Source organism: Astyanax mexicanus, chromosome 4 (genome assembly GCF_023375975.1).
Source record: "Astyanax mexicanus isolate ESR-SI-001 chromosome 4, AstMex3_surface, whole genome shotgun sequence".
In the NCBI taxonomy this organism is placed as follows: domain Eukaryota; kingdom Metazoa; phylum Chordata; class Actinopteri; order Characiformes; family Acestrorhamphidae; genus Astyanax; species Astyanax mexicanus.
Window position 1 is genome coordinate 54120502 of NC_064411.1, and position 144179 is coordinate 54264680.

The 144179-nt window shown below is 37.9% G+C and overlaps 1 protein-coding gene across 3 annotated transcripts; it reads left to right on the plus strand.

The window, feature by feature from the left end:
• The first annotated feature begins 16593 nt into the window (after nt 1–16593).
• fgf12a (fibroblast growth factor 12a) lies at nt 16594–116911 on the plus strand. 3 transcript variants are annotated; one of them, XM_022678628.2, is made up of 6 exons: nt 44740–45448; nt 53652–53699; nt 58033–58143; nt 77023–77126; nt 111996–112194; nt 113606–116911. In XM_022678628.2, the coding sequence occupies exons 1-6, from the start codon at nt 45253–45255 to the stop codon at nt 113719–113721; spliced, it is 774 nt and encodes a 257-aa protein (XP_022534349.1). In that variant the 5' UTR covers nt 44740–45252; the 3' UTR covers nt 113722–116911. The 3 variants fall into 3 exon arrangements, with proteins under 3 accessions (XP_022534351.1, XP_022534349.1, XP_022534350.1); XM_022678630.2 differs by lacking the exons at nt 44740–45448; nt 53652–53699 and adding an exon at nt 16594–17120; XM_022678629.2 differs by lacking the exon at nt 53652–53699.
• Nucleotides 116912–144179: the final 27268 nt, after the last annotated feature.

The window sequence follows — 144179 nt, forward strand, 5'->3', positions numbered from 1 at the left end:
GTGTTTGCGTTTTGTCAGTGTTGGATTGGAAGACCAAAAATAGAAAAGTACCGCAATGTAATCCATTTATTTTAGCAGAGTAACTGTAATCTGATTACCATTTACTGAAGCAGTAACTGTAACGGATTACAGTTACTCATAATTTGTAATCTGATTACGTAACGCCGTTACATGTAATCCGTTACTTCCCAACACTGCCAATATATATAGTATAAACACATTAGTTTTAATATGAATTTGCTTTAACGTATCTAAGCAATAATCAAATATGTTTTTATGACAGTATAGGTTTAAACCTACTCATGATAATATTAATTGTAATAAATGTAATTCCACTATTAATAATAATAATAATAATAATAAAAATAAATGAGACACAGGATATACATATTTTACATCATCATCATGCAAAAAAACTCTTATACAGAGATCACAAACAGCTAATTTACAATGAAAGGAAAGTATTGAATGGAAGCCATAAGAAGTGTATAAGAAATTATTTGGAGTATATATGGAGCATTTCTACTGGTCCATTCATCATAAAATTCAAGTACAATATAAAAACAAGTATAAAAACAAGTGCAGCTTTATATTGTATATAATTATCTATCTATAACCTATACGTAATAAAAATGCATCCCATAAGCATTGTATGTAATAGTAATATTATTTAAATACCCCAAATACTGATATATACCATATTTATTACATTGTAATAAATAACATTATTTAAATTATTTATTTAAATTCCTGTATTTGAGAATACAGAATTCCACATGTAAATACTTACAGTACCAGTCAAACGTTTAGACACAACTTAAATTCTGTGTTTTTTTCATTATGTTAAATACTGAAGTAATCGAAACTATGACGAAAAACGCATGGAATTATTATGCAATAACAAAAAAAGTGTTAAACATACCAAAATATAACAGTGTAAACCAGAGACAGTTTTGCACATCTCTGCTGGATTTTATCAGTCAGTTTTATAAAGTAGAGTCACCTGGAATTCAGGCTTTCAGTTAACAGCTGTGCTGAACTCATCAAGAGTTAATTACTTGAATTTCTTGTCTCTTAATAATAAAGTGTTTGAGAGCATCAGTTAAAATGAAGTGGTGAAGAGGTAGAGTTACAGGTATACAGTGAATTGTGAATATTTGAGTAATGTTCTAATCCTTATTATAGCGCAGTTAGTTCCGACCCTGCAATGTGATTGGCCCGAGAGGCGTTCTATGAGTGCCGTTATCAGCCGGTAATGAACTTTGTAACCGAAGCTCTCCATGTATAACTCCGCCACATACAGGTAACCTAGCAACGGTGCAGCGCTTACAAACCAAACAGCACAGCTACAAACAGAGCAGCAATGGAACTATTTTAACTGGTGGAGTTTTTATAACCAAACCGATCATATTTTCTCCTCCTCTTTAACTCAAAATCTTTCAATAAACAGTGATAATAGAAATGTGGTGCCAACAGCAGTGCCAATATTACACATTATAGCACAAACCTTGAGTGTATTATTGCTTAACTAGAACATTAGTTTCAAGAGCTACTCAACTATGTAAAGAACAAAAGTGACTTTAAGAACTTAAATTTGAAGATCTTTAAAAGTATCGTAAAGTGCAATTGTGCAAAGATCATGAAAAATGTTATAATGATGAAACTGGCACTCATCAGAACAAAACCAGAAAAAAGGATAGGATAAGTTCAGGATAAGGACAAGTTTATCAGAGTTACCAGTATTACCAGTTTAACACATTAAAGTTACTACATGATTCCTTATGTGTTCCTTCATAGTCTGGATCACTTCAATGTTCATTTATAATGTAGAAAAAATATATATATTCAAATAAGAAGATGTGTCCTAACGTTTCACTGTTTTACTTCAGACACTAATCTGATTTTTCAAGTAATGTAATTTTATTTGTACTGTGTAAGGTACCACTTTAAAATAAGGCTCCTTTATAAAGGGTTAATAAATCGTTTATAAAGGAGTTTATTAATGGTTATAAATTAAGTTGTAAATACTTTTAAAACATTAATGAGCATGTACAACACATAAATAGAAAGAATAACAGCGAAATTTTTTTTTTAACATATCTAATAAAATAATACAGAAAGTCAGTTTAGTCTTTTAATATGTTATTATACCACAGTAAGTTCCGACCCTGCAATGTGATTGGCTGAGAGGCGTTCTATGAGTGCCGCTATCAGCCGGTAATGCACTGCAACCAAAGCTCTCCATGTATTACTCCGCCACATACTGGTAACCTAGCAACGATGCAGCACTTACAAACCAAACAGAGCAGCTACAAACAGAGCAGCAACTTACAGAGTTTTTATAACCAAACAGATTGTATTTTCTCTTCCTCTTTAACTCTTTCAACTAATTAATAACCATTACTAAACTCTTTTATAACTTTTTTAAAAACTTTTTATAAAGGAGCCTTATTTTAAAGTGGTACTGTAGTTTTTTTTTTAAGTTTTTGTTATATTCAACTAAAGTACAGATACAGAAACAGACTCAGTCTCATCACTGCTTCATATATCTCTCCTGCTGTGGATTGGTGTTCTGGAGGAATATGAATGATAGAGTAGCTCCTTTGTCAGCGGAGAGATAGAGAGAGAGATAGAGAGAGAGAGAGAGAGAGAGAGAGAGATTTAGTGTGTTTAGTTTCTCACCTCTCACTCTGTTTCCTCAGCTTCATCAGACCCGGCGTCTTCCTGCTGACCTGTACATCTTTTCTGTTTACTCGTTTTCTCTTTAAGGCCACTCGCCCCCCCCCCCCCCCCCCCCTCTTTCATCATCTATCCATCTATCCTTCCATCCATCCATCTTCACATCGGGGCTCATCACTCTTTCCTCCTGTTGTCCCTTCTCGTCCTACGAGTGACGGTTCATTTTTTAAGTGGCAGTTTCTTTTTATTTCTAATTTTTATCCCTTTTTCTCCCCATTGTACAAGGCAAATTAACGAACCCACTCATTAGGACTCTCCCTATCACTATTAATTCCCCAACACCAGGAGAGTGAAGACTAGCACATGCCTCCTCCGATACATATGAAGTCAGACTCCGCCTCTTTTTGAACTACAGCTGATCAGTAGCATCACAGCGCTAACGCTCGGAGGAAAGCACAGCAACTCGGTTCTGATACATCAGCTCACAGACGCAGCCTTGTGCTGATCCACATCACCCTAGGAGTGATGAGGGGAAAGAGCGCCATCTGCTGTACTGTACCCACCCAGAGAGAGCAAGACATTTTCTGCTCTCTCAGGGCTCTGGCAGCTGATGGCAAGCTGCAGGATCGGGATTCAAACCAAAGAAAAAGAAAAGAAAGTTTTCCCCGTCTTTATTTTAAGGTAAAAGTGTACATACATTCTGATTCAGATCCAGATGCATCTGTTTTGTTCTGAATAGTTATATATTTTATACAGTAGAAATGATCAAAGGATCATCAACCCTTCTATCGTATACCAACTGGCCAAAACAAAAAAAGTCTTCACCTGAATTTAACTTTAAGTTAATGATCTGGGGTTGCTGCAGTTGGTCAGGTCTAGATATAGATTTTACTTGTTTAGAATTACTGTACTTTTAGCATATACTGTAGCTTTAGTATACACTAGACTATCATGTACTGAAATATATAATATGTTTTATTTCATAGTTTCTTTTATTTTTCTTTTCTTTATTTATTTTTCTTCTTTTGTTGTATTCAGTTATACTTATAACACAACTCTGTCTACAACTTTGGAAAAAAATAAGAGACCACTTAATTTTCTGAATTAGTTTCTCTGATTTTGCTATTTATAGGTTTATGTTTTGATTAAAATGAACAGTGTTGTTTTATTCTATAAACTACAGACATTTCTCCCAAATTCCAAATAAAAATATTTTAGTCATTTAGAGCATTTTTTTAATCACAGTTTTTTTAATGCATCTTGGCAGCATGTTCTCCTCCACCAGTCTTACACACTGCTTTTGGATAACTTTATGCTGCTTTACTCCTGGTACAAAAATTCAAGCAGTTCAGTTTGGTGGTTTGATGGCTTGTGATCATCCATCTTCCTCTTGATTATATTCCAGAGGTTTTTAATTTGGTAAAATCAAAGAAAATGTAGACTTATTTTTTTTCCAGAGCTGTATGTATTTTGTAATGCACTACTTTATAGATACAGGATCCATACAGTATATTTTATAATTATTTCTAGAGTCTTTTAAAATTACAGCAAAATTTGTAACTTGTGATGTAAAAACATTACTTACTAAACAATAATACTAACTACAATTACCAGTAATTTGCAGTAAAGGTTGAAAAGAGGATAATAATAATAAAGTATGCATATAGAGAACTTCAGTCTACAATTATTATTATTATTATTATTACTAAGAGCCTTAAATGGTCAGTGGAACTGAAGAAATAATGGATTTTGAGTCCTGCTTTAAGTTACAGTGAGATATCGAACAGTTCCATAATGTAATATAATGTAATGTTATTATGTAATATAATATTACCTCATTCTTTCATCATCCCTCCATCTTTACATCAGGTCTCATCACTCTTTCCTCCTGCCGTCCCGTCCTACGAGTGACGTGTCGTTTTTTCACGTGGCAGTGCCGCTAACTCCTGCATGCATTATGGATGAGGGATGCATTATGCACACGTACAGGAGTCAGATCTGCGGAGTAAATACAGCCTTCAGACATAACTTCCACCAGATTTACACAACCTCACGCAAACTCTCTCTATCAACTATTTATTTCTGTTGTGATCCATTTTTTCACAAGTGTATAGAGTTTACAAAGAATTAAACATAAGCAGATACGTATATAAAAGAGATAAACCATCCTATTCACTGTCACACCAAATAGGAGGGTGAAGACAAGCACAAGTCCAGCTCCGCCTCTTTTTGATCTGCTGCTGATGCTGTAGCATTTTTGAGTAGCATCACAGCGCTAACACTCGGAGGAAAGCGCAGCGACTCGGTTCTGATACAACAGATCACAGACGCAGCCTTGTGCTGATCCACATCACCCTAGGAGAGATGAGGGGAAAGAGCGCCATCTACTTACTGTACCCACCCAGACAGAAAGAGCAAGGCCAACTGTGCTCTCTCAGGGCTCCGGCAGCTGATGGCAAGCTGCATGACTGGGATTTAAACCGGAAGCGACTCTTGACTGAAGATAGAGATGCAGATTGTGTTTTCCAGCAGGACTTGGCACACTGCCCACACTGCCTAAAGTACCAATCGGTCTTATATAATATTCAAATTTTCTGAGACAATGATTTTTAAGTTTTTTTATTGGCTGTAAGCCACAATCATCAACAATAAAATAAATAAATGCTTAATATAGATCACTCTGTGTTTAATACATCTATATAATATATGAGTTTCACATTTTCAACTGAATTACTGAAATAAAGTACTAAATATTCTACTTTTTTTGAGATACACCTATATATGTTTATATATATATATATATATATATAGTGCACCCTACACCATTGTAAGGGCATGAAACAAATAGGCTTTGAGCATATCGTCGCTGACCAATGAAAAACACTTATCTCCAAAACAGCAACTTTACAGGAGAGAGAATAAAACTTTCAACTTTCAATGGAAGTCAATGTAAAAAGAGTTTATTTCAGGTCATTTTGAAGAGTTTGGTCCATTGGTCCATTCATCAAGAAATTTTGGCACAGTGTAAGGGACAGTTTGTCTGTTCAAATTATGTAGTAAACTAAAAATAGACAAAAATTGAGGTAGTTTTCTATATATATGTTTTACTTTTCCCCCAAGCATACATTCCTTTATACAGTGGCCTGCACTGATACTGGCAACACACTGTACTGTAATCTGACTGCACTATTAAATACTACAGAAATGTAATTTTGAGTTGAGTTGAATTTATTACATTGTGTTGTGCTGTTGTGTTGTGAGTGAATGGAGTTGGTTGTGTTGTTTCACTGAGTGTGTTTACATGCACGTTCACATAATCGGATTACTGCAGTTATCTGATTATTCCAGCAGTCATGTAAACAGAGTCATCTGATTTCTTAGATCAATTAGAATGAGATCTAGAAATCTGATTCCAGAAATCTGATAAAGAAAACTGACTGATTTTAGCTCATTAATCAGATTTCTCAGTGCATATTCTGTATTTTGTATATTATGCTATATATGCAGTATAAGCATTAGCCGCTAACCGCTATTTTTCCGTTTAGAGGTGAGTATTATGCCTGGCTAGCACTGCAGGAGCAGTATTAGCATTACCCACTAACCAAGCTAAGCGCTAGCTCTTTAGCTGTTCAGAGGTGAGTTTTATCGACCTGTAGCCTGCTGCTAACCCTGGCTAGCACTGCTGGAGCAGTATTAGCATTAGCATGAGTATATCAGACTGTAGTCTGCGTGTTTAACATAAAACATAACACAAGCTATGTGAGACGAACCACTAGCTAATATCGCACTTAGGGTTTCTCAGTGTAATGCTAATGCTCCAGCCTTAGTGCTGGTGAAATTTGGGAATCTAATAAAAGGAAGTTCTTTACTCTCCCAAATAAACAGTTTTCAAGAGAGGAATCTGTGTAAATTAACATCCAGCGCTCATTTTACTTTAAAAGAAAGTATTTTTTTATTACAGTTTTGTTTATTTAGCTTAGCTTTACTTAGCTTAGTTAGCTACCCCCCTCATCACCACCCAGCGGCGAGATCTGCTGGATAAGAAGCTCCGGTAACACTTTATAATAATTTTCATTAATATATTTTTACTTAATGATCAGTAGATGTGAATAAAGCAGTAGTTCATCAGAATTTTGCATCAGAATATTAACAAATGCTCCCACATGACACATAATTATTAGCATGGATATTTATTGATCATTAATAAATCGCTAGTAAATACGAATTTTAAACCGGGCAAATGTTTATCAATTGCATTCCATGTTGCCAATGTGTTCATTAGTATTTACAAATGTGATAGCAACTAGTTTCTAAAAATGTGAAAAAATAACAGTTATTAATCATTAATTAATGGTAGATTAATAAAAGTTAATATAAAGTGTTACTGAAGTTCCTTATAGTGTCTCTTAAAATACACCTTATTTTAAGAGACACCATAAGTTCCTCCAACCCTGAACCCCAGAACTCAATCTGTTTAAAAAAGTGTATGTATTATATACAGGGGTTGGAGAATGAAACTGAAACACCTGGTTTTAGAGCACAATAATTTATTGTGGTGACGGACAGTTCTGGTGGAAACAGGAGAGTTGAGGTGCACATTGAATTCTGCGTGATTTGATCAGCCGTGGTTTTATGTTTTTTGGATACAATCCGGGTTAGCACCCGAACATCCCTTTCAGAAAGCTTCCTCTTACAGCATCCACAGTTAATCCTGTTGGATGTGGTTGATTCTTCTTGGTGGTATGCTGACATTACCCTGGATACCGTGGCTCTTGATGCATCACAAAGACTTGCTGTCTTGGTCACAGATGCTCCAGCAAGACGTGCACCAACAATTTGTCCTCTTTTGAACTCTGGTATGTCACCCATAATGTTGTGAGCATTGCAATATTTAGAGCAGGACTGTGCTCTTACCCTGCTAATTGAACCTTCACACTCTGCTCTTACTGGTGCAATAATGTGCAATTAATGAAGATTGAACACCAGGCTGCTCCAATTTAGCCATGAAACCTCCCACACTAAAATGACAGGTGTTTCATTGTCCAATCCCTGTATATATAAATTAAATAAATAAATAAATAATAAAGTATTAATAGTCCTCCGAAGAGAGGGCTATTTTTCATATTAAAAATAAAAAATACGCCTTATAATCCAGTGCACCTTATGTATGAAAATAGACCAGAAAATAGACGTTCATTGATAGTGCGCTTTTTAATATGGCAGGTTTGGTACCATGTGATGTTTTTGATGTGTCTCATTCTGTGAGTTTATTGGCTGGATGCAAATTTCTGAACTTTGCATTGTTCTTTCCATCTGTTATCTGATCACCCAGATTCATGTCGATGCATTGATCAGATTACTGATTACTGATAAAATCCGATTCGATGCTCTGCAGTAATCAGATTATAAAGTGCATATGAACGTTCTCATCGTAACTCACTGTACGCCTGTAGGGTCACCTGATGTTTTGAGCTTTGCAAGGTACTCGATTAGAACTCAACTCTACTATTTCTACACTGTTCCATTGGCTTCTGGGCATGCTGGGCTTGTGAACTGTCTGCATGCGAGAGTCCACTCATGCACTCCTGCTGGATCAAACCATCAGCTTCTGAGAAGATGCTGAATGAGAATGAGAATTTTTTATAAACGCTGGATTAGAGTTTGATCTAACACCACAGGGTTTTTCTTTTAGCTCTCGGCAGAAAAGAAACAACTGGTGAGTTTCTCTTCTTTTTTATGTATGTATTTATTTATATATCTGCTATCTATGTTGTTTATCTGCTCATTTTTTTAAACATTTAACATTGATTTGCTTATGGACTCCACTGTGACTGACCAACATCACAATGGCAGTTTTGTGAGGAGAGAGCTCCACCAACTGTACACACCCAGAGAGAAACAGTATGGCTATTGTATGGCAGTTGCGCTCACTCAGACTTCGGCTGCTGATGGCGAGCAGCGTAATCATCCCGGGATCACATGCTGCATTTCTTTAGTTCAGAGGTCTGATTGTCTGCTTGGACAGTGATTTACTATTGTTTTTACGGAAAATTAAACCAAAATATGTCCCACTTTTTTTTGGTCCCAACTTAGCATTGTTAGCAATGTTCTATTCAAGTTAGCACTGTTAGCCTACCCCATTTGGAAACCACCACATAGTATCTGGTGCTCACCATATTATCTCTAGTATTAGCTACATAGTACCAGATTACATTAATTGGTGATAAAGTGATGAGCACTTGGTATCTGGTGCTCACCACATATGAAGTTCAACTTATATAGCGCCTTTCTAGAAACCCAAGGACGCTTTACAATTTCCATGATTTTTTTTTACACACAAGCACACATCACACCCATACACCGGTGAGAAGCAGCAGCCAATAGCGCACAGCGTACTCTCAACCGGAAACAACCGTCGGACTGCATCGAGCACTACAGCATTTACCCAGAACAGAGAGCCAATCCTGGGTCATACAGTCATACATCCATTTACACCCACCCACACTACATACACACACACAACTTACATACATACCACACACTTTTTATACATACACACCAGATCAATTTAGAGTATTAAATTTTTCAGGGCAATTTAGAGTATCCAATTTACCTGATCTCCATGTTTTTGGACTGTGGGAGGGAACCGGAGTCCCCGGAGGAAACCCACGCAGACACGGGGAGAACATGGAAACTCCACCCAGATAGGGACTTGAACCCAAGACCCCAGCGCTGTTGCTGATGTTACTAACAGTTGTTTTATGGTCTTTCTCTACAACTGCTGTTGTTTTACTTGATCTATCCGTTTGACATGTGTTACTTAGTACACCAGTGACGACTTTCTTCTTCAGGGCATTCCATACAGCTGTTCTGGCTATGAACACTATTTGTGCTCTAATGGTTTTGATTGATTTTCTATCTTCCCTTGCTCTTGTTTTTCACTCATACACTCTCATAGCTCTCTGTTTTTTATGTTGGTTACTCCTCTAACCATAAAACCCACAGATAAAACCCAATTTTAGCTTAATATGCTATATATTGTTTGAATAATCAATGTATGGGCAACAAAACCAGAAACTCTGGTCTGGAATCACTGACTAATAACTGGGCCTGTGTAATAATGTTCAGATTAGATCAGACACCTCTTATACCTCAGATCAGAGGTCCTTTCACTAATTTGTTTAAGTGAGCAACAGTAAGGTAAGGTAACTATAATTTTTCTACTAGAAATTAGGAATAAATTACATTAAAATTGCATAAAAAGCTGGAGAAACAGGGAAAACTCTATGCCATGAAAGCTAGTGATGTTTTTAAAAATGTTTTTAGAGTTCGTCATTTTCATTTCTCCAAGTTTTTGAATGATTTTTTATAAGACTGCAATAATAAACCATGTTGAATTACAGAACACTTTAAAATCCATCAAATATATAAACTACATATTATGCAAGATGCTTAAGAAATACGTGTAAAAATATATATATATATATATTTGGCTGGGCTAAGCCCCGGATCTTTAGATACGCAGACAACACCCCTGTCCTATAAATGCTCCTGAGTCGCAATAACAGGGTTAGAGGAAACTTTGCGCTGTTAGCAGGAAATGATCCCTCGTCCAGCACAGTGTGGAGCTGTGGGTATCATCCTATCCTGCCCTATACCTGTCCCGCCACGTCCCGTCCTGTCCTCTACCTGAACCTGCACACGGCTCACTTTCACACCCCGGCTCACTCCTAACGGGACACGGCGAGGGGAACACACTGTTACACTCTTTATCGTTCGGTATTTCGAAATTTGTCACATTTAGTCTGCATTCAGTTAGAGCTGAGGATGTCCATAAATCATATGAAATAGATAAAGGGTGCCTTTAAATATGCAAACCCAGCTGGAGATCTTTTCAAAAGTCGAGTAGCATCACAGCGCTAACGCTCTTAAAAAAAGCGCAGCGACTCGTTTCTGATACATCAGCTCACAGACGCAGCCTTGTGCTGATCCACATCACCCTAGGAGTGATGAGGGGAAAGAGTGCTATCTATTGTACCCACCCAGAGAGACCGAGACCAGTTGTGCTCTCTCAGGGCTCTGGCAGCTGATGGCAAGCTGCATGACCAGGATTCGAACCAGCAATCTCCCGATCATATTGGCAGATTGTTTGCTTGGACAATGGCTTACTAATGTTTTACTGCAAAATAAACATATAAAAATATATGTCCCACTTTTTATGTCATAACTTAGCATTGTTAGCAATGTCCCAGCTAGGTTAACACTTGGTATCTGGTGCTTACCACATAGTATCTAGTGCTTACCACATAGTATCGTAGTCATAGTATTATAGTCATAGTGCTACTACATAGTTCACCACTTAGTATCCAGTGCTAAGTGGTGATCTGGTGTATCTGGTGCTTCTCACATACTATCTAGTGCGCACCACTTAGTATATGGTGCTAGTATCTGGTATATTGTGAGGGCCTTATCCAATTAGCATCTTACCCAGTCTGCAACTGTTTGATTATTTGACTGATTATTGTTTATTGTATAGAAACAGCATGGCTCTCAATTGTGCTCTCTCAGACTCTGGCTGCTGATGGCGAACAGCGTGATTTTGGAATTTAAATCCTAGGATCACATGCTGCATTCCTTTATTTCAGAAGTCTGATTGTCTGCTTGGACAATGGCTTACTAAGGTTTTACTGCAAAATAAACATATAAAAAAATATGTCCCACTCTTTTTGTCCCAACTAAGCATTGTTAGCATTGTCCCAGTTAGCAATACCATTCGAAAACCACCATATAGTATCTGGCGCCCCCCATATTATACAGTATCTAGCGTTAGCTACACAGTACCAGATTATATTAATTGGTGGTAAAATTGACATCACCAGCCAAGTACATTTGAGATAAGGAGGTGTATGTTTAGAACAGTTGTGTTTACACTAGTTAAAAAGAAAAAAGTGGATTTTTACTTTCTGGACTTTGACTACTCACCTCTGTGTGTAAGTAACTATAGGTTTAAATAGGATCTCCGGTGGATTTTTTGTTTTACAGAGACTCTAAAACTCTAAGGTCAGTGGCTGAACTGCACTTAGCAGGGCATTATTACACACGTTGTAAAGTAACATATGACATTGCAAAGACTGTTATTGGTGTAAATGTCTTTATCTTAAAACTGTTGCCCGTCTTGCTGGTGACTCCTGGTGTCGCAGTGCTGTTACCCAATCAGAGCCGATATGTTTGCATGTATGAATATTCATGAGCAAGAGCTGAAATCCTTTCGTTTCTCCCTCTTCCACTCCTCCACAGGACTAAAGTATGGTTATACTGGATCACTGGAGCACCTGTTTTTTTCACATAAAACAGCTCACCTGGGATTCATTCATACTAGAGACACAGCTAGACATTTTTAAATGATAAAAAAATGATGGCATGACAAGAAAATACATTTTCCCAATTATTTTGGGGAAAATTTTTGGTCCACACCAAATTTGTCATTATGACGGGCCTAATAGTGGTCATGGTCTTCTGTAGTGACCTGTTGAGAGGAACTGAGCAGCAGTTTTTCTCTTATTGTATTAAATCACTACACCTCTCTCTCTCTTTTTCTCTCCCTCTCTCTTTTGCACATGATAATCATGCTGCTGATGATGCTGATAGTGATGGTGGTTCTGATAATGATAGTAGTGACTGTGAGGGTAATGTAGTTTATGATAATAAAGGTAATGTCAATGATAAAATAAAATAAAATGATAATGATAATAATGCTAAAGATAATGGTAAAAAACAGCTCACATGACATTAATTCATACTAGTGGTACAACTAGACATTTTTAAATGAATGAAAAAATTATGGAACGAGACTTTTAAAATTCTTTGCTTTTTAAAATGACAATAAAATACATTTTTTCCAATTCTTTTTGGACAGTTTTGGTCCACCAAAAAAAAATAGTGATTGTGACAGACGTAATAGTGATCATGGTCTTCTGTAGTGAACTGTTGAGAGGAATTGAACAGCATTTTTACCATTATTGTATTAAATCACTACACCTCTCTCTCTCTCTCTCTCTCTCTCTCTCTCTCTCTCTCTATCTCTCTCTTTCTCTCTTTCTCGTGCTGTGTGTATGTATGAGTTAAAAGACAGCAGATAGCCCCCTCTACCGTCTCCACTAATAACAGCAGTGTCTTTTTCCGGTTGTGTACAGTAGGCGCTGAGCTCGTCACTGACTGTACACTAGTGATGACATCACAGGTCTGGTTACAGCAGGAACCACGTCATCCAGGTCTGAAATACAGAGAAAGATGTGAGAAAGAGAGGACAGAGAAAGGTTACGGTCAGTGGAGTCAGAGCCAGAACATTCTGGATCTTTCCTTCTCAGCCTGATCAGATTACCTTCATATAGCTGATGAAGGTGATAGTGGTTATGACGATAATAATGCTAATGATGCTTATTACAATGATAATGATAACAGTGACGATGCGTTACATGAATATGGTGATGATGATTATGGTGGTGATAATGAAGAAGATGATAGTATTTATGAAAGTGATGGTAGTTTTAATAATAAAGGTGATGATGACACTGGTGATTATGAATGATGGTGATGTGAATGGTGATAATGGCAAGGACAATTATGGTAACTCTAATGATGATTAAGAGGAGGATACTAAAAATAATAACAAGGATAATGATGCCGATGATGATGATGATGATGATGATGATGATAATAATAGTCTAATGATGGTGATGTGAATGAAGATGGCAAGCGTAATTATTGTAATTATAATGATGATGATGAGGTTATTGATAATAATAACAAGGATAATGATGATAATGATACTATGATTATAATAATGTGAATTCTGATAATGGCAAGAATGGTGGTGATGATGATAATGATGACAGTAATGGCAAGAATAATGATTATGATGATGATACTAGTGATCAAAATAATGGTTGATAATAAAGATGATGACACTGGTAATTAGGGTGATGTAAATGATAATAATGGCAAGGATAATGATGGTGATGTTGATGGTGATAATGACAAGGATAGTTATGGTAACTATAATGATGATGAAGTTAGTGATAATAATAACAAGGATGATGATGATGATGATGATGATGATGATGATGATGATGATGATAATGATACTGTGATTATAATAATGTGAATGCTGATAATGGTTAATAATAAATGTGATGCCACGGGTAATTAGGGTGATGTAAATTATAATAATGGCAAGGATAAATATAGTAATTATAATGAGATTGATGATGATGATGATGATGCTGATAATAATGGCAAAGATAATGATGGTGAGGTGAATGGTGATATGGTATAGATAAATATGGTAATAATAATCATGAGGATACTGATGGTGATGAGAATGATAGTGATGATGGCAAGGATGATAATGGCAATTATAATGATGAAGATGATACTGATAATAATAGCAAGGATAATGATGGTGATATGAATGAGGATAATAGCAAGGATAGTTATGGTATTTATATTGATAATGCTGAGGGTATTGTTAATAATAGCAAGGATAATGATGGTGATAATGGCAAGGATAATAATGGTAATCATACTGGTGATTATAATAATGCAAATGCTGATAATGGCAAGAATGGTGGTAATGATAGTGATGACAGTAATTGCAAGGATAATGATTATGATGATAATACTAGTGATCATAATCATGTAAATGATGATAATGGCAAGGATAATTTTGCTGATCATAATGAGGATATTGATGATAATGGCAAGGACAATGATGGTCACTGTTATGATTATGAATTATGAAGATGGACATGATCTAAATCACAATGAAGACAATAATCACGCTGCTGCTGATGATGATAATGATAGTGGTGACTGTGAGGGTAATGTAGCTAATGATGATGAAGATAAAGACGTAGCTTTGACAAGGATGGTCACGATAATGATGGCTGATGTTGATGATGGTGATAAAAAAGGTTGATGATTGTGGTTATGGCAATAATAATGATGAAAAAATTATAATGATGCTTATTATGATGATAATGATAACAGTGATGATGCTGAAGATGACTTTAGTGGTGATGATTATGGTGGGGATGATGAAGAAAATGATGATGATTATGATTACGACAATGATGGCAGTGTTAAGTGATTAGGGTGATTATAATGATGATAATGGCAAGAATAGTGGTGATGATAGTGATGGAAGTAAAGGCAAGGATAATGGTTATGATGATAATACTAGTGATCGTAATGATGTAAATAGTGATAATGGCAATGACAATAATGTTCATTGTTACGATCATGAATTATATAAAGATGATAAAGAAATATTATCCTGCTGCTGCGAATAAAGACGTTACTTTGACAAGTATAGTCGTGTTAATGAAGATAAAGGTAAAGTCGATAACAAAATAAAATAAATTTTTTACCATGATAATGCTAAAGATAATGGTCAACATGAAGATTAATAGGATTATATGTTATAATAGAGTTTAACTGATAAATATGGCTGATGTAGATGATGGTGATAAAAAAGGTTGATGATAGTGGTTATGGCAATTATAATGATTATAAATGTGGCAATTATAATGATGCTTATTGTGATCATAATGATAACAGTGATGATGCTGAAGGTGATGGTGATGGTGATTGTGAATGATAATGGTAAATGATGGCACTGTTGATAACAAAGCTGATGGTGACACTGGTGATTAGGGTGATGTGAATGATGATAATGGCAAGGATAATTATGGTAAGGTAATGATGATGAGGATAGTGATAATAATAGCAAGAATGGTGATGGTGATGATGATTATAGTGGGGGATGATGAAGAAAATGGTAACTATGACAATGATGGTAGTTTTGATTATAAAGGTGATGTGAATGGTGATAATGGCAAGGATAGTTATGGATATTATAAAATGATGATGATGATGATGATGATGATGAGGATAGTGATAATAGCAAGTATAATGATGATAATACTAGTTATCATAATAAGGTAAACAGTGATAATGGCAAGGTTGTGAACTAAATCACGGTTAATAGTATTAATAGTGATAAAGATGGTCATGAACTAAATCATGATGAAGATGATAATAGTGAGGATAGTAACAAGGATTATGATGATAATCATGCTGCTGCTGCTGATGATAATAATGTTGATAATGATAATGATAATGATGATGGTTCTGAAAATGATAGTAGTGACTCTGAGGGTAATGAAGTTAATGATTGTTGTTATAAAGACGATAAAGGTAATGTAGATGATAAAATAGTAGAAAATGATGATTATGATAATGATAGTAGTGACTGTAAGAGTATTGCATTTAAAGACGATACAAATAAAGACGTAGCTTTGACAAGGATAGTCTTAATAATGATGATAAAGGTAAAATCGATAAAAGAATAAAGATAATGGTCAACAAGAAGATAAATAAGATGATATGTTATAAAAACTCCCATCTCCCATCGATCTAACTCATCAAAACTCATCTCTAAACTCCCGCTGAACTTCCTTCTTCCTGTCCTCACGAGTCTTCGCCTTCTTTGCCTCTCTTCACCTCTCTTCACCTTCGGACTTTACCTCCTTCACCCCTCCCGGCACAACAGCAGTGGCAGCAGCAGCGGCGGCAGCAGCAGCAGCGGCAGTAGCAGCGGCAGCGGTAGCGACAGCAGCACATGGCCCGGCATTAGCTCATCATTATCATCACCAGAGGCCGTCCTACCGCTTCTTCCTCCACTTAACTCCTAACCTCCCCCTCCTCCTGCTTCTTCACACACCCTCCCACCTCCTCCCCTCGTCCAACCAGAGCCCCCCTCCTCTACAACACCATCCCACCCCCTCTCACTCCCTCCCTCCCTCCCCGCTACAAGCCCCCCCCACCCCCCGCAGTCTCACTCTGCCAGCGAACACTAGAGGAAGCGAGCGATGGGCACCGGAGCGAGCGACGACTGACTCTCCCTGTCGTCCTTGCGCGTGCAGCGGCTGAGCGACCGGCTTTTGCGAAGGAAAGATCCGGCAGATCCTCAGACAGATAGCAAGATAACCAGATAACGAGATGCTGCACTGGATGATGGAGCGGTGGAGGTGCACGGAGCCCCCTCGAGCCCACCAGAGTCTACCAACCACGACCCCCCCACTACTACTACCACCAGCAGCAGCAGCAGAACCAGCAGCAGAAGCAGTATCAGCAGTAACCTCTCGTGCTTGATGTTCCGCGCTAGACGCTAGAGCTCGAGGAGGACGCTTCCAGTTTTCCTTGCATCCCTTGCATTTTTTTCCCGTCTTGGTTTTCCACACTGTTGGTCGCGTGCATGCATCCGGGAAAGTGGAGCCGGCAGAAATCGATGAGGATAGCGAGGCTCTTCCTGAGGAAAGGCGCGCATATGCTGCAGTGTCTCTGTGGAGAGCGATCGGAGGCGACCACGACCACCAGCGGTGAGACATAGTGCATGCTGAGCGCGAGAAAGAGAGAGAGAAAGAGAGAGTGCGCGAGAGAAAGAGCGAGAGAGAGAGCGAGAGAGAGTGCAAAACATACACATACACACACTGACACAAAACAAGAACACCCCCAAACCCCTCACGCCGGCCAAAGCAAGGTCTGCGCTATTCACGCGCTATACCGGCACTCGGCAACGTGCAAGACCAACCAGCCAGTGCACTCCAGCCAGTGCACTCCAGCCAGGGCACTGCTGCTCACTCTTCACCCCCCACCACCACCACCACCACTATCATCGTCATTGTCCTTACAGTCATCCTACTGATCATCATCCTCCTCCTTGTCATCCTATCGTTATCACGAAGGCCAACAAGTAAAAGCGCGAGCCCTGCGAGGACGCCGGCTCCGAGCACGCGGCTCAAGGACGCCGGCTGCTCTCCGCTGGAGAGAAGCGTAGGGAAGGCAGGCGGTATTGATGCAGTTGCAGCAGCAGACGCAGAGAATGAGAGAATAAAAGAGACAGAGAGAAAGAAACAGAGAGAGAGGAAGAGCGAATAGGGCCATCGGCGGCCGACTCAGATTATTTTAAGGTGAGGTGAGGTTTCTAAAACGGGCTCGCGGGGTCTCTGCCATCCCCCGGGGGCCGATAACTTCTGCACGTGATTCAGCACCTCGGGCAGCAAGTTCACTGCGCAGTACCTGGTGCGTGGGTCACTCGCTACAATGCACTCGACAGTATGTACTCTACTATGTTGTAGTGTTGAACTATAGTACACTACTGAACACTACATCAGTCATTACTCATTACTGTCTGCAACAACACTGCTGAACACTTTACTACAGTATAACAGGAAGATTAACACTACTGAAAGTTACATGATTCAGTTTATGAAACTATGAACAACACTACTGAATACTACTACGCAACATAACACTACACTGCACCACTCAGTACTACACTACTGAATATTATATTACTCATTACTCAGTCTGCAACACTGCTGAACACTTGCTGTACTTAAATTTCCTTCGGGATAAATAAAGTATCTATCTATCTATCTATCTATAAAGTATCTATCTATCTATCTATCTATCTATCTATCTATCTATCTATCTATCTATCTATCTATCTATCTATCTATCTATCTACAGTACAACACTAAGAACAACACTACTGAATACTACTACACAACAAAACACTACACTGCACCACTCAGTACTACACTACTGAATATTATATTACTCAAGAACTACACTGCATACAAGACTACTCAGTCTATAACACTGCCTAACACTTTAAAACAGTACACAAGTAAGAGTAATACTACTGAACATTACAGCTCTCAGTCAGTCTGGAGCACTGCTGAACTCTGTACTTACTACAGTACAACACTATGACAAAACTACTGAATACTACTACTCTACAAACCATTACACTGCACTTCTCAGTGTACTACTACACTTCTAAACACAACATCACTCAATCTACACTAAGAACAACAATACTGAATACTAGAATACTCAGTCTCCAACACTGCTGAACACTTTACTACAGTACAACACTAAGAACAACACTACTGAATATTGATAAACAATAACATTACACATTACTACACTACTGAACATTACATTAGTCATTACACAGTCTACAACACTGCTGAACACTGTACGTACTATGGTACAACACTATGAACAAAACTACTGAATGCTATTACACTTCAAAACAGTATCACTCAGTACTACACTACTGAACACTAGAATACTTACAACACTACACTCCTCAGTACAGTATAACTGAACACTACATTTCTTAATACTACCCTACTAAACTGCTACTACTGTCCAACACTCTATGTAGTATGTAGTATGTTCTATAGCATAACACTATACTACCCAACACATTATTATTACTTTACTTACTACCGTCCACCAGTCTATAACACTAGACGACTCTAGACTACTAGATTACTCTCTAACATTTACTACAGTACACAAGTGAAATTAACACTACTGAAAAGTAAATTACTCAGTCTACAACACTGCTGAACACTGTACTAGAGTACACCACTAAAAACAACTACCCAACTACCCAACCTTTCTTCCTTATTTACTATTCTCCAACATTACATTACATAAAACCGTATACTACCCTACATGTAACATAAAGCACTGTGCTACCACACTTCCACCATAGTCTTGTTCAACTAATATTAAATATTCTACTACCCAACATTACAACCTTACTTACTACTACCCAAAATTTTACCACCTGACTACTGTCCAACATTCTAAAACAACAAAAAATACACACTATACTTTACTACTGTACTTACTACTGCCTAACACTCTATAACATAAAGCATTATTATACTATCCAACACATGCCAATATACTACCCAACACATCCAGTATCCAACCCAACACTTTACTACCCTACTTACTTTAGTCCAACACTCTATAGTAGATAGTATAGATAGTAGTATGTAGTATGTTCTATAACATAACACTATACTACCCAACACTTTACTACCTTACTTACTACTGTCCAGCACTTCATAACATAAAGCACTGTGCTTTACTACACTTCCACCTTAATACTGTTCAACTAATGTTAAATGTTCTACTACCGAACATTGCTACCTTTTTTACTACTACCCAACACTTCATAGCATAAAGCACTATACTACCCAACACTTCATTACATAAAGCACTATACTACCCAACACTTCATAGCATAAAGCACTATACTACCCAACACTTCATTACATAAAGCACTATACTACCCAACACTTCATTACATAAAGCACTATACTACCCAACACTTCATAGCATAAAGCAATATACTACCCAACACTTTATTACATAAAGCACTATACTACCCAACACTTTATAGCATAAAGCACTATACTACCCAACACTTCATTACATAAAGCACTATACTACCCAACACTTTATTACATAAAGCACTATACTACCCAACACTTCATTACATAAAGCACTATACTACCCAACACTTTATTACATAAAGCACTATACTACCCAACACTTCATTACATAAAGCACTATACTACCCAACACTTCATAGCATAAAGCACTATACTACCCAACACTTCATTACATAAAGCACTATACTACCCAACACTTCATAGCATAAAACACTATACTACCCAACACTTCATAGCATAAGGCACTATACTACCCAACACTTCATAGCATAAAGCACTATACTACCCAACACTTCATAGCATAAAGCACTATACTACCCAACACTTTATTACTTAAAGCACTATACTACCCAACACTTTATAGCATAAGGCACTATACTACCCAACACTTCATAGCATAAGGCACTATACTACCCAACACTTCATAGCATAAAGCACTATACTACCCAACACTTTATTACTTAAAGCACTATACTACCCAACACTTCATAGCATAAGGCACTATACTACCCAACACTTCATAGCATAAAGCACTATACTACCCAACACTCTATAACATAACACTATACTACCCAACACTTCATAGCATAAAGCACTATACTACCCAACACTTCATAGCATAAAGCACTATACTACCCAACACTTTAATACTTAAAGCACTATACTACCCAACACTTTATAGCATAAAGCACTATACTACCAAACACTTCATAGCATAAATCACTATACTACCCAACACTCTATAACATAACACTATACTACCCAACACTTCATAGCATAAAGCACTATACTACCAAACACTTCATAGCATAAAGCACTATACTACCCAACACTCTATAACATAACACTATACTACCCAACACTTCATAGCATAAAGCACTATACTACCCAACACTCTATAACATAACACTATACTACCCAACACTTCATAGCATAAAGCACTATACTACCCAACACTCTATAACATAACACTATACTACCCAATACTTTACTACCTCATCTATTACTGTCCAACACTGCATAACATAAAACACTATACTACCTTACTTACTACTGCCAAACACTCTAAAACAATGAATAAATCACTATACACTGTAGTTTACTACTTTACTTACACTCTATGATATAAAGCACTATACTACCCAACACTTTACCACCTGATCTACTACTTTTCAGCAATCTATAACATTAAATCCTTTCCTCCCCAACACATGACTTTTTAACCATGAAATACTTAAAAAGTTATATTTTTAAAGACTTTTAGCCACTTTAACTCTCAGGATGGGTCAGCAGGTCCAAACACAGTGCGCTCACTCTCATAATTACATAATTACACATTTAGAAAACTGTGCTTGGGATTGTTTGAGGATGTTTGATTCCAATATGTACATAATTTTTGCATGAATATGTTTGAGTTTATGCACATTTTTTGCACATATTAACATGTCAGAAAACAAAATTACAAAAAATAAAACAAATTTACATACGAAAAATAATTACGTTCAAGAAAATAAAATTAACAAAGGAAAAAAATATTTTACATGGACAAAAAAAAGTTACATTTCAGAATTTATTTTTTTACAGAAATTAAAACAAATTTACAAGACGCGAAACACTTTCACCAGCGCTGAAACACTTTTACAAACTGCGATTTCTGACGGAAAGGGAGGGTCTTACATACAGGAAGTGCTTGTTGCGGACCCTCCTTGTCAGTCAAGCTGCTTCACGATGAGAGAGTGGAGTTTAAACTATGGACATTAAACTATTGTGGCGTGTATTTTAGCAGCAGCAGTAAATGCAAAAACTTATGAAAATCTCTGGAATATAATCAAGAGGAAGATGGATGATCACAAACCATCAAACCACCAAACTGAACTGCTTAAATTTTTGCACCAGGAGTAAAGCAGCATGCAGTTATTCAAAATCAGTGTGTAAGACTGGTGGAGGAGAACATGATGCCAAGATGCATGAAAACTATGATTAAAAAACAGAGTTATTCCACCAAATATTATTATATATTTCTGAACTCTTAAAACGTTATGAATATGAACTTGTTGTTTTCTTTGCATTATTTGAGGTCTGAAAGCTCTGCATTTTCTGCAAATAAATGCTCTAAATGACAATATTTTTATTTGGAATTTGGGAGAAATGTTGTCTGTAGTTTATAGAATAAAACAACAATGTTCATATTACTCAAACACAAACCTATACATAGCAAAATCAATTAAAGTGATCTCTTAATTTTTTTGCAGAGCTGTATAACATCACTGTACTAACCAACATTACTCTGTATAATTGCAGTTTATTTGAATCTCAGCTCTAAGAAAGGTCATACACTAGTGCACTTTCTGCAGCAGTGTGTGTGTGTGTGTGTGTGTTCTGATACACTCACGTGCCGGCGGTGTGTGTGTGTAGGGCAGTGCTGTGCTGCCCTGTTTATACACTGCTCTTCATTAGGTCTGTATTCGTGGTGCTGCTGCTGCTGAGCTGCACATCTTTTTTCTCTTTATTTGAGTTTTTAATAATCAGCCACTTAACTCTATATTTCCATGTTAGTTCACTGCAGTGGAGATACAGGACTGGAGCTGTAGCTGTTGGAGTTTGGGGTCGGTGTAGAGCTGCTGTAGTGTGTTTTTTGTTCCTGCTGCAGTTTTAACAACTGCATACTGTTATAGACCACAAGCTGCAGCTAATAGATCAAGCAAAATGTTCTGCATTGTAGATTAGTGACTTTAAAGTCATCTAAACTATGAAAAAGTGTTAAACAAACCAGAATATGTTTAATATTTTACATTCTTCAAAATGTAGCACCCCTTGTTCAGCTTTATGAGGTAGAGTCACCTGGAATTCAAGTTACTTTCAGTTAACAGCTGTGCTGAACTCATCAAGAGTTAATAATGCTTTTAGGGGCTCTAGCGATGATTTTAGGGGCTCTAGCCATGCTTCTAGGGGATCTAGCCATGCTTTTAGGGGCTCTAGCGATGATTTTAGGGGCTCTAGCCATGCTTCTAGGGGATCTAGCCATGCTTTTAGGGGCTCTAGCCATGCTTCTAGGGGCTCTAGTCATGCTTTTAGGTTGCTCTAACCATGCTTTTAGGGGCTCTAGCCATGCTTTTCGGGGCTCTAGCCATGCTTCTAGGGGCTCTAATCATGCTTTTAGGTTGCTCTAGCCATGCTTTTAGGGGCTCTAGCCATGCTTTTCGGGGCTCTAGCCATGCTTCTAGGGGATCTAGTCAGGCTTTTAAGTTGCTCTAGTCATGCATTTAAGTTGCTCTAGTCATGCTTTTAGGGGCTCTAGCCATGCTTTTAGGGGCTCTAGCCATGCTTCTAGGGGCTCTAGCCATGATTTTGGGGTTTCTAGCCATGATTTTGGGGCTCTAGTCATGCTTTTAGGGGCTCTAGCCATGCTTTTCGGGTCTCTAGCCATGCTTCTAGGGGCTCTAGTCATGCTTTTAGGTTGCTCTAGCCATGCTTTTAGGTTGCTCTAGCCATGCTTTTAGGGTGCTCTAGCCATGCTTTTAGGGGCTCTAGCCATGCTTCTAGGGGCTCTAGTCATGCTTTTAGGGTACTCTAGCCATGCTTTTAGGGGCTCTAGTCATGCCTTTGGGGGCTCTAGTCATGCTTCTAGGGGCTCTAGTCATGCTTTTAGGGTGCTCTAGCCATGCTTTTAGGGGCTCTAGCCATGCTTCTAGGGGCTCTAGTCATGCTTTTAGGGGCTCTAGCCATGCTTCTAAGGGCTCTAATCATGCTTTTAGGTTGCTCTAGCCATGCTTTTAGGGGCTCTAGCCATGCTTTTCGGGGCTCTAGCCATGCTTCTAGGGGCTCTAGTCATGCTTTTAAGTTGCTCTAGCCATGCTTTTAGGGGCTCTAGCCATGCTTCTAGGGGCTCTAGCCATGATTTTGGGGCTCTAGACATGCTTTTAGGGTGCTCTACACATTCTTTTAGGGGCTCTAGCCATGCTTCTAGGGGCTCTAGTCATGCTTTTAGGGTACTCTAGCCATGCTTTTAGGGGCTCTAGTCATGCTTTTGGGGGCTCTAGTCATGCTTCTAGGGGCTCTAGTCATGCTTTTAGTGGCTCTAGCCATGCTTCTAGGGGCTCTAGTCATGCTTTTAGGGGCTCTAGCCATGCTTTTAGGGGCTCTAGCCATGCTTCTAGGGGCTCTAGTCATGCTTTTAGGTTGCTCTAGCCATGCTTTTAGGGGCTCTAGCCATGCTTTTAGGTTGCTCTAGCCATGCTTTTAGGGGCTCTAGCCATGCTTTTCGGGGCTCTAGCCATGCTTCTAGGGGCTCTAGTCATGCTTTTAAGTTGCTCTAGTCATGCATTTAAGTTGCTCTAGCCATGCTTTTAGGGGCTCTAGCCATGCTTCTAGGGGCTCTAGCCATGATTTTGGGGTTTCTAGCCATGATTTTGGGGCTCTAGTCATGCTTTTAGGGTGCTCTAGCCATGCTTTTAGGGGCTCTAGCCATGCTTCTAGGGGCTCTAGCCATGATTTTGGGGTTCTAGTCATGCTTTTAGGGGCTCTAGCCATGCTTTTCGGGGCTCTAGCCATGCTTTTAGGTTGCTCTAGCCATGCTTTTAGGGGCTCTAGCCATGCTTTTGGGGGCTCTAGCCATGCTTTTGGGGGCCCTAGCCATGCTTTTGGGGGCTCTAGCCATGCTTTTAGGGGCTCTAGCCATGCTTTTGGGGGTTCTTGCCATGCTTTTAGGGGCTCTAGCCATGCTTTTAGGGGCTCTAGCCATGCTTTTGGAGGCTCTTGTCATGCTTTTGGGGGCTCTAGCCATGCTTTTAGGGGCTGTAGCCATGCTTTTGGGGGCTCTTGCCATGCTTTTGGGGGCTCTAGCCATGTTTTTAGGGGCTCTAGCCATGCTTCTAGGGGCTCTAGTCATGCTTTTAGGGGCTCTAGCCATGCTTCTAGGGGCTCTATCCATGATTTTGGGGTTTCTAGCCACGATTTTGGGGCTCTAGTCATGCTTCTAGGGGCTCTAGTCATGCTTTTAGGGTGCTGTAGCCATGCTTTTAGGGGCTCTAGCCATGCTTCTAGGGGCTCTAGTTATGCTTTTAGGGGCTCTAGCCATGCTTTTAGGGGCTCTAGCCATGCTTCTAGGGGCTCTAGCCATGATTTTGGGGGTTCTAGCCATGATTTTGGGGCTCTAGTCATGCTTCTAGGGGCTCTAGTCATGCTTTTAGGGTGCTCTAGCCATGCTTTTAGGGGCTCTAGCCATGTTTTTAGGGGCTCTAGCCATGGTTCTAGGGGCTCTAGTCATGCTTTTAGGGGCTCTAGCCATGCTTTTAGGGGCTCTAGCCATGCTTCTAGGGGCTCTAGCCATGATTTTGGGGGTTCTAGCCATGATTTTGGGGCTCTAGTCATGCTTCTAGGGGCTCTAGTCATGCTTTTAGGGTGCTCTAGCCATGCTTTTAGGGGCTCTAGCCATGCTTTTAGGGGCTCTAGCCATGCTTTTGGAGGCTCTTGTCATGCTTTTGGGGGCTCTAGCCATGCTTTTAGGGGCTGTAGCCATGCTTCTAGGGGCTCTAGTCATGCTTTTAGGGGCTCTAGTCATGCTTTTAGGTTGCTCTAGCCATGCTTTTAGGGGCTCTAGCCATGCTTTTAAGGGCTCAAGCCATGCTTTTGGGGGTTCTAGCCATGATTTTAGGGGCTTTAGCCATGCTTTTATAGGCTCTAGCCATGCTTTTGGGGGCTCTAGCCATGCTATTAGGGGCTCTAGCCATGATTTTGGGTGCTCTAGCCATGCTTTTAGGGGCTCTAGCCATGCTTTTAGGGGCTCTAGCCATGCTTTTAGGGGCTCTCGCCATGCTTTTGGGGGCTCTAGCCATGATTTTGGGGGCTCTAGCCATGCTTTTAGGGGCTCTAGCCATGCTTTTAGGGGCTCTCGCCATGCTTTTAGGGGCTCTAGCCATGATTTTGGGGGCTCTAGCCATGCTTTTAGGGGCACTAGTCATGCTTTTGGGGGCCCTAGCCATGCTTTTAGGGGCTCTAGCCATGCTTTTAGGGTCTCTAGCCATGCTTTAAGGGTCTCTAGCCATGCTTTTAGGGGCTCTGGCCATGCTTTAAGGGTCTCTAGCCATGCTTTAAGGGTCTCTAGCCATGTTTTAAGGGTCTCTAGCCATGCTTTTAGGGGCTCTAGCCATGCTTTAAGGGTCTCTAGCCATGCTTTAAGGGTCTCTAGCCATGCTTTAAGGGTCTCTAGCCATGCTTTAAGGGTCTCTAGCCATGCTTTAAGCACCATAATTATATATAAAATCAGCCAAAATAAAAAAGAGAAATTAAATTTCAGTGTAAATCTGGAATAAAACTTACAAAATTCTGGAGTACAACTAGAAGTAACTGGATTAAAACTGGAATAAAATAAGATAATTTAATTTAAATTAAATAAACTAGAGTAAATCTGGAAAAACCTTTAATAAACCTGGAGTAAACCTGGAGTAAATCTTGAGTAAAACTGGAATAAAATAGGATAAATCTGGAACTAAACTGGAATACTGGAGTAAGACGGGAGTATATCTGGATTAAACTGGAGTAAACCTGAAGTAAATCTAAACCTGAAATAAAAATGGAATAAATCTGGAACTAAACTGGAATACTGGAATAAGACTGGAGTATATCTGGAATAAATCTGGAGTGAATCTGGATTAAAGTTATATAAACTGGTTGGTAATTATTAATATATTCTGATGAGATGTTGTTAGAGGCGTTCGGGCTGCAGATACAGGATTCAGTCTGCTTTTGGTCGTCCATCACGGTAAAACACAGTTTATTAAAATCCTGCATCAGCACTTCCTCTCACTGTATAATAATAAACACATGCAGCAGAAAACAGCTTCTTTATACGAGAGAAAATTACTCACTGAGCAGAATCAGGTGTGAGTTTTAGCTGGTTGGAATCGTGCCATCAGCTTGTGGGAAAGAAAATAAAAGAAAAGAGGAGAGGAAGTTCAGAATAACTTTGGGATGGAGTTCAGGATTCAGCTTCAGCTCCAGCTTGTCCTAGAAAGCATGTCCAGAAGATTTATAGCATTTTAGATTGGAAAGGGGAGGGGCTTTAGACAAAAAGCACCTCCCCCAAAAACAGAATCATGAAAAACTGTATGATTCTGTTTTTTTTACAATATTAGTAGAAAACAGATGACAGATTTCATGAGAAAAAAGCTTTTAATACTTAAATATTATCAAAATAGTCAAAAAAATGAAAAAATATTTTAAGTGAATTTTTAAACAAGAAATGATTTATTTAAAAAAATGTGATTTATGATAAAATTATAAAAATCTTGAAAAAAAGATTTTAAAAGTAGAATAATTGGTTAAAGTGATAATAAATATTCATTTTGCAAGTTCAGTTATTTTTCAAGAAAATAAATCATTTCTACAAAATGTTAAAAATTTGTAAGAAAAAAAAATAATTTGTAGATATTTGACAAATTTTTAACAAAGCAATTATTAATAAAATCATCAGAAAAGTTAGAATCGTGTATTTGTTACCTTCATTGAAATCATAAGAAAAGCTGTTTTTTGACACAATTAGTCCAAACTACAAGTTCAAGTTCTTTAGTACAAATTGGTTAAGTATAAATTGATTAAAATGACAAAAATGACAGCTTTGCAGATTTAGTCAATTTAGTTTCTAATCACAAGGATTAATCCTTATTCATTTCTTCCATAACTAAAAAATATATTTGACACAAAATATATTGTTTTTTTGTTTAACTTAAAAAATAGTAATTACAAAATCAGTATTATATTATTATTATTATTATTATTATTATTATTATTATTATTATTATTATTATTATTATTATTATTAACATTTATTGTCTAAACTCTTTATCTGGTAAACGAATGATATTAAGTACACAAAATTTATATTTTTTTAATCACAACTATTAGTCCTTATTCATTTTCTCCAGAACTAAATAATAGAACTGACCCAACATATGTTTTTTTTTTTAAACAGGTACTTTAAAAATAATTATAAAATATGTACAAGTATTTTTTTTATAAATTGGTTAAAATGAAAAAAATTACTACTTTTTTTAGATTTAGTCAATTTCCAAGATAAATTATTATTAATTATTTTTATTTTATATTAATTGTATTTGAATTGTCTGAACTTGAGAATGTCTTTCATACACTAATTTAATTTCAATTACAAAAAAATATATCATTTTTAATCACATATATTAATCCTTAAAAAAATGATACTTAAAATAATTACAAAATAAATAAAATATATTTTTTATAAATTAGTTAAAATGACAAAATGAATACTCTGGAAATTTAGTACATTTCCAACATAAGAAACTATTTCTATAAATGATTATTCATTATTTTTTTTTTATATTCATTATATTTGACATGTATTGTCTGAACTCCTTATCTGGTGGAAATGTCTTCCATGCTACATTAAATAATTGAAATTGCAAAAAATATATAGTTTTAAATCACGACTATCAATCATATCGTTATTTATTCATAACTAGTAATTTAAATGGTTTGAACTTGTTGAACTTATTAATAAATCTGAGTGTTTAGAGGGGAATTAGCAGGTCTAATACTGTATATGGAAGGAAGTACCTGTATCTGCTGTACCTGTTCAGGTGTGTCTGTGAGCAGAAGCAGAACCAGTATCTGGATCTGATGTGCTGTTTGAAGTTTATGAAATTTAGTAGACTTATACTGATTTTAATGACGTTTGATGACCAGTTTCTTTATTCTTATTATTGAATCATTAACACTGATCTTAACTGAGGCTGAGAACTGAGATCCTGCAGTTCTTTAAATGTTGTTCTGGGTTCTTTTGGGATCTCCTGGATGAGTTCTTCATGCCCTTTTGGAGTAATTTCTTTAGGTCGGCCGGTCTCTCCTGGGAAGGTTCACCAGTGTTCCATGTTTTTTCTCCATTAGTGAATAATAGTGAATGACTGTGGAAGTTTTAGAAATTACTTTATAATCTTTTCCTTTTTGCTTTTTAAGATCTTTTATCTGCTTCACGTTGTCAGACAGGTTCTATTATATAAGTGATTTCTTGATTCTACAGGTCTGGCAGTAATCAGGTCTGATTGTGGTTAGTAGTGAAATTGAACTCAGCTTTACAAAAAGTGTGATTAATCACAGTTCATTTATTTGAGGATTGATTTGGATAGTTTTTTTTCTCGTAATAAATTAAATCATTTAAAAGTGCTTTTTATATTTATTCAGGTTATAGTTGTCTGATATTAAAGTTTGATAATCTGAAAAAAAATTTAAGTATGACAAAAATGCAAAAAACAAAAGAAAAATAAATATAAATACTTTTTCACGCCACTGTACACTGTAAGCCCGGATAAGTTGAATTTACTTAAAAAAATTACAAGTTCATGTTTAATGTATTATTTTAATTAAATCAAATTACTAAAACATAGAAGTGATTGTTGTTGAGAGCAATAAAATGAAGTACTAATTATATTTTATTTATTACATTTATTTGATGTATTTTCTTTCTTTCTTATTCATTTCATCCATAACTAAATAATTTAATACACAAAAATATATTATTTTTAGAAAATTATGCTTACATTGTTTTTTTTATAAATTGGTTAAAATGACAAAAATGGCTACTTTAATCCTTATTAATTTCCTCAATAACTAAATAATATAATTTACACAAAATCAATATTTTTTTTAAACGGATACTTTAAAAAAAACTAAAAAAACTGTACACTGTAAGCCCGGATAAGTTGAATTTACTTTTAAAAAATTGAGGAAACTGGTTGCCTTAAAAATGTTAAGTAATGGGTAATGAAAACTTAAGTTAACATAAATTAAAACATCAAGTTATTACAGCTAAAGGGAAACGTTTTTATTCATTTCTAAGTTAGCCCAGGGGGAATCACTACACACTGATGGTGAGTGTTAGTCAGAAACTGTTGGACACACCCAGTATGCAAATAGATTGTGCCAGAATGGGGTGGGGGGGGGGGGGGGGTGTACAGTGTGTGTTTATGGAAAATGTGTTTTGATATGTGTTTTTCACAAAAAATGAGCCAATGCCAATGAGTTTGAGTTAGAAAAAATATTTTTTTAGTATCATTTGATGAAAAATGAAAACGGGTCCCACAGACCCGAACACCACACAAGGGTTAAAGTTATTATAAGTTGGTTTAACTCAAATAGTTGAGTAATGTTTTGAAAGATCCAATTTGATTCATTTTTATTATATAAAACAGACTTAAATCATTTGATTTCACACACCCTATGGGTTTACAGTGTGTGTGATGAGGAAAAGTGCTGATGAAACATTGGCGTCCTCATGCTTCAGCCGGCGGTTTGATTGAATACGTCCTCCGGACTAAATGAGGTTTTTAAACCAGGACAGGAGCGGGTTCTCAGGAGCTCGCTGAGGAGACACCAGGATCTCACTTATATAATGAGATATCGCTCCTGCTCTGGATCCGAGTCCTGGGACTGTTGGAAATAAATGGTCTAAATATAGTTTGTTTGAAAATTGTCTGCATGTTTGGAGATGATAGACTGAGTGAGAAACCCATACATGTTCTCCGTTTGGTTCTCTAGACCACCCTTGTGCTTTAAGCAGGTACTGTATACAGTTCTGGGGGGGGGGGGGGGAGTTTTGAAACATTTTACTCTTGTTTTAGCTATGGGTGACAATAAATGCATGTAAATAATTACAGAATTTTTAATCAGGAAATATATATCATAGCTACTGTAAGTGTAAGAATTTCTTTTATAAATTAACTTAAATAAAAAACAGCAACTAATTTAAAGCATTAGTCTGTGTTTTTTAGTTGCTACAGGACTCTTATCTGACTGACAGCTGTTCTAACCAATCACAGCTTTTTAAAATGGCTCCTCCCCCACGTGACTGCGTGACCCTTCTCCTGATTTTGAGAAGGGTGTAGTAATGAATCTATTAGCAAAGTCGAAGGACAGTCTAACCAATCAGATTCATGATTTTCACTACGGGGGCGGGGCCATGGCTCTCTAACCCTTTCTTAATGCTGTGTTGAAGGTGTTGCCTTGCTTAGTATAGCTGGAATAGTTCAATAGTTAGCTAAATGTCATGAAATTGCGGCTGCAAATGAGACAGATATAATGAGATAATGTGTCATATTATATTAAAAATTAAAAACAATAATAGGCCGTCTAACTGATGAGTTTTTGTACCTAATGTTTTGGCTGCCTTGGTGTACTGTAGACATACAAATGAGTGATCTTTGTTGAACGGTTGTACTTGTAGGAATATTAAGCATTTATTGTTGGGTCTAATGTACACTTTTGTAGTTTGTAGCTGTATTTGTTGGCTGTTTGTATATATATATATAACATATATATATATATATGTTTGTGTATAATATCTATCTATGTGTCGATCGGCCGGCGGCAGGCCGGCGGTGTTATGGGGGGCGGTATCACGTCTGGTGTTGTAGGCGCTCCCTGTCCTTCCACACTTAGCTCCAACGGAGGTTCTCATTCAAACAACTACAGCACTCAGTATGCACCACACACTGACATCACTCACTCTGCCGATCACGTGACACCTCACCTGCCCCGGCCAGGAAGTCCTGAGTACTGATGATTACCTGTAAAAATTATAGACAGTTCATGTCCTTGTCAAAGGTTACAGACTTACACAATCAGCAGTGGATCAAATGATTATTTCCCCACGGTATTCTATAAACAGGTGCATCTCAAAAAATTAGAATATAATTGAAAAGCTACTTTATTTCAGTAGTTCAGTTAAAATGTGGAACTCATATATATTATATAGATGTATTAAACACAGAGTGATCTATTTTAAGAGTTTATTTCTTTTATTGTTGATGATTTTAGCTTACAGCCAATAAAAACCCAAAAATCAAAGTCTTTTAGAAAATTAGAATATTATATAATAAGACCAATTGGTACTTTCAGCAGGGTGGGCAGTGTGAAGCCAAGTCCTGCTGGAAAATGAAATCTGCATCTCTATAAAAGTTGTTAGTAGCAGAGGGAAGCATGAAGTGCTGTAATTTGATGATTTTGTGGGAAAACAAAACTGCACTGACTTTAGACTTGATAATAAAACACAGTGGATCAACACCAGCAGATGACAGACATGACTCTCCAAACCATCACTGATCATCAGTAAATTTTACATTTCATTTATATAAATTAAGGGAGCAAAGTCTGGAGGAAGAGTGGAGAGACACACAGTCCAAACTGCTCGAGGTCTAGTGTGAAGTTTCCACCAATCAGTGATGGTTTGGAGAGACATGTCTGTCATCTGCTGGTGTTGATCCACTGTGTTTTATTATCAAGCCTAAAATCAGTGCAGTTTTGTTTTCCCACAAAATCTTACAGCACTTCATATCTTACAGCTTCCCTCTGCTGATAACAACTTTTATAGAGATTTCATTTTCCAGCAGGACTTGGCACACTGCCCACACTGCCGAAAAGTACCAATTGGTCTTATAATATAATATTCATATTTTCTGAGACACTGATTTTTGGGTTTTAATAGGCTGTAATGCATAATCATCAACAATAAAATAAATAAACGCTTAAAATAGATCACTCTGTGTTTAATACAACTATATAATATATAACATTTTCAACTGAATTACTCAAATAAAGTAACTTTTCAATGATATTCTAATTTTTTGAGATGTGCTCTGTGGTGCAAAAGTGCAATAGTGTCTATGAACCACCAGGTGGCAGTATGTCATAAAAAAAAAATCCTTTATCCGCTGTCAGTATCATCTGCCCTATTGGTTCAGAGTGTGTATATATAAAGAGCATCATATTGTGTCTAATGAGAATATTATATGCGTATACATGCAGGCCAAAACTCATCTCTTCTAAACCTCTTCAGCACAGATTCAGATTCATGACCTCCTCAACACACATACAGCGAGTGCTATAGACTGTGTGATCTGACCAATTGTGCTAATTCACTGATGCATGCTAAGGCGCTAAAAGCTAATTGTCTGAATGGAAATGAAAGCAGAAGATGTTAACGTCTAGACGTCAAGTCTTTGAGGAATTTAAAGAAGTATAACAGATACATCAGGCCTTACTTTTGCCCATGTAGAGTATAATAATATATATCTCTGGAAAAAATTAAGAGAACACTTCAGTTTCTGAATAAGTTTATATTCTATATACTATAGACAACATTTCTCCCATCATTTAGAGCATTTATTTGCAGAAAATAAGAGAAATGAGATAATTCTAGAAATATTAACCATCTATATTCTTCAAATCTTATGACTTTATTTGCAAAATATAAATACTTATTTATTATTTTTAAAATACCATACTGCAGGAATATTTTTTGAAGGTGTATAGCTTTATTCTTAATATTTTACAATTATATATAATATAATATTGATTTATCAAATTATTATAAAATATAGTATGACTTTATTTGACAAAAATATACATTTATTATAAAAATATTACAACTTAATTCTAAAATATTTGATTACTTTTTCTAAAAACATTAAACAATATTTTAAAAATATTATTTCTTTATTAAAAAAAATGTTCAGGAGATATTAAATATTATTCTTAAAATATAATTACTTTATTCTCAAAATATTACAAATATATCCTAACAAATACTATGACATTATTCAGTATATATATATATATATATATATTACAACTTTATTTTTTAATATTCTGCCTTTATTATTATTAAAATATTACAATTTTATTTAATAATGCAATTTATTTTTTTAATATTTTAGGAATAGAGTCATAAAGTCATAGCAGTAATATTGAGATATTTTGTGTTAGCAATATCTCTTTATTTAAAACTTTTTCATAATTCATAAATAATTTTGACTTTATTATCAAAATGCTATACTAGATGACTTTCTACTTTATTTCTTATGAAATTATTTTTTAAAATATTACAAAAATGATTCTCAAAATCTTAGGCCTCAATTTTTATTCAAATATTCAGACTTTATTTTAAATTCCTCACCTGCTGTTAAAGAGGGAAAGGGGGAAAGGGGGGACCGACTCCACACTAATGTCTTTTTTTTTTGTATTTATAATGAAATAGTGATGTCCCAATACTTTTGTCCATATACCGCAATACAAAACTTCAGAAACTTCAAATAGAAAAATCCCACAGCCTTTTCCTGGCAGGAGAATACACCCAGAAGATGCCCAGCCCATGCTTTCCCATGCTTTCCCATGCAAGGCCTTGGTGGCATCCTATTTATTATATAATCTAACTGCACTGATTTATTAATGCGGTATAAGCAGCTCCTCTCTCTGCCTTTGATATGGAAAAGCTCTGCTCTCTCATTCCGTCAGTGAGTTCAACCTCCTCCTCCTCTTCCTGCAGAGATTTTACACTTAAATATGGATTATAGATACTGATTTACGTTCATATATCCTGAGAAAAACAGTGTTAAAATCTGTTAATATAACATCTGTAGATTGTTAATAATAATACATAAAATATTCCTGTAAGAAATAGTTCTAATTTGTTGCTATGGTGTCCTAAAGGTGTTGCCATGGTCTTGAAAAGTGGTTCCCTGTGTAAGATTTTTGATAGGTGTTTGCTATGATGCAGCAAGGTGATTGCCGGGGTGTTACTGTGCTGTTCCTATGGTAACAAGTTGCAATAACTGTGCTGTCCCTATGGTAACCAGTTTTACAGCACAGTAACAACACCTCAGCTACCATCTTCTTAGGTCATTGCTCAGATTTTGCTATATGGTTACTGTGGTGCTTCTATGGTATAAAAGTTGATTGCTAAGGTGTTCCTAGCTGGTTACTTTGATAATGTTTTGGTTGCTGTGGTGTTGCTAGATGGTTAAAAAGATGTTTCTATTATAGCTGTTGGTTGGTATAGTTTCCCTAGGTGGTTGGTAAAGTGTATCTATGGTACCGCTGTTGGTTCCTAAGATTACTAGGTGGCTAATAATGGCAATGTGTAATGGTAAGGTGTTCATGTGCAGTGGCTATGATGGTTTTGCTAGATGGTTGCTATGGTGCGTATAGGTGGTTACTATGATAATGTTTTGGTTGCTGTCATGTTGCTAGGTGATTATTAAGGTGTTTCTATGGTATAGATGTTGTCATCTCTCACTCTCTTGGTCTCCCACTTTCTCTCTCACTCTTTCTCTTCACTATCTTACTCTCTCACTCTCTCTTTTCCTCGGTCTCTCCTTGTCTCACTCTCTCTCTGTTCTCTCTCTCTCTCTTTCAATCTCTTGTTATCTCGCTCTCTCTCACTCTATTGCTCTCTCTCGCTCTCTTTTTCACTCTCTCTAATGCTTTCCTTCACTCTTCTCTCACACTTTTCTCTCTTTTACTCTCTTGTTTTCTCTCTCACTCATCGATTTCGTTCTCTCTCTTTTTCATCACTCTCTCTAGCTCTCTCACTCTCTCTCTCTCTTCCTCTCTATCCCTCTGTCTCTCTTCCTCTCTTTTTCTTTCACTCTCTCTCACTCTTCTACTCTCACTCTATTGCTCACTCTCTCTCTTCTCACTGTCTCTCTCTCTCTCTCTCTCTCTCAGTGCAGAGTGAATCTTTAATGCAGCTCCAGCACATGGAGGCAGGAGGCTTCTCATGCCTGGCCCACGTGATCCACCCCCTCGCTGCTTCTGCAGTGTCTTTAAGGCTGCTGTGTGTGTGTGTGTGTGTGTGTGTGTGTGTGTGTGTGTGTGAGTGTGTGTGTGAGTGCGCGCGTGTGTGTGTGTGTGTGTGTGTGTGTGTGTGTGTGTGTGGTCTGTACCAGAACATGAAACTTCCTTTGATGTCTGCTGCTCATCTCCTCATCCTGATATCTGAAAGTACATGAAGAAAAATGTGATGCATCGAATTTTGGATTGAAAATAGAAAATTCCATCATTCAAGGTCTATATACATTTCTATTTCTTTTTGTCCCAATAAATACAGTCTTAATATATGTATAAATATAATATATGTCACATATGTTTAGCAAATATTCATATTTTTCACATTTATACATGACATGCATGTATAAATATCTCATCTAAATATATCTCATTGAAATATATAAAAATGTTTGTCTATATTTATCGCTCAAGTTTTTGTAAGAGAATGTCATACAAATATATGTTTAAATATATATCTCAAAATATCCAATTCAAAAATGTATTTAAATATATAGCTCAAATATATCTCATTCAAATATGTTTAAATATATATGTCAGATGCGGGTGCAGGGAGGACGCGGAGGCGGACGCAAATGCAAACAAAATGGGATTTATTAACGAAACCAAATACAAAATACACAGGGATTTTACCGAAAACAGGACTGAGGAAACTGGGGAAAACATGGAGCACTGACAGACGATAAACGTACATGGATCGACACTGGGGAAATGGAACACGGACCTTAAATAGAGGTGCACACACACAGGAAACAGGAAACACCTGGGACGAAGGGGCGGAGCTACAAATGAACACAGGTGAGTGGAAAAACACTGGGAATGAAACACAGACCTGAGAATAACACAGACATGAGAAGCAGACAGACAAAAGACCTGACAGAAACCCCCCTTTAACGCGCAACTCCCGGGGCGCGTAAAAACAGATCCCCAGGAGCCGGGCAAGAAGGGGTGGAAAACACAACAGGATACCAAACAAGACTAAGACTGAGCACAGACGAGAGGAGACTGGCCAAAGGACGGGACAGGAAACTGAAACACAGACTGGACCCTAGACAACAAAGGGGACTGGACTGGAGATCGAACAGGGGACTGGACTAAGGATGTGAACGGACATTGGATGTTAGACCGGACACTAGACACAAATGGAGACAGGATATTGGGCAGGACAGGGGATGGGAAATGAGACTGAACAGGGGACTGGACAGTGGGCATAAACTGTCCACTGGCCTTGCTGGCCTAGGGACACGGGGCCTAGGGCCAAACATTGTTCTTGGAGCAGGTACAGGAACAGGAGCGGCGGGCACCGCTGGCACTGGAGCTGAAGCAGTGGGTACCACGTGGGTGGCAGGCACTGCAGACACAGGAGCGGCGGGCACCGCTGGCACTGGAGCTGAAGCAGTGGGCACCACGTGGGTGGCAGGCACTGCAGCTTGGGCAGGCTCGGCGGGTGCAGCTTGGGCAGGCGCGGCGGGTGCAGCTTGGGCAGGCGCGGCGGGTGCAGCTTGGGCAGGCGCGGCGGGTGCCGCGGGCACAGAGTCAGAGGCGGCCGGAGCCGCGGGCACAGAGTCAGAGGTGGCTGGAGCCGCGGGCACGGAGTCAGAGGCGGCCGGAGCCGCGGGAACAGGGTCAGAGGCGGCCGGAGCCGCGGGCAGCGCTGATACAGCTGGCGAAGACGCCGATTCAGCGGGAGCTGAGAGTGCGGCTGCCGCCAAGATCCGGCCTGGAACCGCAGATTCAGCAGTGGGCAAGGCTGTAGAAACTGGACCGGAGCTTGCTTCTGGAGCAGGGTCTCGGAGCGCGGAGCCTCAGCCGCGAGCTTCTCGGAGCGCGGCGTCTCGGCCGCGGGATTCTCGGAGCGCGGATGAGCCACGGGAGTCACAGAGCGTGGCGTCCCATCCGCTGGCTTCACGGAGCGTGGCGTCTCGGTCGCGGGATTCTCGGAGCGCGGCATCTCGGCCGCGAGATACTCGGAGCAAATATATATATATATATATATATATATATATATATATATATATATATAAATATATAGCTCAACTGTATTTCATTCAAATATGTTTAAATATATAGCTCAAATATATCTCATTCGAATGTATATTTAAATATACAGCTCAAAAACGTCTCATTCAAATATGTGTTTAAATATATATTTAAATATATAGCTCAAATTATATAAATAAAGGCATTATATTTACAACCCAGCAAGGCTGAACTGCATTAGTCTGATCCATTAATCTCAGTACATCTGCAGTGTTTCATCTCTCAGAACAGGGGGATCAGTTCAGCTCTGAATCTGAGGCTATGCTACAGAATCGCTCAGCTACAGCCATTAGATGGCTCCCATGACCACAGTTACAAAGTATTCCTCACATATATATATATATATGGGAAATATATACAAATATAGTCTAAAATAACTAACTAATCCAATGGCAGGAAAATGTATGTGAACCCTTAGAAATTTCATGATCTTCATCCAGGTCAAGAGTATCCAGTGGTCTAAAGCGCTGCCACTATGTTTGGGAGATCGCTGGTTCTAATCCCGCTCATGCAGCTTGCCATCAGCTGCCGGAGCCCTGGGAGAGCACAATTGGCCTTGTTTTCTCTGGGTGGGTACAGTAGATGGCGCTCTTTCCCCTTATCACTCCAAAAGGGTGATGTGGATCAGCACAAGGCTGCATCTGTGAGCTGATGTATCAGAACCGAGTCGCTGCGCTTTCCTCCGAGAGTTATTTGGTAATGCTGCATCAGCAGCAGTTGGAAAAGAGGCGGAGTCTGACTTCACACTCTTCACACACTTCAAACTCTGTTAAATTCTTTGGGCATATCATGTCTATGGCTCTGTTCAAGTCAATCCATAGCATCTGAGATCTAGGCTCTGATTGGCCACTCCAAAAGAACATTTGTTTTTTTTCTTTAGTTCTGTTGTGAATATGCTCCAGTGTTTTGGGTCATTGTCCTGTTGCATGACCCAACTTTCAAAGAGCTGATGTACAGATATTCTTATATTATGCTGTAGAATATTTTAATACACTTTGAAACTCATCAAATCTATGTATTCAAACTTATATTCATATTGATGTATAGATATCTCACTCATATATATGTAGAAATATGTCGCCCAGGTATATTTATAAATGGATGTCCCTCAAATATATTTCTCCATATTTGTCACATATATGGACGTGTGCAATAGGTATATCACTCAAATATACAAATAAAAATATTTAAAAATTAATATATGTAGTACAGATATACTGAAAGTATTATTTCCAGGTTCTCCATGACAATATTTAGATACCTTTACGTTGTAATGTACAGTATTGTGCAAAAGTTTTATGCACCTGTGGGAATTTAAGTAAAGAAAAAGCTTCTTATCTGTGAAGTAAGTGTTTATTTACAGTGCCCTCCATAATTATTGGCACCCCTGGTTAAGATGTGTTCTTTAGCTTCTCATAAATTGAGTTTTGTTCAAAATAATATAGGACCACGATGGGAAAAAAAGTAAAGTCCAACCTTTAACTCAAGTCAATTTTAAGGGGGAAATAAAATCCCTGACTAAGAAATAATTATTCTTCATAAAATCACCTGTTCCACAATTATTGGCACCCCTAACAATTCTTAGGAAATAAATTTAATAAAAGTATTTCTGTCACTTCTACAGTAGTTTACAAAGTTGATCAGAGTATGTAGGAACATTTAATTAGTAATTCACAACTTCCTGTTTCCCTGGGGTATAAATATGACGTGACACAGAGGCCATTTATCTTCAACATGGGAAAGACAAAGGAACATACCATTCAAGTGAGGCAGATGTGTGTTGACCATCACAAGTCAGGCAATGGCTACAAGAAAATCGCTACTCGCCTACACCTGTCCATATCTACAGAGGAATTATTAAGAAGTTTAAAACAACTGGAACAGTGGTAAACAAGCCTGGACGAGGACGCAAATTTATTTTGCCACCACGCACAGTGAGGAGGATGATAAGAGAAATAAAAAGTTCTCCAAAGCTCACTGTTACAGAATTGCAACAAATGGTAGCTTCTTGGGGTCACAAAGTCTCCAAAACAACCATCAGGCGCTATCTACATGCCAACAAGCTGTTTGGGAGGCATGCACGGAAGAAACCATTTCTCACTCACAATCATAAACGCAAACGTTTGGAGTTTGCTAAGCGGTACTATGACTTCAACTGGGACCGTGTGCTTTGGTCAGATGAAACAAAGATAGAGCTTTTTGGCAACAAATGCTCTAAGTGGGTCTGGCGTAACACAAGAGCTGAGTATGCAGAAAAGCACCTCATGCCCACTGTGAAATACGGCGGGGGATCAGTGATGCTGTGGGCCTGTTTCTCTTCTAAAGGCCCTGGGAACCTTGTTAGGGTGCATGGCATCATGAATGCTCTAAAATACAAGGACATTTTAAAACAAAATCTGGTGGCTTCTGCCCGAAAGCTGAAGATGGGTCATCACTGGGTCTTTCAGCAAGATAATGACCCTAAACATGTGGCCAAATCTACACAGAAATGGTTCACCGCACACAGAATCAAGCTCCTCCCATGGCCATCTCAGTCCCCAGACCTCAACCCCATTGAAAAGCTGTGGGGTGAGCTGAAGAGGAGAGTGCAGAGGAGAGGACCCAGGTCGTTGGATGATTTAGAGAGAATGTGCAAAGAGGAATGGTCAAAGATCCCTCTTTCTGTATTCTCCCATCTTGTGAAACATTACAGGAGAAGATTAGGTGCTGTTTTGTTGGCAAAAGGGGGTTGTACAAAGTATTAACATCAGGGGTGCTAATAATTGTGGCACACATGATTTGATGTTAAATAATTATTTCTTAATGTGGGATTTTTTTCCTACTGAATAAATAACACTTGAGTTAAAGGTTGTATTTTACTCTTTTTTTCCATCGTGGTCCTATATTATTTTGAACAAAACTCAATTTATGAGAAGCTAAAGAACACATCTTAACCAGGGGTGCCAATAATTACGGAGGGCACTGTATATACATAAACAGCAATTTTACAAAAAGCAGAGCTTTTACAGCCCTGTTTTCCTTGAAACAACATCTCCTCATCTCAGTTATTCCTAGTTCTCATCATACCAACACCTGGTTTGATATGTTTATGTCACCCTTTCTTTTTTCATACATTTCTGGTATTAGCTCATATATATATATATATATATATATCCAGTTGCAACACAAACAGACAGAATTTCATCAACATTAAACATTAACATAAATCACTGTTTCCATTTCCCTGAGGCGCCTAAACATTAGCGTTAGCATTAGCGCTGTCGTAACTGTTCCGTGGTGTATTTCGTTCCGTTCTCCGGGTCTCGCCACCCAGGAGAGCTATGAAAGTGAGAAACGACGACATGCAGAGGAACCTCTCAGCACCTCCTTCAGCATTCAGATTAGTGCAGAGCTGTAAAACCCTCCCCGGAGACTCGTAACATCTCACCATCAAAACCAAACGTTGCTCTGTTCCCTCTACTAATACATGAGTTTCATTTCTGTTCTGTATCAGCCATAACATTAAAACCACCTGCTGAATATTTCATACCACTAAAACATCTCAGATGCATTAAAGCATGGACTCCATAAGACTTCTGAAGGCTCATCTTCGGTATCTTTAATAATTTCTGAAAGTTGTGAGGTGGGCAGATTCTGTTGCCAGATCACTGGTCACAGCTTAAAGAAATGGATGGATTAGTGGATGTTCAGATGGAAAGACAGATGGATGGATGAATGCATTGTTGGTTTGAAAAAACGACTGGTTGGATGGATGGATGGATGGATGGATGGATGGATGGTCAGATGGATGGATATATGGAGAACAGATGATGGACTAGTTGGATTGATAGATAGACAGATAGATAGACAGATTGATGGATGAATGGTTTGTTGGATGGATAAAGGACTAGTCAAATTGATAGATGGTCAGATGGATAGACAGATGAATGGTTTCTTAGATGGAGAAAGGACAGATAGATGGATTGTTGGATGGATAAAGGACTGGTCAGATTGATAGATGGTAAGATATATAGATAGATGGATGGATTTTTGCATGGATAAGGACTGGCTGGACCAATAGATAGTGAGATGGATAGACAGATGAATGGATTGTTGGATGGATAAAAGACTGGTTGGATCAATAGATGGTGAGATGAATAAACAGATGGATGGATTGTTAGATGGATAAAGGACTGGCTGGATTGATAAATGGTCAGATGGATGAATGGATTGTTGGATGGTTAAAGACTAGCTGGATTGATAGATGGTCAGATGGATAGATGAATGGATTGCTGGATGGATAAAGACTGGTCAGATGGATAGACAGATGAATGGATGAAAGGATTGTTGGACGGTTAAAGACTGTTTGGATTAATAGATGACCAGATGGATAGACAGATAAATGCTTTCTTAGATGGAGAATAGACTGATTGATTGGAATGGGAGATGAGATGGATAAAGGAATGGTTGGATTGACAGATCTTCAGATGGATAGACAGATGAATGCATTTTTGGATGGAAAAAAATGGTTGTATTGATAGATGATCAGATGGATAGACAGATGAATGGATGAATGGTTTCTTGGATAAATAGGGGACTCATTGGATCAATAGATGGTGAGATGGACAGACAAATGAATGGATGAAAGGATTGGATGGATAAAGGCCTGGTTAGATTGATAGATGGACAGATAGATGAATGGATTTTTGGATGTATAAAAGACTGGTTGGATCAACTGATAGTAAGATCAATGATTGATGGATGAATAAATTGTTGAATGGATAAATGACTGGTTGGATCAATTGATAGTGAGATGGATAGACATATTGATAGATGAATGAATTGTTTGATGGATGAAGGACTGGTCAGATTGATAAACGGTGAGATGGATAGACAGATGAATGGATGAATGTATTTTTGGATGGATAAAGGACTGGTTGGATCAATGGATTGTCAGATGACTGGGTGGTTGGATTGATAGATGGTCAGATGTATAGACAGATGAATGGATTGTTGGATGGATAAAGGACTGGTTGGTTGGATTGATAGATGGGCAGATGGATAGACAGATGAATGGATGGTTGGATGGATAAAAGACTGGGTGGTTGGATTGATAGATGGTCAGATGGACAGACAGATGAATGGTTTCTTGGATGAAAAAGGGACTGGTTGGATCACTGGTTGGATCAACTGGTTGGATGCTGAGATGGATAGACAGTTGGATGGATGGATGAATGGATTATGGGATTGAAAAATTATTGGATAGACTCATGGATGGGTTGGTGCTTCGATCCTTAGAATGACAAGTAGATAGATTGTTTAATGAGTGGATGAATAAAAACTTGATTGGTTGGATTGACAGTCAGATGGGATGGACAGATTGAGGGGGACGAATGAATAAATGAAAGAGAGAATGGGTGAATTCATAAATGGTCAGATGAATAAATAAATAGATGGATGGATGAAACAATGTGACCCACTGGCTACTGTATGCACCAATTGGAGGACTTTCTCACACACACACACACACACACACACACACACACAAAGACACACACACACACACACACACACTGCGTGTTTGGTATGATGTAAGTGTGTAAATCAGGTCTGGGTCGATACGGGAGTGATTTGTTACAGTACGGCTGAATCAGCACATCGATCCTCAGCATGAATTATTACCCCTCAACTGGAGGCATGGATGGATTGATGGATTTATTGATGAATGTTGGGATGGAGATGAAAGGATGGAAAAAGGATTGTGCAGGTTGATGGATGGAGGGACAAACGGATGGAAAAAGGATTGTGCAGATTGATGGATGGAAAGATGGGAGGATGGACAAACGATTATCACAATTGATGGATGCACAGAGAGTTAAACATATGCTCAGATGGATGGATGGATAGATGTAGGAAAGATTGTGTGAACTAATAAATGGTCATCTGAATGGATGGATGAAGCATGTGAAATGGACTGAGTTGATTGATAGGGGAAGTCAGATGGTGGACACATGGATGGGCAGGTGAATGGATGGTTAAATGGATGGATGGAAAGGTGGATTGAGGAATGAATGGATGTAGGAAGGGTTAGGTAATAGATGTTCAGATGATGGATGAAATGGGGATTGGGCAGTTTAATGGACGGATAGATGAATGGAAAATATGATTGGATGGATTGATTGATGTAGAGATGAAGGAGAGAAGGAAATCTTCGGTAGATTGATGGATGAAGGAAGTATTGATTGGATGGATGGATGAAAAAGGAATTGGTTAAGTTGATGGATGGACAAATGGATTGACAGATAGGGATGGTTGAATGGAAAACGATTGGGGTGATTGATAGATGGAGAGATGCATGCACGAAAAAAGGACTGGGATGGATGGATGGATGCAAAAGTATTGAGTGAATGTATAGATTGCAGAAAGGATGGAGGGATGTAGATGTGGATTGAGTGATAGAAGATCAGATGGTTGGACAGGTGGATGGACAATTGAAATATGGATGGATGGATGAATGGATGGATGGATGAATGGAGAGATGTGGAACGTTTGTCAGTTATTTAAGCTCCTGTGTTGGCTGTTATTGTTGCATTTATTTAAAAAGAGATAAAAGAGACTCTCAATCTTCCCTGTTCTTTCCATTATTTCTCTCTTTATCTCTCTCTATATTGTTCTATCTGCCCTGTTCTCCCTCTCTTCATTCGCTCTTCTTGCTTACCCTTAATCATCCCCTCTCCACCCCTTCTTTCTTCTCTCTCTCTTTCTTTTTCTCTGTTCTCTCTCCCTCTTTACTTACTCTATCCTCCCCTCTCAATTCTCTTTCTCTCACTCTATCTTCCTCTCTCTCTCTCTTTCTTTATTTCTCTTCATTACTCTATCCTCCCCTCTCCACCCCTCCCTCTCTCTCTCTCCCTCTCTCTTTTCCTCTCCCCTCATCCGAATCTCAATCACGTATGATTGCGTAGGGAGAGACTGGCTCGGCTCTCATTCAGTCTCCGTGCGCGCGTGTGCTGGTGTCTGGGAGCGGGGAGAGCGCGAGAGCGCGGCGGCTGCGTGTCTTGTCCAGCATGCTCGCGCTGATGAAGATGATGCTGAGGCTGCCGTCGCCTTCCTCCTCCTGCTCCTCTTCCTCGCGCGGACCGCAGCACCACTGAGCGGAGTTATTATGGGCCGCCCATAGTGGAGGCGCGCTGCACGAGACGGCGGCAGGGGTGCTTTATTATACTCATTAAGGCTCTTTGATCTGATTATTGCTGCCGTTATTCTTACTGATATTACCGGTGTCATCATTATCTCTGGACGATGAGGATGAGGATGATGAAGAAGATGTAGGAGCTCGCGGGGAGCGAAGCGACGCATCACCTGGAAAACACCTGACGCGCAAGACGAGGAGCTTCTTCTGTCTTTTTCTGTCTTTTCCTCCATATTTCTATATTTATCTATCTGTAGTTCTCGCGCGCGCTCTCTCTCTCTCTCGCTCGCGTGCATATTCCGCCGATAGATCGCGCGGGATGACATGGCTGCGATCGCGAGCTCGCTGATCCGCCAGAAGCGCCAGGCGCGCGAGTCCAACAGCGAGCGACTCTCGGCGTCCAAGCGACGCGCGAGCCCCAGCAAAGACCCGCGCTCCCTCTGCGAGCGCCACTTCCTGGGGGTTTTCAGCAAGGTCCGCTTCTGCAGCGGCAAGAAAAGACCTGTACGGAGGAGACCAGGTCAGTGCTGAGAGGGTCCAGCCCCGATTATTACCCCCTTTTACCTCCTTTACCCCTTAATAGCCCTTAATACCCCATTAAAACCCTGAACACTCCCGTCCATCTTATATGCCTTAATACCCCTTAATACTCCCACCTCTTATACCCCCTTTACCCCTTAACACTCCCATTCCTTTTATATGCCTTAATACCCCTTAATACTCCCACCTCTTATACCCCCTTTACCCCTTAACACTCCCATTCCCCTTATATGCCTTAATAACCCTTAATACTCCCACCCTCCTATGCCCCCTTTACCCCGTAACACTCCCATTCCCCTTATATGCCTTAATAACCCTTAATACTCCCACCCTTTTTATACCCCCTTTACCCCGTAACACTCTCGTCCACCTTATATGCCTTAATACCCTTTAATACTTGCACCCGTTAATGCCCCTTAAAAGTCCTACCCCCCTTTCCCCTCAAATAGCCCTTAATAATACCAGTGCCTTATACTCTTTAGTACCCCTTATACCCCATTTAAACCCTTAACACTCCCATTCCCCTTCATTACCCTTAATACTCCCACCCCCTTATACCGCTTTACCCCTTAATAGCCCTTAACACCCCCATTCCCCTTATATGTCTTAATATCCCTTAATACTCCCGGTCACATATTTCCCTTAGTACTGCCACCCCTTGATACCCCTTAATACTCCCACCCCCTATACTCTTTATACCCCTTAATACTCCAACACATTACCCCTTATATCACCCCTTAACACTCCCACATCTTATCCCTTATTACCTCTTAATACTCCTACCCCTATACTCCTTAATACCACTTAATACTCCCACCCCTATACATCTTATTACCCCTTAATACTCCCACCCCCTATACTCCTTAATACCACTTAATACTCTCACCCTCTATACTCCTTAATACCACTTAATACTCCCACCCCCTATACATCTTGTTACCCCTTACTACTCCCATCCCCCTATACATCTTATTACCCCTTACTACTCCCATCCCACTATACTACTTATTACAACTTAATACTCCCACCCTATACTCCTTAATATCCCTTAATACTCTCACCCTCTATACTGCTTAATACCCCTTAATACTCCCACCCATATACCCCTTATTACTTCTTAATACCACTTAATACTCCCACCCCCTATACTCCATAGTAGACCTTAATAAATTCACCCTTATACTCCTTAATCACCTTAATACTCCTACCCCTATATTCCTTAATACCACTTGATATTCCAGCCCCCTTACATGCCTCAATACTCCCACCCCTTTACTCCTTATTACCCCTTAATATTCCCACCCCTATACTACTTATTACCACTTTATACTCCCACCACTATACTCCTTAATACCCCTCAATACTCCCACCCCTTCTCCCTTAACTAATATTAGTTGATTTGAACATTGAAGCAAAAACAGATAAATATGAATTTTATCACAATAAACTACACAACCCCAACCTCCCTCCTATTGCTCTTAAGTCCATCCCTCTCTTTTTATCTCTCTTTTTGCTCATTCTCTTTTCATGTCTGTCAATTCCCCCTTCTTTCTCTCTCTTTCTTTCTCTACCTTTCTCTCTCCACTTAATCAGTCTGCCTCTTTCACTCACTCTCATTTCTTTTCATAGCTCTATTAATCTCTCTCTCTCCTCCCTCTTAACTCCCTCTCTATCTTTTTTCCAGTCTACCTCTCTTTCACTCTTTTACACCTGTTAATGTCTCTCACGCTATTCTCTCTTCTCTCTTCTCTCACGCTATTCTTTTTCTCTCTATCGTTCTTCTGTCCATTTTACCTTTCTCAATCATTATCTCTCTCTTTCTCCCTTCTATTTTTCAGTCTCCTCTCTCTCTCTATCTCTTTCTTTTTTGTCCATTCTACCTTTCTCTCTCTTTCTCTCTTCTCTTTTACAGTCTACTCTCACTCTCTATCGCTCTTTCGTCCATTTTACCTTTCTCATTCATTCTCTTTTCTCTTTTACAGTCTACCCTCTCTCTTTCTCGCTCTCTCTTTTTCATCCATTCTACCTTTCTCAATGATTCTCTCTCTTTTTCTCTTCTCTTTTACAGTCTATGCTCTCTATTTCGTCCATTTTACCTTTCTCATTCTTAATCTTTTTCTCTTCTCTTTTCCAGTCTACCCTTTCTCTGTCTATCGCTCTTTTCATCCATTCTACCTTTCTCTTTTCTCATTTTTTTAATCTACATCTCTCTCTTTCTTTCTTTCTTTCTTTGATTCTACCTCTCATTCTATCTTTCTCTCCTCTTTTACAGTCTACTACTCTCTCCCTCTCCCTTTTATTGTACCTGTTAATATTCCTCTCCCATGCCCACTCGCTCTCTCTATCTTTCTCTCTCTCTCTCTCTCTCTCTCTCTCTCTCTTATCATAAAGTCTACCTCTCTCGCTCTTTCTATTTTCATACTTGTATACATCTTTCTCTCACTTAACCTTATTCTCTCTTCCTTCAATTTCTTTCTTCTCTCCATCTGTCTACCTCTCATTCATCTTTTATTCCTTCTCTTTATTTCTCGTCTATCTCCTCTTTATCAGTCTACCTCTCTTATGCTAATTCTCTTTCTCTCTTCATACCTCTTAATTTAATTTCTTTTTAAACCCCCCTCCTTTGCTTTCACTCTTTCTCTCCATCTTTCTTCCTCCTTCTCTCTCTCTCTCCCTCTCTCTCTCTTCATCTCACCGCCACCCTCCCTCTCTCCTCTCTATCCCCCTTTCCCCCTCCCCACCCCCGTGGCTCTGCTGCAGTCCACAGCTCCAGAGATTTTTTCACCTCGATGCTAAAAGAGCAAGCAGAACCCGACCGGACCAGAACACTCCCACCTGTTCCATAGCTCACGTGTTCCCCATCGATCCGAGCGCAGCCTCTGTATATCTGTGTTCTGCAGTTCTGCACATGCACATGTATCTCTGTATCTCTCTGCTGACTGCTGACCCATCCGGGAGCCGGACGGCTGTGCATGTCCAGTCTACCGCTGCCGCGCTTGCAACATCCACGACATGCAACTACGACGCGTAATCTCAAAATGCAACCACGACATGCAACTATGACATGCAAACTCGTTGTGTAACCACAACCACAGCATGCAACCTCGAAACGCAAACCCCCACAAATATCTACGTCACAAAACGTCGACATGTAACCCGACATGCAGTCTAAAATGCAACCACGACACGTAACCATGACACGCAACCTCGACACATAACTACAACACGCAAACACAACATCCAACCGTGACATGCAGCCTCAACATGCAGCCATGACATGCAACTTTGACATGCAATCTTGACACACAACCACAACACGCAACTACGACATGCAATCTCAACATGCAACCACGACATGCAACCTCGACACTGCACGACATGCAACCACGACATGCATCCTTAAAATGCAACCATGACACATAACCATGACAGGCAACCTCGTCACATAACCATGACACATAATCGTGACATGCAACTTCGTCACGTAACCACAACACATAATCATGACATGCAACCTTAAAATGCAACCACGACACTGCACGACATGCAACCATGACATGCAACCACGACATGCATCCTTAAAATGCAACCACGACATGTAACCATGACATGCAACTTCGTCACGTAACAACGACATGCAAACACAACATGCAACCTTAAAATGCAACCGCAACACTGCACGACATGCAACCACAACATGCATCTTTAAAATGCAACCTCGTCACATAACCATGAAATGCAACCTTTTCACGCAACCTCAACACGTAATCTCAAAATGCAACCACGACATGCATCCTTAAAATGCAACCATGACACGTAACTATGACATGTAATTCGTCACGTAACCACAACACGCAAACACAACATGCAACCATGACATGCAACCATGACATGCATCCTTAAAATGCAACTACGACATGTAACCATGACAGGCAACCTTGTCACATAACCATGACACATAATCGTGACATGCAACCTTGTCATGCAACCTCGACACTTAATCTCAAAATGCAACCACCACATGCAACTATGACATGCAACCGCGTCATGTAACCATGACATGCAACCACAGCATGCAACCTCAACATGCAAACCCCAACATATATCTACGACACAAAACCTCGACATGTAACCCAACATGCAACCTAAAAATGCAACCACAACACGTAACCATGACACGCAACCTTGACACATAACTACAACACGCAAACACGACATGCAACCACGACATGCAGCCTCAACATGCAATCATGACATGCAACTTTGACATGCAATTTCAATACATCGACATGTAACTTCGAGATGCAACCTCAACACGCAACTGCGACATGCAACCACAACATGCAACCACCACATGCAATGACAACATGTAACTACGAGATGCAACCTCGACATGCAAACAGGATGCACAATCTTGACATGCATCCAAGACACATAACAACGACATATAACCATGACATGCAACCACAACATGCAACTGACATGCAACCTGAACACGCAACCACAACACGCAACCAGGACACATTCTTGACATGCAACCTTAACACATAACCATGACATGTAATGTTGACAAGACCTGTTAACCAAGACCTGTAATCATGACATGCAACCTTGAGACACAACTATGACATGCAACTACGACATTCAACCACAACATGCAACTATGACACGCAACCTCAACATGCAACCATGACATGCAACCTTGACGTGCAACCATGAAATGCAACCACAACACACATCCTCGACATGCAACCATGAAATGCAACCACAACACACATCCTCGACATGCAACCATGAAATGCAACCACAACACCAACCACAACATGCATTTCAATACACAACCGCAATACGCAACTACGACATGCAACCTGGACATGCAACCGCAACATGCAACAATGACACTCAACCTCAACATGCAACCTCGATGCTTAACCATGAAATGCAACCACGACACGCAATCATGAAATGCAACCACAACATGCAACCATGACATGCATTTCAATACACAACACACAACTACGACACACAACCTGGACATGCAACCACAACACACAACGATGACACGCAACCTCAGCATTCAACCTCGACACGCAACCATGACATGCATTTCGATACACTATCGCAACACGCAACTACGACATGCAACCTGGACATGCAACCGCAACACACAAACTTAACATGCAACCACGACACACATCCTCGACACTCAACTACGACACACAACCTTGACATACAACCGTGAAATGCAACCACTACACGCAACCTTAACACACAACCTCGACACACATCCTCGACCTACAACCACGACGCGCAACCTCGACAGGCAGCCATGACACGCAACCTCGACACGCAAAGCTGGACACCGTGCATTATTGATTGATTTGATTACTTATTCACATATTCATTTATTTATTCTCGGTCAAAATGTAGTGCAACAGTGCACGACATGTGCACGACAGTCAGGGACAGGTGGCACCGCAGTGCACCAGTGGCTCTCTCTTGCTCTCTCTCTTTCTCTCTCGCCCGTGCTCCGTCTCTCTCGTGCTTCTTCTCTCAGATGAAACGTTTAATGGTAAAAGCTTATCTCAGAGCGAGAGAGTGAGGGAGAGAGGGATAGAGAGAGGGAGAGAGGGAGCACTGCTGCTGCAGTGTGTGGTCAGGTCTGGGCATGGACACACGGTGTTGTTCTCTTTCGCACAAAAAAGAAATGAAAAAATGCATGTCTCTCATGATGTAGGACAAGCCCTGCCTCGCTCCTCCTCTAAAAGAGAGAGAGAGAGAGAATGGATCAGAGCAAGAGAGAAAGAGAGACAAAGATGGGGTTAATAAAGAAAGAAAGGAACAGACTGCAAAAGGGAAAAAGTGGGCAATCGGGCAAGAGAAAGAAAGGGAGAGAAACAAAAAAGATGTAAAAAAGAGAAAGAGAATAAGAGGGAGATAGAGGGAGAAAAGGGGTCAGAAAGAGAGAATGAAAGGGCAGAAAGGGAAAAAAAGAAAAAGAGCGAGAGCAAGAAATAAAAAGTGTGAATGAGATAGAGGGAGTAGGAGAAGAGAGTGATAAAGAAAAAAAGAATGAAGAAGGAGAGACAGAGTTGAAAGAATAGAAAGAGACAAAAAGAGATCAGTAGCAGGATGGAGGATGGAGAAAGATGATGGAGCTGAGATAGAGGGAGAGGGGAAGAAAGTAAAGGATAAAGGAAGAAAGAAAGAGAGAGCATGTAAAAGAAAGTGGGAGAGGAGAGCAGGAGAGAAGAAGAGAGGGAAGAAATATGGAGAAAAGAGTAAAAGAATTGGAGAAAGAGTAGAGAGAGGGAAACCATACAGAATGAGAAAAGACAGAAAGATAGAACGAGAAAGATAGGATGAAACAAATAAAGAAAGAGAGATTGGAGTCAGAGAGAAAGCCTCAGATAGTGGTGGAGAGAGAGGGTGAGAAACGAGGGTGGGGACAAATAGAAAGAGCGAGGAGAAAAGGAGAAAGACAAAGAGAGAGAGCATGGGAAAGAAAGTGGGGAGAAGGAGAATAGGGCAGAGCAGAAGAGAGGGATAGATGGAGATAAAAGACAGAATGGGGAGAGACATGGAATTAGAAAGAGGTACAGAAAGAGCAGAGAGTGAGACCGTACCGGACAGAGAGATGAATAAAAAGAAAAACAATACAGAATGGGGAAAGACATAAAGATAGAGAGACAGATAGAAATAAATTAATAAAGGAAGAGAGAGAGTGGGAGACAGGATCTGAAAGAAAAGATGCAGGGAGAAAATGAAAAGACAAAAAGGAGACCAGGGGATACATCAAGAGAGAGAACGAAAGAAAGAAAGAAAGAAAGAAAGAAAGAAAGAAAGAAAGAAAGAAAAAGAAGAGAAATACAGAAAAAGATTAATAGAAAGAACAAACAATACAGAATGAGGAGGGACATAAAGATAGGAAGAGACAATTATAGGAATAAACAAATACAGGAAAAGAAAGAAAGAAAGAAAGAAAGAAAGAAAGAAAGAAAGAAAAAGAATAAGGTAGGGCAGGAAAGAGGGATAAAAAGACAGAATGGGAAGAAAGATGGAGAAAAGGGTGAAATAGATGGAGAAAGAGTGGAGAAAGAATCCAGAAAGAAAGAGTGAGAAAGAAAGGATGAGAGGTAAAAAGAAAGAATAGAAAGAGGGAGTGGAAGAAGAGAGAAAAGATAGAAAGCGTCAGATAGTGGTAGAGAGATAATGAGGTAATGAAGAAAAAGAGAAAAAAGACTGAGAGGTAATGAGAAAGAATAGAAAGAGTGAGTAGAAAAGAGCAAAGAGAAATAGAAAAAGAGAGGATGAGAAATCAAAACAACACAGAAGAAGAGACAGAAAGATAGGAATAAATGAATAAAGAAAGAGAGAAAATATCTAAAAGAAAAGGTGAAGGGAGAAAAAGAGAAAGCAAAAAAGAGACTAGGAGAAGGGGCTACCTCAAGAGAGAGAACAAGGCAGAGAGACAGACAGACAGGGAGAGAGAGAGATAGATAGATAGATAGATAGATAGATAGATAGATAGATAGATAGATAGATAGATAGATAGATAGATAGATAGATAGATAGAAACAGACAGATAGTAATAAATTAATAAAGAAAGAGAGTCAAAGACAGGATCTAAAAGAAAAGATGAAGGGAGAAAAAAAGGAAAAATGTCAAAAAGAGACCGGGAAAAGGGGCTACATCATTAGAGAGGAAACAAGGCAGAGAGACAGACAGGGAGAAAGAGAGAGAGAGAGAGAGAGACAGATAGGAATAAATTAATAAAGAAAAAGAGAATGGGAGACAGGATCTAAAACAAAAGGTCAAGGGAGAAAAAAAGGAAAAATGTCAAAAAGAGACTGGAAGAAGGGGCTACATCAAGAGAGAGAACAAGGCAGAGAGACAGACAGACAGACAGACGGACGGAGAGAGAGAGAGAGAGAGAGAGAGAGACAGACAGACAGACACTTCCACCACTACTTTCACCACCTCCTCAGGCCCCATCCACACCCCTCAGCACATTACCAGTCACTTGCCTTTTATCAGAGAGCTGTTGCTGGAGAATGTGTGTGTGTGTGTGTGTGTGTGTGTGCGTGTGTGTGTGTGTTTGTGTGTGTGTGTGTGTGTGTGTGTGTGTGTGTGTGTGTGTGTGAGAGTAAAAAAACTGTTGTTTTTCCTTCTCCCCCCGTAAGATGCGCCCTCGAACCCTCCACAGGTGTCCCGTAAGGGCGTCAGGCTAGGTCAGTACCTCAGCCTACATACGTGTGCTTCTGTCTCCAACCCCACCCACTCCACCCACTCCATCCCCAGCTCATCTCCACCTTTATTTGCGGGGGGAGGGAGGTGGGGGGGTCTCCGGCTCTTGTCTGATGGCAGCCGCCTTTGTCTGGCCAGTCTCTGTAGTTTGCAGTCGACTGTTTTGTTTCGTTTCATTTCGTTTAGTTGTTTTTCATGTCCTTTTGTCTTTTTTTGTCTGCACTGAAAAAAAAATCTAAAATTTTACTTAAAATTAAGAAAATTTATTTAAAAAAAGTTTTGCAACTTTCTGCATTTGCTTTTTTTTAATTTAAGGAAAAATCTAAGTAACTTCAACTCAGTTTCAAGACTTAAATGTTACATAGAGTGAACTGAACTTCAGTCAATCCTTTCTTTTAGTAAACTTTATTTAATTTCTTTTTACTGAATCAATCCTTTCTTTTAGTAAACTACTTAATTTCTGCATGCAATATTACCCAATTACAATTACTTAATTTATTCAATATTAATCAAATAATTTATGATACATAATATATTATAATTCGTGAAGTTGAAATATTTTTAGTTAAAACACACATTCAAATATTTACATAATCTCAAAGATTTATTTTGCAAACAGACCAAGTCTCACTGTCTCAACACATGGACAGCATGTAATACATTCTTTTTAATATACTACACTATACTGTACTATACTATACTTTAGTATACTAAGAAAATGTACTGCACGCCATTCATGTGTTGAGACAGTATTTTTTAATTTCAGGAATTTTAATATATTATTCATCATTATTTATTTGTGTAATATTGTATAAATTAAGTAATTGTAATTAGGTAATATTGTATGCAGAAATTGAGGAAAAGTTACTAAAAGAAAGGATTGATTCAGCAAAAATAAATGAAGTAAAGTTTACTAAAAGAAAAGATTTATTCAGTAAAAATAATTAAGTAAAGTTTACTAAAAGAAAGGATTGATTCAGTAAAAATAAATGAAGTAAAGTTTACTAAAAGAAAGGATTGATTCAGCAAAAATAAATGAAGTAAAGTTTATTAAAAGAAAGGATTGATTCAGTAACATAAATGAAGTAAAGTTTACTAAAAGAAAGGATTGATTCAGCAAAAATAAATGAAGTAAAGTTTACTAAAAGAAAGGATTGATTCAGCAAAAATAAATGAAGTAAAGTTTATTAAAAGAAAGGATTGATTCAGTAACATAAATGAAGTAAAGTTTACTAAAAGAAAGGATTGATTCAGTAAAAATAATTAAGTAAAGTTTACTAAAAGAAAGGATTGATTCAGGAAAAATAAATGAAGTAAAGTTTACTAAAAGAAAGGATTGATTCAGTAACATAAATGAAGTAAAGTTTACTAAAAGAAAGGATTGATTCAGTAAAAATAATTAAGTAAAGTTTACTAAAAGAAAGGATTGATTCAGGAAAAATAAATGAAGTAAAGTTTACTAAAAGAAAGGATTGATTCAGTAAAAATAATTAAGTAAAGTTTACTAAAAGAAAGGATTGATTCAGGAAAAATAAATGAAGTAAAGTTTACTAAAAGAAAGGATTGATTCAGTAAAAATAAATGAAGTAAACTTTACTAAAAGAAAGTATTGATTTAGTAAAAATAAATTAAGTAAAGTTTACTAAAATAAAGGATTGATTCAGCAGAAATAAATGAAGTAAAGTTTACTAAAAGAAAGGATTGACTCAGTAAAAATAAATTAAAGGAAAGGATTGACTGAAGTTTATTTTTTTTACTTTCTTATTTACTTCATGTAACATTTGAGTCTTGAAACCGAGTTGAGTTCAAGTTACTTAAATTGATCTGAAATTAAATTTACTTAAAAAATGCAAATGCAGAAAGTTGTGAAAATACTTTTTTTTTAAGTAAATTTTACTCATCATTTTTTTCAGTGTAGTTGCTCCCAACCTCTCACCCCTCCCTGCCCTCGTCCTTTTATCTCTTTTATCTCTCTTTTTTTTAAACCAGGACCTCGATTTTCTCCTACATTTCCCCCTCGATTTCCCCCTGTCTGCTCCCCCCCCCCACACACCTGTACTCTCGTCTGTTCTGTCCTCTGCTGTACTGTTGTAGACTTGCTGTATTGATTGTACTGTGGAGTGAGTGGGCGGAGCGGGGGGGCTCGTGTCTTGCCGTGTTGCTGATGTGTGTCATGTTTCTCCTCGTCAGTCGTGGTGACGTTAGTGATAGAGGTGATTCATTTCACCATTCCCATGACCATGCCAACCCCATCCGTCCACATGCAAATATGTGTCCAAATGTGAGTGTTTTGTCGATGCAATGGGGCGATATGGAACATCTCTGTGGTTCAAGACATCATGCTCAGTCTATGCTGCGGCAGGCATACTGCAACATATGTCTGTGAAGCTCACAGAGAAGGAGTTGATAAGATAAGATGTATTTTTTGTATGTTTTTCTGCCTACAACAGACAAACACCATACAGGCTATGCAACCATATACAGTACTGTTCCTATATACAGCCAGATTCCTGTAGTAACCCTAGTGACAAGACGCCCAACATGACAAGCCGAATCTTCTTTAGGCACTCGCTACTGGCACTTTATCCCGAAGTGCCTGCTTCCATCCACTCTTATTTACAGTTCTAGACTGTAGAGTTGCGGTTTCCATACATGATTTAGTATTGGCTCTCCTGACGGGCTCAATCGAGGTGATTGACGACCCTACTTCCTACCTGTCTAAGATGTCTTGGTCTGGATAGATGGAGTCCATGATGAATGGCTGAGCCGAGTTGAATCTCCTCGGATTTGTACCACGGCACAGATCCATACTTCCTCCACGGCTGTGGAATGTCTCCGCATGCCAAGTCACTCCCATGGTACCACCCCACAATCCCACAAATCCACCACCTTGCTTGAGAATTGACCTAGCCATGTTCCGCTCGCAAATGCATTCCTTCGCAGCGGGACTGGTGCAGAACTGGGCAAGCTTTGAAGAGCGATTGATTGGGAGATACGAGAGATACAGGGATTGAACAATGAAACTGCAACCGCCTGGTGGCCAATCTTCATTAATTGCACATTGCACCAGTAAGAGCAGAGTGTGAAGGTTCAATTAGCAGGGTAAGAGCACAGTTCTGCTCTAAATATTGCAATGAACACAACATTATGGGTGACATACCAAAAAAAGTTCAAAAGAGGACAAATTGTTGGTGCACGTCTTGCTGGAGCATCTGTGACCAAGACAGCAAGTCTTTGTGATGCATCAAGAGCCACGGTATCCAGAGTAATGTCAGCATACCACCAAGAAGGACCAACCACATCCAAAAGGATTAACTGTGGACGCTGTAAGAGGAAGGTGTCTGAAAGGGATGTTCGGGTGCTAAGATTTCAATGTGCACTTCAACTCTCCTGCTTCCACCAGAACTGTCCGTTGAGACTATAAATTATTGTGGTCTAAAACCAGGTTTTTCAGTTTCATTGTCCAACCCCTGTACTTGTTCTAATACTAGAGTAAGTGCAAGGGTTCCAAATGGTTCTAAGCACAGAGGGTAATCATTTCGCAGTAATTTTTCCACATGGACAAGGGCAGCTTGGCGTGGAACTAAATGTGAACTAAGCAAACGAAACGTACTTGGGACCACAGAACCGTTCAGTGGAGTCTACTGTTTGGCTTGGCTTTGGCTTGGCTTTGGAATGCATTGGATGGTCCCAGTTTCTGGAATGCTAATGCTAATGTTAGCAGCATTGAACAATGCCAGTAGTAATGTGAGACAAGGCTGGTAGCTGAAATCTAACAAATCCGCAACAGTGCAACCAATGAACCCTGCAGTGGAAAAGAGTCTCACCCAACGAGTCTCTTCTAAAATACCTTTAATTTAAAGGCTCCTAAAACTTACTACCCATGCTCAGCAAAGCTTGTCTAGCGTCGCAACAGTTAACACCTATGAAGTAACACGTTTGGTCGTGCGAAGCATGGATAAGTCAATCGTACCGATTTGTCATCTCCACCAGGAAACACCAGCCATTTCAGCAGGTGATCTCCTGCTGAGCTCCCAGCACCTTTAGCAAATGAGGCACATGAGGCAAATGAAGCACATGAGGCAAACGGGGGCCAATTCAATTAAAATCCCGGAGAAACCTGGCAGTGCACTCACTGATAGACCCGGAGATGGATCAAAGTTGAATGCCCCGAAATTCAAACATTCCTCAAGCATACAGTACTTCTCTCTTCACATGTACCACCTTAAGAAGCAACAAATTGCAGATTTGAGGGTGCGGTCTGATGTATAACGTGGGGTCTGGGCGGGGATGCATCTCTTTATTTCTTCCTTCCAGAGCCGCAGCTGAAAGGTATCGTGACCCGGCTGTTCAGCCAGCAGGGCTTCTACCTGCAGATGCATCCAGATGGGACCATCGATGGCAGCAAAGACGAGAACAGCGACTACAGTGAGTATCCCTCTAGAGGACTTAGATGTCTCTACACACTAAGAAAAGAGTACAAAGGTTGTCGCTGGTTCTGTACCTTATATTAAGGTTTAAAAAAGTGCTTTTCAGTGAAAGTCCTTTTTGGTACCCATGAACCAAGAACTTGATGATCCAAAATTGTCTGGCTTTCAAATAAAATGTGCAATTAAAATATATATAGTTTATTAGTTCAGTGATACAGAATACTGTACCTTTTAGATGGTTTAATGGTACAAATCTGTACTTATTTCTGTTGCGAATTACTTTGTACTTCAGAGGAAACATATCTGACCCTGTAAAGACCAGTATTGTACCTTTAAGGGTACAATTATGAAGAGTGTACCTTTGAGTACAAAAAAAGTTAGAGTTTAAAGTTGATTAATGGTTAGGGTTAGGGTTAGGTGTGTTAGATTTTAGGGTTAATTAATGGTTAGGGTTAGGTGTAGGGTTAGACTTTAGGGTTGATTAATGGTTAAGGTTAGGGGTTAGGTGTAGGGTTAGATTTTAGGGTTGATTAATGGTTGGGGTTAGGTGTAGGGTTAGATTTTAGGGTTGATTAATGGTTAAGGTTAGGGGTTAGGTGTAGGGTTAGATTTTAGGGTTGATTAATGATTAAGGTTAGGTGTAGGGTTAGATTTTAGGGTTGATTAATGGTTAGGGTTAGGGTTATGTGTAGGGTTAGATTTTAGGGTTGATTAATGGTTAGGGTTAGGGGTTAGGTGTAAGGTTAGACTTTAGGGTTGATTAATGGTTAGGGTTTAGGGTTAGATTTTAGGGTTGATTAATGGTTGGGGTTAGGTGTAGGGTTAGATTTTAGGGTTGATTAATGGTTAAGGTTAGGGGTTAGGGTTAGGTGTAGGGTTAGACCTTAGGTTTAATTAATGGTTAGGGTTAGGGTTAGGTGTTGGGTTAGATTTTAGGTTTGATTAATGGTTAAGGTTAGGGTTAGGTGTAGGGTTAGACTTTAGGGTTGATTAATGGTTAGGGTTTAGGGTTAGATTTTAGGGTTGATTAATGGTTGGGGTTAGGTGTAGGGTTAGATTTTAGGGTTGATCAATGGTTAGGGTTAGGTGTAGGGTTAGATTTAAGGGTTGATTGATGGTTAGGGTTAGGGGTTAGGGTTAGGTGTAGGGTTAGACCTTAGGTTTAATTAAGGGTTAGGGTTTAGGGTTAGGTGTTGGGTTAGATTTTAGGTTTGATTAATGGTTAAGGTTAGGGTTAGGTGTAGGGTTAGATTTTAGGGTTAATTAATGATTAATGGTTAAGGTAAGGGGTTAGGTGTAGGGTTAGATTTTAGGTTTGATTAATGGTTAAGGTTAGGGTTAGGTGTAGGGTTAGATTTTAGGGTTAATTAATGATTAATGGTTAAGGTAGGGGGTTAGGTGTAGGGTTAGATTTTAGGGTTGATTAATGGTTAGGGTTTAGGGTTAGGTGTAGGGTTAGATTTTAGGGTTGATTAAGGGTTAAGGTTAGGGTTAGGTGTAGGGTTAGATTTTATGGTTGATTAGGGGTTAGGGTTAGGTGTAGGGTTAGATTTTAGGGTTGATTAATGGTTAGGGTTAGGTGTAGGGTTAGACTTTAGGGTTAATTAATGGTTAGCGTTAGGGTTTAGGGTTTGGTGTAGGGTTAGACTTTAGGGTTGATTAATGGTTAAGGTTAGTGGTTAGGTGTAGGGTTAGATTTTAGGGTTGATCAATGGTTAAGGTTAGGGGTTAGGTGTAGGGTTAGACTTTAGGGTTGATTATTAGTGAAGGTTAGGGGTTAGGTGTAAAGTTAGACTTTAGGGTTGATTAATGGTTAAGGTTAGGGGTTAGGTGTTGGGTTAGATTTTAGGGTTGATTATTAGTGAAGGTTAGGGGTTAGGTGTAAAGTTAGACTTTAGGGTTGATTAATGGTTAAGGTTAGGGGTTAGGTGTTGGGTTAGATTTTAGGGTTAATTAATGGTTAAGGTTAGGGTTAGATTTTAGGGTTGATTAATAGTTAGGGTTAGGTGTAGGGTTTGACTTTAGGGTTGATTAATGGTGAAGGTTAGGGGTTAGGTGTAGGGTTAGACTTTAGGGTTGATTAATAGTTAAGGTTAGGGGTTAGGTGTAGGGTTAGATTTAAGGGTTGATCAATGGTTAAGGTTAGGGGTTAGGTGTAGGGTTAGACTTTAGGGTTGATTATTAGTGAAGGTTAGGGGTTAGGTGTAAAGTTAGACTTTAGGGTTGATTAATGGTTAAGGTTAGGGGTTAGGTGTTGGGTTAGATTTTAGGGTTGATTAATGGTTAGGGTTATGGTTAGGCGTAGGGTTATGTTCTATTTTGAATCATTTACATTTCACAAAATGTTACGTTGCATTTAATAGACATTCAGTTGAATGTTATTTGAGTGTCAGTTGAGCATCAAAAAGGCCATACAATCGAGGATCCCAGTAAAGTGTTACCAAAGTTGCCAATGGCAATAAATGAAACCCAGTTATTATTTGAGTTTATCTCGAGAACAGATGGAACAGGCAGGTATTTGGGGCTTGGTCACAAAGAGTACAAACTGTCTATTAATTAGCAGCGGACCTCCTAATGAGGAACGTTCTATTTGCCTCACTTTCACACTAACAGTATACAGCCTCCCTCTGGATCATAGGGATGGCACAACCTTCACACCAAGAACATTGGCACAACTGAGGATTCATCGCCGTCCCCAGTGCTGCATCACCGCAGACAAACAGCTTCCCCCTAGGGACCGGCTTCATAACAAATGAACTGCTTTCTCAGAGTCACACAGGTGACTCTAGCCACCCAAACACTCGCTCTGTGTATTTCCACTGTTTTATTCCCTGAGCGGAACACCTGGGAATGGACAAGGTCTAGAACTAGGAGAAGATCAGGTGATACAGAAAGGAAAGGAATCCCAGAATAGGTCTGGAACCCTTTCAGGTTTATTAGGTCAACTGAAGAGACCAAACTTGCAGAAAGATATTTAAGAGATTTTCATAGTTGCAGAGTATAGATAATATCTAAAAATTAATTGGTGCGGCATTTCCTGTTAAAAATGTGAGAAAACCGGTTGCCATTAACCCTTAGACCCCTACGGACAGATTTTCCATTCAAAATCGCACCTTGTGTTCTCAGCTTAATTACTCAGGAATCCCTTCACACATCAACATAATCCATATATGGTTAGAAAGGGCGGAGCTTACTCTTTCTAAAAATAGTGATGAATAACACCCCAGTGCGGTAAAGCTAAATCTACAAGAAACCCATTGAGAGAAAAACACCTAAAAAAGTGAAAAATCTCCGTCCCCAACCAATATTATTTACCTTTAGTGCTTCAAACATATTTATATGATGTTTCAAACCAAATAATATCAGTAAATAAAGACTCAAAAGTCATACCTGCTTTACTCCAACTAAAGCTAGGTATGGTGTGCGCACTACTTTATATAGTTTTTATTTTACTTGCACATTTTTACTAAGTAGATATTTTGCACTAAACATTTTTTTATTTATTTAGACTAAAAAACGTTTATATTTTTGTATATGTACTGATTAAAATACTGAAAGGTATAGGCTGCTCTGAGTGTCAGGTTTTTAGTATCTACATGTTTCCTAGAGGTGTGATTATTGATTATCAAGATGAATAAATCCGCCTGATTCTCTTTCTCCATGTATTTTATCAAAGTAATAATTAATAACCCATGTAATGAAATCAAATAATAAATATTCTTATGCTTCTTAACTTATAAACACTCTAGTCTAACCATTTTTGAAAATATATCTTATGTGTGAATATATTCATAGTCATATATACATTCAAAAATAAGTAAAAATAATAAGTAAAATTTTGAGCAAATCATGATCAGTTCCAGGAAAATATAAGAATTCTGCTTCATTTTACATTTTAAATGATTATATTTTTGAGCAGCTGTATGTCTTCTGGAGTAAAAGAGATCAGGGCATGTGACTGTCTGATATAATTACTGTGTTATAAGACCTAAAAAAGAGAAACTGAAAACAAAAACGGAGAAATAACTCACCAAAACAAGTTATAACAACTAAAGGGGAAGTTGATTTAACTTTTTATTTATTTTTTTGTTAAACAGTAAGAACGGATAAGTTGAGTTTACTTAACTTTTTTAATGCAGCCGGTTTGCTCATTTTTTTTAAGTAATAGGGAATAAAAAATTGAGTTAGCATAAATTAAATTAATTAAGTTGATTTATTTCTAAGGTAGCCCAGGGTGGAAATCACTACACACTGATGGTGAGTGTTAGTCAGAAACTGTTGGACACACCCAGTATGCAAATTTGTGCAGATTGTGACAGAAGCCAATGGAAAAGAAGCTGCCAATGGCGAAACAGACTAAACTCCGTTATTATAAGTTGGTTCAACTCAAAGATCTCAGTTTGAATAGTACCGTATATGTGCCCACAAATGTTCAACTAACTCAAAATCTCTACTGGACTAAGCACCCCAAGGGACACTCTTTAGTAGTAGGGGGTGGCATAGAAGTCACTTCATTATCATATATTATTAAGTAGAAGCACTATAGCCAGTACTCAATCCCTGTGAGAAGCACAGTCAATAGGGCACTTTGACTCTAGAGGGCACTTTAGCGACTTAACGACTTTAACAACTTGCCCCCCCGCCCCCTCTTTGTGTCAGCCATTGGATTCTCAGTTTCCCTAGAGGGGACTAGACTAGATTTGCTCTCACGGCTTGTTCTTACAAAACCATGGTGTTGAGTCAAGTGCAGATCCAAAAGAAGAAGACCTTGCTGCCAGGCGCTGGTGGTGGAATACCTTCAGGCTATTCCACAGATCACCTTAAGTTTAATACTAACCTTTTACCATGGCTGGGAGAGAAGTGCAAACCTTTATACATAATTCAGCAACCAAAAAAAAAAACCCCTGAAATATTTCTACTCTGAATCATTTTTTTGGGTAGCTTCTTCATTCCAGAAGCTCAGCCATGGCTCAGCTGTATAGGAGGGCAAGCAGTGAGAGCGAGAGATTGAGAGATTGAGAGATTGAAAGATCGTTCGTTTGGCTTTTAGGTCAAGTAACAATGTTGATCTCCTGGATAGATTATCCATATAATAGATTACCTTCACCTTGAAATCATTGACCCCTTGAACTCCTGCCCACTGCGATGATTAGACAAGTAATGCATTTCCAAATGGCCTTTCTATCACAGCAGTCAGCACATCAGTGGCAGCAATGCTCTCTGCATACTGTAGTATGCGCCTCGCTGGATGCATCTGCATAAGCATTGCTGATACAGTAGCTGAAATAAGCCCAAAATAAGATCCTAAAAAACAAATCGTTAGCGAGATTAACCTGGAAGACCGAACTTGGTGTTAAGTGCAAGCTCTTGTTGTCAGGGGAAATGAGCTTCTAAAAAATGAAAAATAAACTCTTTAAAGGTTTTAATCTCAAAAAACAGTTGCAAATATTACTCAAGTAAGAAATGAATGATAAATTGTATATTAATCATTATCATAATATACGTTTTCTTTTTAATAGTGAGGTATAATGAGGTAGAGCAAATTAGAGTGCGGTGGAATACACCAGAAGAAGGTAGAGGAAAGTAGAGCAGTAGACCAAGGTAGACAGAAGTAGAGTGAGGTAGACAAAGTTATAAGCAGTGTGAGGTACAGGGAGAAGTAGGCTGAGGTAAAGAAACATAGAGCAAAGTAGAGTGAGGTAGAGAAAGATAGAGTGAGGTAGACGGGGATAGAGTGAGTTAAGTGGTAGAGCAAGGCAAAGAAGCAAAGTAGAGCAAAGTGGGTAGAGCAAGTAAGGTAGAGCAAGGTAGAGTGACGTAGAGAAAGGTCGAGAAAGGTAAAGGGAGGCAGCACTCTTCTTTACTCTACCTCATGGTTCCTTTCTCAATGGAGGCCAAGGTAGAGTGGGGTAGAGCAGGTAGTGAGGTAGAGGAAGGTAGAGTGAGGTAAAGCAAGGAAATGCAGGTAGTGCAAGATAGAGCAAAGTGGTAGGGTAGAGCATGGTAAGGTGAGTCAGAAAAAGGTAGAGCAAGGCAAAGAGAGGCAGCACTCTTCATGGTACCTCATGCTAACTTTCTCTATGGAGGCCAAGGTAGAGTGAGGTAGAGTGAGACACTGCAAGGTAGAGCAAGATTGATTTAGTGAGGTGTAGGGATGTAGAGTGAGGTAAAGAAAGGTATTAGGCTAGAGGAAGGTAGAGTGAGGTAAAGCAAGGAAGAGCAGGTAGAGCAATATAGAGTTAGGCAAAGAAAGGTAGAGCGAGACAAAGGGAGACAGCACTCTTCTTCCCTGTACCCTTATGCTACCTTTCTCTATGATGGCCAAGGTAGAGTGAGGTAGAGCAAGGTAGTGAGGTAGGGGAAGAAAGAGTAAGGTAAAGTGAGGTAGAGTGAGACAATGCAAAGTAGAGAAAAACTGAATGAGGCGTAGCGAAGTAGAGTGAGGTAAAGAAAGGTATTAAGTTAGAGAAAGGTAGAGTGAGAAAGAGGAAGGTAGAGTGAGGTAGAGGAATGTAGAGTGAAGTAGAGGAAGGTAGAGTGATGTAAAGGAAGGTAGAGTGAGGTAGAGGAAGGTAGAGTGAGGTAGAGTGAGACAATGCAAAGTAGAGCGAAACTGACTGAGGCGTAGCGAAGTAGAGTGAGGTAAAGAAAGGTTGTAAGTTAGAGAAAAGTAGAGTGAGGCAAAGGGTGGCAGTGGTCTTCTTCATTCTACCTCATGCTACCTTTCTCTATGGAAGCCAAGGTAGAGTGAGGTAGAGGAAAGTAGAGTGAGGTAGAGGAAGGTAGAGCCAGGTAGAGGAAGGTAGAGTGAGAGCGAGGTAGAGGAAGGTAAAGTGAGGTACAGGAAGGTAGAGTGAGGTAGAGTGCAAAGTAGATCAAAACTGAATGAGGCGTAGCGAAGTAGAGTGAGGTAAAGAAAGGTATTAAGTTAGAGAAAGGTAGAGTGAGAAAGAGAAAGGTAGAGTGAGGCAAAGGAAGGCAGCGTTCTTCTTCACTGTACCTCATGCTACCTTTCTCTATGAAAGCCAAGGTAGTGAGGTAGAGGAAGGTAGCGTGAGATCATGCAAGGTTTAGGGATGTAAAGTAAGGTAGAGAAAGTTAAAGTGAGGTAGAGTGAGGTAAAGAAAAGTAGAGCGAGGTAGATAAAGGTAGATTCTGTCACAGCAGTCAGCAGATCAGTGGCAGCAATTATTTCTGCATACTATAGTGTGTGCCCCGCTGCATCTGCATTAGCATTGCTGACGGATAGAAGAAATGAGGCCAGAATAAGATCCCGAAAACAAATCGTGAGATTAGCCCGGAAGACCGAACTGCTTGATAAAAGTCCAGGTTGTCTGGGGACATGAGCTTTCTCTCTTCATTTAACCTTATTACTAACTGGAAAATTTATTCCAGATGCAGGCAGGCACACTGATTGGGTCATTTGCATTGCTTATTAGCATGAGGTGAGACCCCGGACTGTCTGTTCCCGACAGCAAATGCCGTGTACCGAACAGAACGAAACGAAGTGGAATTAGCATTTAGCAATTAGCATTGTGCCAGAGTGAACAAAAAATGACAAGCTATTGTGAGTCCAGTTCCTTCATTATCCTGATTTTGTGCTGACTTCAAAGCTGAGCGAAACCCCAGACTCTTGGGCCCATAAATTATCCGGCGGATGCCAAGAATGGCTTATTAGCATGGCTGGGGCTATATCCTCACCATTAACTTTATTAAAAACACCCACCTTGTGCTTCCAATCACTTGCCACTTTATGAGGGACACTTGCTTTATAGGGAGGCTAGTTCTGCATTGGTGGCCAATTATAGACTGTAGACCAGGGTTTCTTTTCTCAGGCTATAGATACTTCTACTTCTACCCAATTTTTGTTGGGTTCTTGTTGATTAGTTGACCAGATAATTTTGTGGGTGGTGGATAATGTTGAGGATGGCAGTGATACTGTCCTTGATAAAGGCATGGTGATTTAAAAGATGGGTTATACTGTATAACTGTAGAGTTTGGTAATTATCAGAGACCCTATAGCCAATTTTTGTTGGGTTCTTGTTGATTAGTAGGTCAAATAATTTTGTGGGTGGTGGAATTTATTGAGCTTATTAACCAAAATAAGAATAAAAAAAAACAAAAACATAAAAAAAATGTAGTGACTGGTTAGCATCTAGATTCTCATTTCCACCTTAAAAAATTCCACCTTAACACAATTTGTGCCAAATCAGTGTATAAAACAGCCCTAAATACAATAAACAATAAAAATGTGCTTAAACTTGAATTAAACAACGCCAACATGTCAATAAAACATTTAGTTAATTGAAGTAGCCACTTTTGTGTAAAGGTGAGGAAGCAGATTTGGGAAAGCAGCTTACTTTTTTCCCCTCTCTTACAAAGGAGCTGCAGAGACTCCGCCCACATTGACATATTTTAGTGAATAAAAACTATATTTATTGGTTATATTTATCGATATAAATATTTTTCTATAGATAATTGGACCAAGAAAATATATAACTTTGAGCAAAACACTGCCATGAGGTGGCATGGTGCACCAACAAATGGGCTACCATGTCAAACTGTACAGTTGGGTAATTAATACAGACCCTCGACCCCATTTTTGAGAGGAGTTTTTTTGGGGGGTGTTTTTTTGTTGAGTAGTTGACCAAATGTACAATATAGTATAGTATGGCATTGGCACTGATCTTGATAATGGCATTGCTGAGTCATTAAAGTTCTGATGAAGTTCTACAGCCTGGTGGCCAACCTAGCCATTAAAACAAAAGCCAAAAAATGAGATTTTTAAAGGGTTTCTTTAGCTTATTCTACAGACCTTCTACCTCAATTAGGTGGGTTCTTGATCATTGTCTGAGTGATGGACTGGTTTTATCATGGCAGTTTAAGTAATCTTGATGGTGGCCTGGTACCAACTATGGTAGGTTGGCACTCTGGTCAGTAACTGAACTGTAATAAAGCTTGGATGCCCAATTGGTGGGGAGTTAGAGACTGTAGACCATCTATTAGTGCAAAAAAACAATTTTTACTCCTTTTTTGGAATGTTATTTTACTATGGCAGTGATACTGACCTTCATAGGGCCATGGTAGGGTGTTTGGCACTGGTTTGAGTGTATCGGGCACAGCAGTGTTGGCTGGGTGTCAATGCTAGGCTGGATCTCTGGTCAAAAACTGAGCCCTGATAAAGGTCTACAGCAGGGGTGTCCAATTTCACCACATCAACTGGTGGGCTACAGTCTCTAACTCTTTCTGTGGGCGATTACAGACTTTTTAGACCGTTTCCTACAGCATTCAGAGACCCTCAATTGCATTTTTATTGTTTTTTTTGTTGGCCAGAACTTATCTGGGTAGTGGACTATTTACAGCATGGCATTGATAGTGACTTTGATAAAGGCATATCCATGTGTTTGGCACTGGTTTGAATTTATCGAGCACAGCAGGAATAAAATACAGATTCCCTTTATGCCATTTGTGGTGGGTTCTTGTTGATTAGTTGAACAGATATCATCCAGGTGGTGAAGTATTTTTAGTATGCCATTGACACTGACCTTAAAAGTGGCATGGCAGTCAATTTGGCACTGGTTTTAGTGGATATCAACACCAAAAAATCTGAGTTTTGGCCAATTGAAGATTGTAGATAATTTCTTACAGTATATATATGGATCCTCTACCGCTTTTTTGGTGTTCTTGTTGACTAGTTAACAAGACATAGGAGTATGTTGAGTATATTTCAGTATGGCAGTGATACTGACCTTGAAAAGTGCCATGGCAGTGTGCTAGAATGGTTACAGGTTGGTTACATTGGCTCTGAGTGGGTTTATCTGGATCTAGTTGGGCTTTCCCAATGGGCTCCATTGTTATAGTCCAACTTAATCCCACTCAGACCCCCTGTCAAACCACTCCAGGTCAAACTTCCATGAAAAATTCATGGTCATGTTAGCTTAGGTTGAGCTACAAAGGGTCCCTACTGACGGTTCCCCAGGAAAAAACATTACTTATTCAAAAGGGCACAAAAGTGTAACCTATACAGATACAAATCCATTACCAAGGTGGCATCACCCCTTCTAAAAGAAGAAACTTCTTTTTAAATGCCTTTTAAACCCTAGTTAAATGAAAAAAATCATTATTTTTTGGTGCTATATGATAAGATCATTCTCATCACATTTTTTGGAGGTAAGAACAGTGTATAAATCGAGTAGCCACTCCCATCTCAGTCATTTATGTAAAGACTTCTACTTTTTATATATCATTATAATATCATTGAAAAGTTATGTTTGTTTATTTCATTGTGGATGATTATGGGCAGTGTGCCAAGTCCTGCTGGAAAATGAAATCCGCATCTCTATAAAAGTTGTCAGTAGCAGAGGGAAGCTGTAAGATATGAAGTGCTGTAAGATTTTGTGAGAAAACTAAACTGCACTGACTTTAGACTTGATAATAAAACACAGTGGATCAACACCAGCAGATGACAGACATGTCTCTCCAAACCATCACTGATTGGTGGAAACTTCACACTAGACCCATTGAGGTCTAGTGTGATGACCCCCACACTGTAAACCCATACGTTGTTTGAACTCAAATGATTTAAGTCTGTTTTACATAAAATTGGATATTTCTGAACAATACTCAACTATTTTGATTTAGTTGAACATTTGTGGACACATATACTGCACTATTCAAACTGAGATCTTTGAGTTGAACCAACTTATAATAATAACTGAGTTTGTTTTGTCATTAACAGCTTCTTTTTCATTGGCTATTGGCTATTTGCATACTGGGTGTGTCCAACAGTTTCTGACTAACACTCACCATCAGTGTGTAGTGATTCCCCCCCTGGGCTACCTTAGAAATAAATCAACTTCCCCTTTAGTTGTAATAACTTGATGTTTTAATTTATGCTAACTCAAGTTTTTATTCCCCATTACTTTAAAAATGTGAGAAAACCTTGAGCTGCCTTAAAAAAGTTAAGTAAACTCAACTTATGCGGAAGTTAAATCAACTTCCGCTTTAGTTGTAATAACTTGATGTTCTAAGTCGTGCTAACTTAAGTTTTCATTACCCATTACTTAACTTTTTAAGGCAACTGCTTTCTTCAATTTTTTAAAGTAAATTCTTAAGTAAAAAACGTATCCAGGATTATAGTGCATGAGTCTGTATCCTAAATGAGAATGTGCCCAATTCCTAGAGCAGTTCTCGTCCTCGTTGTTGTTGTATGGGACAGTGGATGAGTCATGTTTTGTTGAACATGAACAATGGCGCCGCGGTAGTCAATAAGATAAAGATCTGATGACGTGGTCCAGAGTCCATTGTAGTCGTTCTGTTTTCACCTAATTGATAACCGTGATCAAGGTCTGCGTGTTATTTAGGAACTCCTACGATTGTCTTGCAGGCAAAGTAAAAATGATTACAGCTGCCACTTAATACTTACAAAATACGCGATCAGCCTCTGAGTGCCTGCAATTCAGTGGCCACAACCGCTCGGCTAATGGAGCCGTGGAGGTTTGTGGTCATTAATCACGACTAATAGAGCTTTCTGGTGGTGCCCGGCCAAGTCTCCTTTTTAGACGGGGTGATTGCGAGTCTGGACAGCAGGGATCACATCCAGCTGTGAGGGTTTGAGGGCATGCTGGCTTTTTGAGGAGGCTTAGCAGAATATGAGCAAATATTAATGTGGTTTTGCACAGGGTTTACTTTATTATCTGAGATCATTTTATGGCTCGTTTTAAGGAAAGTAAAATGCTCTGGAGTCTGTAAAATTGCGGACTTCAAAATATGTTTGGTTCTTCTGTCATTGACACTCACTGTCAGTGTGTAGTCGTTTCCTTTGATCCCTTTTTGAACATTTCTTTGGTATACCTGTTAATTTTATGTATTCTTTAACCACCTGGCCTCAGTGTTGCAGGCTGTAAGAGCAAGTTAACACTTTCTCTGCTACTAAGAGAGATTTTATGATGGCTAAAAGCCAGAATGACCACTCATGCACTAATGTAGAATTATACCATTAGAAAAAGTGCTGTTAATGTGTGAGTCATTAAAAGTACGAAAGATAGGCTTGCCCTAAGACACAGAAAATGAACCCCAGTAATGGTATTTCCTATCCCTGCCTTAATTTGTAAAATCAGGGAGAATACATGTTTTTTTGGAGGTGACAGCAGTGCGTAAATCGAGTAGCTACTCCCATCTCGGTCATTTACGTAGAGATTTCTTATCTGATGTAAGTTTGTGTTACTCCACCTATTGAATATGACTTGAGAATGCTCGGAAGTACCAGTGGTTCTTGGCCTGTTTCTCCTCAATGTTATAATTTAAGGATTATCCACCCTTTTTGCACCACTGTGTATGTAATTACCGATTAATATTCCTTTAGGCATTAGGGAAATGGGTGCAATGGGGGCCAATGGAAGTCTGCTTCATATTTAATGACCTGAACCACAGACGAACCAATGGTTTCATGACAAAAACAAGTTTGCATGAAGAAAAAAGGTCCTTTAGACCTTGGAAAAGATTCTTTATTCCTACAAGTAACAAAGTCTGAACACTTTTATGGGGTTAAAGGTTTAATTGAGATTATGTAAGTATTAACAATGTAAAATAATTACATTAGGTGTTTTATATGATACGTTGACAGCAGTGTGTAAATCGAGTAGCTACTCCCATCTCTGTCATTCCTTATCTGATGTAAACCTACGTTACTCCACCTACCGGATATGGCTTGAGATGTATGTCTGATGTACCAGTGGTTCTTGACTTGTTTCTTTTCAATGTTATAACTTAAGGATTACCCAGCCTGGTTGTGTCACAGTGTATGTAAATACCGATCAGTATTCCTTGGGGCAATGTCTGGTGAACTACATGGCACATGGCCAATCAATTACATTAACTGATTCCTTTATTTCCAGTGATCCAAGGACCAGATTTAATTACCTGAATCGCAGATAAACCAATGGTTTCTTCAAAAATCAAGATTGTATGAAGAAAAGATCCTGTAGATCTTGGGAGGATTTTGTCACTCTTACAAGCCACCAAATCTGGACACTTTTAAGGGCTTTAAGGCTTTAGATTATAAAAGTATAAAAATATAAAATTATTTCTTCAGGTGTTTTCATATGGTACGATGAATTTCATCACCCTTTCTGCGCCACTGTGTATGTAATTACTGATTATTATTCCTTTGGGCAATGGAGTAATGGGTGCAATGGGGGCCAATGGAAGTCTGGTCCATATTTAATGACCTGAACCACAGAAGAACCAATGGTTTCCATTGGTTCACCAAGTCTGGAGACTTTTAAGGGGTTAAAGACTTAATTGAGAAAAATATGGAGCTGTCAGGAGGCACATGTTGCCATTGCTGTCTTCAGGAGATTCAGGAGATCATATGTGACACAGCCAGACTCTGATGAGTCCTTTTTTCTCGCCCGCTGAGAGTTCCCTTTCCTTTCAGTCCAAGGTGAGCTCCGGCAGCTTTATAGGGAAAGCAGCGCTGCACATGATGGAGTGATGCACACTGCATCCGTCCTGACAAGGGCATCAGCAGGCAGGTCCATGTAGACAGGCTTCTCGAACTTTCTCCAAGCAATCCGGAGGCTATTTTGGGAGAGGCATGACGTAACCAGCATGTTTAAGGCTGTTTATTTCTCGGCTGTTGCTTTTTCTTCTGCTGCTGCTGCTTCTAGCCTTGAGAAATCCAATCTGCTGCTGTCAAATTCAGTTCGCAATCCTTTCAGACAAGTGTCGGATTTGTGTCAGAGAGGTTTTAAGATGATTCCGATGTTTTATTATTAGCGCAAGCCAAACTTGAAGCCAAATCAAGCATCTATCTGTTCTGATTGCCATCAAATCAAATCAAATCTCCTTAACAAAAGCAAGCAATCATCACTTCGCCTGTAAAAGTCAATTCCATGTTAATTCGGCTTCTGCTGATAAAACCTCCTCTAGATTTGGGCGGGAAAGAGCATTCCTAATTCAGAAAAAGGGCACAAAGTGTAATCTACACAGACACAAATCCGTTAGTAAGGTGGCAGCAAAGTAAGCAAGACTTGCTGGGAGCAGCTAAGCCTCTTTAAAAAGCTCACAGCTGGATCCCTGCTGATCCCTGCTGTCCAGACTCACAATCTCACCGTCTAAAAAAGAAAGAAAATATCAGTCTGCACCACCAGAAAAAAAAAACTTCTATTAGCCTCTTAAACTCTAGTTAAATAAAAAAAATTCAAGTCATTATGTTTTAGGTGTTATACGACAAGATAAGATCATTCCCATCACATTTTTGTTTGGAGGTAGTGGAGGGCAGTGTATAAATCAAGTAGCCGCTCCCATCTCAGTCCTTTATGAAGAGATTTCTGTATCACTTTAAAAAACTAAAACTACCCTAATAAAGAGTCTATAAATGGTTTATAAATTAGAATATTAATTATTATTGATTATTGATTATGTTGTAAATGCCTTACAACAACCATTGATAAGCAGTTATAACACATACATTTAAAAAAAGGCCGCAGTGCTCCGTTGTTTGCTTAGTAATGTAATTCAACGTGGTCATTTAATTTATAGTAAATAGTTAAACATACTTACAAATAAATTAATATGATAGGTTTAACGCCGGTCAAAGTCAGATCAGTATCTAGAAAGATCTAAGGTTTGATAGTATAAATGAGTGTGGAATCACTACTTTGCAAATTTGTGTTTTATATGACATGCTGTATCTCATCACATTTAGTGTGTAAATCGAGTAGCCACTCCCATCTCACTCATGATAAACTGTTTCATTGCTAAACACCTTAAACATGTTGTTATTTTTTTTTACTGCTTAATACAAGTTTTTAAAGTATTTTCAACCTTATTAATAATTATTAATAGTAATCTCCTTTATAAACCTTTCTAAGGGTAGTCTTATTTTAAAGTGGTACCGAGATTTTTGTTCTTGTGTAAAATTACTTTGCTGATTATGGATTACAGCCAATGAAAACCCAAAAATCAGTGTCTCAGAAAATTAGAATATCATATTAAAGTACCAATTGGTACTTTTGTCAGTGTGGGCAGTGTGCCAAATCCTGCTGGAAAATGAAATCCACATCTCCATAAAAGTTGTTAAGAGAGACAAGTTGTTGGAGAGACATGTCATCTGCTGGTGTTGATCCACTGTGTTTTATTATCAAGTCTAAAGTCAGTGCAGTTTTGTTTTTCCACAAAATCTTACAGCACTTCATGATTCCCTCTGCTACTGACAACTTTTATGGAGATGCGGATTTCATTTTCCAGCAGGACTTGGAACACTGCCCACACTGCCAAAAGAACCAGTTGGTCTAACATAATATTCTAATTGTCTGAGACTCTGACTTTTGAGTTTTTATTGGCTGTAATCCATAATCATCAACAATAAAAGACAAAAAGCTTAAAATAGAAGCAGATTTCATTTTCCAGCAGGACTTGGCACACTGCCCACACTGCCAAAAGTACCAATTGGTCTTATATAATATTCTAATTTTCTGAGACACTGATTTTTGTTTTTTTTTAATTGTCTGTAAGAGATAATCATCAACAATAAAAGGAATAAACGCTTAAAATAGATGCAGATTTCATTTTCCAGCAGGATTTGGCACACTGCCCACACTGCCAAAAGTATCAAATGGTGTTATATAATATTCAAATTTTCTGAGACACTGATTTTTGGGTTTTCATTGGCTGTAAGCTTCATAATCATCAACAATAAAGTGAAAAATATTTTGAACAGAATTACTGAAATAAAGTAACTTCTCAATTATATTAAATGTATTGGATAGGTGGGATAAGTAAAGGGGTAGACTGTGAACAATAGCTTTTATTAATACATTTATGTACAGTATATTCAGTTATTCTGTTCTAGATTCATTGTTAGATCTGTAGTGATCAATAAAGTATGATACAGAAGCACCAAGATACAGATTAGGCTGAAAATGCTGGAATATTCCTTTTGACGCCAATTCACACCCCGTCCAGCTCGCATTGATTTTGATCATATGAGATTGAATTAGCTTGGTGGACAAGCCCGAGTTGGCTTTGCTCCACGGTGCCGTATCTGATCCAGCTATAGCAGACCACGGCTCGTGCTGCCTTCACTGCCCAACATATTTATTTTTATCTATACAACATTTTATATTGTACAGCCCACACTGAACTGAGCACACTTGGGTGCAATTCTGTTTCTCATTTGGACTACTACCCCTTGTTTTTGAGGGTCTTCCTTTCCCTTGAAACCAAAAAACAATTTATAAAGTAAAGATGTTGAAATTCTCAGTGTAAGAAACAAGGGACATACCTTCAAAAAACCAATACGTCGTCCAAATAGATCCATTTAAAAGTGCTAATGGTTGTGGGCTAATGATGTGGCAAATTCTTTCTTCAAGGGTCACCCTTCCCTTTGATACTAAACACTAGTTTTAAAGATAAAGATGTTGAAATTCTTTAAAAAAAATGAATACGTCATCCAATTAGATCAATTTAAAAGCATCTTTTAAGGTGGAACAGGAAATTTAGCTAGCTTGCACAGCCCACACTGAACTGAGCACACTTGGGTGCAATCCCTTTTCTCATTTGGACTACTATCCCTTATTTTCGAGGGTCTTCCTTCCCCTTAAAACCAAAAAACAATGTACAAGCTAAAGATGTTGAAATTTTCCATAAAAAAATCAAGGGACATCCCTTCTAAAAACCAATACGTCATCCAAATAGATAAATTTATAGATCAAGTACTAATGGTTATGGGCTTTATTATTGTGTATCCCTAATTCCTGATGAATCAGTAATAGGAAGCTTTTTGTTCTACTTTTTCTGTGCCACCTTATATGTGCCACCTTATTTTCAAGGATCTTCCTTCCCTTTAAACCAAAAAAAAAACAATTTACAACGTAAAGATGTTCAAATTCTCCATGTAAGAAGCAAGGGACATCTCTTCGAAAAATCATATGTCATCCAAATAGATCCATTTAAAAGTGCTAATGGTTTGGGCTAATTATGTGGCAATTATTAATTATTGTGTGTCTCTAATTCCTGATGAGTCGCTAATAGGGAGCATCTTGTTCTACTTTTTCTGTGCCACCTTATATGCAGCAGCCCCAGTAACTGCAGTTGCATCATTTAAGGTGGAACAGGAAATTTAGCTAGCTTATAAAACAATTTATAAGATAAAGATACAGAAATTCTCAGTGTAAGAAACAAGGGGCATCCCTTAAAAAAAACAATACGTCGTCTAAATCAAGATCAATTTTAAAGTACAAATGGTTGTGGGTTAATGACGTGGCAAATTATTTATTATCGTGTGTCCCTAATTTTACCTTTTCCTTATAAATCGGTAATAGGGAGCTTCTTAAACCCACTTTAAATGCAGTGGCCCCAGTATCTGCAGATGCATCATTTAAGGTGAAACAGGAAATTTAGCTAGCTTGTACAGCCCACACTAAACTGAGCACACTTGGGTCCAATCCCATTTGCCATTGAGACTACTACCCCTTATTTTCAGAGGTCACCTTTCCCCTTTAAACCAAAAACAAATTTACAAGGTAAAGATGTTGAAATTCTCAGTGTAAGAAACAAGGGACATCCCTTCAAAAAAAACAATACGTCAACCAAATAGATCAATTCAAAAGTACTATTGGTTGTGGGCTTAATTATCGTGTATTCTTAATTCCTAATGAATCGCTAATAGGAAGCTTTTTGTTCTACTTTTTTTGCCACCTTAAATACTGCAGCCACAATACCTGCAGATGCATCATTTAAGGTGGAACAGGAAATTTAGCTAGATTGCATGAGATAATTAAATGGTTATCATAATTTGAAATCATAATAAAGCAAAAAATACATGAAATGTTTTCTGAACGTTATGTAATAAAACATTTGTGAGATTCTTTTGGGAGTGAATTCCTTTGATTTTGCTCTTTATAAATATATGTTTGAGTAAAAAAAGACAACATTTCTCCCAAATTCCAAATAAAAATATCGTCATTTAGAGCATTTATTTGCAGAAAATGAGAAATGATTGAAATAACAAAAAAAAAGATGTAGAGCTTCTAGACCTCAAATAATGCAAAGAAAACAAGTTCATATTCATAAAGTTTTAAGAGTTCAGAAATCAATATTTGGTGGAATAAATCTGATGGATTTTAATCACAGTTTTTTCATGCATCTTGGCGTCATGTTCTCCTCCCTCCACCAGTCTTACACACTGCTTTTGGATAACTTTATGCTGCTTTACTCCTGGTGCAAAAATTCAAGCAGTTCAGTTTGGTGGTTTGATGGCTTGTGATCATCCATCTTCCTCTTGATTATGTTCCAGAGGATTTTAATTTGGTGGTCGTTTTTTTCCAAATCGTTGCTAAAACGTTCTTATAACATTCTGTATTAACTGGGATCTTGTGTCTTGGTCTAATTTGAAGACCATGTAGCTGACCCACCCCTCTATTCCAACATGAATCAGAAATTAATACCCTTTAAATGGAGTAGGACTAGGGCTGTTTTCAAGGCATTTGGGGAGCTCCAGCAGAATGGATTGTGGAAGTTTCATATTTTGCCGACTGCAGGAATCACTAACCTCTCAGTCAACTGATGGGAGGAGCCCTCAGTGTCGTTGTACTCTCTTATATTGACTGTCACATAATTTAATGGGGCGCTCACACAGTTTTCCGTTGCATTCAATACTTAACCAGTCATTATCTGGGGCCTCAATTGTTTGGTTTGCTTGCCTTGTTGCAACGGGCCTGGGTGGGACCACTTGTTTGGTTCAAACAGTGAAATAAAATTGAGTCAAAGCTCTGAAATCACCTAAAGAAAGTAGTATTTGGGTACTGGCATTGTATCAGTGGAAAACGTGGTACAAATATCTAATTCTGCACCTGCTTTTTGATTTTTCTAGCCCTTTTTAACCTCATCCCGGTCGGACTAAGGGTGGTGGCGATCCAGGGGGTAAAAGCTGGCTTCTACATTGGCATGAACGGAGAAGGTTTCCTCTACAGCTCGGTAAGTCATTCTCTTCCCTATTTATCTACCCTTAAAAAGAGTGTCTGACATACAGGGGTTGGACAGTAAAACTGAAACACCTGTCATCATTTAGTGTGGGATTTTAGGTTTCATGGCTAAATTGGAGCAGCCTGGTGTTCAATCTTCATTAATTGCACATTATTGCACCAGTAAGAGCAGAGTGTGAAGGCTCAATTAGCAGGGTAAGAGCACAGGTCTGCTCAAAATATTGCAATGCACACAACATTATGGGTGACATACCAGAGTTCTAAAGAGGACAAATTGTTGGTGCACGTCTTGCTGGAGCATCTGTGACCAAGACAGCAAGACTTTGTGATGCATCAAGAGCCACGGTATCCAGGGTAATGTCAGCATACCACCAAGAAGGACCAACCACATCCAACAGGATTAACTGTGGATGCTGTAAGAGGAAGCTGTCTGAAAGGGATGTTCGGGTGCTAACCCGGATTGTATCCAAAAAACATAAAACCACGGCTGATCAAATCACGCAGAATTCAATGTGCACCTCAACTCTGCCGTTTCCACCAGATCTGTCCGTTACCACAATACATTATTGCGTTCTAAAACCAGGTGTTTCAGTTTCATTGTCTAACCCCCTACACATAGACTGCATATACACTCATCATCAAAGACATTGTTGTGTAACCCAGAAGGATCCAGAGGGAACAATAACAAAAAAGTAAATTTTAGACTGATATATAATAGAAGACCAAAGTTTGGACACATCTTCTCATTTAATGTTTTTTTTTAATGTTTTTTCACATAGTAAATGAATAGTGAAGTCATCCAGACTATGTCGGAACACATAGGAAATCCTCATATAGTAGCTCAAAAGTGTTAAACAAACCAAGATACTCTGTAAAAACTGTTAACTTGCGGTTTCTAAGGCTGGTAACTCTGATAAACGTATACTTTGCAACTGTGGTGGTCCTGATTAGTGCCAGTTCCACCATTATAACGTTTTTGATGGTGTGTGCAGGGACTGCACTTGAGGATACTTTCAAATACTTAAAACTTTGCTTTAAGTTTTGTCATAAAAATATAATATTGGACCATTTTCCTGAATATATAAATGAGCAATTAAAATATAATTTTCTCATTTGTTTAAATGGGTTCTGTTTAGCTACGCTTGGGACTTGTGCGTGAAAAATCTGATAATGTTATAGGTCACATTTATACCTAAATATATATTTCCTCATATAGAGCTCTGGACAAATTAGAAGCTACTTCTGTTTCTGAATCAGTTTCTCTGATTTTGCTATTTATAGGTTTGTGTTTGAGTAAAATTAACATTATTGTTTTATTCTATAAACTACAGACAACATTTCTCCCAAATTCCAAATAAATATATCGTCATTTAGAGCATTTACTTACAGAAAATGAGAAACGGCTGAAATAACAAAGAAGATGCAGAACATTCAGACCTCAAATAATGCAAAGAAAAAAGACAAGTTCATATTCATAAAGTTTTAAGAGTTCAGAATTTTTTTCCAGAGCTGTATATGCAGTATAAATGTGACGATTGATCAGCGGATATATATATATATATATATATATATATATATATATATATATATATATATATATATATATATATATATATATATATACAGTACGTTCTCACATAAATATCATACATATGCATGAGTTAGAGAGAGTTTGAGAGAGATAGAGAGGGTATGTGAATAATTTATTAATCTGCATTAGCATATAGATCTACAGCGTCTTGTTATTCGCTATCATGCTGCATGTCTATTATACTGTATATCCTCAGCAGTCTCTCTGAACAGGTTGGCATTGTGCATTTATAGCCTCTCCATTTGGCACATGGCAGTTCACATTAGCATAAACGCTTCCAGAGCGAAAGTGTGCCTCAGCCGGCGGAGGAAGCTAACCATTTAAGGAATCGTTAACCGTTTAATACGATACTCCGCCACGCTCTCGCATTCGGCTCCTTTTGAAGGGTTCTTACAGGTGCTTGAAATCATGGGAAATGCTTGAATTTTGACGTTCTGTTTTACAGGTCTGGAAAGTGCTGGAATTTTGGAGAAAGTGCTTAAAAAATGCTAAATAACTATCTAACTAAATAAGTTAAATAAATAAAAAAAAACACATCAATCAATAAATCAACCTTTATTTTTACTCGGGGGAAAAAACATTGTTGCCGAGCATTTATAACATCAAAGGGATTGAAAACATTTCAGTAAAATAAAAAAATATATTTAAAAAATAAATAAATACATAAATAAAAGAAATACTAATTTTAATAAAAAAAAATAAATTTAATAAAAATATATATGAAAAACAGAAAATTCTAAAATAGTAAAAAAAACAGATTTGATACATAAAAAAGTAAAAAAAATATATAAAATATAAAATAAGCAAATAGATAATAGTAAAAGTAAAGTAAAATGTTAGAAATGATAAGAAGTGATTAAATGAATAAAAACATATGTTTTGCTTTAATTTCTTCTCCTTCTGCTATTAAAAAAAACACATATCTGGTTGTGTTTACATTAACATTATACCATCTCTTGCAGTGTGACAAAATGCAAATCAATAATTTTGAGTAGATTTTAAGTATATTTTGATTATATTTTGAGTATATGTATGTATAAATGCTCTCAGCTCTCAAATTGTGTGAAACTGACACCAGTAAATCCATAATTCCTGCTACTTATTTACTTACTTAAACATATTTTATTTTTTCTCTCAGTAGCATAGTCGCTGTGAAGTGTAGAGAATAGTTTTGCAATATATTGAATATCGTTGAATGGCACTTTTGAGATTTCACTGTTATCATTAATTAACCACAGCTAAAAGGTGCTGAAAAACTTCTAAATGGGCATTAAAAGAGCTTGAAAAGTGCTCGAATTTTAACGTTCTGTTTTCCAGGCCTGGAAAGTTCTGGAATTTTGGAGAAATTGCTTGAAAATGCTTGAAATTCTAACTGCATTTAATTTACAATTAATAACTATCTGACTGTTTACGTGGGGGGAGTAACACAAAAGTAATGCAATAGTTACTTTTACTGGTAACTAGTTACTTTTATAATGGAGTCACTCAGTTAGTAACTCAGTTACTTTTTTGGAGAAGTAACTAGTAACTATAACTAATTACTTTTTCAAAGTAATGTGCCCAACACTGGTAAACATACAGTGAAGGACATTGGTATTTAAATAGTGTGAAACTGACACCAATAAATCCATAATTCCTGCTTTTTATTTACTTACTTAGTCGCTGTATAGTGTGGAGAATAGATTTGCGATATATTGATTATCGTTGAATGACAGTTTTGAGATATCACTGTCATCATTAATTTATCACAGCTGAAAGGTGCTGGAAAAAATTGAAAATGGGCCTTGAAAGTAGAGAGGGGACCGATCCAATACAATATAATATAATATTTGTAAAGTCAGTGACTGAGGGGTGAACAGATTAACACCAGCAGTGTTAGCCTAGCTATTAGCATTAGCACTGAACTGACAGCAGCTGTATTGTGGTGTTGTAAAGGTATTAACTTCAGACTGGAGTAAACTATAGTCATAATCCACATATCCTATAAAACCACAGGATCTACAAACACTAACCAGCACAAACACACCAATCTGCTGTTAAAAACACTGATTAATTTAGTTCAGAAATACAGTTAGCATCGCCAGTTAGCCTTTAGCCATCTCCATTAAGATCTGCAGTCTGTTAGCCTAGCTAGCATCAGCCCGACAAATGTATTCCAGCATTGTGAATGTAATAAATAAATCTCTTAAGTAAATTACAGCCATAATCCACATCAAATATTAAACAACAGATCCTCCCCACTCTAACCAGCACTAAAAAAATCAACCTGTTATTAAAAAACACAAAGCCGTTAGCTTTTGCAGCTAATCCACTATGCTACCTGTCAAAATAAAAGTCTCCTGTCCAACCAGTGCAAAAAATGAGTCTAGAGCCCTGTATTTAATATAAACTAAAACATTTAATTTAAAGACATATATTGTGTATGTTTATATAAAAAGTGCTTGAATTTTACCTTGTAAAAGGTGTATAAACCCTGCATCAAACGCTGCAGGACGCAGGCAGGGCGAGTCACGTGTTAACCGCAGCGCCGCCGGACTCCCCCCCCCCCCCCCACCGCGGGCTCCGGCTGAGTTATAGCGGATGACAGGCATATGCACTCCTGCTGCTCAGCCGCCGGCAGCTGAAACGCGCTGGTAGGAGTGTGTCGCAGTGAGCTACTACCGCTGACAACTTATATAATAGCCGGTCACACAGCTCTTAATACTGTTAAAGACTATCTGTGAGGAGCAGAGTAATTTCATTTCCCGCCGCCGCCGCTGTGGATTTAACGCTCTGATCAATTCTGAGAGTAAACTGTGTTTCTAAATGCAGAAAAGTCCTATCCATCAGTGGGAGCTAATGAAGTCGCAATCAGCCGCGCTTCCGTAATGATCAATATATGGAGGAAATGGACTACACGGTGCAGCATAGTGACGGAGGACTGGAAATAACGAGGGCTTAGATTGTACATTCTGTCTTCTGATGCTCATCGCCATCTTACACCACGCCAACAGTCTATTTTTGTACACCTTTCTTCTTCACCTTTTGAAAAGCAACAGTGCGCCACTGAGTGTAAAAAGAACAGGCAACAGTCAACAAACCCAATTTTTACACCAACAACAAACAAAATACAGAATAAAATAACATTGCTGTTCCTGTAAATGAGCTGCTGGAGCTCCGTCACAGTTTCAGTTATTATCTGGGGGCCCCAGGTTAGTTCGGGGCCCTATAGGCAGTTTTTTGGTTTGCTTGCCTTGTTGCAATGGGTCTGGATAGGACTAATTGTTTGGTCCAAACAGTGAAATAAACTTGGGACAAAAACTCCAAAATCACCTAAATAAAGAAGTATTTGGGTACTGCCATTGTAGTTTTGTAAAAGGTATTAGATTGTACATTCTGTCTTCTGATGCTCATCGCCATCTTACACCACGGCAACAGTCTATTTTTGTACACCTTTCTTCTTCATCTTTTAAAAAGCAACAGTGCATGTGAATATATCAAGGCTGATGGTTGATGGTGGTGGTTATTGCTATCTTGGCAACAAAAAAAAACAAAGGTGCGCCGTTGACTGTAAAAAAAGTCTAGATCACAATCAACAGTCAGTCAAAAAACCCAATTTTTACACCATCAACAAACAGAACACAGAAAAAATAACATTGCTGTTCCTTTTAATGAGTCAGTTTCCTCTGCTGAGAAGCATTGGACACGTCCAGGAAGCTGCGCTGTTAAAATAGCAAGTCAAAAAGCACTAAATAAAAATAGCAAGTGATGCGCTGATTGGTTTCTTTCACGTTACGTAAAAAAAGCGAGTAAAAACACACACCCATGATTTATTAAGAGAATTAATACAAGCCTTTTGCACATTTCATGCCATGCAAGGAATACTTTCCTGACGCACGTCATTTTATGCTCTCTCTGACTCCGGCTGCTGATGCCGAAGTACCATATGTGTGCTCCAAGTGGTCAATTTGACTAAGGCACTGTCACTAAGATCCCAGTAGTGTCTGTATACATACTGACCTTAAAAATTCAGTGTTTTTTTATATTATTTTGAATTTAATATTTTGCATATATAAAGCTCTGGAAAAAATGAAGGGACCACTTCAGTTTCTGAATCAGTTTCTCCAAAATAAATATTGTGGTTTTATTCTATAAACTACAAACAACATTTCTCCCAAATTCCAAATAAAAATATTGTCATTTAGAGCATTTATTTACAGAAAAATGGCTGAAATAACAAATAAGATGCAGAACTTTCAGACCTCAAATAATGCAAAGAAAACAAGTTCATATTCAAAAAGTTTTAAGAGTTCAGAAATCAATATTTGGTGGAATAACCCTGTTTTTTAATCACAGTTTTAATTTCATGCATCTTGGCACCATGTTCTCCTCCACCAGTCTTACACACTGCTTTTGGATAACTTTATGCTGCTTTACTCCTGGTGCAAAAATTCAAGCAGTTCAGTTTGTTTTGATGATCAGCTTGGTATCATCCATCTTCCTCTTGATTATATTCCAGATTATATTAAATTAGGTAAAATCAAAGAAACGTATCATTTTTAAGTGGTCTCATGTTTTTTCCAGAGCTGTATATGTATTAATACAGGCCCTTTAACGAGAAGATTGGGCTGAACTGAAATGACTGGCTGCTTCTGAGTCGTCACGGACGGCTTTTATAAATGATCACTGGAGTAAGAGGAAGGGAGTCCCTTTTGAAACGCGTCTTTGAAAGAGCTAAAAGAAGGTTTTAATTAAATGGGAGGGAAAAAACTCTGCTTGGCCATATGGAGCAGCTCTCTCCAGACACGCGCCGAGGGAAATTAATATGCTAAAACAGCGGCGGAATCAGGGGGGATCACAAACATTACTGCCAGTTCATTCAATATTTACTAACAATGCTGATGGCTGAATCATGCGGGCGGAGCTGCTAACCACTCGCAGGCTGAGGAGCTCTCAGGACGCTCGGCCGGAGGGGGCCGGGATGCAGGGCGTTTAATTAGCAGGTTCAGGAGGGGTTTTTGCAGCATCCCTCGCCAAAGGTGCTTCAACTCTGCTTCGGATTTTCGCCTGCTTTACAGCTGTGGAAAAAAATAATAGAGCACTTAAAAATGATGAGATTCTTTAATTTTACCAAATTGAAAACCTCTGGAATAAAATCAAGAGGAAGATGGATGATCACAAGCTGATGATCGAACCAAGCTGAACTACTTGAATTTTTGCACCAGGAGTAAAGCAGCATAAAGTTTTCCAAATCTTCGTGGAGGAGATTAAAAGTGATTACAAAAGTAGGGCTATTTTACCAAATATTGATTTCTGAACTCTTAAAACTTTATGAATACGAACTTGTTTTCTTTGCATTATCTTTGCGATCTTTTTTGTTATTTCAGTCGTTTTCTTTATTTTATAAAATACTGCCAATATTTCTGTAATGGCATAGACTGAACTCAGATGCTTGCAGTTAAAAGTAAAAGAGGCTTTAATACTAGGGCTAAAAATAAAGCATAGTCATTATAGAAGCAGTGGTAAAAACCAGAGAGACAATAAACCGATACATCAGAATGCCAAAAAAAAAACCTAGACAAAAGAGAAAACCAGAGACAAAAATACAGTGCAAGCTGGAGATTGTAGTTCTGGAGAGGCATATGTTCATTGTTCATTCATATGTTCACCACTATCAGGCGTGACAATTTAAAGCAATTATTTGCAAAAAAGTAGTGAAAAAGGTGCAGTTCTTTCAGGTCTCAAAATTCATATTTACTTAGAAACAACAATACTAATGTTTGAAGAGTTCAGGAATCAATATTTGATAGAATAACCCTGATTTTTAATAATAATTTATGTATGAGCTTGGCATGCTCTCCTCCACCAGTCTTACACACTGCTTTTGGGTGACCTTATGCTGCTCCTAGTGCAGAAATTCAAGCAGTTTAGATGGCATGTGATCATCCATCTTCCTCTTGCTTTTATTCCAGAGGTTTTTAATGGAGTTTAGGTCTGGAGTTTGTTCTGGTTATGGTATAATTGGTAAAACAAAAATGGTAAAATTAACATTGCTGTTTCATTCTGTAAACTACTGGGGATATTTATTTTAAATTCTAAATAAAAATATTCTCATTTAGAGCATTTATTTGTAGAGAATTAAGAAAAAGGTGAATTGCTTTCAGACCTCAAAGTTCCTAATGATTTAGAAACAATATTATTTATATTTGAAGAGTGCTTTTTAATCACTGCTTTCATGCATCTTGATATCATCTTCTCCACCACCAGTCTTACACACTGCTTTTGGGTGACCTTGTGCTACTCCTAAAGCAACACCTCAAGCAGTTCTTCAGCTTGGTTTGATGGCTTGTGACCATTAGCAGGTTCAGGAGGGGTTTTTGCAGCATCCCTCGCTGAAGGTGCTTCAACTCTGCTTCGTTTTTCCGGTAGCAACACTGAAGCTCTTCATATTAATGATGAACCTCTTAACTCTGCTCCTCTGAAACAGCGAGTGCTCAGATATTCAGCCTCTTAGTGCGCGCCTCAAAGACCTGAATAGACCTGAAAAGGCTGAGAATACTTCAGTCTGATTACGCTCATTCTATTCATGCAGTAATACAGCATTAAACAGCAGGCTAGAAGGTTGAGTACTTACTTATCCTAAAGTGCATGCAAACAAATGTATTTCCCAACAAAAGATGTTTTAAGCTCCATTGAAATTGGATTAGTTTTCAATGGGAGATGGTGTAATGGGTGTGCATGGTGCGTTACTTAATCCCTATACGAACATGCTAATTCACACAGGCCCATTATCACCTTACGGCTTGTTTTACAGAAGATAAAAGGCTTCAGAATCTTTAATGACACATGAGTGAAAAGTACATAAAAATGACTGACGTTGAGCCAAAAATCATTGAGAAACTTTGGTATTAACAACTTTAAAATTAAGAGAGACTACTTAAAAATGACCAGTTTCTCTGATTTTGCTATGTATAGGTAAATGTTTGAGGAAAAATAACATTGCTAATTTGTTCTACTCTTAAACTACTGACAACATTTATCCCAAATTTAAATTTATTAGTCCAAAATTGCGAAAAAGATGCTTTTAGACCTCAAATAATGATAAATAAAAGAAATCAAGTTCAAATTCATTTAGAAAGAACAGCAATACTAATGTTTTAAGAGTTCAGAAATCAATATTTGGTGGAATAACCCTGATTTCTGTAGCACAGCTTTCATGCTTGCTATCTTGGCATCATGCTCTCCTCCACCAGTCTTACACACTGCTTTTGGATAACTTTTACCGGTAGAGGTGAACATGAAAGGTTGCATGAAAATTGTGATTAAAAACCAGGGTTATTCCACCAATTTTTGATTTCTGAACTCGTATAACTTTGCATTATTTGAGGTCTGAAAGCTCTGCATCATTTTGGTTATCTCAGCCATTTTCATCACCTCATTTTCTGTAAATAAATGCTCTAAATGACAATATTTTTATTTGGAATTTAGGAGAAATGTTGTCTGTAGTTAATAAAACAAGAATGTTCATTCTACTCAAACATAAACCTATAAATAGCAAAATCAGATAAACTGATTCAGAAACTGAAGTCTCTTAATTTTTTCCAGAGCTGTATGCTCACATAATATTGCCTCCCATTTATACCTCTCAGGTTGCTCACTGTACTAAAGTAAACAGAATACACTTTTTTATGTGGTTAGTTTCCCTAAAGAAAATGGCACTTAGGTGCTCTGAGCGATCGCTGGTTTAAATCCCGATCATGCAGCTTGCCATCAGCTGCCAGAGCCCTGAGAGAGCACAATTGGCCTTGCTCTCTCTCTCTGGGTGGGTACAGTAGACGGCACTCTTCTCTTTCCCCTCATCACTCCAAAAGGTGATGTGGATCTGCACAAGGCTGCGTCTGTGAGCTGATGTATCAGAACCGAGTCGCTGTGTTTTCCTCCGAGTGTTAGCGCTGTGATGCTACTCGGTAATGCTGCATCAGCAGCAGCTCAAAAAGAGGCGGAGTCTGACTTCACTGACATGTATCGGAGGAGGTGTGTGCTAGTCTTCACCCTCCTGGTGTTGGGAATTATACTGCAAATAATCGGCATAGCTGAATTTGGGAGAGAAAATTGTCTTTTATTGAGAAATACACTTTTATTTAGCTTTTAGTCATGCAGAAATTAACTGAGCCACATTTAAAACAAGCTAAAGAAATAGTAGATTCATAATATTCACTATTACCGCTCATTATTGGGGCTTTTCTTGGTCAATTCATCTCCATACTCCCGCTAACTCTGCTCCTCCAGAGTACACTACACTCTTACACTGATGAATAATAATCACACACTTCCTGTTTTACAGCAGAAGAACATTAGTTTTATTCAGCTCCTCTTTAGAGCTTATTTTGACAGCCGGCGTTTTTCACATGGCTAGTTTTGTCTCCCCTCAGCACTACCAGCTCTGATTCAATTTATGTCCTGGGGAACCGGGCTGGAGGAAATGGACCCGATGAGGACCATGTTAATGTGGAAATCCATGATGTATAAAAATGAACCGGCACACATTTAATAACGCCATTATCTCTCCGATGCAAATCTGATGAAGAAATACAGCTATCGCTTTACATTACTTAATAATTTATCTCCAGAGTCTGGGGTTTTCTTTCTAGTTCTTATAACTACAGTGTTACTGTCATGCACACATGTTTTATTTCCAAAAAAGACAACTTTACATGTGAATAAAAACTCGGTGACACTAAATGAATTAAAATACTGTTCTAAATTAATAGGTAACTAAGGTAATAAGTACATAATGAATAGTGCAGCATTAACACCTAAATCCTTCTTATTAACTACATGGGAATATTGAGTTATTGATTATAGTAATTTACTATTAACTCAACATTAATTACTTAGATATAGGGCCTAATTTTTGTGATCTTGGTCAGTTGAGCAATACTCAGCTGTATTTAGGGTGTGCTGTGTCTTTGGTATCGTGAGGGCACAGCTTGAAACCCACAAAAGGCATGAACTAATTCTCTTAGTTAATCTTAGGTGTGGTTAATTATGGGCGTAACGTGAAATAAACCAATCAGTGTGCAAGTTATCATCAGTGTTGGGCACGTTGCTTTGAAAAAGTAATTAGTTATAGTTACTCGTTACTCCAAAAAAGTAACTGAGTTACTAACGGAGTTACTCCACTATAAAAGTAACTAGTTACCAGTAAAAGTAACTATCACGTTACTTTTTATTATTCGCCTGTCAAAAAAAAAGGAAATCAATTATGTATTTACTATTATTATTAGAAAAATAACAAACGAAAATAAACCCAAAATGTTGACAAAAATATAATCTAACGAATTTCAAAAGAAAAAAACTAAATTCTCCACAGAACCAAAGAAAATTACTAAAACTTGTAATACTGAAAAAAAAACGGAAAAAGGAAAGGAAAAAAAGGAAATATGTATATATAAACAAAACAAAATAATGGACAAAACCAACAATCTAATGACCGTTAAAATGGTATTAATATAACAGTTTCACCAAAAGAGAATAGAGCTTAGATTGGGCCCAAAAAATCCGACCCGACCCAGCCGGAGCCCGTGCACGTTCTGCCCGAGCCCGACTCAACCCGAACCATAAACTGTCATTATGAGCCCGACCCGATCCGCCCCATAAACTGTCTGTTTTCGGGCTGATTGAATGATCAGAATTATGTTAATTAACACTGTAACATAAAAGCATAGAACTATTATTTAATTAAAATATTTTTTTAAGAACAGCTACACACAGTGCTGCAAGTCAAACGCGGAGGAGTTCACGTGCGCCCACAGCTACGTGATTCCATTTTTCATTTTTATTATAGTTTAATTTTGATTTGTTTTTTATTTTTCTCAGTGTTTTCTGTCGTATTTTGCGGCTAGCGCGAGCGCTTTACACAAGAACTAATGCCATGGACCAGGTGCTGCGCGCTCGGCACAACACCTCCCGCTGTACAACTCCGCTGTCCAACAGCGCTTATAAATAAATTACACACGAAAATGAGGGTATTCTATCAGTAATTTTAGGTCGTTTTAGTTAGTTTTATAAACACAAAATACAGTTCGAGATAGTTATGTATTTCCTTTTAATTACCGTTTTTATTAGATTCAGTTAACACAAATGTTTTTTCACTTTCAGTTTTCGCTATTTCGTTCGCTTTAGTGAACAATAATAATTGGTTACTTAGCAACATTGTGATTATCACACCAGAGCTTTATATAAAACTCAAATAGGAGCCCGATTTCGGGTCGGTCCTCGGGTCAGGTCGGGTTCGGGTAGAGAATCTAAGCTCTAAAAGAGAAAGCAGCAGCACCACAAAAACCGGAGCAGCTAAAAAGAGCTTAACGTCCTTAATTCGGAACTTGGGTTGTCCATGGCAATCACTGAATTAATTAGAGCAGCAAATCGTCACAATTGTGCCTCACTTCACCACGCCAAACCACGTAAACCTACAGGCACAGCGGCCAGAAGCTCAAGTTCACCGGAAAGAGAGAGGAGTTGTTAACCAGGGCAAAGCGAAGTTAAAACAAAAAAGTTAATTGAGCGGCTAAAGTAACGTGCAGTAACGAGGTGTCGGAAATGGTAACAGCGTTATAGTTACAGTCAGAGTAATTAGTTAGATTACTCGTTACTGAAAAAAAGTAACGGCGTTAGTACGCCGTTAGTTTTAACGCCGTTACTACCAACACTGGTTATCATTCACTTTAAGAGTCAGGTGAGCTCTGACTTTGGCGCGTTCCTGTCTTAAGAACACGTCGCTTTTGTGCTCCTCAGCAGATGTAAAAAGCTGATGTAAACGCTGGATTTGTGACGTTGCAGTGCATTTATTTTTGTGTGTGTAGGGTGCAGGGGTGTACACTTGTACACTTGCTGAGTGCACACAAAACGCACTGCGCTCCTGTTCTCCTGCATGACTAAGATAAGATTAGGCTGCTGACTATTGTCAGGGTTTTAATCAGTCAGTGGCGCACCTGTTTTTCCCGCTGCCAAGATACAGAAGAAAAACACCAGATTTTTTTTTCTTTTTTTTCATATTGCTTGAAACCTGTGGCCTGCTTAATAATGTGGAGCAGTGCATTTTGAGATTTTTATTTTTTTAAACAAAATTACTGGTATCATTGGGAGGTTATACTTAACATATACAAATATGCATAATAATTTGGAACACAGTGTAATGCTGCAGTTCTCTTCTTCACCCCACTTCGCTTTAAAACAATATTTCAAGCCAAAACTTGCAGCTTCAGCTGATCTAAGGTTACATACGGTATTTTCTCAGCAGCACTGAAGCTACTGTGTAGTTGTTCGCTCTGTTGTGAGATGTAGCCCTCTGGCCATCAGTAAGAGAAAATCCAAAAAGCAAATCCAATTTAAAGAGTGGGATTCTGGTCAACGCTGCGCTAAGAAATCTAAAATCCTAAGGCTTTTAAAGCACAGTGATGTTGCTGTTTAACAGCGTTCGCTCCGTCACAAGATCCAGCTCCAGTGATTTTCCTGTCAGAGCTGCCGGCTCGGGTTTTGTGGGTAGAATTGGGTTAGACTCCACCAATGCGGAGATGCTGCTGTAGCCCTCCAGGGGGGCAATTACACAGGGAAGTTTCCCCACTCTGATCCTGCTCATTATCTCTGTATCTCTGGAGATTTGCGGGATGGAGGTTTTGGAGCTTTTTTGCTCCAGGAGCTTTGAGGAGCTTCGCCTGTTCCTCTTCCAGCTCTAATGATGCAAGCCTTCAATTCGCCTCGGAAAAGAGAGAAAAACTTTGATCCCACCGGCTTCAGATTCTTCTTCTCCTCTTCCAGAAATGTCTCAGAACACACTCCAGGTGATGCTAACGCACTGAAAGGAGCTCGTCCATTAAAGCTGTGATGATGGAGATGCTCTGTTTTTTCAGAAATTCAGAAATCAGAGAGCTGCCTCTTGAAAATCTGTCCTGCTCTGTCCAAAAACGACAAGGAGAGCGATGATAAACCTTGAATAATAGTGTTAGACCATTGGTTTGGACCATAAATGCCAAAGAAATGATCATTCTGCCTGCCAATTACTTTCTAATGCCACACCGTGCAAGAGACGTATAGCATCTTTACCCATCATGGGCAGTACAAGCAAGAGAATTCCCTTTTTGACCTGTTTTCCACACTGTAAAACCCAATAAGTTCATGTAATATAATTTTTAAATACGGTGAACTGGAAAAAAAAAATAAGAGATCACTTTAAAATGATTTTCTTTGATTTTACCAAATTGAAAACCTCTGGAATATAATCAAGAGGACGATGAATGATCACAAGCCATCATACCAACCAAGATGAACTGCTTGAATATTTGCACCAGGAGTAAAGCAGCATAAAGTTATCCAAAAGCAGTGTGTAAGACTGGTGGAGGAGAACATGATGCCAAGATGCATGAAAAAAAACTGTGATTAAAAACCATCAGGGTTATTCCACCAAATATAGATTATTTCTGAACTCTTAAAACTTTATGAATAGTCTGTAGTCTGTAGTTTATAGAATAAAACAACAATGTTAATTTTACTCAAACATAAACCTATAAATAGCAAAATCAGAGAAACTGATTCAGAAACTGAAGTGCTCTCTTGATGTTTTCCAGAACTTAAAATTATTTGGTTTCCGCTGCAAACCTTCGTTTCTGGTTCCAGAACCTGCATTTTAGTTAGGTTTAAGTTGACTTAAGTTTGATTCAGTACTGTACTTATAAAAGGGGTTTTCTACAGTTCTTTACTGGTTTCTCAAGGGATTTTAATTAATGATTCACTTCATTTTATCTTGAAGTACAGTTCTTTAAAGACTTCAAGAGCTCATTGCTTTTATACTTGACATGTGATACTTAGTAAAGTTTCTTTAAGGGTTCTTTAAGCGATTGTCAAAAGTTTCAAGAGTTCAAGGGCTTTACCACTAAAGAGCTCAAGAGGTCATTGCTGTTACTCTGGAAATATTATGAATAAAAAGTGTGCTTTAGGAATTCATCAAGGGATCATGTAGAGTTCAAGGATTCATTGACTTTTCCGCCAAAGTGCTATACTTAAATATAAATAATACTATACTTAAATACTTAAATAATACTATACTTAAATACTTAAATAATACTATACTTAAATACTTAAATAATACTATACTTAAATGTAAAAAAATACTTTAAAATGTTTCTTTGAGAGTCCTTCAAGAGCTTTTTACTGCTTTTTACTTTACCTTAAGCTTTATATTGTTACACTTAAAATACTAGAGTCAAAACAGTGTTCTTTAATGACCCTTCAAGAACAATTTAAGGGTTCTTCAAGGGTTCAAGAGCTTTTTAACTGTTTTTTACCCTTGAAGTGCTATACTTACAGTATATAAGGGTTCCTTAAAGATTATTTAAGTGTTCTTCAGTACTTTAAGGGCTCACTACCATTATACTTGAAATACTGCCCTCAAAATTGTGTTCTTCAAGGTTTTTTAAATAATTATTTAAGGGTTCTTCAAGAGTCCTTCAGGCGTTAAAGGTCTCATTATCTTCATCCTTATAGGACTATACTTAAAAATGATTCTCTGAAGGATTATCTAGGACAGAGGTCTTTCAATCTGGACCTTGAATATTTGTGTAAAATTCCATTTCCCTTATCATTAAATGCTTCTTAACATGGTTTACAGTTTTCACACTCTGTATGGAACCATTGGTTTTTGGTAAGGAACCCTTGAACAAGCCATTTTAAGTATTATATAGTGTGATGGCGTAATATACAGCCATCACCAAAAATGTATGCAATTAAACACGTTTTACTGTTAATAATGTTTTTAAACATGGCTTAAAAGCTGAGAAGTCAATGTTCTTAGATATTGTTACGCCTAGAAGCCTCTAATAGAGCTTTTCCAACAGAAAGAACTCTGGTTCTTGAACCAGTTCCATTCAGACTTATAAGAACAGTGGTGCATTTCAGCAAATTAGTCCATGTTTCCATCAGTTTTCACACTGAAAAACCTAGTATTCTACTTTTGTAGGTGGAAAAAAGGGTTTCTCAGACTTGAAAGGAGCGATTTATTTATATCCCAAGTATCTGAAATTAACCTGCTTTACCTTCATGCTTAATAACAGTCAGTATAAATGCTTTACCGGTGGAATGATGACACCATGACCATCTAAAAGTAGAAATAGATGCATGGTTAAAAAGGTAGAAATGCTAAAAATACACAAAAAAAGTCTTTCTAAACTCAGCCCAGTTGGTCCAGAGTTTTGCTCAGTTCTTACAAGTTCTAGTAGTGTTGTAGTCAAGACCGCTAGAGTCGAATCCGAGTCAAGACAGAGACCAGGAAAAACTGAGACTCTAAGATTGAGGCCAGATTAAGATTTAAAAATAAAAAATACAAATTAAATTACATTCATTTTTATTCTATAAAAAACAATGTAAACAATATTTAAAAAGAGAATCACAATTTGCCCTCAAACAGCTCATCACCAAGGTTTGCTAGCTCGATGCTAAGGTTAGCTAGCTCAATGCTAAGGTTAGCTAGCTTATTGCTTAAATTAGCTAGCTCGTCACTAAGGTTAGCTAGCTTGTCACTAAGGTTAGCTAGCTCATTACTAATGGTAGTTCTCTCCCCATTAGCATTAGTATTTTAGCTAGCTCATCACTAAGGTTAGCTAGCTCATTACTAATGGTAGTTCTCTCCCCATTAGCATTAGTATTTTAGCTAGCTCATCACTAAGGTTAGCTAGCTTATTACTAATGGTAGTTCTCTCCCCATTAGCATTAGTATTTTAGCTAACTCGTCACTAAGGTTAGCTAACTCATCACTAAGGTTTGCTAGCTCTTTGCTAGCTTCATTTCACTTCCTGTTAACTTTTTGGTGTAATCAAGCTTTGTAACTTAGTTGCTAAGCTTAGCTAGCTTGTCACTAGCTTTACTTCTCTCCTCGTTAACATTAGTATTTTAATTAGCTTGTTGCTAGGGTTAGCTAGCCCGCTGCTAATGTTAGTTATCTCGCTAGTTTGCACTTCTCTTTACTTGTGCTTTCTTTCTAGATGTCTGGATTTAACTTAACATCAGAATATTCAAAATAAAAAGTGTTTTTATTGATTGGAGGCTGAATGAAAGCGAGAGTAGTTTGTTTTCACTGTTTTTAGCCAATCTGTGTGCAGATTTTAGACAGATTTGGACTGATTCAGTCTGTTTAAATCATACCTGTCAAGTCTCCCGTTTTTGCCGGGAAACTACCGTATTTTACTCCTCTTTCCCGCTGTCCTCCCGTATTAGTATTTTCCCGTAAATTTCCTGTATTATATTAAAATAAAAATATATATATTATTGAGGAGACAGGGCACTGACCGCTCTGTGTCTCTTAACCAATCGTGCAGCCGGTTCAAGGAGAAAGTCCCGCCTTTCAGGAGAAACAGCCAATCAGCTTGCAAAGGAGGGTCAGTGTGGGGAAGCCACAGGCAGCTAGTCGGAGCAGCTGATGTTAAAACAGATCTGGATATTCAGCGATTTTTCTAAAAGAAAGGTAACGGTAGGCTAATCATGTAAACTGTGATGAGATTTTTCTGATAGCTGCTTAAAAATACTCGTCTCTGAATAAAAACACACAGATTAAACCTTTTAAAATAAAAAAAAATACAGCTTGAACTAGAAATGTTAAAAATTAACTAAACTGATCAGTGGTGGAGTGATCAAAAGATTCAGTTTGCAGAATTTGTGCACCCTTTGTTCAATTTTAAATCCAATAAATAAATAAAAAATATATTATAAAAAAGAGTGCATTTATGCCAAAAAGACATGAAATCTTAACTTTTAAAAAAATATTTGGAAAAGTGTTTTTAATTTGGCTGTATTAAAAGAATGACATATGTAGGAATGTCCGCAACATTTCAGATTCTGATAATCTAATTGTAGTGTGTAAGTGGTTCACATGTGGTTATTTTAGATTTTTTTGGTAAACCTGTATTAAAATGTAAAGGATACTGAACCTACGTTGGGCTGGTGGGACAACTTTAAGCGGACAGAGGAAAATATCCCTTATTTTTAAATCTAAAATTTGACAGGTATGGTTTAAATACATTTTTTATGTTCAGTAACGATAGAAAAAAAGGTTTACACTAAGTTCTAGACCACCAGAACTGAGAGCGTTTCACAGTAGGCTTTAGTTTTGTGTGTAATGAGCTGAGCGATTCTACCATCTCACACACTGTAAAGAGAAATATCCTTTAAGTCTTGAATCAGATATCAGAGTTACACCCCTGAGGCATCCGTCCCGTGCAGGGCGCCACCGACGCAGAGCTTAAATCTAAACTGCCGAGAGCAGCCTGCTCTTATTCCTCAGCTAAATGTCAAACTTCAGGCCTTTTTGCTTTAATTAGCCTGATTTTACATCAATAAACTCATACACATCACACCATGCCAACAAATCAACAAATATCCAGCTCAAGATGAGTTTTTTGCTGGTACTGTATCTGGTATCTGTAAATGTATATTACTAGTACTTTTTTTTTTTTTTTTATAGAATATCATTGAAAAGTTGCTTTATTTCAGTAATTCAGTTTTAAATGTGAGTTTAAACTCATGTATTATTATTGTTGATGATTACGGCTTACAGCCAATGAAAACCCAAACAGTGTTTAAAAAATTAGAATATGTATAAGACCAATTGGTACTTTTGGCAGTGTGAAGCCAAGTCCTGCTGGAAAATGAAATCTGCCTCTCCATGAAAGTTGTCAGTAGAAGAACAAACACAGTGGATCAACACCAGCAGATGACATGTCTCTCCAAACCATCACTGATTGTGGAAACTTCACTCTAGACCTCAAGCAGCTTGTGGATTTCATTTTTCAGCACACTGCCAAAAGTACTGATTGGTCTTATATATAATATTCTAATTTTCTGAGACACTGATTTTTAGGTTTTCATTGGCTGTAAGCTTCATAATCATCAACAATGCTCGCTCTAGTATATGCTTATATCAAGAAAAAAATCTGCCAATAGCATCAGCGAATTTTTCGTATGCTCTAAATGAGTCAAGTAAGACATAAATGAGGCAAAAAATACTGATTGTTGATTGTTGAGTTTTGAATTGTTGAATATTGATTGTTGAATTATTGTGCTTATTTTCTAGTCGGATTACTTAGTATAGGTGAAATAAGGTGAAAATGTTCTAAGTAATACTGATTAAGATTATTAAGATCTATTTCCTTAAAATTGTAAAAACTGCACTTGCTAAAATATAGGTTTTTTTTGCATGTTGCACTGCAAAAAAATAAATCTTAGCAAGTGAATTTATTTAGTTTTAAAGCAATAAAAATCTTATTTCTTGCTCTGATAAGAATTTTTACACTGTAAAAAAATCCATTGGCAAAAACTATACAAAATTTATGCAAATTAAGACAAATATATGTATATTAAGCAAAAAAATCTGCCAATGGGGTAAACAAAATTTTTAGTAAGATTTCCTACAAAAAGCAATGGCAAAGTCTCAAAATGAGTGAAGAAACACCTAAATCAAGCAGAAAAGTCACTGTTGTTTTTGGACACAAGAATCAGAATAACTTGATTGTGCTTATTTTGAGTTAAAATGACTTAAAATAAGGTACAAATTCTAAATAAAAATGATTAAGATAATTATCCCTAAAATAAGCTAAATAATCTACACTTTCACACAATGCTTATTAAGATAAAAAGTCTTATCAGAGACGAAAATAAGATTTATTACCTTAAATTTAGAAAATTTCACTTGTTAAGATTGAGTTTTTTGCAGTGTAGTTTTACTTAAATATTGTGTAAGTGTTAGATTATTTTGCTTATTTTAGGGATAATTATCTTAATCATTTTTACTTAGAATTTGTACCTTATTTTAAGTAATTTGAACTCAAAATAAGCACAATCAAGCAGGAATCAAGTTATTGTGATTCTTGTGTCCAAAAACAACAGTGACTTTTCTGCTTAATTTAGGTTTTACTTCACTCATTTTGAGGCTTTTTTTAAGAAATCTTACTAAGAAATTTTGCTTCCCCCCTATTGGCAGATTGTTTTGCTTAATTTACATATATTTGTCTTAATTTGCATATATTTTGTCTAGTTTTTGCCAATAGATTTTCTTGCAGTGTAAGCACTAAAAGTCACCAGTTAAGTTATTCTGATTCTTGTGTTCAGATTTAAACTACAAAATAAGGAATTTTTTGCTTTGATTTGAGTTTTTTGAGTTTTTTTTTTTTTTTTCATTTTGGTACTTTGTGATTGTGGCTTGTTTAAAAAATGTAAAAAAAATTGTTTGCTTAATGTAGGCATTTATGTCTCAATTTAGATTTATTTGGTCTAGTTTTTGCCAATGGAATTTTTGCAGTGTATCATTTTTTTTTTACTTTAAAAAGTTCACTTGCTAAGATATAGTTTTTCTTGCAGGTTGGAAACGTTAAAAGTAACATTCCCAAAACTAAAAATAAAAGAAAATGTTGCATTTGCATTATCAGAATAAAATAAATAATAAAACGCTAAATAATAACTTTTTAATAAGAAACTTATCTTGAGTTGGATTGAGCTGGATAGAGGAAAAGCTTTATAAACCTATATAAAGACATTGATGCATTAAAATGATTAGACTTACAAAACGTGTGCATTATTTTATTTTCACCGTCTGACTCCGCCCACGTGAGTGTGTGTTTATGTGTGGGGGTTCCTGTGTGTGTGTGTGTTATTTGTAGATGTTAGGTCTGGATCGTGGCTCTGCAGCTGCTGCAGCTGCTGGTCTGCAGTGTTAAACTGCTGGATTGTGTGGGGTTTCCAGTCTCTGGAGTTTTCCTGGATTATTTATGAGACTCTGTTGGCTCTGACCTACTTCTCAGCGCAGCGGTAACCACAACTCTCTCTGTAGTTTAAACGCATCTATCTTTAACTAAGCTCCAGCGCGCATCACGCCCTCCCCGAAACACGCTCTGATCTCCAGCATTTACACGGGGTTTCACACGTGCGGGAAAGAGTGCTCGTGATGAGGAGCACTCCAGCTCACTCCTCTCTCACGCCTACGCAGTGGCGGACTTAGCAATTTGGGGGCTCAAGGCGAATTTAGCTAGGGGGCCCATCAACATTAATATGCGAGAAATAGGTTTCAGAAAATATTTATTTAAAAAAATAGTTAAAAAAGAAAATTGAAGCTTTCAATGCTAATTGCACTTTTTATATGTTCAATCAATAAACATATATTTAAATAAAATATACGCCAGAATGCCAAAAAAGTAAAGCAGTGTGACTGAGCATTTGTGTGAGTCAATCAGTAATTTTTATCTAGAATTGTAACTGAATTTAATGATAAAGAATAATTATCAATCACATCAAAATGTACAGTGAAAATATGAGAGGAGGCAGAGTTTGTGTAAGGGTGTTTGATCAATAAAATACTAAAAATATTTAAAATGAATAAAAAAATAAATAATATAAAATACAAACTCATTTAAAACACAATCAAAATCTATAGATAGATATATATAGATATCTAGTGCGCAGAATAATATCAGTTTCAGTTAGTTTCAGTTTCAAATAATTGAAACAGCTCCCCAAAACCTCAACCTATCCTTTATATTTGACAATATTTGATTAACTTTACAGGTCCTCACTCATCTTAATTTATTTAACTAAAATGAGTTTTCAAATTATTTCTAGCCTCGCATTCAGCTCTGCGCTGCGGAAGAGAGAGAGAGAGAGAGAGAGAGAGAGAGAGAGAGAGCGCTTTCCTTGTGACTGACGCTAAACTGTTTGATCCAGCTGTTATATTATATTATGTTATATCAATACCATTTTAACGTTTTTCGTTTCTATGTTTTGAAATTCGTTAGATTATATTTTTGTCAACATTTGGGATTTATTTTCGTTTGTTATTTTTCTAAAAATAGAATTTACCCTACCCACACAACCCTATATGGCACCTCCTAGTCCCCCTCCTCCACCAAAACATTCGGGTCCGGTGGTGCTGACACACTAAAAAAGCTTATCAGTTTTGGAAGAGCATCTGTTTTTAGTTTAGCCTCTTCCTTCTTTTTTCTTTTGTAGCGCCACTTGGGTAGTGGCGCTTCATGGCTTTGCTCACAACCCACTTGTACACTTCATTTCACCTTAATTCTGTCTTTCACAAGCAGCTCATTCGCGGTTCACTGGCATGGATGGAATATTCCATTTTAACGGGAAAGAGAGGGGGTGTGGACGGAATCTGTATTCCTTTGTAATTTATTGTTTTGTCTTTGTTTCCATTTTAAACATACAAGAATCTCCATTTATGAACTACTATGTGTGAATTACTGTCCAAAGGGCCCCAATTACCAGCTGTAGGTCTATGGGAAGTTTGCAGCTAGTAAGGGGCCCCTACAGTGGGCTGCAGTGGGAGGGGCCCAAGGCAGTTGTCTAGCAATGCCTCTATGCAAAGACCGCCTCTGCACCTATACGCACTCTCTATCTCACTTTATATACTATACAGCTTACCATACTCTATCGGCTTTAATAGAGGAGGATTTCACACAAATTCAGTGCTGTGAAAAAGAATAGCAAACATATTTTGGTAACACTTTATAATAACTTTCATTAATATACAATTAGCCCTTAGAAACCTTAAATCGTATTTTTCTTCCAAAATCGCACCTTGTGTTCTCAGCTTAACCCTCCTGTTACGTTCAAATTTACAGAAAATTATTCAATACCCTCACCCACCCTAAATTTCCTTCAGGATAAATAAAGCATCCATCCATCCATCCATCCATCCATCCAGCATTTACATCTCAATGTACATTTATCTGGTCTAGTTTTTGCAGGTTGGAAACATTAAAAGTTAAAAGTAACATTCCCAAAACTAAAAAAAAAAAAATTGCATTTGCATTAATCAGAATTAAAAAAAAAAATAAACGTTAAATAAGAATGTTTTAATAAGAAATGTATAGAGCCAGATTGAGCTGGATATAGGAAAAGCTTTATAAAGCTATAGACTGCAAAAAATCCATTGGCAAAAACTAGACAAATATATGTATAATAAGCAAAAAAAACCTGCCTATGGGGTAAGCAAAATTTTCTTAGTAAGATTTCTTACAAAAAGCAAAGGTAAAGTCTCAAAATGAGTGAAGTAACGCCTAAATCAAGCAAAAAAAGTCACTGTTTTTGGACACAAGAATCAGAAAATTTGATTTCTGCTTGATTTGCTTATTTTGAGTTCAAATTACTTAAAATAAGGTACAAATTCTAAGTAAGAATGATCAAGATAATTATCCATAAAATAAGGAAAATATCTATCCATCCATCCATTCATCCTTCTATCTATGTTTCCCCCTTATACAACCAGAATACTATGTTATGCAACTATGGAGAAATTTGCACATGACCATAAAATCTCATTAATTGAACTAAAATTCAAAATAAAAATCTTATCTGTATTTTAATGTCTTCTTATTATGTCTAAGTAAAGCTTTCTGTAATATAACCTTCAGAATTTAAAATAGTAACATCTATTATGTTTATTACTTTTTATATCTCTGCATTACCGCTATGTTGTGTAGACTATCAACATATTTGTAGCTACAATATATTCCTCCACTGAAAGTTCTCATGAGAATGATCTTTTCTCCGCCCCCCTGTCGAATGCACTATCAGTGTTTCTTGCACTAATATAGATATAATTATGTTATTTTAGGGCTCTAAAGTTTTTTAAAGATGATAAAATCTTTATCATCAAATTGACCTTCACATCATTTCACACAAATGTGTGTAAAATACAGATTTTTTGAACTTTTGGAAGGTGTGTGTCCCATTAAATCTGGCGTAAAACTATATAATAACACATCATTTCAGTAATAAAAGAACTGAATTATACTGAACGTAGTAAAACATGGTGGTGGTGATGTGTGTGTGGGTGTGTGGGTGTGTGTGTGTGATGATCTGGAGCTGCTGGATAACTTGCTGTAATAGATGGAAGCAGGAATTCTGCTGTTTACCAGAAAATCCTGAAGGAGAATCAGAATCCGGCCATCTGTTCCTTACTGACCTCAAGCTCAGGAGTACTTGGGTTCTGCAGCAGGACAATGACCCAAAGCACAAAAACAAAAAGTTCACTGTCTCTGAATGGATTAAACTAAATAAAAAAAAACTAAATGAAGGTTTTGGGGGAGGGTCTAGTTAAAGTCTGGATGATTGAGATTCTGTTGATGATCTTAAACAGGACGTTTAAGCTGGAAAATCCTCCCCATCCCAATGTGTCTCATTGCAAAAAACTAAATCTTAGCAAGTGAAATTTTCTCATTTTAAGGCAATAAATCTTATTTTCTTCTCTGATAAGACTTTTTGTCTTACTAAGCATTGTGTGTAAGTGTTTAGGTGATTATTTGGCTTATTTTAGGGATAATTATCTTAATCATTCTTACTTAAAATTTGTATCTAATTTTAAGTCATTTGAACTCAAAATCAAAAGCACAATCAAGCAGAAATCAAGTTATTCTGATTTTTGTGTCCAAAAACAGGGACTTTTTTTTTTGCTTGGTTTAAGTGTTACTTCACTCATTTTGAGACTTTGCCATTGCTTTTTGTAAGAAATCTTACTAAGAAAATGTTGCTTACCCCATTGGCAGATTTTTTTGCTTAATAAATATATATTTGTCTTAATTTGCATATATTTTGTCTAGTTTTTGCCAATGGATTTTTTGCAGTGCTGAATTTAAATTCCTCCTTGATTGCAGTTGTTGCCACCAATTATTCACACAGGGCTAGATTGGTTTGGATAGTTTTTTTTTCTCTTATATCAATAAAATGATCATTTAAAACGGTTATCATTGTCTGACGTTAGAAAAAAAAAACAGTATGACAAAAATGCAAAAATTAAAGAAATCTATAGGAGGGCAAATATTTTTCACGGCACTGTATTAGCTGTGTTATTCCGACCCTAAAAATGAGCAGATTAGTAAAATTATTAAATGAAAATTGCCTGAACACAGCTGAATAAATGAATTTGCTTTACAGCGTATCCTCCAGTAGTGCTCTGACTCTATCATGGTTGTAGCTGTTGCAGTTTCTCTGCTGCAGTAAAAAATCACTGAGGAATAGCCGGGGAATCCATAGTAGTAGCTGCTAGCGCTACTGATGCACCCATTACACACACACACACTGTACACACACACACACACATACTGCATACACACACATACTGCACACACACACACTCTCTCCTACGGCAAGCCCAGCTCCTCATTCCAGCAGCAGCTTCATTATTTGCAGAGTAGGATTGATTATCTTAAGGCTAATAAAAGCTAATTGTATAGCGACTAGCGCTGGAGAGCAGCAGCGGTTCGGCTAGCGGCGGTGGCGGTGGCTGTGGTCGGATCGGATGCAGTAAACCGGGTCCGGAGCAGAACGCCCGCAGTGCAAACCGCTGAGTAATTATTTTGTCAGACGTCGTTTACGTGCACCAAACCTATTAGCTAATCCAGTAACATACCAGCTCAACCCCCAGTGTGGAGCAGAACCCCTGCACCACTCATATACCTTCCACAAACATTGAAATTGTAAAAAAAAATAATAATAATAAGAGAGCACTTAAAAATTTTGATTTTACCAAATTGAAAACCTCTGGAATATAATCAAGAGGAAGATGGATGATCACAAACCATCAAACCACCAAACTGAACTGCTTGAATTTTTTGCACCAGGAGTAAAGCAGCATAAAGTTATCCAAAAGCAGTGTGTAAGACTGGTGGAGGAGAACATGATGCCAAGATGCATGAAAACTAAGATTAAAAAATAGGGTTATTCCAAACTTTATGAATATGATCTTTGCTCTGCATCTTTTTTTGTTATTTCAGCCATTTCTCATTTTCTGCAAATAAATGCTCTAAATGAGAATATTTTATTTGAAATTTAAGAGAAATGTTGTCTGTAGTTTATCCACTGCAAAAAACTAAATCTTAGCAAGTGAAATTTTCTAAATTTAAGGCAATAAATCTTATTTTCTTCTCTGATAAGACTTTTTGTCTTACTAAGCATTGTGTAAGTGTAGATTATTTTGCGTATTTTAGAGATAATTATCTTAATCATTCTTACTTATAAGCACAATCAAGCAGCAATCAAGTTATTCTGATTCTTGTGTCTAAAAACTTTTTTTTGCCTGATTTAGGTGTTACTTCACTCATTTTGAGACTTTTTTTTAAGAAATCTTACTAAGAAAATTTAGCTTACCCCATTGGCAGATTTTTGTTTGCTTAATATACATATATTTGTCTTAATTTGCATATATTTTGTCTAGTTTTTGCCAAAGGATTTTTTGCAGTGTAGAATAGAATAAAACGGCAATGTTCATTTTACTCAAGCTCAAACAAATAATACTTTTATCAAAGTTATTTTTAAAGTTAGCTGAAAACTTCTTGAAAGCAATGTCCACATTTTTGACTGGTACTTTTTTGTGTAAAATTTGTAAAAATTAGTTTTACAGTCAATAAAACATTTTTTCTTCTCAAGACTCAAGTCATAGGTGTTTAAAAAGCCTTGATCTACTCTATGAAACAATTTCACGCCAACACCAAAAGCTCAAATATACAGCTATTTATAGGTTTATGTTTGAGTAAAATGAACATTGTTGTTTTATTCTATAAACTACAGACAACATTTCTCCTAAATTCCAACTACAAATGGAAAATTGTCATTTAGAGCATTTATTTGCATAAAATGAGAAATGGCTGAAATAACGAAAAAAGATGCAGAGCTTTCAGACCTCAAATAATGCAAAGAAAACAAGTTCATATTCATAAAGTTTCAATATTTGGTGGAATAACCCTGGTTTTTAATCACAGTTTTTTTTTCATGCATCTTGGCATCATGTTCTCCTCCACCAGTCTTACACACTGCTTTTGGATAACTTTATGCTGCTTTACTCCTGGTGCAAAAATTCAAGCACTTCAGCTTTGGTTCCTCTTGATTATATTCCAGAGGTTTTCAATTTGGTAAAATCAAAGAAAGTCATAATTCTTTAAGTGCTCTCTTATTGTTTTTCCAGAGCTTTGTAAAGAATAATAGATTCAGACAGTCAGTATTCTGTAATATCTGGTTTTCCTCTGATGTTTCATCGTATTTCAGTCCGTGTTCAGTTTTAGATCAGCCCTGTGTCCTCTCTCCAGGTTTGCAATGTGACTGAAGCAGCTGTCTAGACACGAGCGGCGGCTGCCCAGCCCAACCTGCTCTACCTTCTGAATAATAATGACCCGTCAGGAGTCAAATAAAAGATTGGAGTTTAAACACAGCTGTCCTGCTTCAGTTCACCCTCGGATTTATCTCCACGCCGCGTCCTGTCTAGGCAGCGGGTCGGAGGATTGGTCATATATTTTATATTCTCATCAGTTTTAATTTAATGCATCCTTTATTTTAGCTGCAGAACGAGTTTTTAGTCACTTTCCCCTTTTTATTTAGTCAATTTGCCAATTAGAAGAGTCCACACTGCAAAAAATCCATTGGCAAAAACTAGACAAAATATATGCAAATTAAGACAAATATATGTATATTAAGCCAAAAAATCTGCCAATGGGGTAAGCAAAAATGTCTTAGTAAGATTCTTTAAAAAAAGCAATGGCAAAGTCTCAAAATGAGTGAAGTAACACCTAAATCAAGCAAAAAAAGTCACTGTTTTTGGACACAATAATCAGAATAACTTGATTGCTGCTTGATTGGGCTTATTTTGAGTTCAAATTACTTAAAATAAGAGAGCACTTAAAAATGATGACTTTCTTTGATTTTACCGAATTAAAAACCTCTGCAATATAATCAAGAGGAAGATGGATGATCACAAGCCATCAAACCACCAAACTGAACTGCTTGAATTTTTGCACCAGGAGTAAAGCAGCATAAAGTTACCCAAAAGCAGTGTGTAAGACTGATGGAGGAGAACATGATGCCAAGATGCATGAAAACTAAGAATAAAAAATAGGGTTATTCAAAACTTTATGAATATGATCTTTGCTCTGCATCTTTTTTGTTATTTCAGCCATTTCTCATTTTCTGCAAATAAATGCTCTAAATGACAACAAAAAGATTTTGTGGCTTAAATTGGGACGCAAGAATCAACAAGACAAGAATTTTGACTCCAATTAATAAAAATAATGTGAAAATTCTTAGCAAGACAAAATAAGGCAATTATCAGAGAAAAAAATAAGATTTATTGCCTTGAAATTAGATAATTTTACTAAGAATTAGTTTTTTTTTGCACTTTGTAGGCACTTTCCCCTTTTTCATATTGTCTATTTGCCAATTGGAAGAGCTCACGCTCCTGAATTACAGTATGACTATTTAGAATGTCTTTTTTTATTTGTTTAGATTTTTAGATGTGACAATATTAGTAGTAGACAAATTCATTCTTTTGGCTGAAATTAAGATTTTCTTAAAATAAGCCCAATAACAAAGTTTCAACATATGTGAAGTAAGACTGTAAAAATAAGTAAAAATATCTCATTTTGTGGCTTAAAGTTGTACACAAGAATGACAATAACTTGACTTGTGACTTTTTGTGCTTATTTTGAGTCAAATTATAAAAAGACAGACTAATTAAAATCATAAGTTAATAAGCTAAATAATCTTACAGTTACACAGTGCTTAATGAGACAAAAATTCATATCAGAAAAAAAAATGATGATTTGACCAACTTTGCTAAAATTCAGTTTTGTTTTGTTTTTTTTTTGCAAAAAAATAGATAAATCTTAGCAAGCTACACTGATGGGTGTGGTGGTTTGGAAATGAGGTGTGTTCTGGAGGTAAATTTCTGGAGTTTTGCTATCTCTATCTTGGCAACAGAAAACACAGGTGCTCCACTTACTGAATACAACCTAGACAGATGTCAACAGTCAGACGTTCATTGCTATCTTGGCGCATCCTCAACACACACGAACAGGCAGCAGTGCACAAACCCAACTTTTACATCAACAATAAACAAAAAGAACGAGCGAGAACAGAGAGCAGCTCAGTTTCCTCTGCTGAGAAGCGTTTGTTGGACACGTCCAGGTAGCTGCACTGTTAAAATAGCAATTAACTAATTTAAAGTCAGAGCTCAACTGGCTCTTAAAGGGAATAATGAGCAAGTGACACTCTGATTGGTTTATTTCACGTTACATCCAAAATTAACTACGCCCATGATTAATTAAGAGAATTAGTGCATGCCTTTTGCTTTGTGTTTCAAGTCGCGCAAGGAGTACTTTTCCCGTCGTTACGATAGCAAAGACACGCTGACACGTATGGAGTCAAAAAAGGGTCATAAAGATTTTGAGTTTGTAAAACAGAAGTCACAAATGTACTGAAACTTGTAACTGCGTTTAAACAACTACATGCACAAAAATCCAAATCCACAAATTAACTGGAATGTGCAAACTTGAAACTGAAAGTAATATTAATAATAATTCAAATGTACGAATGCGAAAAAATATTTTAATTATATATAAATATATATTTTTTAAATTTGTAAATCCAATCTCTTGAATGTGTGAATCAGTACTGCTCAAATGGCTTAAGCTGGGTCAGACCAAAAATCACATGGAATTTGTGAGGTTGTAAATGTGACAGTGGGTGTTTTTCACTGTGGAGCTAAAAATCCTCTCATTCATCTCCTCTGCTGCGGGTGCGAAGCTCTAGCTGCAGTTGCGAATTTTGACCCTGTTTTTACGCCTGATTGGCGGACCAATAGGAAAGCTTTATATAGACCAATCAGATTACGGGGTTTGTTTAACCAATCAGAACACTGGGTGGGTCTCTGCAGCTCGGAGTACTGGGCGTGTCGAAAGGTGTGGGCGTGTCGAAAGTGTGGCCGCCATTTTGGAGTCGGCCACCATGCGCCCCACAGTGGATTAATTTACACTGAGGAAGGAGTTTAATAAACCGATAATATTCATAACTCTACAAATTTTTACCCGATTTACACACGGTTTGGTTTGTTACAAACAGCAGAGATGTAGTTATGATACAGGACACTGTGACACATTACAAATACCTGCTTTCATGCTGAAATACTTTATATTATGTTCTAATAATATGAATTAATTTTATATTTATGTACATAGATGCACACACACATATACACACACACACACACACACATATATATATATATATATATATATATATACATATATATATATATATATATATATATATATATATATATATATAAATCAATTAATTTATGTACTTATTAATATGCTATACCATATGTCTGTCTTTGTTAAAGAGCATAATGTAAAGTATTTCAGCATGAAAGCAGGTATTTGTAATGTGTCACAGTGTCCTGTATCATAACTACATCTCTGCTGTTTGTAACAAACCAAACCGTGTGTAAATCAGGTAAAAATTGGTAGAGTTATGAATATTATTGTTTTATTAAACTCCTTCCTCAGTGTAAATTCATCCACTGGGGGGCGCATGGTGGCCGACTCCAAAATGGCGGCCACACTTTCGACACGCCCACACCTTTCGACACGCCCAGTACTCCGAGCTGCAGAGACCCACCCAGTGTTCTGATTGGTTAAACAAACCCCGTAATCTGATTGGTCTATATAAAGCTTTCCTATTGGTCCGCCAATCAGGCGTAAAAACAGGGTCAAAATTCGCAACTGCAGCTAGAGCTTCGCACCCGCAGCAGAGGAGATGAATGAGAGGATTTTTAGCTCCACAGTGAAAAACACCCACTGTCACATTTACAACCTCACAAATTCCATGTGATTTTTGGTCTGACCCAGCTTAAGCCATTTGAGCAGTACTGATTCACACATTCAAGAGATTGGATTTACAAATTTAAAAAATATATATTTATATATAATTAAAATATTTTTTCACATTTGTACATTTGAATTATTATTAATATTACTTTCAGTTTCAAGTTTGCACATTCCAGTTAATTTGTGGATTTGGATTTTTGTGCATGCAGTTGTTTAAACGCAGTTACAAGTTTCAGTACATTTGTGACTTCTGTTTTACAAACTCAAAATCTTTATGACCCTTTTTTGACTCCATAGACACGCCCTAAATCAATCTGCACAGTTGGTCCTCAGTGTCTAATCTAACCACAACCTGTAACATTACCTGCTTTTCTACTCGTCTACTTCGTTCTTTTTAAGCATTTTCTGGTTGAAGCCCTGTTTTATTTGCTCTGGTTCTGAATGAAAATGCTGTTCTTCTCTCGCTGATGAGTTCAAAAGGGCTTGGTGGGCTTCTCAGATTATTTATCCCCCGTGAGTCTGACTAATGCATGCGACAGTAAGACCCCCTCATGCTTTGTTTCACAAGCAGGTCCTTTATTTCTCCTTCAGATCGGCCAGGAATTTGAATTAAAGCCCTTCTAATTTGTCCTCGGCTTCCCGCGATCCCGCGCCGCGCCTCAGAGGCTGCAGCAACCCGGCAAACCGGCAGATTGCTTTTACTGCGCTGCGGAATATTTATTTATTTACTCTCCTAATTTCACATTCTCTCCGTTTCTTCGTGGAATGCCATTGGTTGGATTAGAAAACGGCAGACTGGTGGTCAGGCAGAGCTGTTTTACACTGATTACATATGAAATATTAATATTCAGACCACGTCAACAGGGCACACAGAACATATCAGTGATGTAAACTCTATACACTATATTAATAATAAAGCCAAAAGTATGTGGACACACCCTTTTACATTAGTGAATGGTCCAAAGTAGTGGTAGAGACAGTAGTGGGCATGCATATTATTATTACAATTAATTGTTTTTTCATTTTTTTTAAGAAATATGTTGATACTATAAGGTAATATACTATACAGTTCTGGAAAAAAAATAAGAGACCACTTAAAATGATTAAAAAAAACCTCTGGAATATAATCAAGAGGAAGATGGATGATCACAAGCCATCAAACCACCAAACTGAACTGCTTGAATTTTTGCACCAGGAGTAAAGCAGCATAAAGTTATCCAAAAGCAGTGTGTAAGACTGGTGGAGGAGAACATGATGCCAAGATGCTGAAAACTGAAAACTGAGATGAAAAACCAGGATTATTCCACCAAATATTGATGTCTGAACTCTTAAAACTTTATGACAATTACAGTATTTCAGTAATTCATCCAAAATAGTGTTTCCCTTAAAGACACAGTACCCATTTATATTGAGAGTGCAGTACCATACAATGAGCTAACACATAAGAAAAACTTATTTACCTAGATAAAAACCTAAATATTACTCAAACTGAAAATTGTCTAATTCAATAAATGCATCTTATACCAATAGCCACAAAAATACAGTTACTGGTAAATAAACATAATTAACAGCTTTGTTTAGTTTCAGTACTTGGCCCATACAGTGTGTGTGTGTGTGTGTGTGTGTGTGTGTGTGAAATGTGTTTATATGGATTAGTAATTCTTGGCTCCATTAACAATAAAAAAAACATTGTTCTGTCTCAATATGAAACTGGAAAAACTGGACCCCACAAATAATGAAAACGAGTAATTTAGTATAATCATGGTCCTCAGATTTGCTCAACACCTGAAATGTCCCTAGTGTCCCCACAACTCACCACCTGTTCAGGTCAGAAAGCTTTTTTTGTGAGATATTTGATTTTTAAAGTGATTTTATGATTCACAGGTAAAAGCATGATTTTTTTCAAGTTTGTAGGACCTTAGGAAAGGGTCCCCACAATGTAACAATTCCTCCTGTGACCCCAACAATGCACAGAAACAAGTATGTGTGTGTGTGTGTGTGGATGCTCAGTCTTGGCTGGCGTCCTCCAGGCCGGCTCTGCAGGACAGAGTATGCCCTCACCCCCCGACCCGGCGGCACTGCGGTGTCTGCTGCCTGACAGGGTGCCACCACTCTCAGATAACACCCCCCCCAACACCCCCGCTGCCTCTGTCTAACCCACACACACACACACACAGTGGCATGGTCCAGCTGGGAGTTCCCTCAGGGCCAGGCCCGTCTCAACAGGGCAAGCAAACCAGTCCATTGCCAAGAGGCCTCAAGCTGACCTGGGGCCCCCAGACAACGACTGGTTATGAATTAAATGCAATGACAACCTGTGTTAGTGTCCCTTTAAACTCTGTAAAGGTCAATACAAAAAAAGTATAAGAACACTGTTCTCACAATCCCCCTTACTGGGGCTCCTCCCACTATATGCTGACAGTAGCCTGGTAGGGTCGTCATTCCTGCAACCTTAATTATTCTGAAATACATCTGTACTTAAGTTATGCTTATTTTATTTTAGGACCACTAATTTGTACTTGTTTGTAAATAAAAATGCTCTAAATTTGCACTAAATATTTACTATACTAAAAGTATACTAGTCATGTGTTTTTTTTTTTTTTTTTTTTTACAATATTTAGTATAATTTAAGTATATTTGCTTGAGCTGCGTCCAACTGAACATTAAAACCACATTAAAAATGTGGGTACCACTTTAAAATAAGACTACATTTATAAGGGGTTTATAAATGGTTTACAATTAGTTTATTAATGGTTACTAATTAGGTTGTAAATGCCTTAAAAATACACATACGTAGAAAGGGCAACAATGACCTGTTGCTTGTCAAATAGTGAACCCAGAGCTATCTATATATATATATATATATATATATATATATATATATATATATTGTTGCTCTTTCTACGTATGTGTTATAACTGATTATTAATGATTTTTAAGGCATTTACAACCTAATTAGTAACCATTAATAAACTAATTGTAAACCCTTTATAAAGGTAGTCTTATTTTAAAGTGATACCAAAATGTGATTAAAATATAGATGAAAAGTGTATAAAAACAGATATAAACAAAAACAAAAACATATCCCTATCTGTTAAAGATATTATACCTATACACTAAACTAACTAAAGTAAACTTTTACTTTTAAAAAGTTTAGTTTTAACACATAAAAGGTTCATCAGCAGTTTTAATTTGTACGAGAAACTAAAAATAATTATTTGCAACTAGATTGCAGAAATATAGACTTATATAGCCACATTTAGTAAAAGTATAGTTTTATCATAAAAAAGTTTTATAAAGTTTATATTTTACTAATACTAAAAATAAAATATCAATATTAAGTATATATCACAGTACAAAATTAGCACAGCCAAATAAAGTAAACTTTTTTGTGATTAAGTAGGTAAAAAATTAAGTAAAAAGAGAAAAAGTATAATATTATACTTTTTTACAAGAGCAATTTCACTTTTTATCATATTTAATTCCACATCATTACGATAATACTCGAGCATCCTAAACTTCGGTGTTTGACGAAGTTGTCGTAGCTTCTCTGCTCTGCTAGTTTTAGCTATTCTATGCTTAAATCTGCTGTTAAGCTACAAGTAGTAAGTTCCTGTACTAAACACTAAAGACATTAGCTTGGTGTGTTTTTAAACATCGATACACTGCAAAAACATTAATCTTAGCAAGTGAAATGATCTCATTTCAAGGCAAAAAATCGTTCTTTTTGTTTTCTGATAATAATTTTTGTCTAAATGTAAGAAGTGTATGATCTTATTCAGACTCACTTTAAATTGTCATCTTATTTTAAGTCATTTGAACCCAAAATAAGCACAAATGTTACTACACTGCAAAAAACTAAATCTTAGCAAGTGAAATTTTCTAAATTTAAGGCAATAAATCTTATTTTCTTCTCTGATAAGACTTTTTATCTTATTAAGCGTTGTGTGTAAGTGTCATGATTATTTAGCTTATTTTAGGGATAATTATTTTAATCATTCTTACTTAGAATTTGTACCTTATTTTAATTAATTTGAACTCAAAATAAGCAAATCAAGCAGAAATCAAGTTATTCTGATACTTGTGTCCAAAACCAGTGACTTTTTTTGCTTGATTTTTGCTCATTTTGAGAATTTTGCTTACCCCACTGGCAGTTTTTTTTTGCTTAAAATACATATATTTGTCTTAATTTGCATATATTTTGTCTAGTTTTTGCTAATGGATTTTTTGCAGTGTAGTCAAGTTATTCTGATACAAATTTAATCCAAAAAAATAAGGGATTTTAGCTTGATTTAAGCTTATTTCACTCATTTTTATATTTATATAAATCTTACTAAGAAAAATTTGCTCACCCCATTGGCAGATTTTTGGCTGACTTATATACATACATATATTTTGTCCAGTTTTTGCCAATGGATTTTTAGCAGTGTAGAAGTGACAGCAGCTGGATTCCTTATAAAATATAAAAATCTGAATACCTGGAAGTGGTTCTGCTCAGAGCTGCTGGTGCTTCCGTTCCTCAGGAACACTGGAACAGTAGATCAGGCAGTAAAGTGGTCTGTGGTTGTGTTTTCTCTGTGCTCTGCAGGAGATGTTCACGCCGGAGTGTAAATTTAAGGAGTCCGTGTTCGAGAACTACTACGTCATCTACTCCTCCACCGTGTACCGGCAGCAGGAGTCGGGCCGGGCCTGGTTCTTAGGCCTCACCAAAGAAGGCCAGGTCATGAAGGGCAACCGGGTGAAGAAGACCAAGCCCTCCTCACACTTTCTACCCAGACCCATCGAAGGTATGACTATCTCTCCCTAAATTTCTACATATAATAAATAATATTGATAATAATATTCTAATTAACAGTATCAGTGTCCTGACATGAGCATTCACATAAAACAATACCAGTCAAAAGTTATGAGGCTGGTATCTCTGATAAACTTATCCTGTGCAACAGAGGTAACTTTTGCTCTTTATTTCCTGGGGTGGTCTTGATGAGTGCCAGTTTCATCAGTTTCAATGTGTTTCTTTGCGGTGACTGCACTTTGATGTCATTTTTTTGATTGACTGACCTTCATTTCTTAAAGTATTTTTTCTTTACTTAGTTGAGAAGTTGAATAATCTGGAATGATTTAGTAATCATTAAGTTATTCAGCATTTAGTTATACCAGAATACGTTTTATATTTTATATTTTTGAAGCATTTTAAAGTATCACCTCGTGCTTAGAGACAGTTTTGGCTGCATTTTCTCTCTCAGTTCGGAATCGCTTTGAAAGTATCATCAAGTGCAGTCACCGCAAAGAACATCAAAAACATTATAATGATGAAACTGGCACTCATCAGGACTGGCTTAGTAATGGAAGAGCAAGAGTTTCCTCTGTTGCACAGGATACGTTCATTAGAGTTACCAGAGTTCCTCATTGGGTAAATGATAATGCCAAATATATATATATATAAAGTAATAACTAATTCTGTGTATGGTAACATGGTCATTTATAGAGATTTGCAACCAAAGGAGAATAATATACAGTAGTATGTAAAAACATTAATAATAAATCTGAATAAAATAGGAAATTGGAGCTGTTACATCAAAACAGGTAAATGCCCTATGCCTAATTGTAATCAAGATGAACCATTATATATATATTTTTATTTCTTAATATAAGGTTAGATCTGAAATAGATCTAAAGAACTTTGGGATACATTTAAAGACATATATATATATATATATATATATATATATATATATATATATATATATATAGCAATAAATATGAAATATATAGCTTATGGATTATTTTATAAGCACCCTACCAAAAAAAGAACAAGAAGTGTTGTGGGTAATTATATGTATAGTGAAAAGTCAACTGTGGAAAACTAGAACAAAAATGATCATTAGTTAAAAAATGGAACTTTTTGACTTTTTAACTTTTTAAAATGTTACTATTTTGGTAATATGTGATGAATGTGATGAAATATGATATTTTATATTTGTATTTGTAAAAAAATAATCTTTAATAAAGTGTATTTAAAAGAAAGAAAGAGCTAGAGATCCTCTGTTGCACATGATGAATTTATTAGAATTACCAGCCTTACAAAGCAAAAAACAATGATGGGAAGGTGTGTCCAAACTTTTGATCGATACTGTACAAGATAATGTAATGTTCTGATGGTTTTTATTTTGTGTGTGTGTGTGTGTGTGTCTGCAGTCTGTATGTACAGGGAGCCTTCGCTGCACGACATCGAAGACAAGCACCGCTCTAGGAAAAGCTCAGGGACTCCCACCATGAACGGAGGCAAAGCGGTCAACCAGAACGCCACATAGCAGGACCAGAACACCCCCCACCCCCCACACACCCCGCCCAACCCCTAGCACCTCCAACCACGGAAACCACGGACGTACCACGGAAACCACAGACGTACCATGGGAACCCTGAACTGCACGCTAAAAACGTTGGGGAGAAATGTTGGGAGAGGACCGGTGCGGGGACGTGTCTCCTCAGTCAGGACTCAAACGCACATTTTATGCAAAAAAATGGACGAAAAATGTAAAAAACTTTCAAAAATTCGCAAAAACCACGTAAAAAAAAATTATTAACGGTTTAAAGCAGCGGGTCGTAGATCGATTCACGATAATAGTAATATTCATAATAGCACTGTTCTGAACTGATGCTGTGAACAAAGCGGCGGCGACGGCGGCTGAGCTTTATCTCGTTTCCGAAGTTTTTTCCGATGTTTTTTCCGATGTTTTTTCCGTCGTGTTTTCCGAAAACTTCTGAATGCTCTCCAGCACCTCCCTCTGCTTTGATGTGTTACGAGAAACACAACGAGGACGATGATGATGATAACTTTACGTTAATGACCTTCCATGACCTTTTCCTCTCCACCCATCATAACAAATCTTCGGTTTCAGCAGTTCGCGCAAATGTTATTGTTATTATTATTATTAATATTAATATAATTATGATGATTCTGATGATTCTGATTATTATGAATATGATTTGTAATTTGCGTAAAGGTGAATGCACTTTTGCACTCCCGACGCTGTTGTGAGTGTTGGTCAGAGTGAATGTATATTACTGTAGTGTCGGCTTCTAATGACTGTATTATTGTATAAATGCATTGCTGAGATTACGTGGGTGGGACTGTTCGCTGGGAGGCGGAGCTTGGAGAGGGAATTAGGATGCTTATTGAGGGGGCGGGGTTTGGAGTCTGAATAAGGTTGCTGCTGGGGGGTGGAGTTTAAAGATAAAATGAGTACGCTGCTTAGAGGGGCGGGGCTTGAAACAGGACAGAATACAGCAATATATATTTAATAGTGATGCTTGTTGGGGCGGAGTTTGGAGACTGAATAAGGATGCTGCTTTTGGGGCGGGGTTTGAAGGCTGAATGAAGATGCTGCTTGAGGGGGTGGGGTTTGGAGAGTAAAAATGAGTTTGGGGCGAGGTTTGGAAATTTGTATAAGGACACTGCTTGAAGGGGTGGAGTTTGGAGCGTAAATTATGCTAATTGGAACTAAGACTGGATAAGGATGCTGCTTGGGGAGAAATTTGGCAAATAAATAAGGATGCTGAAGAAATGTGTATAAGGACACTGCTCGAAGGGGCGGGGTTTGGAGAGTAAATAAGGATGCTGATTGGGGCGGGGTTTGGAGACTGAATAAGGGCGCTGCTCAAGGGGGCGGGGGTTGGAAATTTGTATAAGGACATTGTTCGAGAGGGTGGGGTTTGGAGAGTAAATAAGGACGCTGCTTTGGAGACGGGGTTCGGAAATTTGTATGAGGACACTGCTAAAAGGGGCGGGGTTTGGAGTGTAAATGAGGATGCTGCTTTAAGGGCGGGGTTTGGAGCGTAAATGAGGATGCTGCTTTGGGGGCGGGGTTTGGAGCGTAAATGAGGATGCTGCTTTAAGGGCGGGGTTTGGAGCGTAAATGAGGATGCTGCTTTGGGGGCGGGGTTTGGAGCGTAAATGAGGATGCTGCTTTGGGGGCGGGGTTTGAAAAAAAACTGATGCTGCTTGGGGGCGGGGTTTGACTGAATGAGGATGCTGCTTTGAGGGCGGAGCTTTAAACAGGACAGGGTGCATCTATAACATTTGGATTCATGTACAGAAACTTAAATAAGTACTTCAGTAATTTAATCTCCATCCACTGCATCTGTAGCAAACAGCCATACTATACTATACTATACTATACTAAACTGTACTGTACTGTACTGTACTACACTGCACTATACTATACTACACTATACTACACTGTACTGTATTGTGCTATACTACACTATTCTACACTGTACTGTACTATAATATACTACACTACACTACAATGTACTCTACTGTACTACACTGTACTGTATTATACTGTATTATACTACACTGCACTGTTTTATGCTATATTATACTACACTACGCTGTATTGTACTATACTGTACTATACTACACTATACTGTACTATTTTATACTACACTGTACTGTAGTATACTGCATTGTGATGTAGTATACTATACTGTACTATACTACACTGTACTGTATTGTACTATACTATACTACACTGTACTCTACTATTATATACTACACTACACTACAATGTACTATACTATACTGCACTATACTGTACTATATTCCACTGTACTGTATTGTACTATACTATACTACACTGCACTACAATGTACTATACTATACTGCACTATACTGTACTATACTCCACTGTACTATACTGTAATGTACTATACTACACTGTAATGTAACTATACTATATTATATTATACTACACTGATTGTACTATGCTGTACTATACTATACTACACTGTACTGTAGTATACTGCACTGTGCTGTAGTATACTATACTGTACTATACTACACTATACTGTACTATATTACACCGTACTGTAGTATACTGCATTGTGCTGTAGTATACTATACTGCACTGTGCTGTAGTATACTATACTACACTGTACTGTACTATACTATACTACACCACACTACACTACACTATACTTAACTATAATGTATTGTACTGTACTCCACTACTCTACACTACACAACACTATACTATACCATACTGTTCTATACTATACTACACTACACTACACTACACTATACTAATCTAATACTTAGTCAGAGCCAGAATTCTCGCTGGTGATTGGCTGCATACTACAGATGCATTAGACAGAGATTAGCATTAAAATCAGTAACGCATCTCTTTAAGTTCAATCTGAGTTCTCATGTTGAGTTATTCATTCATTTAGCAAAAATTCCGGCCTACTGTCCATACCAGCCGTTTGAATCAAGTCTGAGATTGAGTGTATATATTTTTGTGTGTATATATGTGTGTATGAGTGTTTGTGTGTATGTGCCATCATCCGCAGCCTGTCTGCTCACACGTCGGACGAGCCGTGAGAATCTGTCAATAGCTGGAAACTTGAATTTTTGGATTTTCTCTCCCTCGAATATTCCCTGGCTCCCGTCCCAGAGCCGAGTTCTTCTCCCCCGTAATTCGGATGAGCACTTCTGAGCCAAATAAATATATAAACCATAATAGCTCTATACCTCCCTTCCCGAGCGTTCTCCAACTCAGGAAGCCAGAGTCTGAGGTTATAATGTGATTAAACGCACCGCTAGCCCTGTCCAGCCCAAAGCACAAAGACTGGCCAATAGCGGGGTCCCTGTCGGGGGGCTTCCGGGCTGGAGGTGTGGGCAGGGTGGGCGGTGGGTGCTTGGTTGTGTGGGAGCCGCGTTACAGCAAATAAAATACAAATATACAGTATGTATACAGATATATATATTCATAAAAAATCATGCTATTCACCAGTCTTCCACTAGGGGCAGCAACGAACGCTGTTCAACGAGCCTACTGAGCCTACCGAGCTTAACGAGAACGAACGAATGAAAGAATAACTAAGGATTAACGAAGGAAAATTGTGTGCAAAACTAGCAAAAAGACTCAAACGCATGAATCAGGAATGCTGTTTCTACTTAATCTGTGGAGTGGACAGGTCAATTTTTGGACTTGGGGTGATTTTGGGGGTGATTCTGGGGTGATTTTTGGGAGGGGGGGGTTTTAAGCGCTTTAAGAAAGAGCGAGAAGTTCCAGAACGTTCCTTCCGCTACTATAGTTTCAAAGAAAAGCAGGGAGTGTCTGTACAAACCGTGGGTTTTCCTTTCGATTTTCTTTCTTCTTTTTTGCTGTGTAAAAAAACGAGAAAAAAAACGAGAAAAAAACTGTTTATTTTTCATGTTTGCAGATGTTTTCACCTTAATAATACACTTATCATATTATTATGCATTATGAACTATGAGATGTACAAAAAAAAAAAATATGCATTGATATTATGAATCAGAATGACATTTAGGGATTGTTTAAGAATAAAAGTATGATAACAAGCTGCCCTTTCTTTGGTGTCGCTCCGGTGTCATGGGATACATTTCTTTACAGGACAATTGATGTTTTGTATAGAATTGACATGCTGTGGTAAAGTATTTCTAAAACTTGTGAACTTCAGCAAACAAGAGAAAACATGGAACACTGGTGAACCTTCCCAGGAGTGACCGGCCGACCGAAATTACTCCAAAAGGGCATGAAGAACTCATCCAGGAGATCCCAAAAGAACCCAGAATAACATTTAAAGAACTGCAGGATCCCACTCACCTCAGTTAAGATCAGTGTAAACACAAATACATCAATTTATCTTTTCCCTGATAAGTGTAACGATACACACATCATAAACAGGAAGCTACTGCCAAGTAACGTATAGTTCATTGGCTTTTCCAATTGGTGCCACAGGCATTCAACCCAATGATCCTTACCCTCTCTGGCATCTCTGTGGTGTTGCTCATAAGAGGCGTGAACTTTTTTTTTTTCTGTAAAGTTGCTTTGGGACAACTTCTGTTGTAAAAAGCGCTATATAAATTACATTGAATTTAATTGAATTAAATTACACTCCCCTTTAAAGAAGAGCATATAAAATATACACAAATTGTGTAGTTACTGTAAAATAAAATATGCTTTGAAAATGTGCACACTAACTATTAGTTACTGTTACAGTTGTCTGTTTCACAGCATATTATATATTCACAGCTGATCATTTATAATGTTATATAATATACAGCTCTGGAAAAAGTTAAGAAATCACTTCAGTTTCTGAATCAGTTTCTCTGATTTTGCTATTTATAGATATACGTTTGAGTAAAATGAACAATAAACTATGGACAACATTTCTCCAAAATTCCACATAAAAATATCATCTAGAGTCATTTAGAGCATTTATTTGCAGGAAATGAGAAATGGCTGAAATAACAAAAAAGATGCAGAACTTTCAGACCTCAAATAATGCAAAGAAAACAAGTTCATATTCAAGTTCAAGTTTTAACAGGTCAGAAATCAATAATAATTTCCTTTTACAACATAATGTGCACAATGTTTAATAACATTTTATAGATTTCCTGAAGTATCTTTTACTGCTGAAAATTAGGTAAAAGTGGGATTTTAGCCCAAAACTACCCAAAATGTAACTGGTAAACAGCCCTGGAGGGAATGACTACACACTGACGGTTAGTGAGGGTTGGGGGGGGGGGGACACATCCTTTAAGCCTATTATTCACGCCAGGAGCCAATAGGAATGATGAAATGTACTAAGAAATGTTAGATAAACCTTTCCAATGTGGACAAAATAGATTTTATCGCAAATTACCTAAAATTGTAACTGCTAACTCAAATTATTACATTTTAAACAATTGACTTACAGAACTGGGGAAAAAAAATCAGTTTCTCTGATTTTGCTATGTATAGGTTTGTGTTTGAGTAAAATGAACATTGTTGTTTTATTCTATAAACTACAGACAACATTTCTCCCAAATTCCAAATAAAAATATTCTCATTTAGAGCATTTATTTACAGAAAATGGGAAATGTCTTAAATAACAAAAAAAGATTCAGAGCTTTCAGACCTCAAATAATGCAAAGAAAACAAGTTCATATTCATAAAGTTTTAAGAGTTCAGAAATCAATATTTGGTGGAATAACCCTGATGGTTTTTAATCACCGTTTTTTTTTAATGCATCTTGGCATCATGTTCTCCTCCACCAGTCTTACACACTGCTTTTGGATAACTTTATGCTGCTTTACTCCTGGTGCAAAAATTCAAGCAGTTCAGTTTGGTGGTTTGATGGTTTGTGATCGTCCATCTTCCTCTTGATTATATTCCAGTGGTTTTTAATTTGGTGAAATCAAAGAAACTCATCATTTTTAGGTGGCCTCTATTTTTTTTCTCACTACAGTCTGAAGTTATAGAACTACAAAGTGTCCTATATGCTCAGTGGAGCTGAAACGAGGTGCATATACAGTATACTGGTAGATGCTGGTTATTCAGCATCAGTGCAGCGTAACGGGTGGTTGTTGTTGGAACACGCCAATCATTATTCCCTACAGAATCCTCCTCGGTTTTCCGAACTGTGCTGGGAATTGCCGGCTTAAGCGAATTTCATTCAGATCCCTGTTCCTTGTGGTCAGGCTGCTCGCCGCCCGGCGCACAATGCTGTAAATTGAAGTGGCCGGACACCAAAACTGGCGCTCGCCTGCAGGATGCTGCTCCTGCGCCCTTAATTCTCCTGTTGTCATGGAAACAGACTTTTTCCAGCTGAGGAAGAGGAGGAGGAGGAGGAGGAGCGGGCTGGCCGGCAGTGCCGCCATCGCGGCTGGTGGCAGCGATTCCTGCCTGCTGTTCTATTGCTTGTTCAGTCTGTGGGCACCTGTACGTACGTAAGTCACGGCAATGTCACGTCAAGTGTATCGCCCGTCACTCGTTCTGATGCATCATCCTTGGGGAGGGCGCTGGCGCATGTTGTTGGGCATGCATGCAACACGCCCACGTGCGGGCGGGCGGGTGCACACGTGCCGTTGTGTCTACCATTTCACCAGGGAACAGAAACCAGAGTGAACCACAGTGAACCACAGCGAGGGAAGACGGGAGGTGGGGTTTCTTCCCGGAGACACTCTTGTCCCCCAGTCCCTGAGTCTTTCTCAGTCTCCCAGTTCTAATATTAACTCCTGCGGTGAGACGGGCAGTCAAGGACAGGACGCGGCAGGAGAGACGGCTGGAGACCCGGATGAATCTGCAGGAGAAATGCTGGAGTTCAAGGTTCAGAAAATATTATAAAAACGTCTGGGCTATTTTCATTTTGCCAGCCTGCCGGAGTATCCCAGGTGGCTCTTGTGGTGTTGCTATGTGTTTGCTATGATTCTTCTATGGTGTTGATAGGTGCTCGCTATTGTATAGTTTACCAGGTGATTGCAATGATGTTGTTATAGTGTTGCTACATAGGTGGTTGTTGTAGTATCCAAGGTGGTTGCTATGGTGTTGCTATGGTACAGCTGTTGATGCCTGGTAAAATGTTACTATGTGGTTGCCTTGGTTTTGCTATGAATTTTGATAAGTGGTTGATATTGTATAGTATGTCAGGTGGTTGCTATGATGTTGTTATAGTGTTTCTATGTAGGTGGTGGCTGTAGTATCCGAAAGTTTTTGCTACGGTATCCAAGGTGGTTACTATGTTGTTGCTTTTGTATAGCTGTTGGTGTCTAATGTGTTGCTAGGTGCCTGGTAAGATGTCACTATGGAGCTGCCTTGGTTTTGCTATGGTGGTTGCTATGTTATAGCTTTTGGTTGCTAAAGTGTTGCTAGGTGATTAATATAATTATCTGTTGCTTGATATGATGTTGCTAAATGGTAGCTATAGTATTCCAGGTGGTTTCTGTAGGTCACTATTTGGTTACTAGCTGGTATTCCTATTGTATAGCTGTTGATTGCTAGGTATTGCTAGGTGGTCGCTATGGTGTTGCTATAGTGTTGCAAGGTGTTTGCTATAGTGTCCCAAGTTTTTGCTATGGTGTCCAAGGTGGTGGCTTCAGTGTTGCTATGGTATAGCCATTGTCTAGGTGGTCACTAGAGTATCCCAGGTAGTTCCTATAGTGTTGCTACTTGATTGCTTGCAAGTTATTATTGGGTTGGTGTGGTATAGTTGTTGGTTGCTGAAGTACTGGTAAGTGGTTGGTATTTATCTAGTGTTGCTATGGTATAGCTGTTCGTTGCTAAATTATTGTTTGTTGGCTGCTATGATGTTGTTAAAATTTTGCTACGTAAGTGGTTGCTGTAGGATCCCAAGTTTTTGTTACGGCTATTGTATATTATACCAGGTGGTTGCAACAAGTGTTGCTATGGTATAGCTATTGGTAGCTTATGTGTTGCTAGATGTTACAATGTGGTTGCATGGTTTTGCTATGGTGTTGTTTGGTAGTTGCTGAAGTGTCAGTATAGGGTTGCTAGGTGCTTGCTATGATGTTGCTATGGTGTTGAAAGGTTGCTATAATATCGCAGGTGATTGCTAATTAGTTGCTGTGGTATCCAAGGTGTAAAGTGGATGTTAGGGTGTTTTTGTGGTATAGCTGTTGATTGCTAAAGTTTTGCTAGATACTTCCAGTAATTATGTGGTGGTTAATAAGGTGTTGCTATTTACTATGGTGTTACTATGGTGTTGGTTGCATAAGTATTGGTAAGTGGTTGCTATGGTGTTGCTATGGTATAGCTATTGGTTGCTAAAGTATTGTTATGTGGTTGCTATGATTTTGCTAAAGTATTGCAAGGAGGTTGCCATGACATTGCTAAAGTATTGCTAGGTGATTCCTATGGTGTTGCTATGGTATACTGTAGTTGCTGGTGGCTGGTATACTGTAGTTGCTGGTGGCTAATGTGTTGCTAGGTGCTCAGATGTTACAATGTGGTTGCCGTGGTTTTGCCATGATGTTGTTAGGTAGTTTCTAAAGTATTGCTATGGTGGTTGCCAAGGTTTTGTCAAATGTTTGCTAAGTGGTTGCTGTGGTATCAGATGTGGTTGCTATAGTTTTGTTATGGCATAGCTGTTAGAGGAGGAAGATCCGGCGGGATCATCCCGGCCTATTTTGTTTATTCTGGATTTGGGTCTCTGAAGAGGGAACTCCGGGTCGGCTGTAAGGAACTGCGGCCCTTATTAAGGGATAATTGGTCTCGCTGCAGTTAATACACGATCACGTGACGCCGCCCAGCTTTTGATCTCAAACTCGGCTTCCCCTCCGGATCATTAACGCTGCAGAAAATCAAAGACCTGTTTTCTTTCTTTCCTCCAGAAACAAAGCTCTTTAATATTAAACAAAACAATAAAACAAGAAGAGAAAAAGCCCAAACAATAAACTCTAACTTTTAACTCTGAAAACTTTTTCAATAGGACTACAGACTGCTTTAAAATATATTTCCCAACTTAATTACTGTTATTTTCACTTTCATTGGCATGACAGAGTGGACATTGACAGGGTGAATGATGAAAAGGTAGACAATGACAGTGTGGACAATGACAGGGTGGAAAGTGAGAAGGAAGACAATGACAAGATGCATAGTGACAGTGTGGACAGTAACAGGGTGGACATTAAGAGGGTAGACAGTGATATGGGGGACAATGACAGGGTGGAGAATGAGAGGGTGCACAATGACAGGGTGGACAATGGCAGGTTGGACAGTGAAAAGTTAGTCAATGACAGGGTGGACAATGACAGGGTTGACAATTAGAGGATAGACAATGACTGGATAAACAATTACAGGGTAAACAATTACAGGGTGAACAATGACAGGGTGGACAATGACAGGGAAGACAAAGACTAAATAAAAGAATAAAAATGTGAAAAATTCGGTCCTGTGTTTTAAATTTTTTCTACTGAAAGCACTTCTTATGATTGTGTCCTTTTATTAAAAAAAATGTAACTTTACGTTTCATAGAGATTTTTAGCAGAAGTTAAAATATAAACGTTAGATAACCCAAACCCTCCCAGTCTGTTAACAGAACAAGACATTACCCAAAAGTCGTTTTTATTGCAGTATATTGATATATATTGTTATTGTGATTGTTGCGATTCATTGCTCTCATCACTGACCTCGCGTGTAACGCAGGTGTTGTTCTGAATTCAGCACCCCTGCCAGGAAAAGCACCCTCACTCGGGAGCGCGCACCCACGTCTTCTTGGCTTTAACTTTACTAAGAAAATTTAAATACCCAAGATACTGTTCTAAGCTATGTTGAGTCATAGAAAGTAAGGAAAAAGAAACGTCACCTGCAGCCTTTCCTGTGAGGTGGTGCTTTTCCTGGCAGGGGTGCTGAATTCAGCACCATAGTAGTGCATAAATCTGCACCCCCGCCATGAAAAGCACCCTCTCTTGGCAGCGTGCACCCACGTCTTTTTGATAAAAGTGGAGATAATTGTTTCAGCTTTAACTTTAATTAGAAACGCAAGATATAGGGGGTGCTTTGCATGGCAGGGGGTGCAGATTTTGCAGCGCGCTTTCAAAATAAAAGTTTATTTTAAAACAATTTATATATACTGCCAATGCCAGTATATATATAATAATATGAGTGTATACCAGTGCAGCAGTAACAATATTAATATGCACAGTGTTATAGAAGTGAAATACTCATAGTTAAGGAAAGTGGAAAGTGATATTCGGGGCTGAAGTTTTTTCACGCTCCGCTGGGATTTTCTCTGAGAATAGCACTGAGTGACAGAACAAAGCTTAGCCTGTCTGCTCGGGTTCACGCTTTAGCAATTTCACATCATAACTTTCTACTCCTCCAGCAAGCGAACACACACACACACACACACACACACACACACATGCTCAAAAAACACCTGCCTCAAAAGACCTCATCTGAAGACCTGCCAACTCATCCAACTTATGATATTTTACCGACATGCACTCTGACAGACTTTTCACTTACTTTACTGAGTGATATTTAATACAGCAAAACAGTTCAGCACTCAGAGAACCACACAACTCACAACTCCACACATCTTATGTAAGCCCTGTTTCACAGGATGTTTTAACATAATGTCACGCTGGCCAAACCAAGGACAGACACTCGCAGATACCAATCAGACAATTAACTATCGATGTCAGTCCTGTTACTGTCTGTCAGCCTGCCACGAACTCTTGTGCTCTCACTAAGAGTCAATTTCCCAGAATTCACCCGCGTCTAACCTTCCAGTCACGGCGGATCACGTGACACCTCGGTGTTCCGGTGTTGTGCTGAATTCAGCACCCCTGCCAGAAAAAGCACCCCCTCTCGGAGTGTATTTCTAAGTGAAATTAAAAGTGCTTTAATCAAGAAGACGGTGTGCACCTGCTGCCGAGAGAGGGTGCTTTGCATGGTGGGGGTGCAGATTTCGGCACTACTACTATGGTGCTGAATTTAGCAGCACCCCCGCCAGGAAAAGCACCACCTCACAGGAGAGGCTGCAGGTGACATGACTATTTTTTATTATGTCTTAGGAGTCAGCGTAACTTAGAACAGCATCTTGGATATTTTGATTTTCTATAAGAAAAGTTAAAGCCAAGAAGACGTATGTGCACACTCCCGAGAGGTGGTGCTTTTCCTGGCGGGGGGTGCTGAATTTCAGCACAACACCAGGTCGCCTGACTTTGAGATTGCCATTTTATTAAATTTAGAGGAAAAACTCTTCATAAATAATCTGAATTAGTAACAGTGCTTCATAGAGAACACCAACATAATTTCACTGTTTACACGTTAAATCACTCAGTTACAGGTTAATCTAAAGTTATTCCTTGTAACAGTTAAATCTGTTACACTGTACATCCGCCTGGCGCTGCTAGCGCCCTGCTGGGGGTTAGCTTAGCACCACAGCCGTGTTTGGTACTCAGAAATCCGGCTAAAGCAGGTTTAGCTTACCCGGTAAATCGGCTAACCCGCTAAGCTAACAGTAGATTCACCCAGTCAGCCCCCGAGATTAAACTGATAACTGCAAGACGTTAAAACTGTACGCATGTACGGGGAAAATGGGCTAATTCTAAGGATCGATCTTGGGTTTATATGAATTGATATCGGATCATTCAAATGAAGATAGATTTGAATCTAAAAATCGAGTTAGTGTAATTCAGGTTTTCATGCCTGTGTGAAAACAAACCAAACAGAGGGAGAAAACTCTTCTATCAACTGATCCGTACCATAGAAACGAACTACAGGTGTAAAATACTCTCCTAAATCTTGAGGAAAGCCTTCCCAGAGGAATTTAATCTTGAAACATCGTTTTAAACATTATGGATTAAGAATTAAGAATGAGATTCTTAATATGTTCTTAATATATGTGTGTAAAGGTGTGAACCAATCAGAACAGATTGTGCTGTATTGTATTCCACTTGTTGGACATGGGTGAGTTGAGGACGTTCTCGCTGTATGTGTGTGTGTGTGTGTGTGTGTGTGTGTGTGTGTAACAGATTGATGAAATCAGTGTGTAAAACTTATAGTATCTGAGTTTTCCTATTATATAACTCCCCTCAAACCAAGTCGAACCCAAACCCGTCCCGCCTGTCAGCCGAGACGAGTGTGAGACGAGAGCGAGACGAGGACAAAGACGATGTCAATGAATTCTGCAGATTCTCCACCTTCAGAGGACCGGAGATGCTGTCAGCCGGGCCGAGGGAACGTTCCGGATGGAGCTGATGGATTCGGTCTGTGTCCTTCCTCTGGAGACTTACAGTATCCCTGTCCCCGTCCCTCCTGTCCCCCCGTCCCTCCCGCCTCTATTATCCCTTCATTTACAGTACAGAAGTGACAGCAGTGACAGTCCTGATTCTAACAGGATGAGTTTGTGTTCTGTATAGATTTCCTCTTCCTGTCTGGAAACTGTAATTTACAGGATACGCGAGGTGAAGCTCATCAACAGCAGAGACACTGAGCCTGATTGAAATTTATCCCGAGGGCGTAATTACGTCCATCCATCACTTTCCCACTCTTCTCGTAGTCTTCAAACTGTTGAAGATGAAAGACTGGAGTGATAGGGAGGACACTGTAATTTCCCATCATGCATCAAACATATTTAAAAACCAAAGATGAGGTAAATCAGTTACTGAAACAACCATAGTTTAAACTGAATCATTTATAGCAGACAATGAGTCATGTATAGTAGGTAGTGAATTTTTATAGCAGATACGGAATCATTTATAAAAACAACCATAGCAGATACTGAATCATTTATAGCAAATACTGAATCATTTATAGAAGATACTGAATCATTTACAGCAGACACTGAATCAGTTACTGAAACAACCATAGTTTAGAATGAATCATTTATAGCAAATGAGTCATGTATAGTAGGTACTGAATCATATATAGCAGATGATGAGTTATGTATGGTAGGTACTGAATCAGTTATAGCATTTACTGAATCATTTACTGAAACAACCATACTATATACTGAATAATTTGAAGCAGATGAAAAATAATTTATAGTAGGTACTGAATCATTTAAGCAAATACTGAATCAGTTACTGATACAGCCATAGTATATGCTGAATCATTTATCGCAGATGATGAGTCATGTATAGTAAGTACTGAATCATTTATAGCAGATACTGAATCAGTTACAGAAACACCCAGAGTATATACTGAATCATTTATAACAGATGCTGTATCAGTTACTGAAACACCCAGGGTATATACTGAATCATTTATAGCAGATACTGAATCAGTTACTGAAACACCCAGGGTATATACTGAATCATTTATAGCAGATACTGAATCAGTTACTGAAACACCCAGGGTATATACTGAATCATTTATAGCAGATACTGAATCAGTTACTGAAACACTCAGAGTATATACTGAATCATTTATAGCAGATACTGAATCAGTTACTGAAACAACCATAGTTTATACTGAATCATTTATAACAGTTTGTAACATAGTAGGTACTGAATCATATATAGCATATGATGAGTTATGTATGGTAGGTACTGAATCAGTTATAGCATTTACTGAATCATTTACTGAAACAACCATACTATATACTGAATAATTTGAAGCAGATGAAAAATAATTTATAGTAGGTACTGAATCATTTAAGCAAATACTGAATCAGTTACTGATACAGCCATAGTATATGCTGAATCATTTATCGCAGATGATGAGTCATGTATAGTAAGTACTGAATCATTTATAGCAGATACTGAATCAGTTACTGAAACACCCAGAGTATATACTGAATCATTTATAACAGATGCTGTATCAGTTACTGAAACACCCAGGGTATATACTGAATCATTTATAGCAGATACTGAATCAGTTACTGAAACACCCAGGGTATATACTGAATCATTTATAGCAGATACTGAATCAGTTACTGAAACACCCAGGGTATATACTGAATCATTTATAGCAGATACTGAATCAGTTACTGAAACACTCAGAGTATATACTGAATCATTTATAGCAGATACTGAATCAGTTACTGAAACACCCAGGGTATATACTGAATCATTTATAGCAGATACTGAATCAGTTACTGAAACACTCAGAGTATATACTGAATCATTTATAGCAGATACTAAAACAACCATAGTTTATACTGAATAATTTATAGCAGATACTGAATCAGTTACTAAAACAACCATAGTTTATACTGAATCATTTATAACAGTTTGTAACATAGTACTGTAGGTACTGAATCATATATAGCAGATGATGAGTTATGTATGGTGGGTACTGAATCAGTTATAGCATTTACTGAATCATTTACTGAAACAACCATACTATATACTGAATAATTTGAAGCAGATGAAAAATAATTGATAGTAGGTACTGAATCATTTAAGCAAATACTGAATCAGTTACTGATACAGCCATAGTATATGCTGAATCATTTATCGCAGATGATGAGTCATGTATAGTAGGTACTGAATCATTTATAGCAGATACTGAATCAGTTACAGAAACACCCAGAGTATATACTGAATCATGTATAGCAGATACTGAATCAGTTACTGAAACAACCATAGTATGCATTGAATCATTTATAGCAGATACTGAATCAGGTACTGAAACACTCAGAGTATATACTAAATAATTTATAGCAGATACTGAATTACTCAGAGTAGATACTGAATCAGTTACTACAACAACCATAATATGTATTGAATCATTTATAGCAGATGATGAATCAGTTACTGAAACAACCTTTGTATATACTGAATCATTTATAACAGATAATGAATCATTTCTAGCAGACACTGAATCAATTACTGAAACAACCATAGTTTATACTGAGTCATTTGTATCAGATACTGAATCATTCATAGCAGCTAAAACAAACACATACTGTAGATATGGAATTAATAATGGCAGACACTGAATCATTTATAGAAGCTGCTGAATCACAGTTTAAGAGCCTGTTTTTTTACTGGTGGGTGGGGACTAGTTGGTCATTGGCTGCTGGAAATAAACCCCGCCCATTAAGGTCATTCCACTCATTGCGAGAGAAGCATAACTGTGAATAAACCAACTAAAAGCTAAAACATTTTTTATGAAGGTAAAACGCAAAACTGCACTGCAAAAAACGAAATCTTAGGAAGTTAAATGATTAACTTTCAAGGCAATAAATAGAATTTCGCAAGTGAAGAGTTTTTGTCTTACTAAGCATTGTATTAGTGTAAGATTATTCTGCTTATTTTAGGAAAAATGTTCTTAATCAGACTCACTTAGAAGTTTCACCTTATTTTAAGTAGTTTAAACTTCAAATAAGCACAAAAAGTCACAAGTCAAGTTATTCTGTTTTTGTGTCCAAATGTAAGCCAAAAAACTGTGATATTTGCTTGATTTAGGTGTTACTTCATTCATTTTGAGACTTTGCGATTGCTTGTCTACTATATCTCAGAGTAGATATAGTAGAGTGTAATTTATAGCGGATACTGAATGTCTAAATCATTAATTACCTGGTGAAATAGTTATTAAAGAAAAGGAAATCTTGTTTGGTTGGTTGTTTATAGAAGCTGTAAGGGCTTAAAGTGCCCGGCTTCTAAATGCTGCTGAACCGGTGTTTCCTGCAGTGATAGGCAGTGAATGCGTCCGGATGCGTGTAGTTATTTAATGACTCTGAGAGAAGCGTAATGAAACATCTCACCCTGGAGTCTCTCTGATGAGAGTGAAGGCATCAAACTGTCCTTTTTAGTCCAGACAGATCAGGAAGATGAATAAATGTGTCCTTGGAGGAATGGGAAGCTATCAGTGCTGAAGATGAGCACGCTGAACGTGCCGGGAAGAGTTTCACACATTTTATACAAGGTGCCCTTTTTTATACTTGTGGAAAGTTGTCGTTATGAGCTGAGCTGAGGTCTGTTTTAAAGTGTTCAAGGTTGAAGGGGTTGAGAGAAGCTTTAGAAGTGTTCCTAATTGAAATCCACCAATTTCCCTGAAAGGTTTTATATATAGAATTTATATAAATTTGACAAATTATTTAAGCTGGCATCCAAGTTGCTTTCATGGATGCTTGATTGCCCATAAATATAATTGAAAAGTTACTTTATTTCAGTTATTCAGTTTAAAATGTGAATCTCATATATTATATAGATGTATTAAACCACTGAGTGATCTATTTTAAGCGTTTAGTTCTAGACCACTTAGACCACTTTGTTTCAGTGTTTAAAATTACTATATTAAACACTGCATAGATGGTTATAGCAGGACACTGATACAGTTAATTGCAATATATCTTGTCCCCTCTCAAATCGGGAATACAAGTTTAATATTACATTTTGTGTTTTACCTTCATAATAAATTCGTTTTTGCTTTCAATATTTTTTTTTCACAGTGTCTACGCGTCTCTCGCTCTTGTTTTCAGTTTAAGAGCTTATTTTTATTGGTGGGTGGGGACTAGTTGGTCATTGGCTGCTGGAAATAAACTCCACCCATTAAGGTCATTCCAGTCGCTACTGAAAACTGAAAACACAAACAGATTTTTTTGTGAAGGTAAACCACAAAACTGAGCATTAAACTCTGTTTACTTGATCATCAATAATATATCAGTAATAGTCCTTTCATTTTCAAATTTAACTTTCTTGGTCTCAAAACTTTTGACCCTATTTTGACGCCATAGAACAGTTTATGCTCCAACTAGAATGTGATTTTTTTTATGCTTAAAAATACCTCTTTGGGTGCAAAACATCAATTGGCAAAAAATAGACAAAATATTTGTAAATTGAGACATAAATGCTTAAATTAAGCAAAACTAAATCTGCCAATGGGGTAAACAATTTTTTCTTAGTAAGATTTCTTAAAATAAGATCGATAACAAAGTCTTAAAATGAGTGAAGTAAGACTTAAATCAAGCAAAAAATCCTTATTTTCTGGTTTACATTTGTACACAAGAATCAGCTCAACTTGACCGGTGATTTTTTTGTGCATATTTTAAGTACTGCTGCTTTAACAAACATATGCCAATTAAACAGTTTTTCACATTTTACATATGCAATTTTAGATGTATACCGTATTATTAATATCACACCCTCCCACACACACACTTCTGTTCCCTGCTGATTAGAAACCTCCAAAAAATAAAACCTCTAAATCATATTCACACAGAATATGCTTTCCTATTTTATACATATCATCCTCATGTCAACAAACCACCTACTGGAATCTATTTCAGCCCATAATCCTCTAAACTGGTGCGCCGTGTTTGAGCGCTGTAGAAAACTAGGGTACATAAACAATGGGGGAGTACTGAGGGGACACCCACACCAGCAATTACACAACGCTCCCAGTCAGAGAGAACATTTATCATCCCCGCCAACAGCCGACACGTTTACCACCAACACCACCGCACCCCGAGCAGCCGGAACATCATCACCTAACAGCCGACACGCTTACCACCAACACCACCGCACCCCGAGCAGCCGGAACATCATCACCTAACAGCCGACACGCTTACCACCAACACCACCGCACCCCTAGCAGCCGGAACATCATCACCTAACAGCCGACACGCTTACCACCAACACCACCGCACCCCGAGCAGCCGGAACATCATCACCTAACAGCCGACACGTTTACCACCAACACCACCGCACCCCGAGCAGCCGGAACATCATCACCTAACAGCCGACACGTTTACCACCAACACCACCGCACCCCGAGCAGCCGGAACATCATCACCTAACAGCCGACACGCTTACCACCAACACCACCGCACCCCGAGCAGCCGGAACATCATCACCTAACAGCCGACACGCTTACCACCAACACCACCGCACCCCGAGCAGCCGGAACATCATCACCAAACAGCCGACACACTTACCACCAACACCACCGCACCCCGAGCAGCCGGAACATCATCACCTAACAGCCGACACGCTTACCACCAACACCACCGCACCCCGAGCAGCCGGAACATCATCACCTAACAGCCGACACGCTTACCACCAACACCACCGCACCCCGAGCAGCCGGAACATCATCACCTAACAGCCGACACGCTTACCACCAACACCACCGCACCCCAAGCAGCCGGAACATCATCACCTAACAGCCGACACGCTTACCACCAACACCACCGCACCCCGAGCAGCCGGAACATCATCACCTAACAGCCGACACGCTTACCACCAACACCACCGCACCCCGAGCAGCCGGAACATCATCACCTAACAGCCGACACGCTTACCACCAACACCACCGCACCCCGAGCAGCCGGAACATCATCACCAAACAGCCGACACGCTTACCACCAACACCACCGCACCCCGAGCAGCCGGAACATCATCACCAAACAGCCGACACGCTTACCACCAACACCACCGCACCCCGAGCAGCCGGAACATCATCACCTAACAGCCGACACGCTTACCACCAACACCACCGCACCCCGAGCAGCCGGAACATCATCACCAAACAGCCGACACGCTTACCACCAACACCACCGCACCCCGAGCAGCCGGAACATCATCACCAAACAGCCGACACGCTTACCACCAACACCACTGCACCCCGAGCAGCCGGAACATCATCACCAAACAGCCGAACCAAGAAAAAACTTCAGAAAGAAAAGAGAAAAAGAAAGAGAGAGAGAGAAACGCTTCCAGAGCTTTTCTAGAACTGTACTGACTTCACCTAAACACAGCTGCTTATTTATACAGTGTCCACTTTATCAGAAACACCTACTGTACCTGCTACATCAAATCACTGGCCACTTTATTAGAAACACCCACTATACCTTGTATTTAGCTGGACTGGTCACTTTATTGGAAACACAGAGTATGCCTTGAATTTACACTGACTGGCCACTTTATTAGAAACACCTACTGTACCTTCTACTTCTACTCACTGGCCACTTTATAAGAAACACCCACTATACCTTGTATTTAGCTGGACTGGTCACTTTATTGGAAACACAGAGTATGCCTTGAATTTACACTGACTGGCCACTTTATTAGAAACACCTACTGTACCTTCTACTTCTACTCACTGGCCACTCTATTAGAAACACCTACTGAGCAGCTTTGCCATCAAGCTGCCGGCGTTAGAGGGAGCAAAATTGGCCCTGCTCCCTCTGGGTGGGTAGATGGCGCTCTTTCCCCACATCACTCCTATGGTGATGTCTGCAGCACAGGGCGTCTGTGAGCTGATGTACCAGAGCCGAGCCGCTGTGCTTTCCTCCAAGCGCGCTGGCTGCTCGGCAATGCTGCATCGGCAGCAGCTCGAAAAGAAGTGGTGGCTGGCTTTACATGTATCAGAGGAAGCATGTGTTAGTCTTCACCCTCCTGGTGTGTTGAGGTATCATTAGTGATAGGGGGAGTCCTAATGAATGGGTTGGGTAATTGGCTGTGTAAATTGGGGAGAAAAAAATGGGAAAAATCAGAAAAAAAAAAAAAAAAAAAAAAAGAAACACCTACTGTACCTTGAATTTACACTGACTGGCCACTATATTGGAAACACCTAGTGTAGCTTGTGTTCCTATTATTTGGCCACTTTATTGGAAACACCTACTATACCTTGAATTTACACTGACTGGCCACTATATTGGAAACACCTACTGTACCTTAAATTTACACTAACTGGCCACTTTATTGGAAACACAGAGTACACTTTGAATTTACATTGACTGACCACTTTATTAGAAAACACCTACTGTACCTTTAAATTCTACTCACTGGCCACTTTATCAGAAACACCTACTGTACCTTGAATTTACACTAACTGGCCACTATATTGGAAACACCTACTGTACCTTGAATTTAAACTGACTGGCCACTTTATTAGAAACACCTACTGTACCTTCTTCTTCCATTCACTGTGGCCATTTTATCAGAAACACTTAAATTATTGTGCTTTCAGTCACTGGCCACTTTATTAGAAACACCTAATATACTGTCTACTTCTACTCACTGGTCATTTTATTAGAAACACCTACTGTACTGTACCTTGAACACTAACTGGCCACTTTATTGCAAACACAGAGTATACTTTGAATTTTCCACTGACTGGCCACTATATTAGAAACACTTACTGTACCTTCTACTTCCACTCACTGGCCACTTTATTAGAAACACCTACTATACTGTCTACTTCTACTCACTGGCCACTATATTAGAAACACCCACTATACCTTGCATTTACACGGACTGGCCACTTTATTAGAAACACCTAATGAATCTTCTACTTCTACTCACTGGCCACTTTATTAGAAACACCTACTATACCTTGTACCTATGTTTTTGTTTTTCAAAACATTTGACCCTATTTTTTACCCCATAAACCCTTTAATACTCCAGCTAGAACAAATATGCTTCTTGTTCCTGTCTTTTGTAAGAAGCACACTTTTAGTATACTTCCTTGGGTAAAACTATTAAAAATTTTAACTGTTATATTAATGTAATACCTAAATATATGTTTAAAAGATTTTCCTATGTAGTAATTTAATTTACTTTCAAAAATGTTACATGATACATTGCACTTGTACAAAGTGAACTACTGTAACAGTTGTTTTTTTAATACACCTTGCTAGAAATGTACAAATGTATGCTTGGCAATAAGTATTTTAGACATATACTGAATTACATTAAACTAAAAGTGTACTTCATAGTAGTCCATTTATTTAAAATACACTAAAGTATGACCAAAGATTACCTTCAAACACTTGGTAAAAGCATAATATTAATGTACTTTTAATATATTTTAAGTAAGTACTGTTACGCCCTCGCTATGTTTTCCTGTGTTTTCCCCGTTTCCTAGTGTGTTTCTCTTGTACTTTTCCATCACGTGTGTGTAATTTGTAGCTCCGCCCCTCGTTACCTGTCTCCCCAGGTGTTCATTGTTTCATGTTTAGTATAAATAGTACCTGTTAGTCTACGTTTGCGGTCGGTCTTTGCACCTTCCTCTGTCGTTTGTCTCGCCACGTTTGCTATTGTTTGTTCACGGTTTCGTTACGCTCTATTAGTTTCTTGTTTATTTCTAGTTCCCTTTATTTCTTGTATATTTCTAGTCACGTTTCTTGCCTGTTCGTTTCTTTGTTTATTTTGTATATATTTTCGTATTTATCCTTTGTATATTTATCCCTAGCCTTGTTTGTACTTATCTGTTTAGCTTAGCTCTGTGTTGGTTTTCCCTGTTTGTTTATGTATATATATATTTATTCGTTATTCCCCTGTTTGTTTATTTGTTTATTTGTTATTTATTAAAGTATTGTTCTTAGCCGCTTATAAATCCGCCTCCCGTCTCATCCCCGGCGTAACAAGTACACACATCTATTCTTTTTTACAGCATACTTAGACATTTCTCAATACAATTTAAGTATAATTAGACATATATATTTTTATTCACCAGGGGAACCATCACATCTTTAAATAAAACCTCCTTCCAGAGCAAATGAACTTCTTACTTGGCAAAGTTTCAGAACAGTAGAGGGAGTTTTGCTGCATCTTACTCTGCAATAAATTTTACAAGGAGCTTAAATAAAAAAATCCCTGCATAATTCAGGAGGATGTTCCGGAGGAGTGATGTAATTCAGTGTAGTGTGAACTCGGATTCGTTCCTCACTGGAGAGACAGTGTTTTAAAGTCATCAGGAGGAGGAGTGTGGAGAGGTCTGCTGTCCTCTGCTCGTCTTTCAGACTGTTCTTTCAGTGGATCAGTGACAGCGACCTGCACTGAAGATAAATTAGATCTCCCGAAATTCCAATCCCCTCTCCGGAGAGGTCACGGACGCACAGCCCCCGGGTCAGAACAGACAGTCTGAGGAATCATCTGCTGCTTTTATATCTGTTTCTTATTGATCTGTTTTCTTCTTTTCAGATTTGATGCTTAATTGAAGTGGCATGTTAGCGTTGGTCAGTGGGTGAGATGACTGTGAATGATTCAGGCGGAATGGAGATGTTGAAATAGACTTTTGCTGCTCCTCCTCTTCTACTCCTCCTTTCCTAATTCTCCTCCTTTCCTACCCCGGAAGAAGGTGGAAGAATCGAGGAATGGAGGAAAGGAGCTGTAATTGGATGTAACAGCTAATCCCTTTTAGATAGAATGTTGACTACCAATGAACTGAGCCAATCACAACCCTCACTTTCAGTACATGCCGGATACTGCCCAGCCAATCACCGCTTCAATAATAAATTATTTTAATCGTGAAATATGATTTTGTTGAATGTAATAAAACAAATAACATATATGAATAAATAATAAATATTAAATATAATAAAAAGTTATATATATCTAAAAAAAAAGTATATACATGTAATTTAAATTAAAAAGTCAATATAAATAATAAATATATGTGGGCAGTTGTGTTAACTGCATAAAAGAACATTTAAACTCAGTTCCAGTATATAATCCATGTGCCAAATGAATAGCGTGTTAGCTTATCTGCTTATCTAAACAAAAAATTATATTACTTTACTTTTACTTTACTTTACTGTTTGATTAGATTTAATTAGATATATGACGTATATTTGTGCATAGCCTTCTACATTTCCGCGTGCTCTGTGGGCGTGGACGCAGTGATGTCATTCGAAAATCCTTAAAGTCTTCCGGAGTAGGATGCTCTGATGTATCCTCAGTTGGAAGCCTCATCGAGGAGGATTTTAAGCGGCTTCTTTCGTCTCCTACGGTATTCGGACAGGCGGCAAGATGGCGTCACGAAATCAGTTTCCAGGTCACGGAGGAGAGGTGGAGGATCGGTAGTAAAAAGCAAACACTTTTTGGGTTTCTGGACACAGCCACTGTAGTCCTCGTACGGCTTCCGTGTCTAAGCGTATTTTCCGTATTAGAAAAATGAATAGGGTTTTCTGTTCAGAACCCTGTATGTTTTATTCTGTGTACATTTTACTCCTGAACATCACTGGATCCTCTAAATTATGAGATCATTAAAGGGTCGTAATGAGAAAAATGCTAGCTTTAAGCTAATGCTAATGCTATAGCGCAGCTGCAGAGATCGGCATGGGACTCTATTCGGCGCAACACCAGCAAACTCCGGCTGTATGTTTAGGGCATATTACATACAGCTGATCCAGCATGTTTAGATGTTTGGTGTTTCTGGCTCAATGTTTTAGTACATAATATGAGCGTTTCGTTTTAGCGATGTTCAGCTTCATTAGTACATCTAAAAGGTGCAGATTGTGGAATAAAGTGCCAGTCAAAAGTTTGGAGACACTGCATTTGAGTTATATCAAAAACTGGGAAATACTTTTTTTTTTGCCTTTTTTGTTAATTGTACGTTTTAAAATGCAGTTTTTAAAGCTAACAAGAATTAATGATGACATTTGTTATTATGGGATATGAGATGGATACGAGCAGTTAAGATATACTTAACTCATGAATCTGTTTCAAAAATGAAATCCATATTAAAAAGGTAAAACATTTGTCATGAATTGCAGCAGGGGAGGACGTGAGGTGGACATAAATGCAGGGTAATTGCAGTGTCATTTATTTACAAGAAAACAAACAATAAGCCAAGAAACTAAACTTAAAAGAAGATACATGAACAGACAGGACTTCTGGAATTAACACTGAAAAAACTACAAAACAGAAAACAAAGAAAGAGCATCCTGACTGCTGTCAAACACACGCACAAGACCAGACAAACTAACCCTGAAACACAAGGGACTTAAATACAAAAATGTGGAATGGAAAACACCTGGGATTGCTGATGAGCAGGGCGGAGCTACAAATGAACACAGGTGGGAGCACTGGAGACGTGGGCGGAGATAAGAAGTGACACAAAGAGCCATGTGCTCTATGAACACATTGTTAGGACAACAAACAAAAAAGAGGAAAAAAACTGGAGGCTGACAAAGAGACAGGACAAGTATGTGAAAACGTTTAATTTATTTCTTTTTATTATGTCACATTTTTTACATTTTGTATCATTATAATCTTTTAAAAGCTGTTCTTGATCTGCAGACATGAAGACGTCCTCTGTTTCCTGGTGAAATAAGTGTGATAAATAAGGCAGGTTGTGTTTGGGCCCGGAGGCGGATCAGCCGGTGAGAGTGAGTTCAGTCCCGGGTCGGCGCGTCCTGACTTTCACATCATTACCATAACGGAGGTGTGTTAGTCCCAACTGCGGCCTAAATCATGACCCAGTTTACCCAGAACCAGACAAATAACAGCCCAAAAAACCCACCCTGAGAATCAGCCTCTACTAGCTTTACACAACCTCCACTCGCTGGCCACTTTACTTGAAACAGCTAGTTTGAACCTCTATTAATAGGCCACTTTATCAGAAACACCTACCTTCTACTTCTACTCAATGGCCACTTTATTAGAAACACCCAGTGTTTCACTATATTAGAAATACACACCTTCTACTTCCATTCACTGGCCACTTTATCAGAAACACCCAATGTTCCCCTTTATAAGAAACATCTACCTTCTACTGCGACTTTTATTTAATGGCCACTTTATTAGAAACACCCAATTTTCTATAATTTACCATATTGGAAACCCTACCTACTACTCCTACTAACTGGCCACTTTATTAGAAACACCCAATGGTCCTCTTTATTGCAACCCCCTACCTTCTACTCTTAATAACTGGCCACTTTATTAGAAACACCCAATGGTCCTCTTTATTGGAATCCCCTACCTTCTACTCTTAATAACTGGCCACTTTATTAGAAACACCCAATGGTCCTCTTTATTGGAATCCCCTACCTTCTACTCCTAATAACTGGCCACTTTATTAGAAACACCCAATGGTCCTCTTTATTGGAACCCGCTACCTTCTACTCCTAATAACTGACCACTTTATTAAAAACAGCTAGTTTGAACTTCTACTGACTGGCCACTTTATTAGAAACACCCAATGGTCCTCTTTATTGGAACCCGCTACCTTCTACTCCTAATAACTGGCCACTTTATTAGAAACACCCAATGGTCCTCTTTATTGGAACCCCCTACCTTCTACTCTTAATAACTGGCCACTTTATTAGAAACACCCAATGGTCATCTTTATTGGAATCCCCTACCTTCTACTCCTAATAACTGGCCACTTTATTAGAAACACCCAATGGTCCTCTTTATTAGAACCCCCTACCTTCTACTCTTAATAACTGGCCACTTTATTAGAAACACCCAATGGTCCTCTTTATTGGACCCCCCCTACCTTCTACTCCTATTAACTGGCCACTTTATTAGAAACAGATTGTTTGAAATTACACTAACTGGCCAGTTTATTAGAACGCCCAATGTTCCACTTTATTAAAACACCTATCTTCTACTTCTACTTCATTGGCCACTTTATTAGAAACAGCTTTTTAGGACTTCCACTAACTGGACACTTTATTAGAAACACCTACATACTACTTTTACTTACTGGCCACTTTATCAGAAACACCTACCTTCTACTTCTACCTACTGGCCACTTTATTAGAAACATTTACCTTATAGTTATACTTATTGGGCACTTTATTAGAAACAGCTAGTTTGAACTTGAAACACCCAATTTTCCACTTTATCAGAAACACCCAGTTTTCCACTTTTTTTCACTTTATTTCCTTCCCTTCTATGTCTACTCACTGGCCAATATATTAGAAACCCCTACCTTCTACTTCTACTCACTGGCCACTTTATTGGAAACCTCTACCTTCTACTGCTACTTACTGACCACTTTATTAAAAACAGCTAGTTTGAACTTCTACTGACTGGCCACTTTATTAGAAACACCCAATGTTTCACTATATTGAAAACCCCTACCTTCTACTTCTACAGACTGGCCACTTTATTAGAAACACGTATATTGTGCATTCAGTCTTTGGCCACTTTATTGGAAATCCCTACACTGAACTTTCACTTACTGGCCACTTTATTAGAAACACCCATATTGTACTTCCACTCACTTTACCATTCAGTGAAGCTTCATCTGAATTTTTAAAGCATTCACCCCTCCTGCTGGTAAGGAGGAGAAGTGTCTCACTCTTTACACACAAAGGTCACTAAAGTATCAACTCAAGCTTTTTCCTCTTTAAGTAAAAGTATAAAAGTACTGCTTTCAAAACTACTTAAAGTATAAAGGTAAAAGTAATTAAAGGGGAAAAAATAAAGTTATAAGGAACAAAAGCTTAGGCCAAATTCCTGGTTCCATCTATTACAGCAAGTTGTCCCGGTCCTGAAGCAGCAAAGCAGCTCCAGACCATCACACCACCACCATGTTTTACAATCAGTATGATGATCTTTTTTCTGAAATTATGTGTTATGAGTTTTACGCTAGATGTAATGGGCAACACACCTTCCAAAAAATTCCACTTTTATCTTGCCAATCCAAAGAATATTTACCCAAAGATCATCAGGATGTTTGTTGATAGATGTGAGACGGGTGGTTGTGTTCTTCTGTTTTTGATCAGCAGTGTTTTTTATTTTGGAATACTCCCATGGAGACCGTTTTCATTGTCTCTTTATTCTTATTATTGAATCATTACCACTGATCTTAACTGAGGCTTTAGTGAGATCCTGCAGTTCATTAAATGTTGTTCTGGGTTCTTTTGGGATCTCCTGGATGAGTTCTTCATGCCCTTTTGGAGTAATTTCTTTAGGTCGGCCGGTCACTCCTGGGAAGGTTCACCAGTGTTCCATTTGTGTTTTCTCAATTAGTGATTAATATTGAATCACTGTGGTTCTCTGGAGCCCCAAATGTTTAGAAAGGTCTTTATAACCTTTTCCAGACTGAAAGATTATCAATGACTTTGTTTCTCATCAGTTTCTTTTTATTGAATTTCTTTAGATCAGGGTTTTCTTTAGATTATAATGTGTTGTTTTTTGAGATCTTTTATCTGCTTCATGTTGTTAAACAGCTTCTATTATATAAGTGATTTCTGACAGTAATCAGGTCTGATTGTGGTTAGTAGTGAAATTGATATAGCTTTCCAAAAAGTGTGATTAATCACAGTTCATTTATGGGAGCAAGCACTTTTTCACACAGTGCTAGATTGGTTTGGATAGTTTTTTTTTTCTTTAATAAATAAAATAATAATTTAAAAAGTGCTTTTTTGTATTTGCTTAGGTTATCTTTGTCTGATATTAAAGTTTATTTGATAATCTGAAAAATGTAAGCATGACAAGAAAAAGTAAAAAAATAAATCTGTTAGGGGGCGAATCATTTTTGGTCTAAAGAGATGAAAAACAGTAACTGCATGCTACCCTTTTACTGAACCCTATAAATTTAACATCACTCTGGCTATTTGCATGTTCATATACTGGGTTACCTGTGCCTCACCCTTCTGTAATATGCAGCTCTGGATAAAAAATAAGAGAGCACTTAAAAATGATGAGTTTCTTTGATTTTACCAAATTGAAAACCTCTGGAATATAATCAAGAGGAAGATGGATGATCACAACCCATCAAACCACCAAACTGAACTGCTTGAATTTTCGCACCAGGAGTAAAGCAGCATAAAGTTATCCAAAAGCAGTGTGTAAGACTGGTGGAGGAGAACTGGTGGAGGAAAACTGGGATTAAAAACCAGGTTTATTCTACCAAATATTGATTTCTGAACTCTTAAAACTTTGCATTATTTAAGCATTATTTATTATTATTTTTTTTGTGTTATTTTAGCCATTTCTCATTTTCTGCAGATAAATAAATGCTCTAAAAGACAATATTTTTATTTGGAATTTGGGAGAAATGTTGTCTGTAGTTTGTAGAATAAAACAACAATGTTAATTTTCCTCAAACATAAACCTATAAATAGCAAAATCAGACAAACTGATTCAGAAACTGAAGTGGTTTCTTAATTTTTTTCCAGAGCTGTGTATAATCTGTAATATATTACTCATGTATTTTGTCCTAGGCTTTACTAAGACTGTAAGACTTCTAAAGTGGTCTCAGTGTGTTTATTACAAATCCGTGTATCATTCGTTCATTTGATATTCAATTGAGAATCAAAATCGGAAAATTAAAAAAACAATTCGTTTTTTCGTTTTTTCGTTTTTGAATATAATACCAAAAAACGAATAACGGCTTGTATTTTGTATTTTTATTTGGTTATCCAAACAAAAATTGGAAATTTAAAAAACGGACCAGGAGCCGAATTTGATTTTGATTTTGAACTTGACCCATTTGTGTGCCCCGGAAGTTACTGATTTGTTTATTCTTGGTGGGTTTCTGTTGCGCGGGAGTTCACTGCAGTGTTATCTACACAGTCTGTATTGCTGTAGGCAGCATGGCCGGACTGGAACCACATTCTGGCCTAATTAAAGATCTTTTTGAAGGTGGTAAGACGCATGAAGAGATTTCGTGCACGTTGCAGCAAATGGGGATCCAGCGATGTTCTGCAATGAGTGTTAGAAGGTTCTGTGTTCAACACGACCTTAAGCGAAAAAGACATGTATCAAACACAGAATTGGAGAGGGCCGTACTTGGATCAATATATGAGGTACGTTTCATTTAGGCTTTCACCTTATATGTCCTTCCTTTCACTGCAACGCGTTTAGTTCCTCTGAACAAGATAAAACTCTCCATCCTCAACTCCATCCAAAGTTGAATATCTCAATTGAATATCAAATGAACGAATGATACACGGATTATTATTACACTCAACTGTGTTATGTCTGTTAGCAGCCAGACAAAACACGACCCAGGCGTTCGGCTGGCTATGCCGTGCATGCGCTTCACAGCACAGATCTATGCAGCTCCATAGCCAGGACAAGTGTCGCTATCCGGGGTGTGATTTTATTAGCGAGGCTCACACGGGGGCATTAAAAGGTCATCGTCATTCAGCCCGGCCCTGGCACCGAGCGCCCGCCGCTAATAAAAGCCCCCTTACACTCACACTCTCCAGCAACAGCAGCGCTCAGGTTCAACACTTCCTTCACACACAGCAGGCGCCAAGTACACAGTAAGCCCTCGCTTTATAACAGAGCGGCAGCAGCAGTGGCAGCAGCAGTGGCAGCAGCAGTGGCAGCGACACTGGCAGCAGCACTGGCAGCAGCAGTGGCAAGGTGGTGGGGGAGCGTGAGAACTGAGTAGTTCAGGCCTGTCATCGAGCTACAGGTTATAATAGGCCTCTCTGGAAGAGCATGTGTGATGTCATCTGAACGGAGGCTCCTGATTGGATGAATGTATCCTGGGAAATCCTGGGAAATGTATAAAACTGTTATCACTGTGGGGGATGTGGAGATACAAGGTATCGCATGTGAGAACCACAGGAGGTAAAAGTGGAGACTCTGAACACTGAGAAAGGTGAGAAAAAATGAAAAAAAAAATGCTATTTTTAATTAGTATAAATTAGTTTATTCTAAAAAATATATCCTTTTAAAAAATGTATATAAAACTTACTATATAAAATTATAGACCTGTTCATACCTGTTATGATGATGTCAATTATAAATGTTATGTAACATGTATATGAAGACAAATTACTTTGATTTATTGTCTTGTCGTAGATTATTTTTTAAAAATATATAAAAAAATATATCAACAGTTGCAATAATTATCTGTAATTGAACATGGAGCTAATTAAACAGTGGTTTATGTCCATACTAACACATACATACTTTTAAAACCTAATTGTTTTGTAGAAACCCTAAAAAAAATTTAATTACTTTCTACTTTTACACTCGTATTTACACTCGTATTTACACTACGTATTTACAAAAAACTACTTCTGGATACAGATGTATGTAATCTAGATTTTTTTTTTCATGAAATCAAAAATTATACATATTCTTTTTTAAAGTCAGTCAAATAACACAAACGCACTGTATTAAAGTGAAATATTACATTTTATATTCAATTTAAGTATAAAAGTAATACAGTTGTATAAAATAATTCAAAAATAATGTGATTTTGTCACTTTAAACTTTAAACAAAGTGAAAAAACTCAAAGCTGAAACACTTCCATTGGGTGACATTTTTTTAAGTGTATTAATTAGTTAGATAAAACATTTGTTAGAGATAATTGTTGTTTATAATACACTTCATTGATTTTCCATATGAAAAATAGCTTGTTACCTGATTTACCGTTCAGTAACATTGTGTCTAACTAAGTTTAAATATGTCACTTTACAGAAAAAAGGCTAAAAATTCCCCAACTTTCTATGGAATTTAATGTAAACTGATTTGATTTAATAAAACTTTTTATTGCAAATACAGTATTTAAATTACCATTAAATGTATACACAATTAAAATAAAATGTAAAAAATTCACATGCACATTTGTATATACAGCTCTGGGAAAAAAAAGAGATCACTTCAGTTTCTGAATCAGTTTCTCTGATTTTGCTATTTATAGGTTTATGTTTGAGTAAAATGAACATTGTTGTTTTATTCTATAAACTACAGACAACATTTCTCCCAAATTCTAAAAATAAATATTGTCATTTAGAGCATTTATTTGCACAAAATGAGAAATGACTGAAATAACAAAAAAAGATGCAGAACTTTCAGACCTCAAATAATGCAAAGAAAACAAGTTGCATCTTGGCATCATGTTCTCCTCCACC

Coding starts and splice junctions, on each gene's coding strand:
- fgf12a (XM_022678628.2), top strand. CDS start 45,253: ATGGCTGCGATCGCGAGCTCGCTGATCCGCCAGAAGCGCCAGGCGCGC. Junction 45,449..53,651: donor ACCTGTACGGAGGAGACCAG/GTCAGTGCTGAG, acceptor TCCCCCCGTAAG/ATGCGCCCTCGAACCCTCCA. Junction 112,195..113,605: donor TCTACCCAGACCCATCGAAG/GTATGACTATCT, acceptor GTGTGTCTGCAG/TCTGTATGTACAGGGAGCCT.